Genomic DNA, 144179 nt, shown 5'->3' on the forward strand with positions numbered 1-144179 from the left:
CACCTATTGTGGTATAGGGCCTTATTCATGGAAAATTATAAAGAGAAGGATGTAATGCCACATAATAATAATAATAATAACAAAAATAATGAAATAATAATAATATATAAATTAATTATTGAGGTAGGTCAAGAGGAAGTTGCAAATTTCTAATGATGTTAAAAAAAGGAAGCCTCATAATCACAACCCACAAGAGAAGGATAATTATAAGGAAATACTTAATGCAAAGAAAATATTATCAATTAGTTAATGAAGTTAAATGAACATGGATATTTTTTTGGAGCCATAGAAAGTATGGTGATATTAGATTAAACAAAATGATGGAAGTTGTGATGAAGGGAAAGATAGAATACCTTAGCATAATGGAAATATGCTATCCAAGAAGGTTTCACAAAGTTAGACAAGGTGGAAAGCTAAGTAACAACACTATGGATTTGTTAATATTAACGGTCGTTAATTGAAGTTCATAGAAGCCCCTTATGTATGCCTAATGGATAGCATGGAAATATTATGAAAAATACAAAACTTAGTAAAGCCTAGAGAATATCTAAGTACAGGCATTAAAGGGGTTTCTTTCTCAAATTTCAAGCCCTTTGAAGTATATAAGCTAAGTAGAATGGACAACATGAATGATGATTGGGAAACATGATTAGTATAGGTCATAGCGATGACCTATATAATTTTAAAAGGGAAATGTGGGAAGTTATGAACCAAAATGATCATATGGGTGTAAGCTGACAAGTGATAGACTAAGAAAATGCTTAAAGGTAATATTAAAGACAATAGTTTTCTTGGAAAAGGAGATACATTTTGTGATAAGTTGAGGCTTAAAGACTAATGAGAAATAATTAATATGAAGAGTAAGAAGTTGGTATGCCATTGATGACTTATGTATTTGGATTAAATGAGTCAATGTATTGGGAATGAAATAATGATTTAAAGATTGATGGTAAGGAAAATAATCACTTAACTAGAGATTAAGGCTCTATATGGTGAAACTTGCAAGTAAAGAGACTATATAAAAAATGCAGCATACTGATAGGGTGGCTATCTATCCTACAAAATTGTGAACTTTCTTATTAAAAGAAGAAGAAATTCTTAGTGAAATTGGCATTTCGTTGAGAACACAACACCAACATTATTGGTGACATTGCCTAGATCCTAGAGGGATGTTGAATAATTTAATTTCATAGTTGTTATTCATTGTTTGTACGAGCAAATGAAATTGATTTTTGTTGATGAATCGTGATAAGAATGCTTATGGTGTATTATTACTTTATATTTGATATGTACTAAGATGATTCTCATATTATGATGTTATGATATAAGGTTATATTGAGATAAGGTTCCATTCATTATGTGATGTCATGATATACCTTTGATGTTATAATTTATGATGATATTTCATGATGTAAGAATGTGGTAATGGTATACATATTTTATGACATTCGTGAGCATGTAGTTTTTACTATTCAGAATGTTGTGACAACAATGATGTTATATTCTCATGATGGAAAGGGTATGCAATATTTGGAATATGGGTTATTTTTTATGATATTATGATGTTGTAATTGATGCATTGGTTTCATGTTGAGATGTGGTGATTGATAGGAAATCCACCAATGGGTTGGGAGGAATGGTTTGTTTGACAATCTCATGGGAGCCCATACCTACAAGGGAGATTATGTAACACCATATGGATTGGGGATGGACTCAATTAACACTAGATATGTCAATGCTTCTTTTTCCTTGTATATATATTGATGGATATCTATCGAGGGGCTATGGGACCATCTTGAGGAGGCCTAGTGCCTGATATTGGATTAGGATGCCAAATTTCAAAAGTGTGTGTAGGACTTCGATGCCCGAGGATTTGCACCTTAGTGATTTGTGGAGGGAGTTGGGACAACCTTTCGAGATGCCTAGAGTACATGAGTATTGGGTCAGATGCTTGCCTTCGGGTAGATGAGGTCTGAGCCTTGGGACTCTAGTATAGATCGATGAGGCTTTATGCCTGATTCTGAAAGTCAGGAAAGAGGCTTTATATTCCTCGATATTTCCTTGGTGTTGTGGTGTAAATTTTGATGCATGCTAGTATACTAGTTTAGCGGTGGTTGTAGGGTACACTTGGCATAATAAATAAACCATTAAATAAGTTAAATGATTAAAATTAAATTCAAGACAAAGTTCCTTAAAGAGGGGGAGTATGTAATGCCCTGTATTAGTAAATGATTAAATAATAATAATAATAATAATAAAATTAAATGAAGTAATATTAATATACAAATAATAAAACAATAAATAATAAATAAAAGATAATAATAGTAAATAAATAAAATAATAAACTGATATATATATATATATATATATATATATATATATATATATATATATATATATATATATATATATATATATATATATATATATATATATATATATATATATATATATATAACAAAAACTAAAAAGGTATAAAATAAACAAGAGTTGAATTAAGAAAAATGTTGAGCTAAGGAAAACTTAAGGCAATGAAATTCACACAAACATTGTCATCTTGCAAGCCTTCTACAACCTCATGATACCAAAAACTAAGTGGGAATTTGTTTCAATAGATTTTGTGGGAGGCTTACCTATGACCTCCCAGATACATGACTACATTATGGCAGTTTTTGATAAACTAACTAAGAGTTCTCACTTCATTCTAATTAAGAGCACCTTTGAGGCACCAACCATTGCTTAGGTTTTCCTAAAATAAATAATTCACCTTCATGGAGTAACAAAGATAATTATATCTGACAAAGATTCATGTTTTACTTCTAGATTTTGGAAAATCATTTTACATTTTATGGGAACACAACTCAACTTTAGTATTGTATATCATCTAAAGACAGATGGGAAAACATAGAGAGTAAGCCAAATACTAGAGGACATGTTGAGAATGTATGCCATGGATCAACGAAATCAATGGGAGAAATACCTTCCCTTAGTAGAATTTGCATACACCAATAGTTATCACATTTTAATTCATTGAACTCCCTTCAAAGTCCTATATGGAAGATCATGTTGTAATTCGTTAAGCTAGTATCGATTAGAGGATAAAATCATGTTGGGAATTGACATGCTCCAAGAAACGGAAGAAATATGGCTAAAATTAAGTCATAGGTTCCAAGACTTGTGTTATACAAGTTCATCTTGGTGTCACATCCCCCAATGTTAATAATGAAATCCTTCACCAGTGATTCCATTGATTGATGAGAGCCAACTATTTCTACCATCCTTATAAAGTCACTTTGCTCATGAGATGTCAATCCACATCTAAGCAATGTAAAAAGGGGAATACAACTATCAGTGGCACATGAATCAATTAACATAGAAATATGAATGTTCTTTATCATACCTACAAAATCCAAAACTATGGCTTGCTACTCAGACTAGCGATGGTTTATGACGACAAGGATTTTATATTGGTTCTGTGGTTCTTCTCCTTTTTCTTTGTGTCCTTGTTGTATAAATATTTCTTGATACTTCAGACAATTTTTTCTACAATGTGGACCTCTGCATTCCCAACATTCTAATTAATCATGATTCTCAATATGTCCCTATCCTCAACCACCAACTCCTCAACCTTGACCATTAGATCTTTTCAAGTAGGGTTGAACCCTATGTCCTCTTGGAGGCAACCCAAAAGTTGCACTAGAAATCCTAGCAACATTGTTTCATTTTCCCTAGAATCCATATGGGTGCCCCCCTTTTTTGCTTACCCCCACTTTGGGGGATTCCTTGTCTAGATTTTCATCAGTCACCATTTTCCTTTTCATATTTATCATCCTCTGGAATTGTTTGACAAAACTAGTGGTTGTTGTCGTAGTAGTGGTTTTTCACATGACGACTTCCGCTTAAACCAAAGGATCGAACCCATTTAGGAATCTTTCAGGTTGATGTTTATCGTATGACATGTAGTCCACATGTTGGAATAAGGAATAGAATTAAACTTCATAGTCTTCGATTAATCTACCATTCTATCGTACTACATGGAAGGCACCTATTTTTTGGTATTTGTATTCCTATGGCAGGTACTTGGTGAAGTAATAAATAAATGAAAAAAAAAACTTAAACAATTAAACTTAACTTTAGGATAAAGTTCCTTAAAAATGGGGACTATGTAATGCCCCGTATTAATAAATAACAACAACAACAACAACAACAACAATCTAAAATATCCACTCTTAAATAAATCGATTGAACTCAAACTCCCAAGAATACAAACATAAACTCATCCCTTCACTTACCTTTAAGTGTGTGAACTAGTTTTGCAGTACTTCAAGATTTATTTCTTTACTATTATTATCTTTCTTTTTTTTATATATATTAATGTTATTTCCTTTACTTTATTATTATTATTGTTTTTGCTATTATTATTTATTTATTTATTAATATGGGGCACTACAAAGGATGTGGGTCTTGTTATCACTCAGAGAAAACCCTGGCTGTGGGGAAAAAATATGAGGTAACCTCTAACCAGTCTTTTGGATTGAAAACTAGCCCTTTCAATATGAAAGGAGATCCCTTCTATAACTCATTCAAATATGTTTGCTTATGTACTTAAAACAATGACAATATATGTTGTAACAAGGCTTCAAATTGTGGTAGGGTTTAACAAAATTCCATTGGGCATGGAGTCAAATATTTGGCTTAATCAAGAAAGCAAAGTAAAACATTCACAGAGGCAGGGTAGTTGAGATACTTTGAGATTTTTAAATTACTGATATGGAATGCAGAATAAGAGGGCAACAATATACTTATAAGGCCATCAAAAAGATGAATTCTACAAAGCATAGATTGGAAACTATGGATGACTAAACATATAAACATAGCATAATAAATATTATTTATGTTCATTTACTCTCATCAATCATAGAAGAACACACATATGACAACATAGAAAACAAAACAAGAGCAGACATATCCAAATTTCCCAACACAAGAATCTCTATTGCAGAATATGGCTTCCTTCATTAAACTTTCATAAATATACAACGTACAATAAGTCCTCTAATAAAAAACCAATTGTTCTTCATTCTAAAGATCCTGTCTTTATAGGAAACGTTATAAATTAAAACAAGTTTCTTGTATTTCCTTATTTAAAAATCGCTAAACATAAAGTGTGCATATCTAATACACGAATCTATTACATAACTTAGAAATATTTGTATCTAAAGATAAACAGTCTGCTAAAATATCAACAAGAAAATATGGTCAAAATCATTGACTGATATCCTACTTGCTTTCCTGGAATTCGTGCCTTGTCCCCATGCTAAAAATGGCATTTGTTTTGCCGCTCCTCCTTTTGAGATTTCTTAATCTTCTAACGCTAACTAATCCACCGATACTCTTTCAAAACTGGGTAAGGATCAATATCATTGACAGGATGGTTGTTAGCACTTTAAAATTGCGCTGACACTGAAACTGTCAGGGCTCATGATCGTTTAGCAGTGAAAATCGATGACAAAAAGGTTATCGACCTTTAATCAAAATTCCACCTGGGTAGTTGGAAATCAAAATTGTGTTGTCAAATACCAACTAGCTGAGTGTGCTAGCTACTTCCAGTAGGATGTCAACATTAGTTTTCCTTTGTCTCTTAGTCCTTTGGGCCTCTGTAGCAACCCCTTTCCTTGAGCCTTTGATCTTCTTGGTTTTCTTTGAACTTGTGGACTCCTCTCTATTTATGATTAAGTCTTTCTGAGGGGTTTTGTCTACATCTATGACTTATTTTGCCAACTCAGGGTTATGCTTCAGTTTGATGTTTAATCTTAGCTTGTTCCACGGTCTTGTGAAGGGTTTCTTTCCACGTTGGAACATTTCTGCTAAGTTGGGTTCTTTGTCAACTGGTGTTTTCTCTATCTTGGGCTCACTCATTTTTCCCTTGCCTTTCTTTGTTTGTTTACTGACTTCTGTTTCTGTAGGTAGGGGTACAGTGGGAGAAGAGGCATCCTTTGTTTTTCTTAGCCTATCACTCCTTCTGGTATATACCTTGGGTAATTCGGGAACTAACAGAGAAATTTGTTTTTTTTTGTTGACCCCTTGTCTACATAGATGAAGTCCCATGTTCTAGGTCTTGGGGTTGCTTAAATTTCATTTTGATTCCTTTCTTTATACCCCTTTTTGGTTTTACAGTTTGAAGCTCAAAACCTCCCCAAAATAGAAAATGTTCCCAAGTCCTCCCCATTTTCCTCAATTGGCTTTCAATTAATATTTTAATCAAATCTTTATGATAGATGAAATGGGTAGATACATTTGGTATTTTCCTAACCATATCAAACACATGCTTCATATTTTCTAATAGAAAATAAGGAGTGTTCATTCTTAACTGACTTTCTATATGAGCTAGGAACCAGAAATGGTAAAGATTCACCCAATTGTAGCATATTCACATGTGAAGTAAGATTGGGTGATCTGCAGGAGATAGTGCGCTTGTCCTTTAACCAGGACCTCTGAACTCCTGTATGTCAACTTCTCTCCTTAAACTCATCCTTTAAGAAAAATGGTACATCAATTCCAGGTAAAAAATGGCTCTTGAAGGCTATTTCTCCATCTATAGGTAGGCTTGCGACTTTTGCAAATTAACTCGGTGTTAGGAAATGAAATCCCCCTAACACTAACCTACTGACCATCTAAACCCTTTGCAGAAACTATGGAAACTCCATTGTGATAACCTATACAATGAGAGAAGAATTGTTCCCACCCTTCTCCCTGAAAACATTGTTGAATTTCTAGATAGATTTCATGTAGGTCGAGTGCTTTGGGTTCTCCTTTATGTAATTTTTTGCCCCTTCCCATATCTTTCACCATTAAACATTAACACCAGAACCAAGAGAGGGATTTCATCCTAAACCTTCGAGATACTAACAACTTGTTTTCTCTCGACGTAAAACATTTAAAAAGTTGACTATATGTCATACCACTTTTACCATTTGAAGAAAATTATTCCATAACAAGGCAACTGGAAAATCGTATAATGAAACTGACAAATAATTACATAAAATATCACCATGAAATCATGACCTTTTAATCGAACATCACCTCTTGGTAGTGAAACCCAAACATCGATCACATCATATCACCACCCGATCGATCAACGCTCACTTGACATATTTTTATTCATTTGCTGATGTGTACCCCGTCAACACATTATTTGGACATAAGCCAAAAAAAATGAATTTTCCTTGGTGCTTATACTTTAGCCATTTTAATTTTACTAACAATTTTTACATCTATGCATTGTTATTCTAATTGTCAGTGCAATTTTATTTTTAAAATTTACAATAATGATGATATTCTATTTCTTAGTGATTTAACCCTATTTTATTACAACTCGATGTTGACATTGAAACTGTTAGCGCTTTAAAATTATTTTTACAAATCACTACAAACGCAAACTATAATTGTTTTAAAAATGGTGATTGAAATTGTGATAATAGGTCCTATGCTCTTAGTTTTATTAAATATAGATAAATTGCAATGGTAGGAAGGGACACCATGATGTACATTTAATAAAAATAATAGATGGGGATCACACCATGTAAAGTAAAGATCATTAGTAGCATTAAGGAGCATTAACATTAGAGATCAAGACTAGGATAATAGCTGGAATTTTGAGTGATAAAAAAGTGGAGAGGTGAAAGGATGAAGACACCTAGTTCTTGAAAAAGTAGATAATAGGTGATTCATAAAGCTATGATTGAAAGATTGAGGCTAGATAATATCTATGAATTTTGGATGTATCTTCTCATATTTGGGTGCAACAATATCAAGGTAAAGGTATAGGCCTATGAAATATTTGGTTGATGTAGGTTGGTAATAAGGATTATTAGTTGTAGGTGTTGTGGCCATTGTAATGGATTTTGGGTTCTCGATGGGTCTCTATTGTTTAATGCATTATATTTTATTGTGGTATCAAGGTTGAAGACTTGTTATGGATGATGTCTTGGATTATAAACAATAAATTAATAGAATGACCCCACCTTTAAAAATTGTGTTGTTTGTATCTTCTATGGTGATGATGTCTTTTTCTATTGTTAATTGTGCATGATGTTGAATGAACATAATTAATTTACTTGAATATAGATTGCACCCTGATGAGCCCCAAAAATGGATAATTATATGGGCTCATTCAGCCTCTTAATTCGACCTAATCTACCATTCTCATTAGTTTATTGCATGTTTTTGATTATATTTATGCTAATAGAGTGAATCGGGTTAGTCATTATGCCAACAAGTCTAATGTGTGCTTTATGCAGTCTTTTTGGTCAATTTGGAGACAAAATCAAAGGTTTAAATGAGCACTTGGAAGCCAAATTCGTGGAGAGGATTTTTAGGAAGGTGTCCCCTTCATTTATGGGCCCTTACCACGATTTCTCCACCATCAGCTCGGAGTTCAAGGGCCACCAAATCAATTATCACAAGGGCAACCGAGCAAGTGCTAGTAAAAGTGTTGTTAACTACAACTTTTGGCAGCCGAGTTTGTAAAGTTTAGGAGGGATGTTGGGGTCCTCAATTTGTATAAATAAGAAGGCTTAGGGCCTCATTTCAATTAGTCACTTTGTAGGCAGAAGTTAGCTAGTTTGTAGTTCAATTTTAGTCAGTAGATTAGCTTTGAATTTCAACACATCTTCAAGCTTTCCCTTGTGGACAGTTTTTGATGTAACTCTTCTTTTCTTGCTCAATAAAGATGAATCCAGCTTTGCACCAGATCTAAATCTCTCTTAGGAGGTTGTAGCTCTTGGGGTTGGGCCCATCTCAAGTGCCCAGTACCTCATTTGTTTACCTTTATGTGTTTTTGCTGCATTCTTAGAATAAAATCTGTTATTTAGATTTAAATCTTGTTTTGTTATTTAGGTTGCTTTTGATGATTAAAAAGGATTTTCATGTTTAGATTTAGTTGATAGGTTAATAGCAGGGAAGATATTCAGAAAAAGGGCCATCAAGCACCTCTGATTTCACCTCTCCCTCAGTGGGATCAGGAGCTGGGATCAAGGTGACCTTGCTGCCACCAAAAACATTGTCTTTGCTTCGCCATGCAGTCATTAGTGTTCGATTTTTAATTGCAGAATTTGGTTACATGTTTAGATTCTTGATTGCTTCATTGCATAGTTTTTATACATGATTTCAGTGCAAATAAACTTCTGTTACATTTCTTTGCTATTATCTAGGTCAGAATAGACTAACATAACTAGGTCTTTGATTTTCCAAATCCTTGTTTGTTTCGTTTGAAAAACAACTTGCAGAGCACCTGTTATCCTTCTTTATCTGCCAATTCTCCATCAATCTCATCTGCTTCATCCTTTACTTAGAATCCTTGCCTTACGCTTGCCATTTGCTCATGCTATCCTAAATCCCCATATTGTTGTGCAACATTGCTTCTCTTATCTTTGAACTAACCCAATTGCCTTAGCCACTCTTCAACCTCATTCATCATGTCCTAGACATCCTCACACCCCTATCTCACCTCCATAACCACTCCTTCATCTTTCTTCCTCCATCCATCCTCCAAAATCTCATTTCTGAACATCCTGTAGAAAATTACAGAACATCCTGTAGAAATCCGAGAACATCCTGTAGAACCCCTGCAGACTTCCTGTAGAAGCTCACGAATGAGGTTTCTTGATAGCCAAACTCTGTGAAACTCTCTACAAGGGTGTTAGGGACCCCTTAGGCCCTCTCTGAACCTTCCCAACCTCCTCCAAGCATTTCCTCTTGCCAATCCAACTCTACACAGTCAAAACCAGTTAAAAGCACATGCATGATAATTCTAACATCTTATTCAAAAATACAAAAAGATGTTTTTTTTAGATGTTAATGTAGAAGTAGCTTAGACACATGCATTTTACCTTCCTGGAAGTCAATGGCATCTCTTTCAGTAGCTTGCATCCTCTTTCTTGCATCAGTAGGGCTAGCTGGTAAAATTAGGGTTTGCTAGGGCTTACATTTCCTTTCAGTTTTCCAGTTTCTTTCTACAAGTAGATTAGCCTTCTTTGAGTTAGCTTTCATCCATCAGTTAAAAAGCTTCTTCTAAGAGCTCATAGAAGTTGTCTTAAGCTCCTAGCGGACTTGTGCCAGCTGACCAAGTGACAACCGCGGCAAGAGCTAGTACTTGTGCATACAGCACCGTCGCTTCCAAGTTTGTTACGAACTACCGGGTTGATAAAATTAAGGAAGGGAGTCCCACGAGTTGCAACATTATTGTCGCAATACTGGGGCTCACCACTCTTTTGGCGCCGTTGCCGGGGAAGCGTCAAAGTATTGGTGATTGCTACTTTGCTTCTATTTTCCACTACAACCTTCTGCTCAGTAGTTTATTTCATTTCATTTCCGCAAAAGTAGATTAGACATTTCCCACTTTCATAGATTAGCATTTCAATTCCACAATGTCAATTCCACAAGCGTAGCCTAGCATTTCATTCCTGCAATTTCATTTGAGCAAAATATATTAGTCCTTTCCTACTTTCATTTCAATTCCGCATTTTCATTTCAGCAAGATAGTTAGTTGTAGTTCAATCTATTTTAGTTTTGTAGTTACAAACATAAAAAAGCAAAATCAACCAAAAATATTTCCTTTCATGCCTTGTAGGAGTAGAGATAATTCAAGAAAATGATTGCACAACGCCCCCACTGCTTCACACAACGAACCTTCTCTCTTCTTCGATGGCTGTGATTAAAGAACCCTTAGGTGGACAAAAATACATATTTGAAGAACCTCAAGGGAAGAAGAAGAAGAAAACATTCCTCTAGAGCAAATGGCTATAGGCATAAATGTTGGGAGTAGTACCTTATCCAAAAACGAATTTGCAAATCAGATGGAAGATTTCAAGAGCGATATGAGGCAGTTTCTTGCCATGCAACTGGATACCTTGCAGATCCAAAGGAAGCAAGAGGAAGCCAAGAGGGCTTTGGCCATCTTTTGTCCTAGGTGTGCTAGAAAGCATCCTAGGAACGAATGTCCAATGCACTCCCTAGAAGTGTGTTTCATCTGTAAAGAATACCATCCTATGAATCAGTGCCCTTCCTTGCCCAGAATTAAAGCTGCATATCAGAGGGCCAAAGGAGCCACTGAACCACTCTATTATATGAACCAAAGGAGGCCACATGGACCCATACCCTACCAGGAGGGAATGCAAGGGACATCCCAGACCCATTATAACCCTTATCAAGCCACTTCCATGCCTTCTTGGGGTCCCCCTGCTAATTCTTCCTAGTCCACACCCTCTCCTCGGTCGTATCCTCCTCAATACCTTGCTTCTCCAGTTGCTCATTCATTTCACTCTTATGCTCAGCCATAGCCTTAGTGGAATGCACCTCATCAAAGGTGGAGGCCCTAGTACAACTCTCCTCCCACTCCTTTGCCTCCACCACCTGCTCAACCGCAACCATCGCCTCCTCCTCCACCAAGGCAGCCCCAAATGCCTGCCCAACCACAACCCCATCCACATCCATCTCAAATATACGCCCCCACTCAACTACCCATACCACCATTTCCAAACCTGTCCATTGGAGTAGCTCAACACAATTGCAATGTTGAGACACAACATGTCCAAATGACTCCTCTTGAGCTCAATGATCTTCACCATAGCTCAGGAAGAGTATTGCAAAACCGAGATTATATTGACAACATTGAAGGACCAAAGGCAAAAGAAGATTCAAAAGAAAAGATCAAAGAACCATGGGCTACACTTGATGAAGAGAAGGCATCAAAATCAGAGATCGAGAGAGTTCCCTCATGGTTACCATCAAATATTCCATGTATTCAAGAGAAAGATCAACAAAAAGAGGAAGATGTGAAGGTCATGATAGAAGAAGATATGGAGAATGATCCAGATCAGCAAAAGGACCAAGGATATCAGAGCTATATTGAGATATGGTTCCAGATAGTCACTAAGTTGCAGCAGTACTCTCTTCCTCAGCTATGTTTGATCCCTTCAAAGTCAGATCATTTTGTCTCTGAAATCCAGATACTTGTCAAAGCATGCATCTCAAGCCGCCACATCATTTTGTCTCTAATCTCGATGTGCACATGGCTCCATTGGAAGTATTCTTATACTTGAAAATGATTTTGTTTTTCAAGTAGGGTAGGGTAGAAAAAAAAGAGAAAAAAGAAAAAAATGAAAAAATGGAAATAAGAGGAAAAATATAAGGTGAAAACCTCCTCAAAGGCGCCTTAGATTGGCTCATTGATTGAAAACCTCCATGAGGCGGTCAATGGGTTGAAAAAAAAGAAGAAAAAAGAGAAAAGAAAAAGAGAATAAGATCCCTGGGTGAAAACCTCCCTTGGAGGCGCCCAAGGCAGGCAATTAGGGTGAAAACCTCCATGAGGTGCCCTAGTTGTTTTCAAAAAAAGAAAAAGAAAAAAGAAAAAAGAAAGCAGGACTAATCTCTATGAAAAATTGCATGTTGCAGTGAATACTTTGCAGGAAAAGAGGGGCGCGCAAAACGAGGACAGGAGTCTGTACCAGGCTCCAGGACATCCCTTTGGACACTCCCTCCATGGCCACTCACCTCTCCTAGGATTTGGTCACATTCAGGTCAAGATTAGGCTTTCTACAGGAAGTTCTGGGCTTTCTACAGGAAGTTCCAGGCGTTTCTACAGGAAGTTCTGGGCTTTCTACAGGAAGTTCCAGGCGTTTCTACAGGAAGTTTTGAATTTCTACAGGAAACATCCTGTAGAACCTTCAGATGAGCCAAATTCAATTTTGAAAGGGAATCTGATGGTTGGGATCAGTTTGTTATGCCTACAACCACACCTTTATGCAATCCAACACCATGTGGCACCCTGTTCCATCTCTTTCCACCTCCATTGCGCCCACCTGGTTATGTGTTCCACACAGTCATACAAGAAACTCTATTTGCCTCAGATTGACAACAAGAATTCTTAAGTGACAAGTCAAGCAATGAAGTCTCGCATGCTCTACCTGTCTAAGCTCCATCTAGACTCTACATCAATGAATTCCAAGTTTTCACTATAGGCCGAGCTCATTTTTCTTACCATGCAACAAAACTGCAGAATGCCTTGAAGCAAAAATACCTAGTGCTGAAATTTGTTTTTTCCCTAGCTTGAAAACCGTGCATCCATTTGCAAAACCATTTCACAGGGAGTTGTATAGGGTTGATGGCAACATGCCTAAGCAGTTTCAGCTAATTCCGGTGCACGGTTTCCAAGAAATTAGCCTCCATCACCTCCAACCATTTTTGAATTTTCTCCCTATCCGTGAATCTGTTTCAAAACTTGTTTCATGGGGAGATGCATATGGGTGATAGTCACCTACCAAAGAAGTTTCAGCCGATTCCGATGCACGGTTTCCGAGAAATTGATCTCTGAAATCTTCAGCCATTTTCCATTTTTCTCGAAATATGTGCATCCATTGATCACAATTTTTCTATGGGAGGTGCATAATGATGATAGGAACATGCTGATCAAGTTTTAGACTGATCCAATCTATCGTTTAGGAGCAATGACGAAAACAAGTTTCTGTCCTGTGGAAAATCAACATCAACAGCTTGAGTGTGCAGATCTGAACGTGAAGCTAGCAACTGCAGTGTGGATCCGACCAAAGGATACCTGCACAAGAAAATATCCATGAATCAGCAGCCAAGCCATCATGCAATCATCGAAACAAATGCATGCAACAACAAAAAGCACCTCACAGCAGCCACATTCGACTTCCAGGTATGTGACTAAAACTCATTCCTCTGATTGCATGAATGTAATTTTAAAGCTGCATGAACAAATGAGATGGTGGGATTCAACCAGAAAGATAGCCAGTTTTGATTGCACTCATCCAGGGATCACTAGTGCACGTGTGTAGTCAGTCACGGGAAATAAAAAAAAAAAAAAGATAGTGGTAGAGATTTTAACTCTAGTGCAACTGATTAACGAGAAGAGGACATGCAGCTCATCACAGCACTACAGTCTGCACGTGGCCACGTACACCTGGCCATTGCACTCCCTCACCACGAATCACGCCAAAATTAAATGATGCTCGGCTGACTCTCACCACCCTCTGTTCAACTGCGGTCACAACTGGAGCATGCGTCCACCACGTCCAGATCAGTTAACCAGTGGTCCTCTGCAGGATTCCTGCCTGATTTCTCGAGATTTTTGCCATTTTTAAAAAACATTCCTGCCTATCGGGCTCTAAAGGAAGCACAATTTTGTTCTACAGGAAGTCTTCTACAGGAAACACAGAAAACAACCATGCAGAAAGAAAAGCTGGGATTTTCGGTGAATTTCAAGCTCCAAACGAGGTAGGATCGGGGAAACTTCGTTGTGCATGATTTGTTGGTGCAAAATGGTGAATTGAACACGAAATAAAATTAAAAAATGAGAGTAAAAAGTCTTCCTGTGCATTGAGAACAATGGAAGTCTGCCTGCATGATTCACTAATTTTACCCATTTTTTCCTTCTGCATCTGAAATCTTCTCATCAGTTAAAAAAAAAAAAGAAAATAAAAAATTCCCTTGCAAGGAAGACATGCAATAGTAGAGACCAACCTGTGTGTGTAAATGAAAATCTAACCTGAACAAGAAAGAATTCTTCCTACCAGAAGAACAACTTTCAGAAGATAAGAATGGGGTCCAGAGAGCCAGCCTACATCCTTTTTGGAGCAAAGTCAGCTTTCAGATCATGAAATACATTACCTGTGAGGGGCGGTTCAGTATTGTATATGGTTTTCACTTCCGGTTGCTAACTGAACTCAGACATAAGATGGATTTATCCACAGAACAGAAGTTAAGCATCCCCTATTTTCTTTTGCAATCATTAATTGAGTGTGGCACAAAATTGAAGGAAGGGACATCGGACCAGCTGGCCCATCATGGGCTTATCAAGCTTCTAGTGGAAGATGCCCTCCATACCTATACTGTCCCTCTCTCCTGGGAGATTTTTCGCAATATGTCCAAGGATGATGATATCCGGATTCTGGCCGAGGAACTCACTTCATCCAGCAGTGAGGAAAGGGAGCATATTGAGGTAGAGGAGAAAGCTAAGGGTAAGGAAACCCAGGACAGACCACCATAGAAGGAACAAGAAGAGGAACGAGGGAAAGGCCAAGTTGTTGAGGCCAAAACTGTGGGTGGAATAAAGGCACAAACACCAAGGGAGAAACGATTGCAAATCAGGGCAGAGAGGACTGAAAAAGTCCAAGAAAGTGAGGGCACACCCAAGGAAACCACAACAAAATTAAAAGAGAAAGAACCCCCAGCCAAGTAGGCCAAAACAATGAAGACCGTTTCTACAAGAAGCCAAAAAACCATTTCTACGGGAAGCCAGAAAACAGTCAGCACATGAATTTCTATAGGAAGTCTGGAAAAATGGCAACAGAAGGAAAAATCGCCTGAGATTTTAGCCAGGGAGGCAGCAGCTGTGCTGGCCACCCTAAGCACATCTCCAAAGTAGAAAGGGAAGTGGAAGAGGGAGTCTTCCATGTATTTTAAGGCAAGAAGGAGCGTGAGGATAAAGACTGGCAGACCCCAGCCACCGTCAAAAGAACCAATCACGATTGTGGACACCCCAGCTACACAAAAGGAGAGGTCTCCCTCAAAGGCATCCATCACCTATGAATGGGGAAGCCCGAAGACATCCACCTGGAGAGAAAGAATGAAAATGTTGGACACAAAGGCCTATCTACAGGATGCTGAGACAGTTCTACATGAAGCTGAGAATTCTCTAGGAAAAGGAGCACCGGCAATGGGAAGAAGCAGAGAGAAAAGAATGGTTTCATGACCGAGAAGAGGACACCACTTCAGAAGCTTGGCATGACAGGGAGGCCACCAAGGCCACCAAAGATGAAGAGATAGATTAGTTGCTCAGAGGATGAGCAACACTTTCAGTAGGGGGGTGATGATGAGCCCCAAAAATGGATAATTATATGGGCTCATTCAGCCTCCTAATTTGACTTAATCCACCATTCTCCTTATTTTATTGCATGTTTTTGATTATTTTTATGCTAATAGAGTGAATTGGGTTAGTCATTATGCCAACAAGTCTAATGTGTGCTTTATGCAATCTTTTTGGTCAATTTGGAGACAAAATCAAAGGTTTAAATGAGAACTTGGCAACCAAATTTGTGGAGAGGATTTTTAGGAAGGTGTCCCTTCATTTATGGGCCCTTACCTCGAATTCTCCACCATCAGCTCGGAGTTAAAGGGCCACCAAATCAATTATCACAAGGGCAGCTGAGCAAGTGCTAGTAAAAGTGCTGTTAACTACAAGTTTTGGCAGCCGAGTTTGTAAAGTTTAGGAGGGATGTTGGGGTCCTCAATTTGTATAAATAAGAAGGCTTAGGGCCTCATTTCAATTAGTTACTTTGTAGGCAGAAGTTAGCTAGTTTGTAGTTCAATTTTAGTCAGTAGATTAGCTTTGAATTTCAGCACATCTTCAAGCTTTCCCTTGTGGACAGTTTTTGATGTAACTCTTCTTTTCTTGCTCAATAAAGATGAATCCAGCTTTGCACCAGATCTAAATCTCTCTTAGGAGGCTGTAGCTCTTGGGGTTGGGCCCATATCAAGTGCCCAGCACCTCCTTTGTTTACCTTTATGTGTTTTTGCTACATTCTTAGAATAAAATCTACTATTTAGATTTAAATCTTGTTTTGTTATTTAGGTTTCTTTTGATGATTAAAAAGGATTTTCATGTTCAGATTTAGTTGATAGGTTAATAACAGGGAAGGTATTCAGAAAAAGGGCCATCAAGCACCTCTGATTTCACCTCTCCCTCAGTGGGATCGGGAACTGGGATCAAGGTGACCTTGCTGCCACCAAAAACACTGTCTTTGCTTCACCATGCAGTCATTAGTGTTCGATTTTTAATTGCAGAAGTTGGTTGCATGTTCAGATTCTTGATTGCTTCATTGCATAGTTGTTATACATGATTTCAGTGCAAATAAACTTCTGTTCCATTTCTTTGCTGTTATCTAGGTCAGAATAGACTAACATAACTAGGTCTTTGATTTTCCAAATCCTTGTTTGTTTCGTTTGAAAAGCAACTTGCAAAGCACCTGTTATCCTTCTTTATCTGCCCATTCTCCATCAACCCCACCTGCTTCATCCTCTACTTAGAATCCTTGCCTTACGCTTTCCATTTGTTCACGCTGCCCTAAATTCCCATATTGTTGTGCAACATTTGCTTCTCTTTTCTTTGAACTAACCCAATCGCCTTAGCCACTCTTCAGCCTCATTCACCAAGTCCTGGACATCCTCACACCCCTATCTCACCTCCATACCCACTCCTTCATCTTTCTTCCTCCATCCATCCTCCAAAATCTCATTTCTGAACATCCTGTAGAAAATTACAGAACATCCTGTAGAAATCCCAGAACATCCTGTAGAACCCCTGCAGACTTCCTGTAGAAGCTCACGAATGAGGTTTATTGATAGCCAAACTCTGTGAAACTCTCTGGAAGGGTGTTAGGGACCCCTTAGGCCCTCTCTGAACCTTCCCGACCTCCTCCAAGCATTTCCTCTCACCAATCCACCTCTGCACAGTCAAAACCAGTTAAAAGCACATGCATGATAATTCTAACAACTTATTCAAAAATACAAAAAGATGTTTTTTTTTTCAGATGTTAATGTAGAAGTAGCTTAGACACATGCATTTTACCTTCCTAGAAGTCAATGGCATCTCTTTCAGTAGCTTGCATCCTCTTTCTTGCATCAATAGGGCTAGCTGGTAAAATTAGGGTTTGCTAGGGTTTACATTTCCTTTCAGCTTTCCAGTTTCTTTCTGCAAGTAGATTAGCCTTCTTTGAGTTAGCTTTCGTCCATCAGTTAAAAAGCTTCTTCTAAGAGCTCATAGAAGTTGGCTTAAGCTCCTAGCGGACTTGTGCCAGCTGACCAAGTGACAGCCGCGACAAGAGCTAGTACTTGTGCATACAACACCGTCACTTCCAAGTTTGTTACGAACTACCGGGATGATAAAATTAAAGAAGGGAGTTCGAGGAGTTGCAACATTTTATTGCTGCAATACTGGGGCCCACCACACCCTAAAGTAGTATGATGATATTGTATGTGAGGGTACTTTAATCATCGAATACATAGATAATGGTTGTCAATTTATGTCTTAACACTTGCAATAACCCAATTTTTATGCTTGGATTAGCAGTGCATATTTTTGCATAGGACAAATGCATAAGAGTCAAGTATTTTAATAGGTAAAAATTGCACATTGAAAAATAATAATAAAAATAAATCATTGGTTACAAAAAAGGAGGACAAAAGCATGTTCCAGGGTATGATTCCACAAGAGAGGAATGACATGCTTCTTAGGGATTTCAAAAGAGGCCAAAGTAAATAATAATATTGTAAGCCTAATTCACTTACCTCATATTGTACTGTCATATCAACGTTGGCTTGAGTTTTAAGTGAGATGTGGGCTTCTTAGGAATACATGTGGAGACTTGTGAACATTTAAATATAATTCGTGGCTTTTGGGGGTTGTTGGGTGATTTTACCAATCATTCTAATGGAGTAATTGTCTAAGAGCTCAATTATCATGAATGTAATGAAATTATGGGAACATAACCCATGTGGAAAATTATGACCCTATGTGATGGGAATAATTGTCATTGAGAAGAATACTGATAATTGAGAATTCCTAGAGTGCTCGACAAGGATATTTCCTTGCCAGTTTGTGCTAGAGCTTAGAGGGGAATTTAGATACCCCAAGGGAATATTCAGAATTGAATTAGAGGGGGTCTAATTCCTTGGGTTATGCAAGTTGAAGGTGAAAGAGAGCTAGTGGAATTAGAATACTTGTAAGAAGTCTCTAATAGTGGAGAAATTATGGTTATGTGAGAGATTAGAGCTAGCTGTAAGAATATTTTATCCTGGTGGACTCTTGGCTTGGGGATGGCATGTTGTAGAAAGAGTATAGTTCAATACAACTTATGCTTGGGTGGAATTCCTATAATTTATAACTAGTTAGTGTTTCATTTACTAGAAAGATAAGTGTTATAGTATTGTAATTACATTAATTTAATGCTAGTTATGATATTAATGCAATGTAATTTTGTTATATGTTCTAGTATGCAATTGTAATTATGCATGATTTAATTATATTTTTCATCAACCTTGTTATATTTAAGTAATTTCTCATAATTATTTGACAAGGAAGTAGTTGTTTTGTCACAATTTTCAAATTATGAATGGTATGAAAACAAGGGGGGCATATATGGGGTAGGGTAAGCCTAATAATGATGGGGTTTCATGTGTATTGTGTGAATAAGTATATATACTGATCATGTAGTCATTATTTAGGTCATGTGATTTGGATGTATGAATGTGTATGGGTATTTGGAGAAGGTTCACCTATTCTTTAAGTAGTTATTATGTAACTTATTGGTCTTATCTATATTGGAGTTGTGTTCCATGCTCACATTGGTGTACATGGTGGGTACCTCTGGTTTCTTATAATATATTGAGCATAAAAATATTTTAAGTTATTTCTAAAGGTCAAGAGGGCTCCTTATTAAAAGAAAAATGTTATCCACATAAAGAAGAAGAATTATATATAGCCATGCGAGATTAGTATCCACACATCATGCTTCCTCTTACCCCCTGACGTGTGTTGGCTAGTTGAATTGTTTATTGATTAAACATTCAAGTACCACATTAATTGTCAACCTGGGAAAGTCTTTTTATTGCAAAGGCTACCGCGTACTGTATGTACTTAATCCTAAAAGCATTAAAAAGCTGTAGTATACGTGATCCTTACGCTAAGTTATCACTGTACTGATAAAATGAAAGTAATTAATTAAGATTACAAATCTGGAAAGCGAAATGATGGATGCTCTGTTGGTAGAGGATCAGGACCCTATCCTCCAGGTGAGGACATTCAGCACCTGCCTCTGTGACCAGATTGCTAACACACACTGCACTCTAATTCACCGGTGAGATATCCTTGCACAACTTCAAGCAATGAATGAAACAGAGTACTAGCAAAGCGGAAATACCAGAGGTAATGCTATAGAATCCAAACAGAGTACCAACGGAAAGAAACTATCACACACTTACACACTTTGACAGAAAAGTAAATGGGTGAATCTTGTGAGGAAGGCAGGCCCAGTCCCTCTCACAAGATTCCCCAGAACACAAAGGCTAGATTAAGTGCTCAGAATAATCTTCTATTCATCTGCCAAAAGATTCAAGTACAATAAAGTTCAGACTTGCTGATGTCTCTCAAAATCTCCCTTACAGATTACACATTAACCCCTTCTAATGTAGATGTCTCCTCTTTATAGAGGAGACATCTATTACAACAGATTATTACAGTTCATTCGGTTAACCCATTCTATCAAAAGTAAGAGTTACAGACCACTGTTACAACAGTATAACAACATATTCTTTCTTAGGTTCTGGTTGTTACACAGCTGGTAACTGTCTTCGACCGTCATTCTTGGGATCTTCACATTCCTTTGCCGTTTCCCCATGCTGTTCCTGATTTAAGAAATGGTAACTGTGTTCTACCCGCTTTAGATAGCTGCAGATCGTGCCGCGTCAGTGTTCTTCAGATAGTTTCCGGTTGTTATTCCCAGCTGTTGCAAAATAGCCTGCTTTAGATAGTTGCTGTTGCTGACTGTAGCAACTGCGTAGTTGCTGCTTCTGGTGTTGCAGCAACTGCGTAGTTGCTGTTTCTGGTGTTGCAGCAACTGCGTGGTTGCTGTTTCTGGTGTTACAACAACTATAAATTATAACTCCTGCAGGCTTAAGACAATTACTTGGCAACTTAGTCATCTTTTCAAAGATAAATATAAAGATACTCACGAATATACAATGAACAATTAAACATATAGATATGCGGAAAGTCACTTCGTACCTTGGGGTGATTAAGTCATTATGTAATCAAAGCTTACAACTTATGACTGAAAAGGATAATATTAAGGCAAAAATATAAGGTCAAAATAGGTCAATTCTGAGTCCTAACATCCCCCCCAACTGAAGAGATTGCATGTCCCTATGCAATGGCTACTCTGAGTCTGAGTCGGAGTACTGGGATGAACAATGTAGATTACTGAGACAATAGTTATAGGAAGTGGCATCGAACTTCTTCCTGAATCCACAGGCAGTCTGTATTTGCTTCCATGCTGCTGCTTCTTCCCTGCTGGACAATCCAAACTGTCCTTTATATTGTTCACCAGACAGCCATAAAAGTGGAAATCTAAATCTGTAACCCATCCAATTTTCAGCACAGTGCTGCATGCAATTAACATAATGAGGTACCCTTGAGAGTGCCACCTGCAAATTAGGTGGATTATAAGGGTGATATTCCTGCCTCTCCTTGGGGCAGTTTTCCCAAAATAGTTTGTTTGCCTTGACAGCCAAGGATGCCTTAGTCTTTACATAATGCTGACAGTCTTTCAGGACCATTGCTTGCAGTTGCTTAACATGGTCCTTCATTTCAGGATCACTTACCATTCTCAGGTGTTGTGCAATAAAGGTGGCTGCGTTCTGCGGTTCAGCTCTAATCCACAGAAGACAATTCTGTTCATTATGCTGAGCTGAAGCAAAGGCATTTTGCCATGTAAGTTGATTAGCTAAAAAGGAGATAAAGGCTCTCAGCTGTATGTCGCCGACTACAGGTATCATATTCATATTTCTTTCTTCGGACATGGCTTCATTATGGAGATAGAGCTCACATAACAAATGTTGATCATTTTTAGGTGCCTCTGCAAAGGTTTGCATAAACTGCTCTGACGTAATTACCTGATGAGGTCTACCTTCTTTGACAGCCTTTATCTGCAAAAATGTGAGTCTTTCCCTCAAAAATGTTGCATAATTAAAAGAGGGTTTCCTTGTAGCAAGTAGTCTTTGGAACAATTCAAACATCTGGGTCAATCTGGCTTTGAGTTCCTTGATCTCCTTGTACTGGGCTCTGCACTGCTCAAGTGCTTCCCAGTTCTTGTATGCATGACTAAACCAGATCCCTTTTTGCTGTTGGAATGCCTTGCCTTGCGACTGCTCATATTCCCTCCACCACTGTCCCTTTAATGCTTCAAAGCTATCTGTTTCTGTGCATACATCAGTAACGGAGGGAAGCTCTGTCTGTGTAAAGGCATCCACAAGGATAACCTGCTCTATAGGAATATTCTGGGATGATCCAACGTCTTTTTCTTCATTTCTGGCTAGTGTCTCTTCTTCCTGTTGTACTGATTCATTTTGTTCCATGGTGATTTGGGTGGGCCGGGGTGAGTCTGTGCCTTTTTCCTCATTTCCTTCTTCTTCTTCTTTTTCCTGATTTTCTTCTTCTTCTTCTTCTGCTTCCTGATTTTCTTCTTCTTTTTCTACTTCTTGATTTTCTTCTTCTTTTTCTACTTCCTTGGCAATTTGAATAGAGCTGGGTGAGTCCGATTTTTCTTCATTTCCTCCTGAAACTATTTCTTTTTCCTCCATAATAGTTTGGGTAGGCCGGGGTGAGTCTATACCTTTTTCCTGATTTTCTTCTATTTCTTCCTCTCGTTCCATGACACTTTGAGTGGGCCGGGGTGAGTTTGTGTTTTCTTCTGCATTTCTTGATTCTTGTGCAACTACTTCTTCCATAGTAATTTGGGTAGGCCGGGGTGAGTCTGTATTCTCTTCTTTCTCATTCCTTATTTCTTCCTGCATAATTTCTGGGGAACTTGCTGGTTCTTGTGTGTCAGCAAGCCCTTCTGCTTCTTCTTGCGCAATCTCTGGAGAACTTACTGGTTCTTGTGTGTCAGTAAGCTCTTCTGTTCGGACCTGTGCAGTTTTTGTGGAACTTACTGGTTCTTGTGTGTCAGCAAGTTCTTCAGTTTGGTCTTGTGCAGTTTCTGGGGAACTTACTGGTTCTTATGTCAGTAAGTCCTTCAGTTTGGTCCTGCATCTTCTCTGGAGATCCTGTTGGTTCTTGTGTGACAACAGGTTCTTCTGTCTGCACTTTTTCTGGAGAGCCTCTTGGTTCTTGTGTGACAACAGGCTCCTTTATTTCAGCAGAGGATTGCGACATTTCCGTCTGTGTAATAGCAGGTTCTTTTGTTTCATCAACAACATCAGATGCTTCCTTCATTGGTTCTGCCACTACCTTATATCCTGCCTGAGTGTATATTTCACCACAGTTGATACACACATATTCATTATCCTTACTTTTCTCTGCTGCAGATGCTACTCGTGCTAAAACATGCAGGCTGAATTCATTCTGATATGCTTCCTTAACCCTTATTATTTCCTCCTGATAGTCCTGAATCTGAGATTTCAGGAATTCAATTTCTTCCTGTAGGGCAGGTATGGTAGGCTGGTCCTGCGGAGCAGTAGATTCCAATGGAGGCAGAGGTTGTGTTTCATCATTCTGATCAGTATTCCCCACAGGTGGTTCTTGTGTGTCACCTGGGGTAGTGGCTGTTTCTTGTGTTGCAGCCACTTGGTCACTATTATCTTGGGTGTCGGCATCTGGTTCTTGTGTGTCAGCTGCCTTAAAGTATGATATCACGAAGCTATGAACACTCTGCATCTCAGCTTCCGAGGGTGAGGGAGAGGAGTTTTGAGGACTGGTGGGAGTGCGGGTCCTTATAGTGATGGGCGGTGAACTGGGGGAATTAGGAGATTTAGCTGCTACCGATGACCGAGTTCTTCTCTTTGGTAGAGAAGCAGGGAATTTAGGCATTTTTCTCTTTAGGCTAGCTTTCTTTAGGATGGGGACAGTAGCCGGAGCCTTAGCTGAAACCCTGGTTCTCCTTCTTTTCGATGGGGTTTTCTTTTCCTGCTGCCTTTCTCGTTTAAGCAGGGTAATGGGGATATTGTCATCAGAGTCATCAGTAGAAATACCCAGTATGGGAATGGAAGGATTGATTCCTTTGGGAGATGGGGTTGTTCTTGTGGCATTCTCAGCAACTTGCGGGGGTGTTTGCTGGATTTGTTCAAGAATGTGCTCTGCTTGCTGAGGGTTTTCCAGAGGGATTTGTTCAGGCATATCCTCCGTTTGCTGAGGAAGTTATTCATCTTGCTGAGGTATGTCCTCAGCTTGGTGAAGAATTTCCTCTTCTTGGTGAGGAATTTCATGTTCCGGCTGTGGAATTTCTGCCTTCTGAAGGGGATTAATGGGGGGTAGAGGGTTATTTAGAGCGAGGGCTCTATTAATCAGCAATTGGGCTAAGCGGTGGTGTTTTAAGGAAACTAGTGGATGCTTCGCTTTCACAGCATAACGTGAAATATTTTGGAGACAACCCAATAGATAATATGGCATGTTTATTAACTGACCATTTCTCAAATGATTTAACAGGACAAAGTCGTGCTGGTAAATTACCTGGTAGCGGCCCTCGCACGTCGGATATTGCTTGACAAATTCAGCGACTTTCGGCCACGGTTGAGGTAACGACCGAAGTGCTACGCCTCTGCCTTTGGGCTCTACCTGCTCGCCTGGTCGGAGAAAATCCTGCTGCGCATTAAGAATCAGGTGCTTTCTGCTGAACCACCGTGTGCCATTAGCTGGTAGCCCGGTAACTTCGGCTATGATTTCCTCCGTGACTGGAACTTGAATTCCCTGGACGACAGAGAATCCTTCCGTTAGATTGCATGCGAATTCAAGGACTTGCTGCTCGTCAAAGTCCGGAAGTCTCCTGAAGTACTCTATCCATCCTGCTTGCAAGAAAATTTGATAAATCTCTGGAAAGAGTTCAAGGACTGCTGTCGTGCCAGGCTTGTGTGTAATGAGGGTTCCTCCCATAGCTGTTGTTTTAGTAACTTTCAGAGTTCAGAGCCGAGCTTCCAATTTCAGTTCAGAGTAGAACGTCGCAAATGGTAACATGATGTGATAGGGTGGCTTTTACATATTACCGGGAGAGTTAAGGGTGGCGGTAGTTGGCGTGGTATGTCATTATGAGAATTGCTTTGGTAATCCCCCCCCCCCCTACGTGTCAATGATATGATTGGAAGTACAATGATTTGATAGTCCTATCAACTTCTCCGCATTATCTATTATTTAATGTCCATACATAATCATGCGTACCTTCGTATTTTACCTTTTTGATTGCTGCGTCAAAAAGTCTTGTCTTGTCTTGTGCTGGATCATAATGATTACCGCGGATCTACAAGCATGGGAATACCGGTGATTTGTAATGTTCATGACGGGAAGTGATAGTAGGGTGTTGTAATCATCACAAGAAGTGGTATATTTTATCAAAATTTGTTGCTTGGGGCTGAAGTGGTAAGACTGAATTTTTCGTACATGAAGGAATTTGCTGGGAAAGATATTCCGTGATCGGGAAGTGATGTTGTAGCACCGGGATTGGTGTTGCAGCAATGGAAAATTGCTGTTATGGAAACAGGGAGTGATGTTAGACGTTTATAAAAACGGGAAATGTGCTGGGGCAATAGGAATGGTTTTGCAGCAACAGAGAATGGTGTTGCAGCAATGGGAGTGGTGTTGCAGCAACAGGGGATGGTGTTGCAGCAACAGGAAATGGTATTGCAGTAACAGGGAATGGTGTTGCAGCAACGGAAGTGGTGTTGCAGCAACAGGGAAATGGTGTTGCAGCAACAAGGAAATGGTGTTGCAGCAACAGGAGTTCCGAGTCCGCAAAATAATTCCTTTGAAACTTTTGTTCTCAGCTACTTCCCAGGCCAAAATCTGCAAAATACTGAAATGTAATATCGCTATCCTTGGCAGGATTTATTAGTTTCTTAAAAAAAAAAAAGAATATCTAACCTAAAAAATTACATAAATAATAGAAACTCAAGTGCTTTGAGGGACAGCAAGTTCCCCTGGAAAAGAATACTGCTTTATTGCCATGCAAGTGGCTTTAAAATCCTCTTTGGAAACCGGCCGCTAATATAACCGAAGTCGGTAGCCATTCACTAACGGTGGTGTTCTGCTTCCATCAATTGTTAAAATTCTAACTGTTCCATTTGGGAAAACAACATCCACTTCATACGGCCCTAACCATCTTGTTCTTAGCTTCCCTTGAAAATTCTCGAAACATGAATCATAAAGTAGAGCCCAGTTACCTTTCTGGAACTGCTTTTGCTTGATGGTTCTGTCATGCCATCTGCTTCTTTGTTGCTGTATCATAGTTGTTTGATGGACGGCATCCAGTCTTTTCTCATCCAATTTCTGCAGCTGCTACAACCTGGCTGTCTATGCATCAGTTAAATCAAGGTTAACAGCTAAGGCAGTTCTTAAGGTTTTAATCTCAAACTCTACAGGAAAAATAGCATTCTTTCCAAAAACTAATTCATAGGGTGAAAAGCCTGTTGTATTCCTCCAAGTGGTTCTATAGGCCCATAGAGCCTCGGGCAACCTCTGAAACCAGTCCCTTCTATTCTCCTTTATCATTTTTGTTAAGATGGCTTCTATGACCTTGTTGGTACTTTCCACCTGCCCATTTGCTTGGGGGTGGTATGGTGTGGTCATTTTATGCTTGATATGATATTTTTGGAGCGTATCTTTGAAGCCATGAGAATTAAAAGGAGGTCCTCCATCAGTGACTAATTCTCTGGGTAGTCCAAATCTAACAAAGATTTCTTCAAATAAGAATGTTAGTACCGCTTCTTCATTAGCTTTAATGAGTGCTTTGGCCTCTACCCATTTAGTCATGTAATCCGTACATACTAAAATATAGACTCTTTGATTAGATGGAGGATTAATGGGACCTATGAAATCTAATGCCCATTTCTCAAAAGGTTCAAGAGTTACCTGGGGATTAATTGGCATTTCATCCCTATGGTTAGGCTGGCCCATTCTTTGACAGCTGTCACAAGCCTTCACATATTTTCTAGCATCTTTAAAAAGTGATGGCCAATAATAACCCATTCTAAGTACCTTGTGTGCTGTTCTCTTATCTGCAAAATGTCCTCCACAAGGACCATCGTGACAAGCTTTCAGTATATCATAAATCTCGTCTTCCCCAATGCATCTCCGAATTTCTTGATCTATTCATGTGTGGAACAGACACCCGCTTATCCAGCTGTACCTAGCACTTTGCTGGATGATCTTTCTTCTTTCCCTGTGTGATAGGTGTGATGGTAATTTTCCTGCAACTAGATAATTGGCAATGTCTGCATACCAAGGTGAGTGAGCAGAGACTGCAAATAAATACTCATCAGGAAAAGAATCATCTACTGGAGCATTTTCATCAGTTTTTAAACAAGAAAGGAAATCAGCAACTACATTTTCTATACCTGGCCTATCTACAATTGTGATGTCAAATTCCTGCAACAGTAATAACCATCTGGTGACTCGGGCATTTGTAACTGATTTATTCATTAAATACTTAATGGCCGAGTGATCAGTATGCACAAAGGTAGTGTAGCCAGTAATATAATGTCCCAATTTGTTGATAGCATAAATAACTGCCAGAAATTCCTTCTCAGTAACTGTGTAATTTAGCTCAGCTGGTGTCATGTTCTTGCTGATAAAATAGATGGCATAGGGGAGACTGTTTTCTTCCTGACCCAGGACAGCTCCAATTGCCGTGTCTGAGGCATCAGAGGAGATATGAAAGGGTAATGCCCAATCAGGTCCTCTCAAAATGGGAGCTGCGGACAACTGATGTTTAAGTTTATTGAATGCATTTTCACAATCATCAGTCCACTTAAATTCAACATTTTTCATTAACAACACAAATAGAGGAGAAGCTATTTTGGAAAAATCCTTAATGAATCTTCTATAATATCCGGCATGTCCTAGAAAGCTTCTTACATCAGTTTGTGTTTTGGGGATAGGGAGGTTCTGAATTACCTGTATTTTAGCTGGATCGACTTGAATTCCTAAAAATGAAACAAAGTGACCCAATACAATACCTTGATTCATCATCATATGGCACTTTTCAGTGCTTAAAGCAAGGTGTGCTTCTATACACCGCTTAAGTACTTTTTCAAGATTTTGCAGTGCATCCTCAAAGGTCACTCCATAGGGAGTAAAGTCATCCATAAATATTTCCAATGAATCATTTAACATATCAGAAAAGATCCCTATTACCGCTCTTTGAAATGTTGTTGGAGTGTTACACAGCCCAAATGGAAGTACTCTGTAAGCAAAGGTCCCCCATGGGCTAGTAAATGTGGTTTTGTCCTGGTCCTGGGGTGCAATCTTAATCTGATTATATCCACTAAACCCATCCAAGAATGAAAAGAATTTCTTACCTGCTAAATTATCCAATACCTGATCGATAAATGGTAAAGGGAAATGGTCTTTTTGGGTGGCTTTATTCAATGCTCTGTAATCCACACATACTCTCCATTTCCCATTTTTCTTGGGTACAATTACAAGTGGGGAGACCCACTCACTATCAGATATGGGGTATATAAATCCTGCATTCAAGAGTTTTTCAAGTTCCTCCTTCACAATTTCTCTAAGGTTGGGGTTCATTCTTCTCTGGGGTTGGCAGACTGGCCGGGATCCCTCCTTAATATAAATACGGTGAGTGCATAGTTCAGGGGAGATCCCTTTCATGTCTGTGTAGTCCCATGCAAATGCCTCTTTATTTTCTTGGAGTAACTTTATTAATTTCTGTTTTTCATTATCAGTCAAATCAGGATTTATATTTAATGTTTTGCCAGGTTCAATTTCAATTGTTGTACTTTTGGAAGGGCTGCCTACTGCTGTCTGAAATAAGTTTTCATCTTTCATGTTCTGCTGGGATTCAGATTCTAAGATTGTAGTGAAGTGATTATATGTTTCAGGGCTGACCGAAGAGGGTTCAGAAATAAAGCTGCTGATTAATTCATCTTCGGTGGAGTCCTTAAAAGTCAAAGCTTGTCCAATAGTTAATATAGGTTGGGTCTCTTCATCCTCATAGTCTACCCATACAGAATTGTCATTATTAATCATGGGTGTAGCATGAGGATAGAGGGTAAGCTGTTTGGTTTCCTGTCCGTTAGAGATGGTCATTGATCCAGATCTACAGCTGATGAAAGCATCTGCTGTAGCCAACTAGGGTCTCCCTAGAATCAACGGATGACCCCCCAACTTTGTTTTAGTTTGTAACACCACAAAGTCAACCGGGTAATCCCAGGATTCTACAGAGATTATAAGATCTTCAATGACCCCTTCGGGTTTAATTGTAGAACGGTCAGCCAACTCTAAGATAGTTGGAGTTTCCCTGATAAAGTTTTTTAACTGGAGAAATTGTGTTGTTTCGAGTGTCATAATATTTATTGCAGCTCCTAAATCTACTAGGACTTTAGAGATAAAGGTTTTTCCAACCTGGACTGTTACTGTAGGGTGACCAGGGTCACCATACTTCACAGGATAATATTTTTCGGTCATTAAAGCAGTTAACTCTCCCATCACATGAACTGTGAGGGGATCCTTAGCCTTCCTTCCAGGCTTTTTTATACAAATGTCTCTAATAGTTCTAGCATAAATAGGAACATCCCTTAATGCTTGTAATAATGGGATTTTAACATACAAGTTCTGTAGCTCTCCTAAAAGGTTAAAGGTAGGTTGTTCAGGTGTTTTAGTGAGAGCCAGCCGTTCAGGGAATGGCGGATCTATTGTTTGATCATTATTATTAGGTGTTGATTCTGCTGTTTCAACATTATTGTTAGCTGGTTTCTCTTTTCTAGCTTCTTCTTTGTCAGAGTCAGTAATATCATCTATAATGGGTTCAACAATTCTCCCTGAGTGAAGATGAATATCATTACATTGCAGGGGAGAGACAGGCTGATTTTGAATGTCAATAACTTGCAAGGCTTTATTATTTGGATTGGGGTTAGGTTGCACAGGCAGCTGCGGTCTCATTGCCTGGTTATTCAGAGGAGTATTGGATGGTAAGGAAAGAGACTGTTGTTGTTGAGGAAATGGTATCTTTTGGGCTGCCCAGTTTGGATTCCATTGATTAAAATACGGTTGCTGGGGATCCCAAGGATTCCATATAGTAGGATCAGGAAAAGGAAGATTTGGTTGCTGCATAAGTGGAAAATTCATTGTATTAAAGGGTGGGTACTGCATTTGGTTCATGGGTGGGTAGTTTGTTTGAAAAGGAGAGTTATTATTCCAACGATTGAATGCTGTGTTAGAGCTCATACCTTGTCTTTGTGGCCATTTCCTCCTCTGTGTCATCAGGTACACTGCTTCGGCCTCTTCTTCGGTTGACTGCAGTGCTGCTTTGATTCCAGGCAGAGAGGGGCATTTCTGTGTTTCATGGTCCTTCTCGCAGATTGTGCAGATAGGTATCTTATCCAGTGGGCATTCTCTGAGTGGGTGTTTTTCTCTGCATTTGGAACAGAAAATAGCTAGAGCAGCTTCTTCTTCCGCCTGTTTCTTCTTAACCTGCAGAGCATCAATTTGTGAAGCAAAAGAACTTAGCATCTCAGTTTTAAATTCTTCCAATAAGTTACCTATTTCAGCTCTTGTTGCTCCTCCACTGGCTGACTTCTGAACTCTTGAATACACATTATCTCTGCTTTTTGATTTGCCTACTGCTCCCCTTGAACATCTCATGCAGAGATTAATAATTTTATCAAAGGGTTCTTTGGAAATGTCCCCTTTTCCAAGCATGTTCAACATGTCCAGGCAGTCATCTCTTACCCCTTTGGTTTTCAAAATATCTGTACTCATATTAGGATGATCAGAACGCTGCAAATTATATTGTAATCTTTCCACAAAATCTTCCAAATTCTCGTCCTCTTTCTGAACCATTTTAAACAATTCTTCCTTCCTTTCTCTTGTCCGGCAGTAGTCTTGATACTTGGCCAGAAATCCCTCTTTCATTTGGTCCCAGGTGGTGATTGCCTGAGCTCCTAAGCTCATAAACCACCTCAACGAATTCCCTTTTAGTGTTGCTGGAAACCGTTTTAGCTTCTGATTAGGACTTATATAATCATAACTTCTACATAGTATGTCGAATTCAAAGAGGAATTCATCTGGGTCTTCAGAGGATAACCCATGAAAGTTGGGTAATGCTGAGAGTGGAATATTTTTCATGGGGGTTGTTCCTCTCGGGAGCTCCCCAATAGGGAATTCCAGGGTAGAGAGCGAATTTTCCCCTCTTCCTTCTGTTCTGTTATCCTCCATTGGTCTTTTTCCTGAATCACTTGCTTTATCTTCTGTGTCTTCTGTTTCTTCAGGTTCTTCTACCGGTTCCTCAGTGTATTCTGGTACTTCCAGCTTCCTTTCAGGTCCTATTACTTCCTCCGTCTGTCGGTCTGTTTGTGAGGAATACTGGATCTGAGGTCTCCGGGAACTTGTCCTTTGTGATGTTTCAACTTTTGAGATGATTTCGTCAATATAAGTTTTTCTTCCTCCTTTGCCGCCTGTAAAATTAGGTTTCTTGCGTCCTCTCATGCATCTGTTATTCTAAAAAAGAAATCATTAATCAAGGATAATTTTAGGGGCGAATGTTCGCCCTTTGGCGAAATTAAGGGGTTTTAAATTTTTAGTGGGCGAATATTTTGTATCATAGTACATTTTTACAAATCACCTCAAATATCCCACCTTATTTTAAGGGAGAGGGTAAAAAAGGTAAATTTAGCCCTTGAAATTAGGACTTACAACCTTCCATTCGCCCATTTTCAAGAATAGGTTTTATTTAAGTGAATCCATTCGCCCATTTTCAAGAATAGGTTTTATTTAAGTGAATCCTATGGGCCAAATACCATATTTATAAAAGAGGTATGGTAAATTAATAAAAATATAAATAAATGAGAGGTATGGTAAATAAATAAAACATTTTTTATATTTACTCCATAAGTCACCTTATATACATGTAAGGGTGTAAACAAATAAAAATATAAGTGGAGGTATGGTAAATAAATAAAAAGTTTTTTTATACTTACTCAAAAGGTATGGTAAATAAATAAAAATATAAATAAACTAGACGTATCGTAAATAAATAAAACCTCTTTTTATATTTAGTCCATAACCCTTGTTCTATTTATGAAGGCTCAAGAAAGAGGTTTTATTTAAGTGAATCCTATGGGCCAAATACCATATTTGTAAAAGAGGTATGGTAAATTAATAAAAATATAAATAAATGAGAGGTATGGTAAACAAATAAAACATTTTTTTTATATTTACTCCATAAGTCACCTTATATTTACGAACACTCAAAAAATGGGTTATATTTATGTGAAACCTATGGCCAAAATACTATGGGACAAATACCATGGACTAGATTGTTATTAATACCATGCAAAAAACCATTATTAACCCTAATATTAGAATTAATAAAAATAAAAATGGCACATGGTATTGACCCATGGTATTCACCAAAATGGCACATGGTATTGACCCATGGTATCCACCTAGAATGTAGCCTATTTAAATGGGGGAATTAAACCAACATGTAGCCTATGCTAAGATTCACGAGGACTTTACAAAGTTTTATTATTTATTGAAAAACTCGCCAAGATCTTACAAGATTTTATAATTGAGTAAAATATTCGCCATGCCTGGTGAGAGATTCGCCAAAAAATTATATATACATATTATATTATTGATAAAATCGCCTTTCATTTTTCCTATATACCATGGAGATTCGCCCATTTATTATATTTATAAATTTAGGGGGGATTCTTAAAATTTTCCCTGTCATTAATGCCTTTAGAAATCTCTAGTTGCCTTCCCCGACAACGGCGCCAAAATGTTGGCTAGTTGAATTGTTTATTGATTAAACATTCAAGTACCACATTAATTGTCAACCTGGGAAAGTCTTTTTATTGCAAAGGCTACCGCGTACTGTATGCTTAATCCTAAAAGCATTAAAAAGCTGTAGTATACGTGATCCTTACGCTAAGTTATCACTGTACTGATAAAATGAAAGTAATTAATTAAGATTACAAATCTGGAAAGCGAAATGATGGATGCTCTGTTGGCAGAGGATCAGGACCCTATCCTTCAGGTGAGGACGTTCAGCACCTGCCTCTGTGACCAGAATGCTAACACACACTGCACTATAATTCACCGGTGAGATATCCTTGCACAACTTCAAGCAATGAATGAAATAGAGTACTAGCAAAGTGGGAATACCAGAGGTAATGCTATAGAATCCAAACAGAGTACCAACGGAAAGAAACTATCACACACTTACACACTTTGAAAGAAAAGTAAATGGGTGAATCTTGTGAGGAAGGCGGGCCCAGTCCCTCTCACAAGATTCCCCAGAACACAAAGGCTAGATTAAGTGCTCAGAATAATCTTCTATTCATCTGCCAAAAGATTCAAGTACAATAAAGTTCAGACTTGCTGATGTCTCTCAAAATCTCCCTTACAGATTACACATTAACCCCTTCTAATGTAGATGTCTCCTCTTTATAGAGGAGACATCTATTACAATAGATTATTACAGTTCATTCGATTAACCCATTCTATAAAAAATAAGAGTTACAGACCGCTGTTACAACAGTATAACAACATATTCTTTCTTAGGTTCTGGTTGTTACACAGCTGGTAACTGTCTTCGACCGTCATTGTTGGGATCTTCACATTCCTTTGTCATTTCCCCATGCTGTTCCTGATTTAAGCAATGGTAACTGTGTTCTACCCGCTTTAGATAGCTGCAGATCGTGCCGCGTCAGCGTTCTTCAGATAGTTGCCGGTTGTTATTCCCAGCTGTTGCAAAATAGCCTGCTTTAGATAGTTGTTGTTGCTGACTGTAGCAACTGCATAGTTGCTGCTTCTGGTGTTGCAGCAACTGCGTAGTTGCTGTTTCTGGTGTTGCAGCAACTGCGTGGTTGCTGTTTCTGGTGTTACAACAACTATAAATTATAACTCCTGCAGGCTTAAGACAATTACTTGGCAACTTAGTCAGCTTTTCAAAGATAAATATAAAGATACTCACGAATATGCAATGAACAATTAAACATATAGATATGCGGAAAGTCACTTCGTACCTTGGGGTGATTAAGTCATTATGTGATCAAAGCTTACAGCTTATGACTGAAAAGGATAATATTAAGGCAAAAATATAAGGTCAAAATAGGTCAATTCTGAGTCCTAACAACGTGTAGGGGTAATTAGAGAAGATGTTTTACACATGTAGACAACAATTCCACATATGAGATATATGGTCCCTCCATGGACACTTGGCCAAATATGCTTCCTACATTTTCTCAACCCATTCACATTTGAGGATTATGTTTATGAGCATGATATACATGATCCACATCATTTCATCATTTCATATTAGTTGTTAATGCCTTATGTACTTTTCATGAAAGTGGTGATCATTGGTTGATTTGGATAATAGATCATAAAACACAAAATTCATATTATTTTCCTTCTTTTTTCCATAGTGGTCCATATTCATCCCTTATATAAGTTGTATCACTCTTGGTTGAATTATACCACTAGTGGGCTTTGAAAGGTATACTATGTCCATATCCCAATCCATGTTTAACACTCTCCATCCTTCTTGATTTTATTGTCTCACTCATTGGTTGATTGTCATACTTCACAAAAAAAGTTCATGCTTCATAGTCCGATGAGAAGAGCCTCACCCTAAAAGAGTTATAAGCTCAAGGTGAAGAGAAAAATAAATTCGAGAGTGAGAGAGAAAATTCAAAAGCCAAAATAAAGCTTGAGTAATGTCCCATCACTATGAATCCATTTCCCCTAATCCTGTGTAAATGCATATCTAAACAAAAAGGGAATAAATGAAATAACGAAAAATAACAAAGTAAAACAAAAAAAAGGGTCAGTAAATTGGGAGTAAGAAACAATGTTGAGGAAACTTGATAACTCAATGCATATGTGCTCCCTTATATTTCAAAGGCACTCATGCAAGTGAATATCTTAAAAAACCTCACATGACTATGTAATGCAACTCATGAAATTACCCAAAAAACCATGCCATCTATCGCTACACATGCTCCTTGATTAATTTTCCTAGGAACTACTTCTCGTCTTAGGTATTAGCACATGTAAGGGGGGTTAACCATGTCCCTATCATATCTTAACTGGGAAAATGACATAAACTCTATGAGTTATTGTGAAATTAGAAGATGATAATTTATGTTTCTCTACCTAATGGAATTTACATTTGACATGACTCACTTTTTTTGTTTCTTTGGGGTTTCCATTTATACTTCAAGATCCATAATTGTATTGGGATCTATGACAGACGCCTTAGGATTGATATATTCTTTGGGATCCTTGAGCCTTATTTTGGATGTGATACCTTAAATGGAATAGTGAGATGACTTTCATAGAGCATTGTCGTTCTTAGAGGACATTGAGGAGGCCATTTTTCTTATTTTATGAGATCAAACCACCTTTGGGGAAAGTTGTTAGGGAATTTTGAGGAGACATTGCACCTTTTGAGTGAAACATTGTACCCTTTGGAGGGAATGTTCCACATTTGAGATGTTTTCATGTCTTTTTATTCCACTTTTGAGTGAGTCATCCACTTTGGGAGCCCACACATGCCACACATAGCACTTCTTTTATTACTTTGAGAAGATGACTTGGAATTTGAGACTCCACTTGAATTGGGGAGAATTTTTGGGGTTTTTTAAACTCATTCACTCATATATAATAATAACTTGGTGGTAATTTGGGTAGTAACATAGGTGACCTTAGAATTTAATTTTCTTTCTTAGGAACACTAAGGACTACTAGGGAAACCTTCCCTGTGCTAAACTTGTTATTTACCAAAATGAGGGAATTAGTTGTCTAGGCGACAATGGAAATACTTCCATGGTCCACTCATGCACCTTGTGAAAGATTTTCACTAAGGTGAAATATTGTGTATTAAGATTTTGCATCATTATTGAGGAGAATCAAGTCTTTCTCCTTGATTATTCCAAGTCCATTCTTCAACCCTTTTGACGAGTGTAAGCCAATCCTAACCTAAGTTTGTTCATATAGCAACTCTAGAGCAAGAAAACCTAAGTCTTGAAAGTTATAACCAAATAATTTTCTATAGATATGTTGATCACATAAAAGTATATAAAAGAGAATCCAAGATAAATCTCACGCCATAAGAAATGTTTTTACTAATCATTTAAGAGTAAGTCCAATGGAATCTCAACCATGGGTTACAAATTCCTAAAAGGCCTTATACATGTCTCATATTCATGGTCATCATGAATTTACTAATATGTTTGACATGTGGTTACCTATTTTTTTAGGAAATAACATCAATGCAACTGAAGAGGACTTGACCTCATTTTACAATTCTCTTGGTCATAATTTTTTCCTAAGTGAACACAATACATGGCTATGGATCTCTTTTCAATATATTTGGAAGAAAATGAAAACTCATGATATAATAACTTGCATAAGAAATGCATTAATACTTGGAGAGCCATGCATGATGCCTTCATGAAAATATAAGCAATCAAAAAAGATGGTAAGACCATGCTAACTTAAATCTATGAGATTAAAAAGAAATATAATGAAATTTTAAGGGAATTTGATGAGAGATTTAATGATTTCCTCAAAAGAAACCATGATGATCTTAATCCAAAGATGGTGAGATCCTCTTACAATATTCCTATTCCTTTGATGGAAAATTTGGTTTCACGTTGGGAGTTAAGTTTCCAAATACCATCAAGGAAGCTCAAGAGTGTGCTAGTAACATTGAAGAGCATATGTTGACCTCATAAGTAGAACCTTTTAGTACATCGCATGTTCAGGATATGATTAAGCATACGGTTGTGAATAATGTTGATCCTACCCAATATCATAGAATGGTTGTAATTCAAGTCTTGACCAAATAATAATTAAGATCATGCAAACCCAAGCCACTCTCCTAAATAAAGTAACTATATTGGAAAAGGAAAAGGCTCAACAACATTGTTTTCCTCCTATACCTCAACACAATAATAATCATCAACCTAGAGGAAATCAACGATGGAATATAAATAGACCTCCTCCTAAGAAAAGAGTCCTTAATCCCCTTGCCCCTTCCAATATGGTTAATCAAGAAGGAATACCTTGATGTTTTCCTTACAATGAGTCACATAAGGAATGGGAATACCCCGAAAATTAGGATTATGAAGAAGAATATGGTGGTTTTGAGTGTATGAATTATTTTGAATAGTTGGATCCTATGTATATGATACCTCAAAGAATATATACAATCACTAGTGAGAAAATGGAAAAATTTAAGAAAAATAGTTTTTATGTTGCTAGCTTATCTAGTTCTTGAAATACTAGAAGAAACAAAGCACCTGAAGCTTCACAACCCAGTGACTCTGAGCCACCTATAAGGAAGTGGACTAGATTCCCTTTGTCAATGGATATCAACTCTACACCTCCATAAACATCATTTAATGATGATGATATGCCTTTAATTGTCAATGTGATGAATGTATTGGCTAAGGTTACTATCCATATTATTCTCCCTAATTTAATCAAGATTCCTTATTGAATGGATAAATTGAAGAATCTCCTAAGTATTGAAGAGACATTTGAGGACCCTACTATGATAATCTAAACCATGAATTACGATAGAAATAATGGAGGGAATGTACATATACTTATCACCTTGGTAGTGAATAACCTCCTTATTCATAATGGTATGCTAGATTTTAGGGCTTCCAACAATCTTACATATTTAAATTCATGAACCAATTGGATTTGAAAACCATAAGAACTTATCAAAATTCATGTGGAATTGAAACCATAGCAACCATAGTTTTGGTCTCATTAAGGATTTTAAGTTTACACTAGTTTCATATCCAAGTATATCTCCTTTAATGGATGTTGTAGTAATATATGTCCCCGGTGCTTAGGGAATGTTATTGTTTAGAAAGTGAGCTACAACTTTGGGATGTGGCATCCAAATGGACTTATTGTACACAACCATCCTTACTTATGAAGGAACATTTTATCACCCTTTATAGGCAACCAAATATTAGATAACAAATGAAAGATCTTAAAGACCTTATGAATAAGTTGATACATGATGATGAATAATTTGGAAAATTATGCATCTTTGGAAATCCAATAGGGACAAAGAGGAAGTCCATAACAATGTAGATTAAGGAAAGTTGTTGGGACACATTGTGTGCAAATATGGCATTTATATTGAGCTAGCTAAGATGTTGATTGAGGGGATTGAGAAATATTTGAGATTGAGTGGAATTGACTAAGTGAATGTTTCTTTGAGAGGGTTGGAGAATGATAAGTGGTATTTTGATATAATTTATTACTTGAATAGCTTGTCATGTCTTGGCCACTTGATTGGTTGTAAAATAAGAGCCTTGAGATTGAAATCCATGAAATATTTTTTGATTCAACATGGCCTTGGTTGGAGAAACCATGATAGAATAATCCTTAGATGTGTTAACAAAGAAGAAGAGAAGTTAGTTGAGGAGTTCCATTTAGGGCATTATGGGAGCCACTTTGTAGCTCATATTACCGCACGTGAAATCTTGAGGGCATGTTACTATTGGCTTACATTGTTCAATAACATTCTGTAACATACCAAATCCCATATGTACCTTTTTTTATGACTAGCGGAATTAGAAAATGGGGCAATCTCATGCTCACATGACATGAGGTAGATCCTCTTCACTACCACTATAACCAATAAGTGCACCACCCCTTTCCCTAATGTGGACAAATGTTAATCAAGAGATAAAACCAAGAATCTCATAATATTTTACATAACACGTTTATATTCTTTTCCAAGTGAGATGGCATAGAGGCTCAGTCCCCTCTATGCCTTACTAAAGACTTAAGTTACCAAATTCTTCCTTCTTCAATTCAATGATTAGCTTTGATATCACTTTATCACATACCTAACCCCTTAAGTTACCTTAAATAAATAGGGGATATTAATTAAAATAACTTTCTTTAATTAATTAAAATCCAACTTCTAAGGTCTCTATCTTTTACTCATCAAGAACTTTGTGATGATATCAATTTTATCCAATTCTAAATACAAAACACCAATATATGGCCCTTATAATATTTCATAAATAATAGCACATCAATTTGATTATATTAGTGACACATGATTAATAGTGTCACCCCAAATCCACATGTCACTCCAAAGATAATGCTAGGCCACCTGTCCCTACCATGTCTTTTCCCTAGTTCCCACATAAGTTACTGTTATGTTTATTAACATGGGCTATCATTGGATTAGATGGTCAATCGTCGAACACAATCCAGGACAGGAGCGAACGGAGCGAACGGAGTAGCGAGGGAAACTTTAGGGTTTTGACAGAACCCTGTAGGCGGCATGCCTGTCGAGCTAGGCACCTGCGGCAGCTACAGGCGAGGCAGCGTGCAGGTGGACGGAATCATACGGGTAGGAGAGATGGTTCCCCCCCAGGGGGAGGGCCATGAACCTCCCCCTTCGCCGGATGCAAGAGCACGGAAAACAGCTGAATGGGACAATCCAAATGGAGACAGCAGCGGTACCATGGACAAAAACCAGCAGAAGAATCAGGACTCTGAGACAGAGAACAGGGAAAAAGTAAGCTCCTCAACTTGCAAACCTGTTGCTACTAAAAGACCAAAGGTGTACTTCCCAAGTGAACGAATTAATGCCCGAATACAGTACATGCGTGATCATGCATCGATCGGCAAGTTTATAGGTATCTGGCCAACTGAAAGAGCTCTGAGAGCTTGGATCAGTACTGTATGGCGTCCAAAAGGAGATATATCCCTGCATTTGGGAGCAAAGGGCTTCTTCACCACTGTTTTCAACTGTCTGGAGGATCGAACCAGAATCCTAGAAGGAGGACCGTATTTTTTTAACTCAGCGGGCCTATTTCTCAAGGGTTGGGTGGAAAGATTCAACCCCGATAAGGAAGATCTGAGCTATGCGCCAGTGTGGATAAGGCTTTACTCATTGCCTTGGGAATATTGGGAAGAAACATCTCTGAAGGAAATAGGAAACGCTATTGGTGAATTTGTAAGGGTCGCAGAGGAAACAAGACTCTGCACGCGTGCTTCATACGCACGGATTTGTGTTTACATGGACCTCAAACAACCATTGCCAGACACGGTAAGCTTCTTTCACGAAGATTCTGAATGGGTTCAAGTCATAGATTATGAACAGGTTCCTTTTAGATGCAGGAGATGCCATGATATAGGACATCTTTACAGAGACTGCCCTCTAAATAAAACACCCTCCTCTCTGGACAAACCCAATAATCAGTCCACTGATGGTTTTACAAAGGTAGTCAACAGAAGAAGAGGAAACAAAAAAGCTACCAATAATCCCAAGGCAAACCCTAACAACAAGGCAACAACAAGCAACAGATTCGAAGCTCTAAACAAAATCAATGAGAGGGGTTCGGAAGAAGACCAGGAGAACGACGAAGCAATCCAGCAGCAGCCAACGGGGGAAACATCAACGCAAGGAGGACAAAAAATCACAAATCCAGAGCACCGGATAGCACCAAACAACAGTATGCCAAAGCAAATCGAAAAAATGGATATGGAGTTCACTCAGCCAAGTGGAAAGCCCTTGATCGAAACTGAGGACATCCTTCAATCGCCCCAAATCATGGATGAAGACCAAGGGCCCCTGGATATAGGGGAGCTGGACATCTTAGGGTTGGAAGAGGCTTGCCGCACAAAAAACTTTGAAAAGATCCCGGAACAGCAGGTTGACAACCTAGTAGAAGTATTAGGCAGAGCACAGAAAAAACACTCTCTAGGGGTCCAGATTGGCAGTCCATGGGATGGAAGATTCATCACCAAAGACAACAAAAAAAGGGGAAGGAAAACCACCCTAGAAAGAACAATCAAGATAGGAGAAACACTGGTGGAGTCAGGGCAATATGCCAAACTGTCTAAGTACTTCGCTACACCCCCCCACCCTTCTCAATGAAGTTAATATCTTGGAATATTAGAGGGATCAATGGCCCTAGGAAAGGAAGAATCTTAAAAAACATGCTGAAGCAAGAAAAACCCAGCATCCTCTTTCTACAGGAAACGAAGTGTAGCTCCACAGTTTTGGAAACAATAGCTGCAAAGGCCTGGCCAGGAGGGCTAGTCACAGCAGTAGATGCACAAGGAGCCTCAGGAGGCTTAGCAATTCTTTGGGACGCCCGGATCATCAATCTCAGCAATATCCAAGCCAACAAAAACTTCATACAAGCCACATTCCATCTCTCAGGTACGAACGCCCATGGGTTGCTAACAAATGTGTATTTCCCACAGGAAACTGCTCAAAAAAGTCAACTCCTAAATACTCTGTCAGACTTCAATAGAGACAGACCTCTCCCCTTATGGATATCTGGTGGAGATTATAACATGATAGCCAGTATGGAGGAAAAAAGAGGAGGCAGAAGCATCACAAACAATGAAGACAACCTACTCAAGGACTTCATCAACAGCAACTGGTTAATGGATGTCCCAACGAGCAACGGCATTTTCACCTGGACGAACAAGAGAGTTGGCGCGCACCAAATTGCCTCACGCCTTGATCGTTTTCTAATTTCAGACAACGCGACCCATATTGGTGGAGAATTCACGGCCTCTATCCTCCCCTGCTCCGGATCAGATCATTGCCCCATAGAACTCCAATGGAATAGGCCAGGTCACAATCTCAGGTGCCCTTTTCGTTTTGAAGAATTTTGGTTTGCTCACCAAGAATTTGAACAGATGGTCAGATCAAGCTGGACAAATTTCAATGCGACCGAGGGAACCAGAATGGCCAGATTCCAACAAAAACTCAAAAATCTCAAAAAGAACATCAAACAATGGAACCATAGGTTATTTGGTAATATCTTTGCCGATCAAGCTCTTCTCAATACTGAAATGAAGAAAATTCAACAATCCATCATCATTGACGGACGAACAGAGGAACTCTCCAAACAGGAATAAGATATAGAAGCAAAAATACTGGAAAGAGCCAAGCAGGAGGAAACCTTATGGAGGCAGAAATCCCAAATACGTTGGCTCAAAAGCAGAGAAAAGAACACGAAATTCTTTCATAAAACTACTGTTCAAAGAAGAATGATAAATCAAATTACCCATGTAAACAATGAGCAGGGAGAGAATATTGAAACGCATGAGGGCATAGAAAAGGAATTTATCAGCTATTTCAAAAAAGCCCTCCAAGAGCCTGATCTCAACAGAATGCCGGCCATCAATCAACTCATACAAAACATTCCCAAAGTCATAACAGAGGAGCACAACAGTTTACTGATCAAACACATCACTCTACAGGAAGTGGAAGAGGCAGTGAAGCAAATGAAGGAAGGAAAAGCGCCTAGACCGGACAGTTTTACTGCAAACTTCTTTCACAAATTTTGGGACCTGATAAGAAATGAAGTCTGGTAGGTTGTGGAGGAATCCAGAGAGCTCAGGTGGATGTTCCCAGGTTTAAATGCTACTTTCATTGCTCTAGTGCCTAAGGGAGAAGACTCCAACACCCTGGACAAATACAGGCCTATAGCACTTTGCAACATGATATACAAAAATAACTTCAAAGGTCATTGCTAACAGACTCAAACCGCTCCTTCCTCTCATCATCTCACCGGAGCAATCAGGATATGTTGAAGGACGCCAAATAACAGATGGAATTATTCTCACTCATGAGCTGATTCACTCCCTAAAGGTGACCAAAAAACCAGGTATGTTGCTTAAATTAGATCTATCCAAAGCTTTTGACAGCCTTAGTTGGGTCTACATACATAAAATTCTAACCGCCTTTGGCTTTGCTCCCTCTTGGGTTAGATGGATCTACAGTTTAATATCCTCTGCTTTCTTCTTAGTATTAATCAATGGCATCCCTTTAGCCACTTTTCGACCCTCTAGAGGCATTAGGTAGGGGGACCCCTTATCCCCCTTTCTTTTTGTCATCATGGCTGAGGGCTTGGGTAGAAGCATTACAGCGGCTAAGCTCAATAGGAGATTAAAAGGGCTCTCATTTCACAACTCCCCGGTTCATACCCACCAACAATTTGTAGATGACAACATGCTATTTGCTCATCCTTCGGTCCAAGAAGCTCGTCACATAAAATCCCTCCTATCCACTTTCTCTGAAGCTTTTGGTGCCCTCATTAACCGCATCAAGTCACAAATCTTTTTCCTCAATACCCCTGTCACAACTCAAAGAGCCATTGAGCACATATTGGGCTTCACCTCCGCCTCCCTGCCCTCCAAATATCTAGGTGCCCCGCTTATGAGCTCCGCTCTCAAGCATTCCTCCTGGAAGCAACTTTTAGAAAAGCTAGAAGCTCGTCTGTTCCTATGGACCAATCGAACCCTGAATATGGCAGGCAGAATAGTTCTTATAAAAGCTGTTCTTCAATCTATGCCCTTATACCTCTTCTCCATTCTAGCTGCCCCCAAATGGGTCCTGAAAGAAATCAAGAACCTACAGCGAAGATTTCTATGGGGAGGCTCAGGACAGAACCGAAAATGGGCTCTACTAAAATGGGAGAAAGTGTGTCTTCCCAAGAATGCAGGTGGCATAGGCCTTAGAGATCCTGAACAAAATAACAAGGCGATGGGAGCCAAAATCTGGTGGCAGTGGCTGGCTCACCCTAGCACTCCTTGGGCTTCCCTTTGGACAGCCAAGTATGCAAGCAACTATCCAATGGAGGAAAGACTGCGCATGACTAAAACAAGCTCGGGATCCACAATCTGGAACGCAGCCATACAACATAGATCTCTTATTCAAGAACATTGCTTCTGGGAAATCAAAAATGGGAATATAGCACGATTCTGGGAAGACTCCTGGCAGCAGATGCCAAAAATCAAAGATATTCTTCAGGATCTTCCAGCCAATGCGAGAGGAATAAACCAGCTTGCCAGAGTGAATCATTGCTGGACCTCCAATGCTCCTCAGGACTACCAAAAATGGAAAAGCATGTATCTGCTCCTCCCAAATAGTACAGAACCGATCCAACATCTACTAGAAACAGAGTTACACAAAAGGCAGATAAGAGTCTCAGATGAACCGGACATCCTAAGATGGGGCTACGGAGAAAAAGGAATTTTGACAACCAAGGAGGCTTATAACATAATCATCCAGGAACAAATACACAAAGAAAGCTTATGGGAACAAGTATGGCATAAATCTAACTGGCCGAAAGTGTCCACATTTCTTTGGCTTCTCTGTCACAACAGAATCCTAACGTGGGACAATCTCAGAAAGAGGAGTTTCTCAGGACCATCCATATGTCACATGTGCCGACAGGAGGAAGAAACAACACTTCATCTTATGCAGAACTGTCTAGTGGGAAAGAAATTATGGGAGAGGGTCGCTTTCCGCTGTCAAAGAGAAAGAAGAGAACAAGACGACCTCAAAGGCACCATCAATAAAGGGAGTCAAGCTCCATTTCAAAGTCCTATTCTTAATGCGTTATGGCTACTCCTTCCCGGTCTCCTGATGTGGAATCTTTGGAAAGAGCGCAACAGGAGGATATTCAAAGACCAAACGCTGCCATTGGAAAAACTGTGGAACATCTTCCATCAAAACATAATGGAAACTCTTTCCCTCAAAGATTGGAATCCCGAAGACTTTCCCACTCTACCTCAAGAAAAAGCTGTTTGGGATAACTGGCAAATGAGCATAAACCGCATCTCAATCAATGGTAGAAATCCCATCAAGCACAGACAGGAAACTAGCTTTTGGAACCCACCCCCAGCAGGCATGATCCAACTCAACTTTGATGGGGCCTCTAAGGGAAACCCAGGACAAGCAGGTTATGGAGGCGTTTTCAGGGATCACAATGGAAATCCTTTAGGCATCTTCATGGGGTCGATAGGCTGGGACACTAACAACTCAGCAGAATTGGAAGGTCTATGGCGAGGACTCAAAATTGCGCACATAAGAAACTTCTTTCCCCTTATTATAGAAGGAGACTCGCAGATCATAATCCGAATGGTCACAAAGCTTCAGAATGGATCTCCAGTTCATAAGATAAGCAGCAGCTGGAGAATGTCCCAGAGGCTTGAATTGATCAATCACTGGCTCTCACAGCATCAAGCTATCACTTTCAAGCACACTAGGCGAGAAGGAAACAAATTGGCTGATCTTCTAGCCAACCTTGGAGTGGAGGCAAAAGAAATCCACTTCGAAGGCGCCATAGATAGCCTATCTTCCAGAGAACAGGTGAACATGCTGAATGCAATGGTCTCTCAGGAAATCTCTTTGATTGAGAACTCGCACCCAGATGCAGGTGCCTCCACCAGTCATTAAGATGGCACACGCCATGCCACATGGGAGCAGGACGGACCGCCAGCCCTGGTACGCGGAGGAAGGTAGAATGTTTGAGGATTTAATGCACAAGGGCAGTGCATTTAGTTCGTTGCAGAGCAGAAGGGACGCCGTTCTCAGTTGGTTGCAGTGGAGACGGGACGCCGCATTCATGCCAAGCATGTCTGCTCAGCATTCTAGGCAGAACAGGAGAAAAGCCCAAGGCCCTCCCCCCGTGGTAAATATGGAGGCTACGCATTATTTTGAAATCCACATTTCCATTCTCGCTCAGAACAGGCATATTGTTGCTCTGTGCATTCGACGAAAGGTCACCCCGGCTTCCAATTTACGAAGGCGTAACAAGGGCTTGGGATCTCTGGTCATTAGCGCCATGCCGCGCAGCAGAGGTATCCCCAGGCGCGGGGGAAGATCTGGGATCCGGGTTAGCTCTGAAATGGAAGACGTGCAGCCAATTTCGCCCATCAACGCGGCGCCACCCTCCTCAGAGATGGAAGATTCAGAGCAGGAATGCCTGCTCCCACAAGGAACCTACCAGTCTTTCCGCTTCAGGTTCCCCAGCCGCCTGGTTAGGCCAGAGGTTGTGGTCAATTTCACTGTTTTCATTACGGAGGAAGATCCTGGTGTGCACAATTCCGGTTCCCCCGCAAGTGTTCATGACAGCGATATCTTCTTAGGCGACATGTCCGGCTTGGTATACAGAACCCACCGTTTCGAAGCAGCTCCAGCCCAAAACGCCCTGGGCCAGCATGCACCGCCTCAGGAAGTCTCGGGTAATGACGTCTCTGTGCAAGAAATTCTGCAATTGCCCAATTTGAATATGGAAACGGAGGCCCTCAGCGTTCAGGCTCAGCCAGATCCAGGAGAGTTGCTTCGGGACGAGGATGGGATGGTCATCTGGCTCGACTCGCCCAGCCAGGACAACGATGTGCAGACGGCCTCGACCAGCCAGCCAGCCTAGTTATCATCGGGTGCTCTGTCTTGTCTTTTTTGTAATAATGTCATTACATATGGTGTCGTTTTCTTATGTCCATTTCAGTTCAAAGTCTCAATATAGCTACTGTTGTAAGTCTCAGGCTTCAGCAGTATGCTCTTTTTGTCTCAGTGTCTATGATGTAAACTGGCTCTGTCCTGCCAGTAGCCATGAGGTCTTTGTTAGATGGAGTCCAGGTTATTTGCTGTCCAGAAACCATGACTATGGACTATGTTTTGAGACTAGGTTAAAGCAGATAGACAGAATTGTCAAGCTTCTTCAGCTTGAGGACTGGCCTCGGCCTCCTCGCGAGATCTAAACTCTGTACATATTTTCTTTTCTTTAATATAGCAGTAGCCTTTACTTAGAAAAAAAAAACATGGGCTATCATTTAAATTATTTATTCTCATTACAGTCTTTTATGCAGGAAATTATTACACACTTGGAATATTTTGGGGCTAGTCTACCATTACCTTTATTATTTACTGATTATCTCTATGTCAAATCGTTATACCGTTTTCAAAGAAAAATATTATTTTAATATCTTCTTTTTGAGCCCCATATATATCGAGTAGTAAAAATTTAACTTTTTACTGCATCATGCTAGGTATTCCTCATTCCCACGCTTTACGAGGATTGCAATAGTTATATGGAGAAAATTTCCCACAAGCTCATTCCACATGGTTTCAAACCTCTGCATTCCACATTGACTCAATATTCACATTGTCTATATTCCATTATCCTTGGTTGCCCATGTGGAGGTATACATTTGGTCCATCCTCCCACATGGCCCCACAAATATACATGTTAGCAGTAGTCCCCATGAGTGGAATACTATATGGAAATATAAAATTTACCCAACCTCATATTATGTTTTCAATAACAAAATACTATGTGAAGGTGTAACACTTACCCCTCCTTAACATTAACCTTTTTTATACATTGCAAGGTCCAAAATTATAACCCATATATAATATAAACATACCATTAATATAATTTATGAAATGTTATGTGGAAGTCTAGCACTTACCCATATTTTTCATATGCCTTTTCACTTTCTTTTGCATTCCATGGTGCCCACATTTATAACGCATACATAATATAACATAAACATATTACTATTTTTCATTAATGGCATATTAGGCAGAGTTATAGCAGTTACCCAACCTTTGCATATTTGCATAGACTTAGTCTTATAACACACATAATATAACATAAAAATATGATTATTTTTCATTAATTCATTAATGACATATTATGTAAAGATATAACACTATCCATCATTTACGTAGACTTAGTATCTAGATTCTACATCATTTTTTATCTTGTATTTTTCAACTATGGGAAGTTATATAGTTCTCATTCATGTGAAAGTTTTTACACTCGGTTTTTTAGTGATATATTTTTTCAAATTCCATGAGACTTCATAATTCTCATTTTTACTCTAATCAAATCTTCAATTTAATTTATTTATCCAAATATATTAATCTTTACAATACTTTGAAAGTGAAAAAATCAAAATTTACATTTAAACATAAGAACTTCTCTTGCTAAAAAATATTTACAAACCCCCAAAAATTGGGAGAAAGAACAAGATTTTTCCATAATCCAAGGAATATACCAAATTCTCATAAATCTAAGGAAAAGGGACCAAAATTGTCCCAAAATAAACTCAAGCACATGAACTTAAAAGGAAAAAAACCTCATATCACATGAAGGTAACTTTCAGTGATCCATACATTATTCACAATACCATATATGATTCACTTCTTAATGAAAATACCATATATTTTTCCTAAAGTTAATGTATCTATTAAAACATTTTAATAAAGTAACTTAAAACTCATAACATCCACCCGATACCCCACTCACACATATTAACTACTGAAATTGACTCATACCACAACTGCAACCATGAGGTATGATTTATTTCATAAATCATCCAAATAAAATGACCATGAAAACCCAAATGGAAATTTATTGTAATTTATACAATTTCCACTAAGGAAATTAACCAAGATGTTTTTGACATCACAAATCTTACAGTTTTTGGTCACTCACACCATCCACCCAGACATTATGTGCCCCATTGGCTATCCACCCAATTGCAGGGTATTCAACATGTAGGGATGATTAAACCCCCATCCACTGTCACAAGGAGGATCCTGGTTATTCTGTCAATTTTCCCCAAATTTCTTTTTCCCTTCTTCGTCACTGCATTGTGCTTCCTCCTTGTCTTGTTGCAATGTCTTTCAATTTGTGGTATTTTTTATCTCCTCCTCTATTTGGATAACCTTGTAGCCATATATATATATATATATATATATATATATATATATATATATATATATATATATATATATATATATATATAATTCAAATGGAATAGCAAGGGATGTGATCCTTGACATTCTGTGAACTGTCACATTCCTTTGTTTTCAAGCCAACCTCTCTCACTGTCATAAATCATTATCGCATGGATTGGTACACCGACTTGATTGCTTGGTTGGGCATGCATTCCCCTTACCACACCCACATGTCACTCGTCTCATCTCACCTTTTTTCGATTGGGCATGTGCATTCTTTGCCATGCCCACATACTAGCTTGTCTTACATATGTCTTGTTCGTGTTGGGCGAGCGTGCCCAATACCACACCCACATGTTAAATTTCCTTGCCTCCGTATTGTATCAATTGGGAATGTGAAACCAATACCACACCCAACCCAATAAATCATCTCATACTGCTGTTCTCATCATATGCCCAAGTCACCAAGCTTGCTATATTCCAAGTGCACTCGTGCACATGGAAACCATTTTTTTCTCAAATTTCACATCAAACATCACATTTCTTACGATGATGATGTCGTCACTTATGCCCATCTCAATTGTGTGCACACCTTTCCTTGAGGTTTTGGCATCCTTCCCCACCAAAAATAATGCCATCCTTTGGAATGATCTAATCCATAACTCCCTTAAGTCAAAAATTTAAGTATTGCATCATGAAGCGACACTCCTCTAAATAATGTATATCTGACTATATCTATTGAAATCACACCAATATTTCCTCCACATGTTGGATCCCCTTATGGCTTCTAGCTAATTAGGTATCTAATCTAATTATTGTGCCAAGTTCCACAAAAACTCATGTTGCTCACATAATTGCAATAACTTTGAACTTCAAATCATCCACAAAACCCATCAATCACCTATTCTACATAATGTAACCAAAGACGTTGATGATATGACTCACCACCCTACTTTAATAGCGAGCCACTCTCCTCATGGCTCAATGTGCAGGTGAGGTGTGACAATCATGATGGGAACCACTTCCATCTCCAACCCTGATATGACCTACTAGAATTTCACCTCCATACTTCTGTGTAAGATACCTCAAGAATGGTGGATGTGAACAAATCTTGCCTTCTATATCCTCAACAAGGCAGTCCAAGTCTGGGTCACAAGGCCAGCCTCCCCTTAATTCCTCTATGGTTGAAGAAATCTCGTCCTTACCTTACTTATACTAAGGTACATCTCCCTAGCCACACTCTTGGATCAAAGGTGTCACCCTTATGTCCTCACTAGAACCATAGTCATCATTCCATCCTCATCCAAATGATATATTTTTGACTCCAAGTTTTCCATCATGTCATTCAATGCCATCATAATATATGCATGGTACGAGAGAAGAGAATTCACCACCTCCATATTCTCACAAAAATCACTTCTCAATCATTGATCTACTCTACTATTCATATGAACAAACATCATCCTAACAGCCAAATCCATGGCTCCTTTTAGATTCCGTACTACAATAAGATATTTTTCTAATAGAATGAACAAGCATCCTATGTGTGAAACCTGTACAACCCTCTTTGCAATAAAAATCTCTTATCCCAACAATAATTCATAGTCGTCCATATGCATAATGTTGAAACTCACCCATCCCTATGAATCATTAACACAAATGGGAACATCATCAATCGTCTCATTCACACACATCTCTCCTGAATTAACAACCTTAAAGGATGCCCAAGATGGATTGAATTTCAATCCAATTTATCTAGCCACATCCTCTCGCATGAAGTTTTTCATAGCCCCACTATGAATCATAATCACCATCTAAATACCATTAACATATGTACTCACAAATTCAAGTAAAGTCCTCTCATGATATTGTTTTGTGGTCTCCCCCCTCATAGAGGTTGCTCCCAAACTTGCATTACTCCAATTTTTGGCACATCTTCTTACTCCAAAGCAACCACCTTTTTCTTCAATAATATTTTTTTTTCACAAAATGATCCTTTGCACATATCCAACATGAAATGCGCTTCTTCTCCCTTATGGTATTTTCCTACATTGCTTCATCCCCATTAGAATACTTGGCCTTCCCTTGGTACTTCTTCTTATTTCCCTTATCACCACAACATCCTTCTTTGTCCTTACTTCGAGAGTTCCCTTCCTGCTAAAAATACAAAAGTTTATTTGCTACAATGATACCCTACGCAAGAGTTTGAACATTTAGTATCCTCAACTTAGTTTGAGCCCATGGTGGCAATGCAATAATGAAATTGTTGAATTTTCTATAAGAGTGCAGTAGATATAATTTTCTTCCAGATAATTATTTCCTAATGATTTTCAACAAGTATTTTATGTCACTACTATCATTGAATAATTACACTTCAAAAAATATCAACAGTTAATGCAACAAAAATAGTAAAGATCGTAGAAAGACATCCCATCACAATATAGACAATAATTTTACCCTAGGAAACCCAACTTTAGGAGAAAACCTATCAACTTTTCTTTCTGAGATATTATTCTTCAGTAAAGTTTACAAATCGAACATTTGTCTAAAAATATGTGCTAATATCCAAGTCAAAATACCAGTCAAACTTGGCCAACTTGTTGTCCTTTGAGGTCAACCCCTTTAGCCCTATTTCACCTTTATCCAATGACATTCCTATGACTCTTGTGGACTTCTTGCGGATCTTGCGGCCTTCTTGATTCTCTTGTCGCCTTCTTGCAACTCTTGCAGCCTTCCTACTACTCTTGTGGCCTTCCTACAACACTTGCAGTTTTTGTACTTGACACATGTGATTGTCCAAGGGGGATAAGAGAAACAATGAATAAATAGAAGAAAATTTCTCTTTCATGGTGGAGAAAATGATACATCACACCCTCTATTTATGCTTGTTAAATGAGGTGGAATAACCCAAGGGACATACCACTTCATAGGTTGGGCCAACTTATCACTTCAAATATTAAAATTTTCGTAATTGTTATAGGTTACTTGATTTTTTTTAGCCATATTGGAATACTTTTGGATGTTACAAAAATCAACACCCACTATTAGCAAGGAATGCATTCTCCTTAGCTATATTAAAAAAATCCCTAGTTGAAATTTCTCCTCCACAAGAAAAGTTCACGAGCTTTCTATGTTGATGTAGTGTCTCCCTACATGCATGTCTATAGATATAGATCACTCCATCATGGGCCATTTACCCCTGGCCAAATCAGCATGGCCCATGAAACTCAACATGGCTTCTTAAGTAAATGTATCCATCTCCCCTTGTCAAATCAACACAACCTAGCCAAATCAACATGGCTTCTCAAGAGAAGTTCATCCCCTAGGCCATTCACCCCTGGACAAATAACCATTGCCCAACCAAATCAATGTGGCTTCCCAAGTGAATGTATCATTCTTCCTTGGTCAAATTAACATGTCCCTATGGATTCCAAATTAGCATAACTCTAATGGAAGAATGTCTGCCCTATGCTATAGTTTCCCTAGGTCATTTACCCCTAGCCAAATCAACATGGATCCATGGGTAAATGTATCAATATTCCCTAGTCAAATCAACATGACCTTAGCCAAATCAACATGTCTATATGGGAGAATTTTTTCCCAATCCTACATGGATCAATACTCTGGGCCATTTAACCTTAGCCAAATTAGCATGGCCCAATGGGTGAATGTATCACTTTACCCTTGTCAAATCAGCATGACCCCGTCGAAGAGTGTCTTCCCTATTATATAAATTGCAAAGCATCAAGAATCCCTCTCTAGGAGGGAGACATTATACATCAAGCTTGTCACTTAAGTATACAAAGTTCGCTCTAGACAAGGGCTTGGTGAGAATGTCTATAATCTTCTCGTCTGAGGATATGTATTGGAGTTTCAATACTCCCTTTTTCACCATGTATCAGACCATATCCAATTGTACCATGAAGCTACCTCAACACATGATTTTTACATGCCCCGATTCAACTATAAACTAGCAAAATTCCTTCACTAGATCCATCACCACAACTGCTTTCTAGTCACCCTAACTAGGTGCTCCCTCTAATACTGATGCAAATTCTCCTGTGGAAATCTTGGTTGCCACCTTTGTCATGGAATAAAATTCTCCTATCAATGCTTCTCCCTTTATCACTGAATAATAACCATATGTCTATCATGTTCCCCTCATAGAAGGAAAACTACTCCTAGATACCTCCCATCTCTAAGCATCTAGTATGACAAGCTCAACCCATGATTTTCTCTTGGAAGGTTGCCCCTTCCACCGAATTAGAAGCTCTTCTAGTCATTTGGCATGGTTTAGGATGTACTAACAATCTATGTAATTATTCTTCTTGAACACCAATCACTCCTGCTGAGTCTATGCTCAAGCCCTTAGGCCATACAAGAACCTAACATTCTGGTGACTAGAGCAAAAAATCTCAATATACTCCACAACCTTTTCTTGGATAACCCTCTTGCCACAAATATTTCTTTGTAATTCACTATGCTACCATCTACTGCATGATTCATCACCTTAGTAGCTTCCATAATGGACTTGTTATTCCTTTTGATAAACCTCATTCAATAGGCCATGGAAAAATAAATAATAACAAACCAAGTAATTTTGGTATCTAAATCATAAAAATTAAAAGGACAATAGGTTGACCAAAATGTCAAAGGAGAAAAAATATATTATTGGAAGTACTTATCTCTTGATCAAGGAAGAAATTGTTGACAGTTTTAGAGAACTGTCAACCCCCGTCGATCCTTGCCTCCTTGCAGAAATCATTGAAGTATCTGGAAGTATATTGTCCTTCATTATCTGACCTAAAAACCTTGATCTTCTTCTTTCTCAAGTTATCGATCTAAACCCTGAACTCTAAGAACCTGTTGAAGACCTCATCCTTGACCTTCATAAAAAAAACATTAATGAATGCCAAAAAAAGTATTATTTCAGAAGTCCATCTGCAATCTTCTTTTCAGGTTAATGTTCATCATCATCATCATCTACATCTGCTTTTAATGCATGCTTCTTTTCCTTTCTTTTCTTTTAGGACACTGAGAGGCATAATGTCCAAAATCATGACAATTGAAGCACTTGATATTTGAAATATCCTACTTCTTCTTATTCTAAACAGGAGCTGGTATTCTAGCTGTATTCTTCTTATCAAACATTCCAAAGTTCCTTCCTCATTTTCCTCTCCTTGTATGGGTTGCAAGGGCTTGAGTTTCTTCATCATATGGACTCTGCAAGTTGTTATTGGAAAACAACCTAGCCTCCTCTTGGAAATAATCAGTCCATAGCTTATCAAACTTGGGAAAATTTTGTCGTGCACAAATTCCCTGAACAAATTGCTCCCATGAGAATGGAATACCATTTATAGTCATTGTAACAGGTTATGAATCATCAATAGTATCTTTAATGGATCTAAGCTCATCTCTCAATTGTGAGACTCTCATAAGATAAGAGACAAAAAAATATGATTTAGTCATCATGACACTATGGAGGAAACTTTTCAAGGTTAACTTCTTGCTAGTGTTGTTGCTCTCATATAATCTCACCAAGGCATCATACATTTATTTTGTAGTCTTCAACTTAAAAGCATGAGGAATCATGTGGCCCTTAATGAATCTATTATGATTCTCCTAGACTTAGATTCATTCTTCTTATTCTTGGATTTATCGTTAGCTCCCACTAGCTCTAGAATGACTTCTTTCATGTGATCCTGAATATAATTTTCTTCCAAGTTAAGAAATATCTTAGCCTTCTAAGATCTTAAATTAGTAGCACCATCCATCTTGTCTTCTACTATGAGACTTGAAGTTGTTTTGAAAAGAGATATATAATCAAAGAAATTTGTTGAATATTTTTACTTAGGATGACTTCAATGGCTACTCTTTCAACAAAGCTCTGATACCATGTTGAATTTTCTATGAAAGAGTGCAGTAGAAATAATTTTCTACCAAATAATTATTTCCTATTGATCTTCAACTGGTAGTTTATGCCACTGCTATCATTAAATAATTACACTTAAGAAAATATCAACAATAAATGTAGTGTAAATAGTAAATATCATCAAATACAACCATGAACAATAGAGACAATAATTTTACCCTAGTAAATGCAACCTTGGGAAAAGACCCATCAACTTTTCTTTTTGAGAAATTATTCTTTAGAAAGGTTTACAAATAAGATATTTGTCTAGAAATTTTTTCCAATATCCAAGTCAAAATACCAATCAAACTTGGAAAAAATACTATCTTTTGAGTTCAAACCCTCTATCCCTTCTTTATCTCTATTTTTCCTTCATCCAATAGCCTTCCTGCGACTCCTATGACCTTCCTACGACTCTTGTAGTCTTCCTACTCCACACATATGGTTTTACAAGAGGGATAAGAGAAATGATGAAGAGAGAAGAAACTTTCTCTTGCTTGGTGGAGAAAATGAGACATCATACCCTCTATTTATACTTGTTGAATGAGGTGAAATAACCCAAGGGACACACCCCTTCATAGTCTAGGCCAACTTATCACTTTGAATATTAAAATTTTCATAATTCATATAGGCTGAATTGAAAACCATTTAGCCTTACAGGAATACCTCCCTATGCTACAAAATCGGAAGTGGTACAATTGAGCTTCATCCACCATATCTACGATCTCCAACAAAAATCCTAATAACTCCTTGATGTATGCTCCAATCCTCCTTGTATGCCTTAAAGACATAAGACAATTCCTAGTGATACATGCTTGATTTTCTAGAACAAACTATGTATACAAAGCTACCTTCATCCCTTCCCATGTAGAAATCCACTCTATGATATGACCAAATACCAAATACTCCACTCAAGTCCTACACCATAAATTTGTTGTCCCTATCAGATGCATAGTTGCAAAATTAACCTTATCTTCATCGATGAACCCACACATTTGATCCAAGTACTGCCCCACATCCCAACAAAAATTCCCAAGAACTTTGGCACTCCTTGTCCCATCATACAATTCTGTCTACTTGATCTTCACTCTTATTGAAGTACCATATGATCCTTTTCCAACTTCCTTATTCAAACCACAAAATTGTGTGCCTACTCACAGGTCAAGGCTACAAGAGAAGCCACTCCATCCTCTTGTTTCTTTAAATGATCTGCCCATGCATCATCTTGATCTTGCTCCACTGTCTAAGAAATCCCCTCAAGCCCATTGATGCCATGAAAGAAAGATTCCCTTATATTCCCTGTGTCCCTTAGTATATTTTTTGACTCATTTCGATGTGCCTGCATAGCTTCCATCATATGGACCATACATTCTTTAATAGAGGCAACCCTTCCCTTTAATTTAGGGCCATCCTAATTTTCTAACCCATAACCACTTGACCTTGAGTCCATCATGTCATCATACTAAAGAACCCTGTACAACAATACCATATATAACCTTGTTATCAATCTTGCACCAAGCCTTAACATGCTCTATTAGGCACCCTAAAATCACCTTAGTGGTAACTTGCTTGATACCACTTGTGATGTCCCTAGATACTTTGCATAGTTTTAGGCACCTCGTGATCTCTAGTCCTACAACACTGATGCATTTCTCATTGATGGCTCTACTTCCTCGACAATACTTCACTCAAACTATGCTTCACAAATCAATACTTGCAGAAATGTTTTGGATGAGTTATATAGCCATATATCAAATTTAATCTAAAACCAAGTGTGTCTTTGTCCTTCAAAACTATCCACATTCATATGAAAATTATAACTTATTCACACCATGAATTTACTTCTTATTATGCAAGCAAATATAACCATCACACAATATACAAGTGCACAAGAGTTATACGTGGGAGTAGCCCACAGTCTTACACCAACACACACACACACACACACACACACACACACACACACACACACACACACACACACACACACACACACGCACGCACACATAAGGTTGTAATAGTATTACAATAGGGTTGTTTTAGGTCTCCAACCGAATCACACATCTAATCACCTTACAACATAATGTAATACATTACATAAAATACAATACTCAGGTTGTTGCTATCATTCTACCCTACAATAATCTTATGTGAGCCTACAACTACAACAACCCACAATCTACAACATACCTTCACCACTTGTCTCCAAAAATATCATATCATGCACCTATTCTAGATAGTTTCGACTATTCCTATTAGCCCAGAGTTTGGCTCTTCTACTAGCCTAGTTAGAAAAGCAATCGTAAATCCCCAACAAACAGAAACCCCAAATTTTTGTTTCATTTCTTCTTCACTGTGTTGTGCTTCCTCCTCATCTCACTATGATGTCTTGTAATACAGTGGAATACCAAGGGGTGCAACCCTTGGCATTCCGCCAACCATTGTGTCACTTTCCCTTCAATTCGATTCATCTCACCATCATATAAAGTTTCATTGTGCATCTTGCACTAGTACAAAATGACTAATTAGTTACTAAAAAAACAACTAAAATTTGCATATAAACGACCATTTTTCAGTCGGTGACCAATAGTAGTTAATTTATAGTATCTTATAATACGACCAACTTTTAGTCACTTTTAGCTTAGTCATTAATTGGTTTCCTCAATTTTACCATCTAGTAGTATATTTAGTCATAAATTTGGTCATTAATTTGTCATTGGTTTAGTAAATATACAACAAAATATATTACTATATGAATCCTCGAGAAAAATAATTAATGACCAAAGAAATATGATCAAAATGTTGGTCATGTTATAAGATACTGTAGATTAGCTACTAATAGTCATATATATGCAAATTTTAGTCATCATTTGAAACAGATTAATGACCAAAGAAATATGACTAAATTTTAGTCGTGTTATAAGATACTGTAAATTAGCTACTAATAGTCATATATATGCAAAATTTAGTCATCATTTTAATAAATAAAATTATCATTTGCAGTCGTCATTTATCTTTTCGGTATTTTCATATTCATTATATAAACGGATGATTTAGTAGTTTCTATTCATTTCATTTAATTTCATTCATAATCATTATAAATGACTAATTTAGTCCTATATTAATTTTATTCATGTTCATCACTAATTAATATAAACTACTAATTTAGTAGCTTTAGATTGATTTTATGTGTTCATTATTAATCAACATAAATTAATTAGCATGATTTTGCCACTAAATTTTAAAAAAATGTCATACAATGTGCATGTTTATCTAATATGATAACACACAGTTACATATGTTAATTACAAGACTAAATAATATCAAGTGAAAATAAAAATAATTTCAACCACATAAATTTTATTATATAGAATATCAAGTATTACAAGATGAGTTTCCAACTTAATATCAGTTGGACTACAATTTACACATGAAATATTGTTTCATCATTTCAAAACAGTATCACTGTGTTGCCAAATCATTGCAAGTGAATTCACCAACTCTGAAGGCTTGATCATCAGTGTTTATGAGTGTGTCTTATGCAAGATATTGGCTCTAAGGGTATCACTAGACATATTCTCTTCCCTCATTTTGCATTTGTCGCTCTAGTGTTATTGTTCTCCTATTTCTTCAATTGTTGCTTCTTACCATCAATATTGAGTTCCTCTCCTAAAAATGAAAGAAGATACAATGGATAGTATAAGACATAATAGACGATGAATACTTGAATATAAAATAAAGTATTGACCCATGGTATTCACCAAAATGGCACATGGTATTGACCCATGGTATTCACCAAAATGGCACATGGTATTGACCCATGGTATTCACCTGGAATGTAGCCTATTTAAATGGGGGAATTAAACCAACATGTAGCCTATGCTAAGATTCACTAGGACTTTACAAAGTTTTATTATTTAGTGAAAGACTCGCCAAAATCTTACCAGATTTTATAATTAAGTAAAATATTCGCCATGCCTGGTGAGAGATTCGCCAAAAAAATATATATACATATTATATTATTGATAAAATTTCCTTCCATTTTTCCTATATACCTTGGAGATTCGCCCATTTATTATATTTATAAATTTAGGGGGGGTTCTTAAAATTTTCCCTGCCTTTAATATTGATTAATAATTTCTTTGCATGATCATGTAATACTAATGTGTCAAGCAGGGACATTTAAAGTCATTCATCCATCAATATCACCTTTGAGAGTGCTTAGTAGTTAATACTTCATATTACACAGATAGTAGATCATCAACTTCAAGGATAGAAATATAAACACAACAACAATGAAATTAAAAGAAATGCTAGGAAGTCAAATGAAACTAATCTTGAGTCAAGAAAATACCAACCCCTTCACATTAGCAAGGAATTCTTAGGCACTAAAACAAAAAATCCTTTCATTGCATCATTCTCACCTTTTCTTTAATTTCTTTAATTGGGAACATAACTTTCAGGGAAAAAAAAAAAAATTTCATTGCAAAAGGTCTCAAAATCCTAACAAATTCTCAAGTGATTGTTGTTTCAATTAAACAGAAAGACAATCATTCGATATGCTTTTAACTTGCAGAATATATTGAGGAATATGAATCATTCTCACCCCTTTCTCCTAATCAAATTGTAATCCGCGGGTTCCAATCAAGTAATCAATTTCCCTCCAAGATAGTTAAGAGGTCACTTTGGAGAAGCACTTCTAGAAGCATTGTGATAGTAGAAATGGAATTAAATAGGAGTAAAATGAAACACTTTAGTGGGTGCTCCAAAATATTTAAACTAATTCAGTTGCATCTCATTTATTTTCCACTTTTCTATAATATGTAATTCTTTGAGCAAGAATAGAGCATTCATAAATATTGTCATGAAAGAGGAATATTCATAATCCTAATAAGTTGGCCTCTAACAAATAAATAATTTCATGTAGTGAATAAATATTACGTGGTATATTTCAATGATTAAAATGACAACTTTATTCTTAATCTAATTACAACAAAAATAAATTCAACCCTAACTAGTTGGGATCTAAGAAATAAAGAATTTCATGTAGTAAAGTAAACTTACATGGTAGATCCCAATTATTTGCAATGACAACTTTATTCTTGATCTTATTACAACATAGATAAATTCAAGAATACATACATATTTCCTTATTTGAGACAAACTTTGAACATATTTTGAGATTTCATAGAAATATAATGATACGATTTACCTATAGGATATGAGAAAGCTATCTACATCTAGCACCTGTCACTTGACAATCATGGTATTAGAATCATGTATATATATATATATCTATATATCTATATATATATATATATATATATATATATATAGTGTTATATAGATACCTTGCAACACCTATTCAACACTACCTTCAAGCTTCAAATTCATCAATTGATTTACTTTAGTAGCAAATTCTAGTGGGATTTCATTAAATACAAACCGACAAAAGCCATTTATGATAGTTATCATTTCCTTCTCTAGATCTATCCCCCCCTGGAAATAGAATAACTGATATTCCCCAATTTTTTAGGTATTTACTTCATGTTCAACATGGGCTATGGGTTTCTTCATGTGGAAAAGGTTGCAAATATTAGATGTATAATGTAAACAAGCATGCAATTCAAGGTTGCTACTAAAGTCTCTTGGGTGAATTATAAAACACCATCTACTTAAAACATGATACATGATAGTAACAAAAACCTACCCAAGATCCCACTTAATAATTCAAAATGTTGCAAATAGGAGATGTATTTTTTTTTTTTTCTGAATATGTTTAATTCTATTATCTTACAAAGCAAAAATACAAAATAGAGTACAAAGGGCAAGGCTATGAGAATTTGCCTGTCAGCTCTTGCCTTGCCCTGTTAACAGCTCCAAAATTGAAAGGAGTCAAAATTGGAATTGTAGCTGGACATTGCCGACACAGTTACATAACATAAAAGGACTGAAACACCGGGGCCATGGATTGACCCGAACAAAGACAAACACGGACAAAGACAAACAGACATGTGGACACAGACCAAAGACACCTGAACCATTACGGGTTACACCTGAACATTTACATTCGACACATTGACTGATATAATGCCGCCACATAGCCGAGAAACACAACGAGATCCCAACAAAAGAACAGAGAATACCGGGGCGCATTCAATCTTCCTCAGTAGTCTGGGGTGCCTCTGCAATTTGACACCCAAAACGGAGCGCGTCCTCTGAATCTGAAAGCTGGATGACCGCATCTGGGCTTCCCTCACGGGCTGGCCTGCTCGGACCGGCAAAGTCAGCATGCGTAGAAGGGCCAGCATCCAGTTCACGGTTGATAGCAGGGCGCTCAAGCTCCAGCACGCGGTCACGCCCAGGCGCCATCCAACTTGGCCCAGGATCACTACCATAATTCGTCCAGCCCTTTCCAGCTCCGACCGGAAGGCACGCAATGGGGGAATTCTCCCTACTGGAGCGCTGCCCTTCCGGCAGAGGCTCGACCTCCACATTCTGCGTGGCTCCAGGCTCAACAGCAATCGAGACAACCAAAGTGGAATTAACTTGCGGGCAGGGGAGCCTATACCTGAGCATGGGGAGCTCCCGCTGCCCCTCTTCAGAATTCGGGCTGCTACCATGCTGCCCCCTCTCTTCTTCAATGCTTCCCTGGAGTCTTTGTGGCCGCGAAGTAACCTCGAGGGAGGAAGAGGGCGAGTAGTAATCATCCTGCGGGAGAGCCCTGCCTTGAATTCCCCCTCTTCGGCTGCCCATTCGCGGTCTTGCTCTTGGCATGACTGCGCCCTTTCCTACACAGGCACTCTGAATTTCAACAGCGAACAGAACTGTTACCAGCCCCAAGAACCCACAACAGCGCCAAGGTCCGACCCCCACGCCCAGAATCAACACACGCTGCACGAACCCACACCAGCTCCAAGTATCAACACCAGACTTGCAAACCGGCGGCACTCCTCTCAAATTCTCCTTCCCAATGCCTTCTGAGCGGAGCAGGGTCTCATTGCTCGGCTCCCTCATACTCTCCTGCAATACCATCTTGCACAGCTTTAACCACATCGCCACCCCGAAGTCCAACACCTTCCCTCGAGCCGAATGGACAGGCATTAATGCCTTCCTTCCTCTGCCTTCAAGCGTAATAAAGCCCCGCAGCGCGTGGTACCTCCGGCCTCCGTGAGCATGCCACCTGCCCACGTGATGGCTCGTGCCATTCACCGATCCCCTATGCACCCGCATCCGGGATGTTGAAATCCTTCTTCGCCAGAGAGATGCAGTCATTGTTGAGCTTGTCATCTTCTGAGTTGTCCAGAGAGCCTACAAAGTAAGGTATGCACTGGGAAGCACCTTGGTTGGCTAATCTATCAGCGACCTTGTTCGCTGTTCTTCGAACATGCTTAAAAGTTATACTTTGGGGAGTATGTAGCATGTCCTCCATTAATTCCATCCTGCTTAATAGTCTCCAGCTTGTGGCGACCTTGATCGCAGATGTTCCTGCCTGGATTCTTTGGGCAGCACTAATAAGGATTAAGGAGTCTCCTTCTACTTCCAAAGGGAAGTAATTATTCTGCTCTGCAAGGCATAAGCCTCTCCATAGGCCTTCTAATTCAGCTACATTATTCGTATCTTTACCCAACGAGCCATAGAAAATCTGAAGTATTTCCCCTGTGTGATTTCGGAAGAGTCCTCCATACCCTGCGAGCCCCGGATTACCTTTGGCTGCCCCATCGAAGTTTAACTTGAATGTAGCAAAAGCTGGAGGTGACCAGCTAGAAGGCGAGGCGCTGTTGTTGGATGATCGGGTGCCTTCTTTCTTTAACACTGAGAGGTTTATGTTCCAATACTTCAGGATCAGGCATTCTAAAGGGGAATCTGGCATGTCCTCATCTGTCCAGGATTTGAGGGCCAGAGTTTCTTGCAGCTGTTTGATGAGGATTAACCATAATGTTTCAGTGGGCCGGGAGGAGTTGTTGAAGATTCTGTGATTTCTTTCTTTCCAGAGAATCCAGTATATGAATCCTGGTAAGAGTCTCCACAGAAAATTGAGAAGCTGACTTTTGAAAGGAGAGGGAGCCCAATTCCTTAGGTTTTCAGCTATGTCTTCTGTTCTGGCCTCTGATCTCATGTTACAGCTCTCAACTTTCCTCCAAATTTGCTCAGCGAGCGGGCAGGTTTCCATGAGATGTCCAATTGTCTCAGAGTTAATGTTGCAGTTCGGGCATCTAGAAGGCCCCACGAATCCACGCTTAATCAAGTTGTCCCAAGTGAGCACTCTTCTCTTGCTGAGCAGCCATAAGAAGGTGGAGATTTTGGGCCAAATTCCTGGTTGCCATATCTTTTCCCAGATCCGGTCCTTGTGGAGCTGGTCTCCAGTGTATCTGAGCTGATGGGCTTCTTTAGTAGTAAATGTGCCTTTATGCTGATGGCCCCATCTTAGGCGATCCTGTAGAGCGGAGTAACGAATTTTCCTAAATGATAATTCTCGCTCTATGTCCTCATATGTCTCTCCTTGCCAATTACTTTGCCAGAGATTGGCTTTCTTCCAGGTTCTGAAGTCGGTGTTTGCCGAAGGTTGCCAAAATTGATTGACTTGCGTGAGGTGTGCATGCTTCATTTGTTCTTGCCAGAGAGGCCTGTGAAAAATTGTGGCAAGCTTGGGGAGCTGCTGCCACGAGTCCTCCCAAAATCTTGTTGTAGTACCTGAGTGAATCTCCCAGAAGCTATGCTCTTGAATGAATTTGCTGTGAGGTTTGGCTGCGTTCCACATGGGTGATCCCTGAGTTGTGGAGTTGATTCTGATTAAGTCATTCCATTGGCTGCCTGGTGCATATTTTGCTTGCCAAAGTTTGGCCCATGGTACGTTGGGCTTAGTGATCCAATTCCACCACATGCGCGCACCCATAGTATTATTGCTCTGCAAAGGGTCTCGCAATCCCAGGCCCCCTTCAGATTTTGGTTTGCAGACATCTTTCCAGTTTACGAGCGCCCATTTTCTGTTCAGGCCTGAAGACCCCCAGAGGAAATTTCGCTGGATATTACGAATATATTTAAGAACCCATTTGGGCGCAGCCAATAAAGAAAAAAGGTACAGAGGCATTGCTTGGAGGACCGATTTGATCAGGACAAGCCGGCTGGCGATGTTGAGAGCTCGGAAGGTCCAAAGGGAGAGTTTGGATTCAAGCTTATCTAGAAGAGACTGCCAGGAGGAATGTTTGATGGCCGCAGCAGCCAGGGGAGCCCCTAAGTAAGTCGACGGAAGCTTGGCAATGGTAAACTGCAAAATTCGAGCTATGTTCCTTTGAGTGGAGAGGGGAGTATTAAAGAAATATAGCTGGGATTTCGACGCATTGATGGAGGTACCTGACGCTTTAGAAAATATGGAAAGCAGAGACTTGAAGACGGAGGCTTCTTGCGAGGATGGGTGTCCAAAGAGCATGGTGTCGTCGACAAATTGTTGGTGGGATTGGGGAGGAAGGCCATGAACAGAGATACCTTTGAGCATTTGAGTAGCGACCGCTGCCTTTAACAGTCTGCCTAGCCCCTCTGCCATAAGGACGAAGAGGAAAGGCGACAGGGGGTCCCCTTGTCTTATACCCCTTGAAGGCCTAAAAGGATGAGATGGAGAACCATTTAACAGAACAGAAATGCTGGGAGAGGAGATTAAATTGTAAATCCATCTTGTCCATGTATGACTGAAGCCAAAAGCTATGAGCACTTTTTGAATATAATTCCAACTGAGCTTGTCAAATGCTTTGGAAAGATCTAGTTTTAGAAGCATACCTGGCTTTTTTAGAATCTTTAGAGAGTGAATCACCTCATTTGATAAGACGATGCCATCCATGATCTGCCTCCCTTCAACATAACCTGTTTGTTCTGGTGAAATGAGCAAGGGTAGGAGAGGTTTTAGCCGATTTGCGATAACCTTAGAGATAAGCTTGTATATGACGTTGCATAAAGCAATGGGTCGAAAGCTTTCCGGCTTGCTTGGTTCCGCACATTTGGGAACTAGAGCTATGAAAGTGGTATTGAGGGCTGGCAGAATCCAGTGCATGCTTCTTGATTCTTCCACCAACTCCCATACTTCTTCTTTAATTAACTCCCAGAATTCATGGTAGAAATTGGCAGTAAAGCCATCCGGCCCCGGGGCTTTGCCGTCCTTGAGCTGGTTCATTGCTTCTTCAATTTCTTTCAGGGAGGTGGGCTGAAGTAATTTGTTATTGTGCTCATCTGTTATTATTCTGGGAATATGCTGTGTGATGGCTCTGATTTCGGCGTCCCTGTTTCCTTCCGGCTCTTTGAGGATGTCTTGAAAGTAATGTGTAACAACACCAAATAGGAGATGTATTAAACAATATCAACTATTTAATTGCACAATCACACTAAAATGGAGAAATATTAAAATGTTGAAAAGTGTGAAAAAAATGGAGTTGGAATATTATAGTTATGTCAGGGTAGATATAGTGATGTGAAATGTAACTTCTATCTAAAACACATAAATATAACTTCTATAGCTACATGAATGTAACTTCTATATAAAAAAATGGAGTTGGAATATTATAGTTACGTCAATGTAGATATAGCTATGTGAAATGTAACTTATATATTTATTTATTTATTTATTTATTTTAGTCATTTAAGAGACTAACATTTTTTTTATTTTCGGTTAATAACTTAATACTCCACCAAAAATAGCATTGAATTGGTTCTTCACCAACCAAGGGGAAATTTTAAACCAGTGTGAAAATTCTTATTCATTCCTTTTCCATTATGATATTTTATTTGTGTGCGGATTTAAGCTAGTGTAATGTAACTTCCACATATTTGACAATTTAAATGTAAACAAATACCCAGATTGAAGTTATACAATTAACATATGCACAATAAGATACAATATGCATGAGTTATAAGTGATAGGACGTTTACATGTTATATCAAGACAAACATTTTCTCATCTCATTAACTCTTATCTTATAGTTGGTGATGGATATAGACTTTAAAATTATGATCCATCCTTGTCATATATTATTTTAATGATGGATATAGCTTTCAAAAGCATCAACCATTTTTGTTATTTTATGTACGGTCAATTTAAATGGAAGTGTTCATAATTTTATTCAATATTATCTGGTACAACTGGAAATAAAATGATGTGGGAGTGGTGTTTCTAGTGATTTTCAAACTTGTTTTAATAACCTAAATTTAGCATATTTAAAGTAAATAGTTGCACTGGCCATCTTATCTTCAAGTGAGTAACTTTTCTTGAGGAAATCTTCATGACATCCACCATCTCTGAAAATTATGAAATATTAGTATTATCTTGCACTAAATAGACAATGTTGGCATAAAATCTTTTATTGTGTTTTTTTACTCCGTGTCACAATTTTTTTGATATTTTATGATTCCTGGTTTTGATTTCCATGCTAAGACTGGATTCATCATGCCTGCTAGGATTTTTAGTTGTGCACACATCATATTTCTCATTTGTAATTGTATTAAATACAAAGAGACATGTAGTGACATGTGGGTGTTTATTTTACTCAATGATAGGCTTGATTTTTTTAACCCATTCCAATCCTACCACATTGAAATTAAGAGTGATAAGAACACAAGAAGGAATATCAATAAATCAAATTAGAGACTTTAGAATGCAACTCAAATTGTACCTGAATGTAACGATAAGTATTTATAGTTTCCTGGTCACAATGAGTATCGAATCACACTGTGAAAAATTCCTTGCATTATGAGAATTTGGTTGCACCTACACTAATCCTCCGTAACAATTCCTTGACTTTCCTATAGATATAATTTTGGAAACAATCCTACTCCTGCAATTTTTCCCTATATTGATCATATTCCCCCCCATTGATAGTTATTTTTCAAGGCAAAATAATAGAACTCTCCAATTGCATCATCGCCTTTCAAAACAATGCTTGAGTATTTCTAAGTGATTGTTGAACCAATCTCTACTTAGGTCCACGAAATCCTTGATTTTCCTCCATCACACAAACCTCTTTTTGTAATAAAATTATAAATCCCACGTCTGCATTCCTCATCCCCAACATACCAATTCTTCATAGTGGAATACTTTATCGTTTCTCCCTCCGTGTAATAGAGATCCACTACTGTGGCATGGATATGATTAGTGTCATAAAATGGTGTGGTGCATCCTTCAATATATGTCACAGAACTCCTCTCATCTACAACAATAAGAGTCCTCTCAAACTTCATGGTCTCCATCTCATTCATCCTGGAATAAGTGGATATTTCCATGGGTGGCAAAGTGTGCTTGGGGATTTAATAGAAGGATCTATCACTAAAACAAAAAATTAAATGCAACATAATAGTTATCAACAAGAGGAACAACCCTGCCAATCTACTTCCTAACTAGATCAAGATACTCCCGAATTACCTCTTATAACGAACAAAAGATAACCTCAACTTACTATAGAGTCTACCTATGCATGGTAGAAATGAAAACACTGTCAAAAGCAACATCTACAACATCATTGGTCAATCTCTTCTTCTAGTCAAGGGCATGCCCAACTTTTGAGAAGTATCAAGCAGGTCAGGGTCCACCTCATCCAGGCTCCTCCTCTTCTTCTACTCTCTCTTTTTAGGTTCAGAATAATAGAAAAGGTCTTGGAAATTGATGGGGGGGTAAAAGTTATCAAACCATTTGGGTTCTTCCATTTTTAATCATTGTCTGTAAGCATTGAGTCTAAATTGCAAAAGCCATTCATTTTCCTTCTTTTTAGCTAAAATTAACCTAAGCTTTGGAGAGTTGTAAGTTTTAATGGATCTAAGTATATTCTACTTAAAATATAGTAACATGGTTTAAAAATGTAGGCATTGAGATCAAATTCTAAGCATGAAACATAAAAGATTTATGTTCATGATTATAAGAAATTTTAAGTTCATGTAACAAAGTTTGAGGAAGGTCTAGTATTTGCATCCTACTAGAAAATTTGCTTGCATCATTCGAGCCTTTTGAATTTGGGCATGGTAGAGTCCATTACACAAACAATCAACCACTAAAAAAAGAGGTGAAAATAAAAAATAAAATTCCATGCGTTCTAACCGTAGAAAAGTTAGGAGGAGCGAACTGATTTGTACAATAAGGACATGCAAAATGCTTATTTGTGCATTGTCTTTTGATGAATTGTTGGACGCAATCAAGATCTGCATTATCATAATCATTAAACCCTCAACTCTAGATGAAATTTATGCTTTGACCATATAAAGGCTCAAAATTGTTTACCCATAAGAACAAAAATTATATTTAGTAAAAAGGAAGAACTCTCCAGAGTCCAAATTCATACCCATGTACAAATGGCCAAAATCTCCATGCCCAATGACCTCACCCTTCCTCCATCTAATCGTTGATTCCCTCTTAAGGTGTTTCCCATGCAAAATCCTTCTTGGGTTTGAATCCCATGAAATCCATAGATCGTGTTGATGGTCGTCCTCCTTTTGGCATCTCCAAGCAAATACCAACAAGGTAGAGAAAAATGCAATACTACAATGTGATGTTGTAATTTGGAAATGAAAAAGAAAATAAATATTTATAATGGAAAAAATAAAAGAAATATTTATAATACAAAATAAAATATAGAAATTGAAATTGGGTTAAATGATTTATTTTTAATAAGAATTTTTTTTATTTTTGGGTAAGACGCTAAATTAAAAAGAATAAGAAGAAGTTAAAAATGATATTGGGATGCGTGTAAAAATTTAAATATGGCCTCAAATAATAATAAAAAATTAAACTAATAAAAATAATAAAATTCAGTTTGTTATATTTTGATTTTGTTATTAACTTGTGAATAGACTTTGTTACAATACCATGGGCCAATACCATGGATTATCAATACTACAAGTCCAAAAACCATAATTTATTTCACAACCAAAATATTTTATAACAATATGACAAGATTCTTAACCGTGATACTCACCCCCACATTAGGGTAGATATTATTAACTTGTAAAAAATAGACTTTGTTACAATACCATGGATCATCAATACCACATGCCCAAAAACATAAATTATTTCATAATCAAAATATTTTATAACAATATGACACGATTGTTAACCATGGATATTCACCGGAGAGAGAGTGAGGTGGGAGAGAGGGAGCAAGAGGAAGGAAGAGAGAGAGAGAGATGGAGTTGGAGTGGGAGAGAGAGGGAGGAAAGAATAAAGACATAGAGAGATAGAGTTGGAGAGAGAGAGGAGTGAGAAGGGAGAGATGTAGAGAGAGTGAAGGAGAGAGGAGAGGAGGGAAGAGAAAGAAGAGGACAAGATAGAGATAGGGAGAGAAGGGGAAGGGATAGAGATGGAGAAGGATAGATGGGGGGGAGATAGTGATAGAGTTGGATGGAAGAGAAAGAGAGGGAGAGTGATTTGGGGGGGGAGAGATAGAGGGAGGTGGGAGATAAGGGAGTCATGGAGAGAGAGTGAGGGAGAGAGTGTGTGTGTATGTTTGGTGGGTGAGATAGAGAAAGAATAACAAAGAGACACAAATACAAATATCGATATTATATAATATTATATAACCAACCAAGATCCATATTAACCCTATAACTATCAAGTGCCAAGAGGGATCCAATCTCTCGAGGTGCAAACCTTTCCTCAAGTTTTGCACTAGGAAAAAAAGTTTGCACCTCGAGAGATTGGATCCCTCTCAATGCTTGATAGATCCAGGTTTAAGATGGATCTAGGTCGGTTAATATGAAATTAAAGTAGTTTTTACTTGATATTATAGTCTTAAAATTTAAATTGATCTTCAAATTAATTTCAAATTGGAACTAGATCCAATTAGATTCAATGAATATATTTTTAAAAAATACATAAAATAATTTTTTTTATTAAAAAAATATTTTTAAAATTACAAATTATTAGAGATAAATAATGCAAAGTTGTCTCACCTATACACCATGTGAGGATGAAGAAGTGTTTAAGGAAGGATAACCTTTCAACCAATCTTTAACAACCTTTCAATCCCCTATCACTTGTAAGTTTAGATTGCTTGACACAATTAAGATGACTAACATAAAAAAATGATTCATATTATTGTAGTACTTGTTAGGTAGTTGTATTTTTGTTCTTAGACTAAATTAGTCATTCATGTTAGTCATTTTTAGTTGTATTACTTATTAGCTAGTCACATATTTTAACCTGCGACTAAATTAGTGATTTATGTTAGTCGTTTTTAGTTCGGTCACTTAAGATTGCTCATTTTTGGTAGTATTTCACTTGGAAAAGTTGTGGTGACTAACGTTTTTAGTCACCTAGTCACTAATTTCTCATTTTCTACTAGTGTTGATACATTAGCTAGACTACTCGGTTGGGAATTCATACCCCTCTCCACACCCACTCATCACACATCTTCTCTCTCCTTATTTTGATTGGGCATGTGTTCTCATCACCCTACCCATATGCCAACTCATCTTTCCTCTATCTCGTTTTGGTTGGGTGTGCATTCCCACTCTCCAACTCATCTTGCCTCCTTCACATCTTTGTTGTGCATGCATGCCCACTAACACACCCAACAAAATAAATCATTTAGTCTTGGTGTGCCACCATGCACCCAAGTCACAAAGGCCACTATATTTCAGGTGCACTTGTTCACATGGAAACCAAAAATTTTCACTAAACATCACATCCAACATTACATTTCTTGTGATGAGGTCTCATGGTGCATGCGCATCTCAGTTATGTGCATGTTTTTCCTTGAGGGATTGACATATATGAACCAACGAGTCTAAGAGAAAATTATAAAACCATTGAATTATCAAAGGAAAGTACCAACAATTCTAACAATTTTTCATGCGGAAGAGAAGGTGGAATTATAAATCCACAATAGATAAGAGAAAAAACAAACCTCAACATGTGCACAAGGAAGTCTAAGATTGTTTTCCATTTTGATCATATTACTCTAAAAATTGCAAATTGTAGAGAGACTAAAACCTCTAGATTGTAGTTGGCATAGTTTGAATTGAAGTGTTATTCAATATTAAAGAGGGAGTTGAGCATACACTATGGAGCATGAAATCATATGAAAGTAACTTTGGATGGTCTGGCTAGTTGGAATGAAAATGAAATCATGCACAGGCCAAGACTTTGATGAAAGCATGCTCAACTTGTCCTTCCATCTATCTCTAGAGTCAATCCATTTCCTTCTATTTTCTTGTTATTAACAATGTTAATTATGTCATATTTAGTTATGTATCATTGCATATTGTAATTGCTTAAGTAAGCTACGTCTTATTTGTTTCACTTTGATGGTACCAATCTATTCTCTTGACATTTTAAAGAATTGCAAAATTTGATTATGAATCATTCTACTCCTTCCTCGTATCCTTTATAAATTCCTTAGCTTGGTAGACAATTCATTAGCTAGTACTCATATATCAAACACTCTATTTAATGATTTTGTGGGTGTCATTTTTTTTGTTTCTAAAAGGAGTTTTAGTGGGTGGACCATTGATGTCAAATACCTTGTGAAACTATCTAACTTATACTAGTACAAAATGTACCTTATCATAGCCTTACACTCCAAGGGCCGGAGCCCAAACTCTAAAAGAAGGATAGACTTAGGTGTATTAATTTTAATTCTTAAAATATTTATTATAAAATGCTACTAGATTTATTTAATCTTCCTCCACGTCTTCTTAGAGATACTACACTTGAAAACTTCACAACCCTACAAATGCACTAGGATGACAAGCACACTCAAGAGAATCTTATGTTTCTCTCAAATCCACATTCATCTTCTTTACAATTATCTTTACTACAAAACAAATTCTTTTTTACCTCCACCAATCATTTTTTCAACATTACAATTCCATTTAAGTTATGACGGTTGTTACTTCCCATATACTTACATGAAAGGACTTCTTCCTACTTATGGTTATCATAACTAAATTAGTGTATGTGGCACATCTAGACTCAACGATCAATACATTTGTTTTCTTAGTGTTTGAAGACTATAAGAGGTAGGGTAAAAGTGTTTTAAGTTGATTTTCAAGGTCATATAAACTCATTGCTAAAAGAACAATGTCAAACACGTAAATGAGGATGACAATAACTTTATGTACAAGATCATTCCCCACACATTGTGTCTCTTATGAACAATCTTCTAAACTGTGTATGTAATTATAAAAAGAGTGGAAACAAAAAACATCTTACTTGACCCTGATTAATTTCTTCCAATAAACCTTCTTTAAATCTAAATTTGATATTAAATTTCTCATACAACTTTGTTGTTACAACACTTAGCTCAAAATACAATATGTTATCTTCTACTCTCTACTAAAAACCATCTAAGTAACTATAGGAAAAGTTTTTCTAAATTTCAATGAAACACCATAGCAAATAATTATCATCTTAAAAATAATTTTAATAATATATACTCAAATGCAATAAGGCTTTTAACTCTTTTATAATAAATTTCTAGCCATAAGCTTATCTTGTTTTTTAAAACTATAACATACCATTCAACTATAAAAATAAATAAATTAATAATTAAAAAAATTACATATAACTTTTAATTTAATTAAATGAAATGTAAAGGTGTGTATACTAATACATATTCTAATTTTGCTTTTAACACTGTGTACCATTCTAATTTTGCTTTTAACACTTTTATAATAAATTCCTAGCCATAAGCTTATCTTGTTTTTTAAAACTGTAACAAATTATTCCATTATTAGTCCCTGCCATCTGGCAATGGCCAGGGACTATAGGAATCAGTTTGGTTTGATTTAACATTAATTCGAAGTATTTTTTCGCCGAATGCCTTGGTTAGATCAAAGTTTTAAAACGTTGTGTGCCCTCCGTCCCAGGATGACCAAGGTACTCTGGATTGTCATCTTATTTGGCCTCTTCCCGAGGCGGGAGAGGCCGGAGCATAGGTTATCTTCATTTGCCGGGTTTATTACTCGTGACCGTCAGAGCGATTTCATATGATTTCATATATTAATGTTAAGATTACTTAACATTAGTTTGGATGGAGTTTGGATGGATTATGTGCAACTGCAGAAAAGGTTTGGCATATTCGCAGGAACTGTTCAGGTTTGTTTGGCATATTCGCAGGCGGCACGTGTTCAGCATGCAGGCTGCATGCACTGCAGCTGTTGCATTAAGCCAAATTACATATGCTTCCACTGGTGCTATCTTAGCTGCCTTAAGAATCCATGTTATCATACTCCCTGTTCCATTTGGTCAGGAAAGCCTCTTCGCTACTGGTTTTGGATTGCTCCAAGGCAGACCGTTCCCAGAACCTCTAATGCTCTCTGCAACAGCTATGTTTCTGCGGTGAGATACAATGAACAAGGTGAGATAAATAGTTTTTTAAACCTGTACTGCTTGCATACATGAAAACTCAAACTTGAAAAGTCAAACTGGAACTCAAATTAGGTAATGAACTGCCTCTTTGATGTAGTGAACTGCCTCTCACTGTTTCACTATTTTTGTATGACATCGAACTTCTATTCTGCTTTATTGATGATGCTAACTTCTTCTTGAAAATGGAAGGGAAGAGATAGCATGTTGCCTGCATACATGAAAAATCAAAGTAAAATTCAAACTGTTTTCAAACTGAAACTCAAACTAGGAAACTAACTACCTCTTTCATTGCGATATGTTTTTAACATGTGAGAGACCTCTTTTGTGTGTGCCGGTGATGTGATCTGCACTCACAGCTTTAATTTTAGTCATAATAGTCTAATGAATCTTAGACTTGAAATTGTTTAATTATAATTGAAAATTGCAGTTAACTCATTCATGCTAGCAGTGATTTTGAAAGCTCTTTATAAAACCTGCTGCATGTCTGGGTTCTCTGTGCAATACGAGAGGGGATGGCGCATTTGAACTATTATGAGGAATTGAAAAAGATAGAGACAAGCAATAGTACCAGATGTATATACAATATGCATGGGATAGCTGCTTCAAGGGGATCTTTCATCCTAATCGGGGGAGACATGTGCTCCTGATGGTACCGAATTGTCTGAAACAACATTCAGACAGACAAATGAGAAAAACAAGGTATGCAGATAAAGCTTGAGTCTCAGATAGCTCAGCTGAACCTGCCTTGCCTGAGCCTGCCTCACCAGATAGCTCAGCTGAACAGGCCTTACCTTACCTTACCGGAGTCTGTCTTAAGGTCCGTCCTGAAATCCCCAGCCTTTTCACCCGAGTCTGTCTGAAACTTACTTGAGCCTGCTTTACCAGAGATGCTTATATCTCACACTGGAAAATCTCACTTGAGCCTGCCTTACCAGAGATGCTTATATCTGAGACTGGAAAATCTCACTCAAGCTATCATGAATAAGCTCTTTCATTTACTATAACCTGAGAGGCGCTTAAGACCAGACCAGATAAAACCCTAAAAATACATTCTTATAAACGATGATCAAGTATGCATATTTATAAATACAAAGCAAGCAGGAGAAGCATGGATGATAATACAATAAATTCCATTTTCTTTGAACCTATCAACTTACTAAGTGATTCATTTCTCATGGGATGCTGGCAGTCCTTTCCTAACGGATTGGTGCCATATACTTACATTTTTTTTTTCAGAGAAAGGTGCCATATACTTACATTATTCATGTTCCAGGCCTAATCTGGAGGTGAGTCATTTCTTTACCCAGCTCGGAACAGATGGGGCATCGTGGACACGAAACCTTGGGACAGGATTACCTACCTTCTCGTTCTACCACCAGCGAGATGAGTAAAGCGCCGCTAGCTGGCATATTTTTTTCCTTTGATGGCTTACTGGTAAGAATAGCTTTAAAATACTGTTTTGCAACTTTGCGGAGTGAAAGGTTGTGGTTTACTGTGAAGCTTCGAATTTTGAATTCGTCTTGGCTTATCCCCTGAGTAATAATTTCGTGAAGGTTGTGTGTATAAATTTCTCTGCAGACCAAAGGAAAAATTTGGAATATCCTGGTGCTAAGACAAGCCGCGCTCGAATTCTATGATCCGAATGGGTCTTGAACCCTGAAATCTTGAATGCCAGCCTGATGGATGATCCGAATGGGTCCTGTTCGAAGAGAATATACCTTTCTAATAATGACATTGCTGAGCTTTGCTAATAAACTGTCTGCTTCTAAGATCGCCCTCCTGGATTGATTGGTTTACTGGTGCAGGAGACCCCGAGTATGCTTTGAGAGATGATAGCTTAGAATACAACGGCAGAGTATGCTTAGGATATCTTATGTGCTGCTGAAACAAAAGTCATAAACTTGATACTGAACCATTAAATGAGAAACACATGCGCACTACTTACTTCAAAGAACTCGTTTTCGTTACCTAAGATCTGGTCTCATTGAATCCTAAGACCTGGTCTCAGTCTGCCATAGAAGGTTTATACTGGTGCAGGAGACCCCTGCCATAGAAAAAAATCTGGAGCTCATCCAAAAAGCTTGGTCGATGCGAAACCCACTAGAAATTATAGATAGAAAATATAATGGACGTCTGTCAAAATGCGCGATAGAAAATATAATTCGTAACCTTATGAATGACATCTGTCAAAATGCATGCGCACACACTGCGGCAGATTGCCAACTTATGACATTTTGTCATCCCCAAGCGCCTATGTCTTTATTTGAAATAATTCATTGAAATCTTTGAATAAAATAGCTTTTCACTCCGACCACAAGTTTTTGGATTATCTTATTAATTTGTTTTTTATTTTCATTTTTAAACATTACTTAACTTAATTAATCAAATACATTTGATACCACTTTAAAACGTAAAAAATAATTATAACCTTTTAAGTGTAACGCATATTTCTAAGCCAGGAATTTGGGATCGGAAGATAGGAAGGCGGGGGCACGGAGGAACTTTAGGAGCTCTAGTCCCTTATTCCTGTAGTGAAGTCTCCATTCCACTGTTTAGTACTGCGAGAAAGACAGAAATCTACCTTTAGGTTAACTTTATCGAGGAATTTGGCATCCGCAGCAACCAGAGCTAAAAAAATGATGACTCCACGTTGGTGCTAACAATTTTGAATTGAAGTCTTTCTTCAGCGATTTTGATGTATGTTGTGCCATATAAACTATATCCAATACTGACAAAGCAGCATTCCATATAGTATTAGTAAATTGATAAATGTTTTCCATACATTAACAGTAAATTGATATATGCATTCCAAGGCAGCAAATTGATATATGTGTTCCATATCAGTAAATCGATATATGCGTTATGCAACTTTCTTTCCTTCTTGCGTTATGCATTCTCGACATATTTGTTCCAAAGCAACATTATTGGGTTATGAAACATTCTTGCATTGACTATCGTCCTCATTCTTGATGTCGTTCCATAGTGTTAGTTTCACATTGTTCCATATAACATATTGATTGCAGCACTTGTCAACCATATTGCATATTGTTCTAATACGTACCAACAATGTTCTAATATGTAAGCACAGAGATAGCTCTCCTTTAAAAAACGTTATGCCATAAAATTTGTTCTACGCTCTCCATAAAAATGCTATACGATAAAGAACGACTAAATGCAACGTAATGAATGCTTTATTGAGCCAACGTTTTTGTATTGAGCCAATTGCATAATGATTTGGAACATTGTATTGGTACCGAAGAACCTAGTATTGGTTACTATCACCGCCATATAGGACTTCTCTATTTACTGGATTGTTACGAGGGTGAAGCTGAGGAGTTCTGCACGTCGACAGCTCAAACGAAGGTTTTTATCGATACCGAATAGCCCCAGATTCTTTAAAGCAGCGGGTTCTTGACATTATGTGAGCTCGATCCTCCATTTGCTTTTCATGCGATAGCATATTTCTATACCAGATTCTTGAAAGCACAGGTCTGCCCATTTTGTTAAACTCACTAATCTTGATCCCATAAAGAGCACATGATTGATTGACTACCTCGTATAGATATCTTACTCTGCTACTGGAGGTTCTGAAACAGGCTATAGAGCTCTCTCGGAAATTGGTCCTGGAACTAGATTTGCACCTGTCCTTGCTTATGGGTAAACAACTAGATCAACCGTCTAAACTACTGATCAACCCAATCTACCTATGCTTATTTTGCTACTACTTCTCCTGGTCTTGCTTATGCATCTGGATCTGCTACTGTTGGTTTCACTGAGTCCACTACTTCGTTACTTTGATGCTTGCTTTGCTCCAGCTAGCTATGCTTTTAGTTATTCACCACCACCTAATCTTGAAGCTGCCCTTGGCTATGCTACTGTCTATGCTTATATGCGTATGGCTTATTCAATGCTCAAGCCCCCTTCCAATCAAGGCAGGGACTAGCTGCGATGCAGCCTTCCTTGTTAAAAAATAAATTAATAATTAAAAAAATTACATATAACTTTTAATTTAATTAAAAAATTGCATATATATTTTAATTTAATTAAATGTAATGTAAAAATATGTATACTAATACATATTCTAATTTTATTTAAACTTTTCATCTCTTACGAAGAAATACACATTTTTAACTGTTAAAATCATTGAAACAAATGTATGAATTTAATGAAAATCCCAAATTAAATAAATATGGAGTAGTAATCCTAGTTTGATGGAGTGGAATTCAAATTACCATACGGGATAACATTTATTGAATTCGTAATTATTTTTGTATCTATCAGAGTCTTGGAAATATGAGTGCAATTCAATTGGTTGAGAGAAGTGCCACTTCTGCACAGTGTACGATTTATTTTTTTATATTTAAAAGTGGAAAAATGTATTAGGATTGAGATGTTAATTGATGTTGAGAATGAGGATTATAATGTGGGTTTATTTATTATTTTTATTTAATGAAAATTATATTATTTAAAATAATGGTTAAGAAATTTATGTTGGAACATGATTTGTTTATTTGTAAGAGAGTGGATTTTAATTTTGGTTAAAGAAAAGATTATATTGACCAGAAGAGATTTGAATCTAATTCTCGAGAGGGTCAAGTGAATTGAATCTGTGACATTTTAATAGAAAATGTGTTTTAATGACAAGGACTCGACCAATTGAGCTAATCTTTGAAGGATTTTTAGTTATGTGGTTTACGGACCTTGAATATTATTGACGGAATTTTGTAAATTATTTTATTATTTTGAATGTTTTTTAAATGAATTAATCTTCAACTTGTATTTTTTTCTATGTGGTTCACAGTCGTTAGAGATCAATGACCACTATGTCCGCAGAATAATTGTACCAAGCATATCTACCCAAAATGATCACTTCCTATTGATTCAAGCACAAAGTCTCTGGAGATCAAGGACCACTATGTCCACAGAATAATTGTACCAAGCATATCTACCCAAAAGGGTCACTTCCTATTGAACCATAAAGTCGCTGGAGATCAATGACCACAATGTCCACAGAATAGTTGTACCAAGCATATCTACCCAAAAGAATCACTTCCTATTGATTCAACCTCAAAGTCGTTGGAGATCAATGACCACTATGTCCACAGAATAATTGTACCAAGCATATCTACCCAAAAGGATCACTTCCTATTGATTCAACCACAAAGTCTGACCTTAATAGTGTTGAGAGGGTTGAATTTTTCTATGTGGTTCATAGGTCCTAGAGATCGATGAAGACTGCGTCCACAAAATATTTGTACCAGGTAGATCCACCTAAAGGGATCACATCTAGTCCGCTCAATCATAGAGCCTGGCCCCGAGAGTGTTGAGAGAATTGAACATGTGACCTCTCAATAACAAAGGTGCTTTAACAATAGGAACTCGACCAATTGAGTTAACCCTTGGGGCTTTTCTTCCTATGTGGTTCATGGACATCAGAGATCGGTAACCACTATGTCCACAAAATATTTGTACCAAGGAGATCCACCATAAGGGATCATTTCATGTCGGCTCAACCACAGAACTTGACCTTGAGAGTGTTGAGAGAATTGAACATGTGACCTTTCAATAGAAATGGTCCTTTTAACTATGGACAATTGAACTAATCCTTGGGGCTATCTCTAACCTGCATTATTTCTTCTTTTATTGAAAGATGATATTTTTTTTTTAAATAATAACATACATAGGTATAATTGGTTTTAATTCAAAAAGATGTATTCTCATTGTTATATGCCTTTTCTCAAAATTTAATGATATAATTTTCATGAGTTTGTAATTTTATATTATTTAAATTGTATTTTTAAGTATATTAATTGCAAATTCCGAAAACATATAAAATACAACATAATTAAATTACACTAGTTAAAAATAAATGCATAGTCTTACTAATGGACAAAATGACTTTTTTCACAACATTTTTTTGAGTTAATTTTAATTAAAATTGAGAAGAGATTTTTTAAATTGAATTTAAGTTGTTTAATCTATAGAATTCCAGTGCTCCATGGGTTTTCTAGAATACTGATTCCATTTATACATTCAAAAAATATTTTAAATAAAAAAAAAATCACAATCTTATTTAAAATTATACCGGGAAAAAATTATTTTAACTATAAATTAAATTATACTAAAATTAAATATATTTTTACTTGAAAATTCATTTGTTTTAATGCACATTAAATGACTATATTTACACGTAAAAGAAATACCCAAATTACCAAAACACTTTGCACATGCCCACAAATGAACACCAAACACACAACATTGGGAGAAAATATGTATGAAAAATAAAAGATTTACTCTGCAACTTTAACTCAATTAATTATATAATAAAAACACCTGAAATTGTATATACCTCTTTTTAGGCATAAAGTAAATTGTGCTGTTTTATCATGAAATTTTTACACCCTGAACTATAATGGTTTGAAATATCCAAGCATGTGTTTACATTGCTTTTAAATATTTTAATAATGTTTTAATTAATTTTAAATGTGTTATAGACATTTTTGGGCACTACAACCCCAATCATAAATGTCCATAAACCAAGGGCTCCTAAGTCCCTAAAAGTGTTGTTCCAAACCCTAAAAGAACAAGGTCAACTGATTACAACATCTCCCAGAAGTTCTCCATGAAAAACTACTCAGAACTGGTCAAAACTGGACCACCTCACCTGCTCCATGGTCAAAGTGCGCTGCATCCCACCTAAATGCACACGGGAGGTGCGATGCATACTAAAAAGCCCTTCTATGGGGTGCGATGGGCGAGAGTGGACAAATGGCAGGGTCAATCTATGAGGTGGAGGATCATGGAATCTTCCAAAAACTTCTCCTGTGACACTTGCCTCTCTGCATTTGCCCAGGGATGAGTAAGAGATCATCAATCTCCAAGTGGAATCAAGAACTATCAGAGAGAAGACACTAATCAAATCTCAGAATCTAACTCACCCCCCTTGCAAACATCTATATATGGATCCCTCATCCCAGAGATCCAGAGGCTGGAATTTTGTATCTTGTAAGGAAGTGCTGTTGGTTTCTTGGTGTAACATCATAGTGTTGGGTGATCTAAGCTTTTCATGAGGTGAAGAAGGGCTTTATTGCTAAGAGGATGACGCCGGGTCAAAAAAATTGGTTGTAATCCTCTTTGCTATTCTTGATTATTAATAAAGCTATTCGAGTTTTCCTCCACATTCTTGTATGATTGATGATATATGCATTTGTGTGGTCAATATATATCTAGTCCTATATTGTTTATGATAGTAGATCTCTATTCTTGGATATCGTTATGCTGCTTTGATTCTACAGGTACTCTTTGACGCTGGGTAAACGAGGAAGCAAGTGGAAAAGATCTATCAGAAGGGAGAGGAATCAAGCAAGGAACCAAGCGCAAGACAGAGATTGGTCTCCTTCTTTCCCCTCTTATCTACCTCTCATAAATGAAAACAAAAGTGGTTTTAGTTTGTTTGTTTCTAAGTTAGCTACCAGCCTTAGTGGGACTAGCAGCTCTGCATAGACACTAGATTTCCTGATAACAAAATGGAGACTCCGCTGGGGAGCAAATAGATTGTTTGTTTGTCTATATTTGTTTGCTTTATAAACTTACAGATGGAGCGTGAAGTCAAGCCAGCTAGCCTTCAAACTGCATTTGCTATGCAAGTGCAAAGTAGATCAATGCTGCTTCAGTCTATCTCCGAGTTCTGTTTATGAACTAAACAATCGATTTACAAGCTTTCTAATTGCCCTTGTGGTGGCTCTAGTAACCTCCTTAGATCTGCCCTTGTGATTTATTTACTGATTACCACTTGCTCGGCCTAAATCCCTGAACTGTGCTACAAACTGTGATCAAGAACTGGATCAAAAGTCTCGCACTGTACCACGCACCCTCTCTTCAAGGATCTCAGTATGCATCACACTTCCCGTGTACTGTAGGTGGGATGCATACTGGAATCCCTGTGTAACAGGTGCACTGATCAGAAAGGGCTAATTTTGCCTTCAGACTTTGGTTTTTTCACTCTTTTCAGCACTATTCAGGATTTTTGTTGTCTGTAGTCAGTATACCTCTGTTGGAAACCCCCTTCCTTGCCATTATTATGCCTCCATTGTGCAAAGAACTGTAAATGTTTTTATGTATTGTGATCCATTTTCACTTCTCTTTTACAAAGAAGTAGCGTAATTGAACTGTCGTTTCTTGATTTGGAAGTGTCGCAAGTGTCGTTTTCAGTCATAGAAGAGAATCTGATTGTTCTTGATAGTCGATTACACTGTTACTCTTGTATTTGATTTGAATTAATAGTTTTTCAAGTGTCAAAAGCAAGTTTTCAGTTCCAAATAACAAAGTGTCGTCATTGTCTTCATTTTGTCTTGAAAAGAAACTTGTTTGTAATGTCGCTTTGAAAAATAATTCAGATTTGCGCTTAGCTTTCTTTTTATCATTCACACATTAAGAAGGCTGAAAACAAATACATGCATGTGCATTTGCATTTAGACTGTTTGTTGGTTTGATTTAGGACAGTGCATATAGTGTGTGCTCTCTGCTCTATGTTGAGAGAATATCGTCTCTCTTTCCTTAGTAGCTAGGATTTTCATTGCAAATAGAAGATTAAATGATTGTTTATCATCTTAGATTGTATTTTAGGAAATTGTATATCTACATCACACGGTGAACCTGAAAGGAAAATTTCTTAAGTAAGATCAAATGTAAAATAAATTTAATGAATCTAAAAATGCTTTGGAACCTAATGCACAACATTTAGAAGTCTAGGCTAGAGACGTATTCCGGCGTCGTAAAGCCTGGTAACTGTTGTTTTCATTGCTGGTTGGGTGATTCCTCCACTTTGAGACGATAAGTGCTAGTACGGACTTGTGCTCCCACGTACCGTCGAGTATATATTGGGAGACCACAATAGGCTTTATCCTTTATCCATAGGAAGCTGTGTCTCCCGCCCTATCGATCGCAATGCACTGAACACAACATTCAGGAGGATTGACTGCCATACCATAAAAAGTATTCTGCAGTTTTGCGATTGGTTTGGTAATCCCTCTATCTAGATTTCCAGAGTAGTCTCTTTCGTTCCTTTTCAGACTCCTTAAAGGAAAAGGTCCATCTGAGCACTTGTCACTTCAAGCTCATTAAAAATCGAAGGCGACTAGAGTCATATTTTGTTTTTTCTCGACTCTTAAAAATTAAAAAAACAAGTCGTGTCAAAGCGTCTAAAATTTATTTTAATTGGAATAAACATCACCTTTCCTACGTTGGTCCTAGGTTGAGAAAAATGGAGTCCACCAACCAAGGATTTCCCCTTGGAGGAAATCCTAGTCCTTTCTCCTCTTGGGGAGATGTTGGTGCACCCCATATGGCCACATTGTCGCTTCCAGGATTGACAATTGGCTTGCCCGTATGGCTCTTCTTGACCTCTATCGTTCAGAACACCATGATTCTTGAACAATCAAGTCAACAACTAAACGATACCAAAGTTACCCCCCAACCTTCTACTTCGTCCAATTCTTCCTCTCCTCCTTCCTCTTCGCTTGATAAAGCTGGTAAAGCCAAAAATCAAGTAACTGAGAAGAAGAAGGAGAAGAAGAAGAAAGAGAAGAAGAAGAAGGAGCCAAAGGCGAAAAGGGGCAACCAGGCATCGTCTAGCGAAAATCCACACACTGCACCGTCCAGGCCTAAATCGCCATGTGTCATTTGTAAAGGAGACCACTATCATCGAGATTGTCCTTGCATCCCTCAGATCTTAAGGGACTGTGTAGTGTTCTAGATAGGGTACTAGACTAGACTATATTTATTATCGACCAGGATGCGTAAGCTTAGAGGCATGCGTCTAAAGTATATAGACATAAAGGATTGTTGGCTAAGTGGTTATGATGTAGGTCATAGGGCTTCTTTACGGAAGACTGGGGTATGTCACCTATCATCCAAACACTCAGGTCACTATGCTAATATACCTGATTACAATACTATCATTAAATGCATTTACCAAATTACACACTGAAACTAAACACTGTGTATCACTGCAACAATGATCTCAATCTCCTTACAAAGACATTACACATAAAACCCTTGTTCAGTAAACACCCAGCATTCACTAATATTTATACAATATCAAAATATATAGAGATCATAAATGGATTTTGAAATGAAAACAAAGTTCACAATAGTGCTTTTAAAAGACAACACAGGGATCGAATCCCTTACAGGACGCACTTCAAGATCTCAGTGATGACTGTTCAGGCATTACCACAAACGCAAACCATATACATTCGATGGAAATCAAGAGCTATTGAAATCGAAACCCAATTAATTGTAACTGCTGTGCAAACCATATAATACCTATTGAAATCGAAATCCAATCAATCGTAACTACTGTGCAAACCATATGATAACCTAAGTGCAAATAAAATGAAAAGAACAGTATACCGGTTTAACGCAGGGCCCGTCCGCGTTCCAGAGGTATACTGGACTATTTTCAACCGAATATCAAATCAATGCACTAGACACGAGTCGTAACTGCAACTGGGTTCTTAGTATTAAGTTCAAAAACTCTGTTTCAGAATGATACAACGATTAACCATTACATCCATTACTTGGACTATATTTACATATGTCTAGCACAACCATGTCATTTCGATAATGAATGTACATTTGGAATTTGGATGTTGCCGCTTTTACTACATCGAGATTTTCAAAATGTTTCTATCCTAACTGATTTCAAAAAGAACAAAAACTAAATCAAATTAGAATGAGCTGTTGTTTCTGCCTTTGTCGCCAGTGTGCCATGCTTTGACTTGAGTTGACCGCGCATGTAGGAGGGTTGATTCGGCTGTAGGATAGGTGTTTGTCCATGCTTGGACATTCTACTTTTCATCCATGCCTTTCGTTCTAGCCCAGATGTTGTGCCACATGTCAAACAATGAGCTAATTACAGGATGTTGGAACTTCCTGTAACCATTTCACCAAAAACTTCTAATTCTTCAACATAAAATTCCTAAATCAATTTCAATGCATTTTAATAACTATAAGACTATTAACTAACCAATTTCCAAGGATTCTAAGGGATATATGATGAAAATGAATGGGTAAATGATATGTTTTAGGAGGAAAAAGGGGTCTTGGGATGATACCAACATCTCTCCCCGACTTAAGGAATTAGCATGTCCTCATGCTATCCCCGAAGTGCTTCCCTTGAACTCTGTCCCTGCCTGGATCTCTGTTGCCTTGAGCAATGTGTCCACATTCTTTTTCACCTGGTTATCTTTCTGACCCTTGAGCTCCTGCTTTAAACTTTTGTATTTTCCTTTGAGGGTCTTCTTCTGATTGTATCACTTAGTGGCCCAGTTAGAAATCTCCGTTTGCTCAGCCTCCAGTTCACTGATTCTCTCCCTTAACTTTTCATTCTTCTTCTGAGTTTCTTTACTCTGCACCCGGAGCATTTCATTTTCTCTCTTGATAACTTTTTCTAGCATATTAGCCTCCATGAGCTCTTCCTTTAATTCTTCAATTTGTTTTTCCAATTTCTTCTGTCTCTTAATGGGAGGTGGTGAACATTTTTCCTGCTTGTTATTGCTTTCTACCTATATATCAACTTCTGGTCCTGGTAGTGAGTGGTCACCACTCTCAACATCCATTTGTGCAGGTGCATTAGATTCAAGCTGGTCTTCTTGTAACTGGGCTTTTGGTGTCCTCCTTGTTCTTCGTGAGTAAGTGGTGAAAATTTTATATTTTTTGGCCCTCTTAGCATCTTCCTTTCTCATGTTCCTAGTCTTTATGCTGTCCATAGGTAGAGGTGCCCTGCTGGCTTTGGATACTGGGATTTCTTCATCAATATCCTTCATGAACCTTGAGTCCTCTTGCACTTCTTCTTTATCTTCCTCATCTCTAATTTGATTAGCAGCTAGGAATTCTTTCCATGGTTTCCCTCTTCTCTGCAATTCATGCTCAATAAGAATTTTAATTAAGCCAAAGTTATATAGGCTCTTGTCTTCATTCCCCTTCTGCTTCTGGATAGTCTTGGACATCTTGGTTAAGCTTTGTAATAGAAAATATGGTAGACTGATAACACATTGTTTCTTCAAGTGGAGGAGTAGTTTAATATGGTATAGATAGACAATACTGTAACGACCTTCACAGGTTATGAATTTTTGAAGGATGTAGACCATCTCATCCCAGGGATGCATCAACCAACTTCTTGGAACACCCTTCTTCCAGTTCACTGATGAGACTCTGGATCTAGACATAAACTGCGTCACGATTTCTCTTTAAATTGTTTTGTTTTAAAATACTTCTCCCCTTCTGGACTGATCCCTATTGCCTGAGCTATAGTATCCTCTGAAACCCTGAATGAGAAGTTACCTATCAGGGCTTTTTCTCCATTGAAGGTGAAAGCAAATTGCTTGGTAACCTCTTCATTACTTCCATGAATTTTTTCTAAGAATGGTAGCCACTGTATCTCTCTGAGAATTTCAATGCAATCTTCATGATATTGTGAACTGTCGAACACACTCGGCTCGACCCTATTAGTCATAGTGGCAGAGGGTCGTGCTCTAACCCTTCTCTGTTTATGTTTCTACAATTTCAACGAAGAAATTTCAAATTTGTTACCTGGTGTATCGCTTCCCTTAATCTTCAATATGATGCTCGGTCGGTCGATTGTCTCATGACTGTGGTGGGAGTCAAAACAGAGTGGTTATATTTCCCTTCCTCGGCGCTCACTGCTTCCAATCCTCACTGTGTAAATCGAACCCAAATGATAATACTTATTTCAACGCTCACTGCTTCTGATTCTACTTTGAAAGTTATGGGAATCAAATGCGAAAATGATGGTGGAATAACCGGCTGTACTCACTTCACAACGTATTCATTCATTTTAGAACAGAGGAGTGTTGTATGCTTACATAGATGTCACCACAAGAGCGCTAGGAGCATGTATATATAATGTTGGGTATGGTTTTGGGGAGTCCCTTGAATCATTGGGTACGTCGGGTGGTGGAGTCATGATTTGGCTGTGTGGAATAAAATGAATAGGCCGCTTTACATTTGTCTCTTTCCCTTGTATTTAAAAACACAATCCGCCACGTGTCCTATTTCAGTTGGCATTCGGTCGGATGGAGGATGTTGGTATGGCTGTAGGATGTATTTAGCATGACAAGGTTAATGTGTTGGTAATGGGTTTAGAAGTATGAATAGGTTGAAGAAATGATAAGAATCGGTGGAATAAGGGATGATAGGAAATGTAGGTGTCCTTGAAATCGATCATAACAGTTCACAGTCATCAAAGTTACATTAAAAATCAATCTAAGAAATTAAATGTTTAAGAACAAGAAACATATTACTCTTTTGTTGGTCGTTGTTGTATTGACATGCTGAGTAGCTAGTCCCTTTTTGACTGTTCTTTTGCTTGTTGTAACAGGTCCTCTAAGAAAGATTGAATGCACAGATCCTTTGAGAAAAATTTGAAGATGTAACAGGTCCCTTGAGAAAGATTGAATGTAACAGGTCCCTTGAGAAAAATTTGAAAATGTTCATGCAGCTCCTTATATTGATACAGGTTCACTGAGCTTGGGCATTTGATGGAGTCTTGGTGCCCAAATCCTTGTAGAAACTTGATGAAACTCTTGTAGAAACTTGATAAAACTTTGTTGAAGTAGCCCTTGGTGTCAATCTTTTTAACAGGTCCCTTCTGGGTGTCTTAAACAGGTCCCTTTACTGCTGGTGTTGGTAGCATAGATGTCTGGACAGAACAGGTCCCCCTGCATAATGTTTATAACCAGGTCCCTCTGAGATAAAACAATGACAAAACAGCTTATTTATTGAAGTCTGGAATGCTGGAACAAGATGCTTTGGAAATTTACAGTGAAGATATAGGATAAGAAATCGTTAAGAATTTACAATGGAGAGATAAAAGAACAAAGTGCTGATGCCTCTCTCCCCGACTAAAATTTTGACTTGTCCTCAAGTCATGATTCAGCTGATAAATCAAACAGTGAACAAAAGAAAGAGAATTCTTACCCGCCAACGAATTGGTTTTCAAGTAGGAATTCGAGGTTAGAGTGTGCCAGAGACTGGTTTTCACATCTAACCCATTATATATATATATATATATATATATATATATATATATATATATATATATATATATATATATATATATATATATATATATATATTAGTTTTTGTTTTATATTAATTTTTTTATTTCTTTTTGACTCTGAAATTGAAAGGAAATGAAACTAAGGCAGTGATACTGCAGCTGAGGGCTGCAGTACCTCAACCTCTCTTTGCTGAGATAGTGTATAGAGAAAATCTTGCTTGCTGATGGGCTTGGTGTATAGTTTCAGGCGATGGCCATTGACTGTGAAGGAGTGACCTTCTCCATCAATAGTTTTGAGCTTGACTGAACCATTGTGATAAGCCTGAACAATTTCATAGGGGCCCATCCAATGGGTGGTGAACTTGGCTTTATGATCTCTGAATTTTGAGTCAAAAAGTAAAGCCCAGTCACCTTCCTTGAATTGCTTCTTCTTAATATTTGCATCATGCCATTGCTTCCTTTGTTTTTGCATGAGGATTGTGGTTTCTTCTGCTTGCTGCCTCATCTCATCCAGCTGGTTCAACTGCTGAATTCTTTCTTTTTGTGCTTGGTCCAAATCAATTTGTAAATCTACAGCCAGTTTAAAAGTATGTATTTGGAACTCAATAGGAAGCATTACCTCTTTGCCGTACACCAACTGATATGGTGTAAATCCTGTAGTATCTTTCCAGGTAATCCTGTAAGCCCAGAGTGCATCTTTGAGCTTCTCTTCCCAGTTTTTCCTGTTCATTGCAACAGTTTTAGTAATGATTCCTTCCAAGGTTTTGTTTGTTGATTCCACCTGCCCATTGGCCTGTGGATGGTAAGGGGTACTTTTCCTATGCTTGATTTGGTATTTGTCTGTGATTTCCTTCACTAACTTTGAGGTGAATTGAGTACCTTGATCAGTCACAATTTCCCTTGGTACTCCATACCTCACAAAAATCTCCTCAAAAAGGAAATTGACTACTGTGTGTTTGGTTGCTCTAACCAGTGCTTTTGCTTCAACCCACTTTGTGACGTAATCAGTACATACTAAGATGTACTTCTTACCATTGGATGTTGGGTTAATGGGTCCTATAAAGTCTAGAGCCCACTTATCAAATGGCTCTAAGTGAACTTGGGGCTGAAGGGGCATCTCATCGGTAGCTGTTGGTCTACCCATTCGTTGGCAGCTGTCACAACTCTTTACATACTTCTTGGCATCCTTGAAAATCGATGGCCAGTAGTATCCAAGAGTAAGAACTTTGAATGTTGTCCGCTTCGCTGCAAAATGCCCACCACACGGTTCATCATGGCAAGATTTTAAATAATCAATTACCTCATCATTTCTTACACATCTCCTAATAATCATATCATAACCGGTGTAAAATAAATCGCATTAAGCCATGAATATCTAGCACTTTGTTTGACTAGTCTCTTCCTTTCCTTTGCAGTAAAGTGTGGAGGTGTCCTTCCTATAGACAAATAATTGGCCAAATCAGCATACAAAGGAGTTACTATGGAAATTGCAAATAAGTTTTCATCCAGAAAAGAATCTTTAACTGGAACAACCTCACCTGGATTTTGCAGTCTAGAGAGAAAATCTGCCACCTGGTTCTCTTTGCCTGGTCTATCTAACACTGTGATGTTAAATTCCTGTAACAATAGTAACCATCTGGTAAATCTGCCACTAGTTATTGGTTTATTCATTAAATGTCTAGTGGCTGAATGATCAGTATGTACAAATACCTCATAACCAGTTATGTAATGTCGGAATTTATTCACAGCATAAATGATGGCAAGTGTTTCCTTTTCTGTAACTGTGTAGTTTAACTCTGCAGGTGTTAGATTTTTACTAATGAAATAAATGGCATAATTACAAGATTCCTCTTTTTGGCCTAATGATGCACCTACTGCTGTGTCAGATGCATCAGTAAAAATATGAAATGGTAGACTCCAATTAGGCCCTCTCAAGACTGGTGCGGTAGATAGTTTCTTTTTGAGTTGTTCGAATGCTTGTTGGCAGTTCTCATTCCAATTGAAAAGTACATCTTTGGTTAGAAGTTTAAAAAAAGGTAAAGCTATCTTACTAAAATTTTCAATAAATCTGCGGTAATAGCTTGCATACCCAAGGAAACTTCTTACCTCTCTTTGATTCTGTGGAATTGGCAAATCAGCAATGATCTGGATCTTGGCTGGGTCAACCTGGATGCCTTGAAAAGAAATATAGTGGCCTAACACTATCCCTTCATTTAACATCATAAAGCACTTTTCATTGCTGAGGGACAGGTTAGCTTCAATACATCTTTTCAAAACTCTCTCAAGATTTTCTAATGCATGTTCAAATGAATTGCCATATACTGAAAAATCATCCATGTAGACTTCAACACAATCATGAATTAAATCAGCGAAAATAGCTAACACAGCTCTCTGAAATGTAGCTGGAGCGTTACAAAGTCCAAATGGCAAAACATTGTAGGCATAGGTGCCCCAAGGATAGGTGAATGTGGTTTTGTCCTGGTCTTCAGAGGCGATCCTGATCTGGTTGTAGCCACTGAAACCATCAAGAAAAGAAAAGGATGATTTGCCAGCTAGGGTGTCTAACACTTGGTCAATAAATGGCAGTGGGAAGTAATCTTTGAGCGTTGCTTTATTCAGCTGTCTGTAATCAACACAAATGCGCCACTTACCATTTTTCTTGGGCACTATAACCAATGGAGATACCCACTGATTGTCAGAAATAGGATATATAAAATTAACTCTCAAAAGTTTTTGCAATTCCTCTCTGACAATATCTTGGAGCATGGGGTTCATTCTTCTCTGTGGTTGCCTCACTGGTTTAATGGTGCTATCTGTATAGATATGGTGAGTGCATGTGTCGGGGTGAATCCCATGCATATCGGTGTAGTCCCAAGCAAAGGCTTTTTGGTATTTTCTCAAGAGTTTAATCAATTTCTCTTGTTGAGATGAGTCTAGGTGATTGCCTATGTTCAGAGTTTTCCCTGGACTAATCTCTATGATCTGACTCTGTGTATTGGTGATGGATTGAACTGGAAAAATGTCGTGAAATGTAGTTTGCAAAGATTGGATGGTGCATGTTTCTTGAAAGTTTTGGGCCAAAAGTACATTTGCAGCATGATATTGTTCACTTCTCAAATTTTCAGACATATCAGGTTGAGAAAGGAATAATTCTACCAAATCATTATTGTCTTCCTGGAAATCATAGATTTGGTCAATGCTAAAAACAGATTGTACTTCTTCTTTATCATTAAATTTATCATCAAGCCACAAATTATGTGTTACTGCTGGTGATTGTGCCGATGGATAAAGGGTGAGTTGTTTTCTTTCGGTCCCTCTTGAAATGATCATGTTGCCCGATCGACATCCTATGAATGCATCAGCAGTCGCTAACCATGGTCTACCTAGGATGATAGGGTGTCCTCCTAAATTGGATTTGGGTTGAAGGACTAGGAAATCCACTAGATACTCCCAAGAGTCCAGTGAGACAATGATGTCTTCCAAAATCCCTTCAGGAATGACTTTGGACCTATCAGCTAGTTCTAGAACAATCGTGGTATGTTGCAAATTTATGAGCTGGAGTGTTCTCATGGTTTCAAGAGTCATGACATTGATTGCGGCTCCAAGATCTATCAAAGTGTTTGGAATTTGTATGTTGTTAATGATGGTGGTCACTTTGGGAATGCCAGGATCAACATACTTTTCCATGGAGATGGTATTGGTCATAAGGCCTGCTAAATTTCCTAAAACATGAATGGTTTGAGGATCAATCCTTTTCCTAGCAGGCTTCTTGAGGCACATGTCTTTGATGGCTTTGGTATAGATAGGAATGTCTTTTATAGCTTGTAGCAGTGGAATTTTTATGTAGACATTTTTAAGTTCATCTAAGACATCAAATTGTGGTATAGACAGTGGTGGTTTTACTTGGACCAATCGGTCTGGAAAAGGTGGATGCAGTGGTTGCATCTGTTTATCTTTGGTATCATTGTTTGGTTTTGTTGGATTTGTCATTTCATTTTCCTTTTCTGAGTTTTCTTCTTGCTTATCTGTTATTGAAGAATCTTTGTGGAGCACCCTACCAGACCTCAAATTAATGTTTTGCAAAGGTAGTGTGGAATATGAGGTTCCTTCTTCTACATTGTAGGCTGGCCTCTCTGCTCTATTATTCGGATTTGGAACAGTTTGAGTAGGAATTTGAGTGGGTCTGGGAGGTTGTGAGTTAGCTGGAAATTGCAGTTGTGGTGCATTTATTGGTGGAGGAGCAGGCAGTGCTTGTTGAGGAGGTTGGGGCTGATAGACAACTTGCTGAGGATACTGCTGATATGGTTGAGAATGTGATGGATACGGCTGTTGGTATTGTTGATATGGTTGTGAGTAAGGTGGGTATGATTGAGGATATGTATGATAAGATTGGGAGTACTGTTGAGACGGTCTCCATTGGTGTTGTGGTTGGTTTTGGTGCTGCCATGGCATGGGTACATTCCATGAGTTTTGTGCATACATTTGATCATTCATAGGAAATTGCAGATTTTGATTTGGAAACATACCTTGGGGTGTTGGCCTTGGCTACCATGGTCACTTTGTGCCCATGTAATACACGTTTTCCATCTCTGTATTGGCTTCCATATTACAGTTCTGCAAAACTTTAACTTTAGGACAGTTAAACATATCATGATGTTCAGTACAGAAAGCACAAGCTTGGATGTTCTCTAGAGGGCAATCTTTTAATGCATGTTTCTTTCGGCATTTTGGGCAGAAAATAGCCATGATATGATCTTCATCTTCTTGTTTCTTCTTGGCTTTTAAAGTGTCAATTTGGTTCCCCAGAGTGCTTAACAAATCTGTTTTAAACTCTTCTAAAAGATTCCCTATTTCGGCCCTGGTGACACTTGCAGAGGCAGTTTTTGTGACCCTTGATGACAGACTTCTCTTTCCCATTTTAGCTTTACTCCTTGAATACTTTTTGCACAACTCAGCGATTTCTTCAAAGGGTAAGGCAGAAATGTCACCTTTTCCCATCAAGTTGAGATCATCCATGTATTCCTCTCGGATACCTTTAAAGAATATTGTGCGGACCAGATCAGGAGGCATAGTTCGGTGTTTAGATTTTTGTAAGTTATAGACAAACCGTTCTAAATATTCCTCTAAGGTTTCATCCTCTTGCTGACTCATTCTAAAGATATAATCTTTAGAGTCTTTGGATCTGCAATAAGGCTGATATTTCCTAAGAAATATTCTCCTCATACCATCCCAATCAACTATAGCATGCTCACCAAGCCCCATGAACCATTTTAAGGCTGATGCCTTTAATGTGGCTGGGAACAATCTAAGCCTATGGGCATCATCTGTATAGCCATAAGTTCGACATACAATGTCAAACTCGAACAAGAATGAGTCCGGATCCTCCGAAGCCATACCATAGAAATTTGGTAGCACAGATGGGGGTATGTTTTTCATTTTGATCTCCTCATCCTCCTGTGGTTCATGTATAGGGAACTTAAAAGTTGACTCCTCTTCATCTCCTTGGCGTGGTACTGATCCAGATCCTTCCTCAGCCATTCTAATTGGTCTCTCTGTGTCAGTGTCACTTGGTGGAAAAAGGAGGAAGGAAGATTGTTCGGTAACTGTACTACTTTCTCCTTGTGTAGAAGGTCTAGGAAAGTGCTTCTTCTGCGATTTATGTGTGAATAAAGTTTCCCTCTCAATAAGAGTAAGTTTCTGTCCTGAATAAAATTTTTCTTCCAATGTTTGGATAACTTCCTCAGCTGGTGTTGTATTCCCTAGAGAGTCTGCTCCTGATGATGATGGGTTAGTTTTTAGATGGTGGGGGGTTTTTACAAATCTACCTTGATTGTCTCTGAATCTAGGCATAAATGAACATGACTTCTAACTATGTTTTTGTTTATTTTTGTGTATTGAATTTTTTTCTTTTTATTTGAATCCTTTAAGTACGCCTCCCCGACAACGGCGCCAAAATGTAGTGTTCTAGCTAGGGTACTAGACTAGACTATATTTATTATCGACCAGGATGCGTAAGCTTAGAGGCATGCGTCTAAAGTATATAGACATAAAGGATTGTTGGCTAAGTGGTTATGATGTAGGTCACAGGGCTTCTTTACGGAAGACTGGGGTATGTCACCTATCATCCAAACACTCAGGTCACTCTGCTAATATACCTGATTACAATACTATCATTAAATGCATTTACCAAATTACACACTGAAACTAAACACTGTGTATCACTGCAACAATGATCTCAATCTCCTTACAAAGACATTACACATAAAACCCTTGTTCAGTAAACACCCAGCATTCACTAATATTTATACAATATCAAAATATACAGAGATCATAAATGGATTTTGAAATGAAAACAAAGTTCATGACAGTGCTTTTAAAAGACAACACAGGGATCGAATCCCTTACAGGACGCACTTCAAGATCTCAGTGATGACTGTTCAGGCATTACCACAAACGCAAACCATATACATTCGATGGAAATCAAGAGCTATTGAAATCGAAACCCAATTAATTGTAACTGCTGTGCAAACCATATAATACCTATTGAAATCGAAATCCAATCAATCGTAACTACTGTGCAAACCATATGATAACCTAAGTGCAAATAAAATGAAAAGAACAGTATACCGGTTTAACGCAGGGCCCGTTCGCGTTCCAGAGGTATACTGGACTAGTTTCAACTGAATATCAAATCAATGCACTAGACACGAGTCGTAACTGCAACTGGGTTCTTAGTATTAAGTTCAAAAACTTTGTTTCAGAATGATACAACGATTAACCATTACATCCATTACTCGGACTGTATTTACATATGTCTAGCACAACCATGTCATTTCGATAATGAATGTACATTCGGAATTTGGCTGTTGCCGCTTTTGCTACATCGAGATTTTCAAAATGTTTCTATCCTAACTGATTTCAAAAAGAACAAAAACTAAATCAAATTAGAATGAGCTGCTGTTTCTGCCTTTGTCGCCAGTGTGCCATGCTTTGACCTGAGTTGACCGCGCATGTAGGAGGGTCGATTCGGCTGTAGGATAGGTGTTTGTCCATGCTTGGACATTCTACTTTTCATCCATGCCTTTCGTTCTAGCCCAGCTGTTGTGCCACATGTCAAACAATGAGCTAATTACAGGATGTTGGAACTTCCTGTAACCATTTCACCAAAAACTTCTAATTCTTCAACATAAAATTCCTAAATCAATTTCAATGCATTTTAATAACTATAAGACTATTAACTAACCAATTTCCAAGGATTCTAAGGGATATATGATGAAAAGGAATGGGTAAATGATATGTTTTAGGAGGAAAAAGGGGTCTTGGGATGATACCAACAGACTGGTCTCCTCGTTTTCACAATCCGGTGTCATCAACCTCTGATGATCATGTTGAAAATACACCGTCAACTAGTGAAAGTGAAGCCCCTAGACAAAAAGGAAAATGTAAATTTCCTTGTAAACTATGTGAAGGCGATCACACCATCCACCTTTGTCCCTTCTTAGATGAGGCTAAAAGAGTTTTTGACAACCATCCGGTTTCACCTTTACGGTTTCCTCCTGGATATAAGAAGCTCTTGCTGAGTCTGTCACTAATCGAAAATCCGGATGACACGCCATTATAGTCGGTCGAAGCGTCTATCATTGAATATAAACCATTTGAATCCACACCAGATGAAATTCAAAAGGTTGAGGCAGTAGTTGACCCGGTCTTGCCTTCAAAAGGTCCATCTTCGGATGATACAGTCATCGGAGAGAACAAGAACAACATCGTTCAAATTCTCTTCGTAAGCACAGACTCCGACGAACATGGGGGCAGTCTACCCGTTCCTTTACCGCAGGAAGGAAGTTCGTCAGAGTCATATCCGGCTGTCTATTTGGTCCCACCTCCAAGCAACCTAGTTGTTTCCTTCAATTGGAATCTACTAGGCAGACCCCGCTTACCGGCTAGTGTACCATTTCGAATCATTGCTCAAATATATAGAATGGTCATGGCCGGTACCATCATAGATGAAGGGGCTTCTGTGAGTATCCTTTCCTCAACTGCTTGGAAAGCGCTTGGTTCGCCATTGCTTTTGCCTGAAATGAGAAATCTAACAGGCTTTGACAAAGGAACCAGTCGACTTTTAGGGATCCTTCCAAATGTGCCGATAACATTGAGAAGGAAAACTGTTCACATGAACGTAATGGTAGTCCAAGGACCCTTGGATTATAATCTACTCCTTGGACGCGACTATATTTATTGCATGGGAGCCATTGTCTCCTCACCTTTTAGAGTAATGGGTTTTCCACATGAAGGAAGAGTGGTCAAGCTCGTAGACCAGCTTTCATTCCCCGGTTCACACATAGCAAATAGTAAAATACCATCCCTGAATGGTCTTTTCATGCAAGGAATGTCTCATCAATCCCCAGTCCGTCCACCTGATGAGCGCAAGTGATTCGAAGGACATGACTGAAACCCAGGGGGCATGCACCCTGGCCTGTTTCGACAGGAAAACCTTGGGTATAGGGTAGGTTTCCGCGAAGGATATGTGACTAGTTTATGAGATTAGACTGGAATAAGATTCCTTCGTCAAAGTTATGTGAGTGGGGCCAATTGCGCCACTCACATTTGTCTATTTCAGTAGACATCACCGAGGAAGTGTTTTGTCTAAAAGTGAGGATAGAAGAATCTTTGGTAACCTGGAAATTTTTTGCTATACCCGGGGGCATGCAAACCTTTTGGCGTGCAAGCAAAGAGCGACCATTTATTTTTTAAATTTGTAGGTCCTATAACCCTTTAAACTCTTAGGATTGGTCGTTTCCTAACTTGCATAAAGAAAGGATGCGGGGCGAAGCTTTGAAAAAATGCCATTTTAAATGAGACATCCTTATTATACGACTGGATCGAGCAGTTTTAACGCGGAATTCAAGCTCGTTAAAAAATAAACATAAGCAATGAGCAAATGTTCCCCCAGACTTTAAGCTCATTAAAAAATGAACCAATTTCCGGTAAATAACCATCGTGAATGTATTATCATCAGCATTTGAAGCCTTGGTCGTGTTCTCATCATCACCTCCACTCTATTTTGGCCAATCATTCACCTCCATTTGATTGTTTACCCTTTTTGAGGAACAGTCGTGCAGAGTGATCTTATTAGCCATCCTTATGACACTGTCGTGATTAGAAAATTCCAAACCTTACCTGGAATTAGTTGCTACCCAAATTTATCACTCATTCCTCAAAAAACGAGTCTCCTTTAAGCTCTTTTCAACTGACTCGTAAAATATGAAAAGATTGCCGAGTAATTGAAAAGATTGCCGAGTAATTGGCCTCTCCAGCTCGTTAAAGTGATCGGAAGTGCTATCCCTCCTTTAGATTTTAGTCTTTTTGGACTTGAGGGATTATTACTTAAAAAGATTGAGCGCTTGTTTTGTTCGGCTCGTTAAAAGTACTGAAAATTCATCCCTTTTGTATTGTTTTATACTTTTTCGGACTCAAGGGATTATATGACGAAAAAGGATTATTGGAGTTTTCTTTACATCCCTTTGCAGACTCTCTAAAATTGAAAAGGACCGGGTTATCTTTGTCGTTAAACTCGTTAAAACCGAATAGCGACAAACTTGTCCATACAGACAAGAACGAGTTTCACTATTGTTAGGCTCGTTAAAACATAGCGATGGGTTTGCCCGAAGGGAAAATTATAGAACAAGCATATGTTATCCTCCTCAAGATTGACAAAAATAAATAGGTACTGGTCAGCAATGACTGGGAAAAAAATTGGGAAGAGAACTTGAAGAAACTTTATTGGTAGCAAGTCGCTCTTGAACATGACACTTTCACTTCGCATCCGAGTCGGGTTGGGTTGTTCCGTTCACTGGTCATATCACCATTGGTCCATCACACCATCCATATTTGGGGTTAACACTACCAATCCATCATGTCAGTGTCGCTGATATGTTCAAGAGAAGTCACTCAGAGAATTCACCTGTGTCTCATCCACTAGACTACATTTACACTCCATTCTTTCATGACTGCCACCCTGAACCTTATGTCATCAGATTGTTTTCACCTCCATTAAAATCATTTGCTTCGTTCCATGTCATTGATGTGGGATTCACTAAGGCCCTCCTATGACGGATCACTTCTTGTTGACATTATCTCATTTTCCAGGAAGTCGATCTAGGAACAACCCTTTCAGTACTTTGAAGCTTACATGCCTCAATGGCAAGTTTCTCACTTCCGGCGACAGGTTTACATCAATGGCCTTCGACTGAAAGATTTTGCATGGTGTTCAATGCCAAGTCCCTTATTCACACCACGTGAATTGTACTGTAGTACCTTGAGGGTCATCATCATTATCGACGATTCCTCTTGCGCCTGTTAACAGCTTACATCATTGGCTGGTAATCAGGCGATGTCTTTCCATGCTTGACTCTAGAACATCTCTCACATGGATCAACTTGTAATTTGAGTGAAGATCGAACGAGATTGAAGACCCCGGATCTAGTTTCATCCATCTGGGCTACAATATATATTCAGGAAAATAAAGACATCAAATGTACATCATTACTGCACAGATAATCATCCAATCCAAGGGATGATGGCTCTACCAGAATTATCAGTCTGCACTCAGACGATTGTTTGTCTTATGTACATGAAAATGAATTTATAAAGCTAAGCATGGGAATGCCCGCCTCAGCTAGATCATGAAAATATTATGAAGATAATGTATTGTATTGTATCTTATTACAGGTCGCCTTCCAGCTTGAAAAAACTTCGGATCCTCATGATAAAGCATTTCACCCGACATCAAAAGATTAACGACCTCATGCTTTAGGGGGCAACTGTTATAGACATTTTTGGGCATTGCAACCCCAATCATAAATGTCCATAAACTAAGGGCTCCTAAGTTCCTAAAAGTGTTGTTCCAACCCCTAAAAGAACAAGGTCAACTGATTACAACATCTACCAGAAGTTCTCCATGAAAAACTACTCAGAACTAGTCAAAACTGGACCATCTCACCTGCTCCATGGTCAAAGTGCGATGCATCCCACCTAAATGCACACGGGAGGTGTGATGCATACTGAAAATCTCTTCTATGGGGTGCGATGGGCGAGAGTGGACAAATGGCAGGGTCAATCTATGAGGTGGAGGATCATGGAATCTTCTAGAAACTTCTCCTGTGACACTTGCCTCTCTGCATTCGCCCAGGGATGAGTAAGAGATCATCAATCTCCAAGTGGAATCAAGAACTATTAGAGAGAAGACGCTAATCAAATCTCAGAAGTTGACTCACCCCCCTTGCAAACATCTATATATGGATCCCTCATCCCAGAGATCCAGAGGCTGGAATTTTGTATCTTGTAAGGAAGTGCTGCTAGTTTCTTGGTGTAACATCATAGTGTTGGGTGATCTAAGCTTTTCATGAGGTGAAGAAGGGCTTTCTTGCTGAGAGGATGACGCTGGGTCAGAACAATTGGTTGTAATCCTCTTTGCTATTCTTGATTATTAATAAAGCTATTCAAGTTTTCCTCCACATTCTTGTATGATTGATGATATATGCATTTGTGTGGTCAATATATATCTGGTCCTATATTGTTTATGATAGTATATCTTTGTTCTTGGATAGTGTTATGTTGCTTTGATTCTAAAGGTACTCTTTGAAGCTGGGTAAACAAGGAAGCAAGTGGCAAAGATCTATCAGAAGGGAGAGGAATCAAGCAAGGAACCAAGCGCAAGACAGAGGTTGGTCTCCTTCTTTCCCCTCTTATCTACCTCTCATAAAGGAAAACAAAAGTGGTTTTAGTTTGTTTGTTTCTAAGGTAGCTACCAGCCTTAGTGGGACTAGCAGCTCTGCATAGACACTAGATTTCTCGATAACAAAATGTATAGGCCAACTCTTCTATTATGTTTTGGTTTTTTTCACTGTAATTTGGTATGGTATTAAAATAGTGTTTTTTTTAAATATAAATATATTTAAAATTTTGATTTTTTTTTAACTTTTACATTTCAAAATTTCAATAAATTTTTATTTAGTTTAAATTATGATTATAAATAAATTTCATATTAATATTAACTTAATTATATTAATAAATGTGATTGATGTAGGTTTATATCAATCACATGCATAATTATATTAGTAAAATGTAGTTGAAATAAACCAATAAACATTAATGATATAGATTTAATATTTATATTAATATCGATATTGATAAATATATAATAAGAAAAATAATATTATAAAATAATTATTATATTATAAAACAACAATCATAATAAACTTAAAAGATTAATAAAATCAAGGGAGGTGTATTATAAACCATTCGGGTTGTTATTATTATGATTTTTTTTTTGTTAAGCTTGGCAGGACTCCAATTTTCATGTTTGCATGTCCATTATTCACCCCACTATGGGGAGGATACCATAAGATTTGAACCCAAGATCTCTGGTTCGGTGAGACTCCATTTCCACAGCCATCGCCACTTGAGCTACCCCAGGTGGACATTATGATGATTATTATTATTATTATTATTAAAAACTCAATCAATTAATATTATAAACTTTAGGATTTAAAACCAAAGGAATTAATATTATAAACCCTAGGGATTATAAGCCCAAGGGACTAATATCATAAATTCAAGGAATTAATAAACCTAAAGGATCGATATTATAAATCCAAGGGATTAATAAACCCTAATTTTGTAATGTTGAGAAGCAACATTAGATTGATTTGGACACAATGCAACGTTGAATTGATTTTTGTACCATACAAATGTCACAATACAAAGCCCTTTTGTAATGTCACAATATAACATTGAAAAATTACAATGCAAATGTAATTTTTTATTTAATTTAAATTACTATTACAAATAAATTCATATTAATATTAAATTTCACATAAATTACATTTAGACACTGATTTGGAGTACTCTAATAACATGTAATCTAACTATTAAAAAATAGAATAATAATTAAAAACATTACATATAATTTTTTATTTAATTAAATATAATATTAAGTAAATTAAATAATATAATTATTCTACATCTTATTATTACATAAGGTGGAGGTTTACATATGAGTACACATTATATTTTTTTTAGATTTGAATGTTTTACATTTTATGAGGAAATACTTATTCTTAACTATTAGATCCACTCAAGCAAATGAATACATTTAAAGAGAATCCCAAATTAAATAAATATGAAAACATAATCCTAATTTAATGAAGTGGATTTTAAAATTAAATAAAGGATACTATTTATTCAAATTCATATTTATTTTTGTATGGATTAAAGTTTTGGAAATATGAGTGCAACTCAATTAGTTAAGGGAAGAACTACTTCCAAATGGTAAGATTCATTTTATTTTTTTTTATGGTTGAAAGTGGATAAATTTACTAGGATTGAGATGTTAATTGATGTTGAGAATGATAATTATAATGTGGGATTTTTCATCATTTTTATTTAATGAAAATTATATTATTTAAAATAATAGGTAGGAGAATTATGTCTCTTAAAATGATTTGTTAATCTATAAGAAAGTAAATTTTTATTTTGGTTAAAGTAGGTAACATATCTTTTTACATTTAAAGAAGACAATCTCTTAATTAATAAAAGTATTTTTATTTTATATATTTATAAGAAAGTCAATATCTTTATTTTGTAAATTTTATTATTTTAAATATTTTATTATTTCATTTTTATTAGAAATTTAATATCTTAAAAGACAATATAATTATCATCAATGGTTACACAATGATATAACTGAAAAGATGTTTTTAAAAAAATAACATATATAAGTATAAATAGCTTTAATTCAGAAAAATGTAGTATCATTACTCTCCATTTTAGTTTTTTTTTGGGTCAAAATACAATTTTTCATAATTTTATAATTTTTTATTATTTAAATTACATTTTTAAGTACATAAATAATTTCATATTCCTAAACAATAAAAAATGCAACATAATTAAATTACAAGAGTTAAAAATAAAATATTAATTTCACTTCAAAAAAATGATTTCAATCTAACTTAAATGGTTATGCAAAGTTTCGATATAATTGCATTGTAAGGCGTTCCGTTTGAGAAAGACTCACTTAGGTGTCACCTTGCACCATTCTACACCTTCAAATTTAATGTTAGATGATTGAACAATAGTCAACCGTCAGATTAATATTCAGTTAATAGTTAATAATAATTTAATTGATGAGAAACTCATTTTAACAGTTCTTTTCAAACTACCCAGCCCTGAAGCATTATTGCTCTCTCTTCTTCGATGGCCACAAAAGATTCACCACCACAGATTGATTCAAACTACCCAGCCAGGACGCATTATTACTAACAACCATCTTTGAAGATATTAGAGAAACCTGATTGTAGGTAGAACCATCTATGAAAAAATACACACCAAAAAAGTGGATACCAATCCCATAAATTCCAATAAGCTTGCCCTTTTTTAACTCAGAAAAATCTTCAAATTGCAAAGTTCTATCAAACAAATGGGTATGGAGGGACTATTGGTACCACTACTTAAAATGACACTCTGCTCTGAAGTAGCAAAAAAAGACAAGGGAATGCGAGACCCAAAAATCTATGGAAAATTTCTTTAAGACCTATTCAGATATCTCATGCACATCAATGGGAGTTGATAGGTTCAAGATGGTGTGGCCAATTTAACAATACCGGGTTGAATATTTAGGTACACAAAATGTTGGGAACCAAAATCTCTATCAGACATAAAGTGCATAGTGCCTAAGATATTCCCCAACTATTTTTTTTGAGAACAACGAACATAAGCATTTGTAGATGGGCCCTAATTCATAGGGAGCAATGGTCTTTATCTAGGATTTTTAAGGTTGTCAACATTGAAGTGCTAGTACAAGAGACAAAACACTGAGTTCCAACACATACTCTTAGAAATTTAGTCTGGGTTAGATAGTTTGACAAACAACTCAAATTCGTCCCCCCATGATCTCATCTGGTCTCTAATTGAATGACCTAGAGTAACCTGCCATTCTCGGCTAGAGAGTTGAATCGAGAAGAGGATATACAACAAATGTCACTAAGGTTTAAAACCTGTTTGAGACATGAAGTTTTGTGGTGGTGATGACTCATTGATTATTTAAGGACCCAATAATAGAGGCCCAAATATTTCCTAATGGACCTATCTATCTAGTGAGGCAATTGATATCCTCTATTCCATAATCACAGTCCAAATTGAATGGTAAGGAATGATCAATGACATGGCCTCAATAATGGTGGCTCACATCAACATCCTACTCATGATAAAAAAATTAATACAATTGAGCACAAATTCTCAAATGCACATCTAGAAATTAGGGAAGGGAAAAATCCCGTGGTTAGGTCAATGATATTTTTTATGAAGCTTGTTGGGGTTGCAAGATGTGTTTAAGAAACATTCCTGCACATGAATAAAAAGGAAGTTTGGTGTGGAGGGCATCGAAAAATTGAGTGCAAAAACCACAAAGGAGTCATTGACACTAAATTGGGTGCCATGCATCGAATATTGCCCACATTTTCATATATTAGCCTAAGGGTGGATGACCTTTGTTCTTCGATCTTCAATGCATATGGAGAAGCTACTAATGCAAAACTAAATATAGGAAAACTCTTCTAATCCTTTACAAATGGACTCCCGTCTATGATGTGAAGTTAGAGAAATCTTATCTCATGTCAGATTGGGTTAAGTTGCTAGGTCATTATTGTGGTCACCAAACGTACTTCAAGAAATTCATAATTCCATTGGCTCCTTTATGGAAGTGAATATGAGCTATGAGGAGAAGGGGTTTATGAAATGTAGCAGAATAGTTGTAGGGTTGGACCTTCATGAGGGGCTAGCAGAGGAGATTCTCATACATTTAGGCCCTATCACCCACATGCAAATGTTGGATAATGAGTATCCCATTCAAATGCAAAAAATGCCACATATATGAGCATTTGGTGGCAGTGAGTACCCTAAATCTTAATAAGAATCGTGTGGGTAAAGAATTTTAAGCATACAATATTTGATGAGGCTATAGATAACAATGCTATTAATTTATCAAAGGTTTTGAAAATGGAAATTAAGCATCATACCAAAAAAGAGGAAGATACACAAAATTTGGCCTCCATGATGAAAGATGGAATTGTCATTAAGCTTGGTCTACATGGTGATCATGGGAAGGACAAGGATGCACCTTCACAATCCCAAGGAAAAGTGCAAATGCAAATGTATAGCTGCAATTCCCCTTTGTTTTCCTGTGAAAAATTGGACAAAGTAAGGCTTCCTTTCTCCTATTGTGTCACCTTTATAAATCCTTAAAACACAAAATCAAAATTTTTAATTCAAAATCATTTATTTTATTTAATACATATTTTTAAAATTATTTTAATGTCAAATGTGTATAATAATGACACAGTAGTTGTATAGTTTCAAGGAACATGGTTTCATGTGGTACAAAAAGTGTTTTAAAAATATTTCTTATAGATTGGTGACTTACTCAACACCTAGAAGTGCTATGATTTTATTGAACTTTATAGATTTATAAAATGTATATGGATCATATTTTCAATCCTTTCTAAGTGACAATATAACTCCTACTTGTTGAAGTAGTTCCATAAACATGAGGGAAGGAATAAACCATTGATGATTTGTCCTTATGTTTTTAAAAATAGAGTTGTGTTTGTAAATTAATATAAGAAACTTTTTTGAATTCAAGTCTGTAGATTAATTTAACAATAACATACATTAACATTTGCACTTCCAATTTCCCATCATTCAAATATCTAAAAAAGATATTCTTCATTTAAATCTTTAGGTGACAAACGAAAGATATAGATTCCAATTATAAAATGTTACATTAACATTTCTCTTTTACTCAAATTGGACTACATTTAGATCGCATAAAATATCACATCTGTCTTTATGTATGTTTTTTTTCATAATGCATATTATTTTTTCATATACTACCAACTTATAACATTTCTTTTACAACATTTAATACAATTGCCAATTAATATATACATGTAAAAAAAAATACCCAAAACAATATATATACTCACAAATTAACACAACACAAAACTAGAAAAAAATAAATATACAAGTGAAAATATTTACTGTGCAATTTTAAGTTAATAAATTGTATTAAAATACCTGAAATTGTATAAACCTCGTTGCAGGCATAAAGTAATTTGTCTTGGTTTACTGCCTTGCATTTAGTTATTTTTAAATGTATAAATAACTCTGTTATATTTGGGTTTTTCACTGTATTTTGGAACTAAAATTTGTACTGAAATATTGTTGTTTTTTTTTGTATTTAAATAAAAAATAAATCTAATATACTGAAAAAATTCTTGCAACATTTAGACTACGTAAATTTCACAATTTGTGGTTTGTTAGTGATGTTTTGCGTAGGAGAATTTGTTTATGATTTGTTTTGCTGATTACATAAATATGATTTAGTGTAAATTAAACATAAATATGGTTTAAGGTGAATTATAAATATTGTTTTATATATATATATATATAAAATTAGAATGTGTTTTGAAAAAATTTCATATTTCAAATTTTCAACAGATTTTTACTTAATTTAAAATATAAGTATAAATAGATTTCATATTAATTATAGCCAGATATCTATTTGGAATACACATTGAAAAAACTCCAATAAATTTCTTATGACAGTTAGATTATGAGATTTCATAATTCAAATTTTCAATAAATCTTTACTGAATTTGGAATAAAATTTACCAAAACATACTAAAAACAAAAGGCAAAACCTTAAAAAAATCCTATTAAGATTAAATTTCATATCAATTACAGTCGGATATATGTCTCTATAATTTAGAGTATATGTCGAAAAAAAAAGTTTAATAAATTTCCAGTTAGATTATATAAATTCCATAGCTCTTAACCAATCTTTATTGAATTTTGAATAAATTAACCCAAAAACCATTAAAAAAACAAAAAAAAAACAAAACCTAAAAAAATTACCAATAAATTTTCAAGATCAAATTAAATTTTCCATTACCATCAAATTTCACAGGCTAGACATGGGTATCTATAAAAGTTAGAAATGCATCTGTTATTTGGAGAAAAATGCGATATGGGGAGTGAGAATGATGAAAACAGTTCAAAAACATTACTGTACAGTGTAAACTGCAATAATTATAACTTCCAGAACTGGCCTAAGAAATGGCAAAGTAGAGGCCATACATTATTTATCCATTAACAAACAAAGTACCTTAAAACTGACAGCAAATAGTAGTTGCCCCCCATTAACATCAGTGACAATTGATCCAGGCCGCACCATAGACCTTGAGGCCTGCGGCTGACCCGTTGTAATAGGTTCCCCATGCCTTCCCCTTCGGTATTGGGTCATTGTCACTTAAACATTCCCACTTCCAGGGATTGCAATTAAGCACAATGTTAGCGACATCACAGAATTTGCACTTGTTGGTCACCTGGACAAGTACCCCGGGCCCAAAGGGTACTGTTCCAAAATCCAGATCAGGGATACCGCAGGGAAGGGTACTGCTACTCTGCCCATGCACCCGCCTCAACATTGAAGAGAAATTACAGAGGAAAAACAAGAAAAGCATCAGAGAAAGGAAGGGGATATTACTGTTGCCAAACGCCATTGTTGTTGGTGGACAGAAAATGGATCTGCTGTTGCTACTGCTGCTGCTGTGCGCGGGGTTGTGTTTATATAAAAGAAAGGGAAACGCAGAGATGAATGGTGTGGAATTTGTTGAGATTTCAATGGGAATTTGTCGGGATTCGGGTGTTTTAGGTAAGGTTTTAAGATTGAGATATGCCTTTTGTAACGAAATTAAGGTTACCAAATTTGGTAATGCCAATGATTTCTCTCTTTCAGTTAATGTAATTATGTTTATCCATTCATGTATATCCATCCACAACAAGGTTACCAAAGTTGGTAATGCCAATGATTTCTCTTTCAGTTCATGTAATTATGTATATCCATTCATGTATATCCATCCACAGCCATGTTGTGATTCGTTCAGGTAATAATTATTAAAAAAAATTGTAATTTTTAAAATCCATTCATGTATATCCATCCACAACAATTAAAGTTACCAAAGTTGGTAATGCTAATTATTTCTCTTTCAGTTCATGTGATTATGTATATCCATTCATGTATATCCATCCATAGCCATGTTGTGATTCGTTCAGGTAATAATTATTAAAAAAAATTGTAATTTTTTTAAAAAATTGTAATTTAGAGAAAAAATGATTTTATACGCGAATAAATATGGCAATTTTTAAAAAGGGTTTTAGAACGTTAAGATTTAATTTATATAAAATATTTTAGAATATTTTAAATAATATATACAAATTAAATGCGGATATTTATTTAAATAATTATGTTTTCTTTTGTTTTTTTAATTAAATTAATTAGTATTAATAAATGTTATATGAATATTTATAAAATGAGTTATCATATTTTGGCCATGTGGTATTGATAAGTGATGATAGTGTAACAAAATAAACTTTATGATAAAATGAAGGTGAATCTCCATGGTTAACTATTTAATTACATGTATATTGCATTGAGAGGCTTTCTCTAGCCTAATATGGAAGAGACGTTGTAAGGTTATGTTATGTAAACATTTTGACTTAGTCAAATTACATAACAATAAAAATAAAATACAATTAAAAAAAATAATAATTATAATTATCAATTATTAATAATTAACCCAATTTAGATTCATCTTAATTCCACATCTACCAAGCTCCTAGAGAGATCAAATCTCTTGATGTGCAAACCTCTTTTAGAGTGAAAAGAGATTTGATCTCTCTCACCGTTGGTAGATTCCAAATTAAGATGGATTTAAGCTGATATATATATTAGTTCTTTTTACCATGAATAATATTAATTATTATTTTAAATAAAATTATAATTTAGTTAATACTTATGATTTTTTTTAATTTTAGCATCTTGAAAGTGTTTGATGCTTTTCATGGATTCATGTATTTTTGTAAACAATTTCAACTATTACATTAAAAAAAATTCACTATATTATATATAATTATGTGGATAAAATCAAAAGTGGAAACTGTATTTAATGTTGATAAATAAATTATAAATCAAATTGAGTACAATCATTTTATTAAATATTTTGATATTTTATTTAATATGGATAAATAAACTGTAAATGAAATTGAGAAATATTATTTTATTAAAATTATGGATATTTTATATTATTAAAGTCATTAAAAAAGCTGACATTTTTGAAATTTACTTTTTATTGTAAATTTATAAAGGTGAGTTTAATTTTATTTTTAAGAATCTTGTTTTATGAATGTATATATGGATTTGTTTAAAAAATTAGTATAGATCCATCTTAAGCATGACTCTACCAAGAATGGAGATGGATCAAATCTTGATATGCAAATCTCTTTTAGAACACAAAACTTGAAAAAGTTTTACACATCAAAAGATGTGATCCATTTTAAAACTTCATAATTTAGTGATTTAGATGGATTTATGATGATTTTTTGTCTCTATATATAAACTATGCTTAATTTTTCATTGTTTTAATTGTATTTTAGAATAATGTATTTTTAATATTTTATATTAAAAATTATTAATTTAAGTATTTCTCTTTTATAAAAATAACTAAATTATTTAAAATAAAAATAAAAATAAAAATATTCAAAATCTCAACAATTTTTTACTTAATTTAAATTAAGGTTACAAATAGATTTTACATTAAGATCAAATTTCACATCAATTACACTCATTTGGAGTATATACTAAAAAAAAGTCTAACAAATTCCATGTAAAAATGAAATGATGGAAATTTCACCATTCAAATTCTCAGTAAATCTATGCTAAATTTCTAATAAAATTCAAAAAAAAATATTAAAAAGATAGGGACAAAACTTTAAAAATTCAATCTATGGCTACCAATAAATTTAACAAATTCCATGTAACAGTTAAATTATGTAGATTTCACCGTTCAAATGTTCAATAAATCTATGTTGAATTTCTAATAAAATTTACCAAAAAAATATTAAAAAAAAGGACAAAACTTAGAAAATTCAATCCATGGCTACCAATAAATTTCACATTAAGACCGACTTTCATATTAGTTAAGGTCAGAAATATGTATCTATAATTTAGAGCATATACCTGAAAAAGTCTAATAAATTTCCTTCCAAGAGTATTATTTGGAATTTGGATTTCATAGTTCAAACTATTAACTAATCTTTGTTGAATTTTTTAATAAAATTAACCCAAAAAAAAACTATTACCAAAAACAAGTCAAAAATATGTACTATAATTTGGAGTATAAGCTAAAAAAAAATCTAATAAATTTATTTCTAATAGTGAGATTATGTGGATTTCACAGTTCAAACTTTTTTAACTAATCTTTATTGAATTTTGAATAAAATTAACAAAAGATATATTACCAAAAACAAGTCAACGATATGTATCTATAATTTAGAGTATACACTGGAAAAAAAAACCTAATAAGTTCTATGTATCTTTATAATTCAAAATAAACTCTAAAAAAAAAAATCTAATAAATTGCCTTACAAAAATTAGATTATCTAGATTTCACAGCTCAAACTTTTAACAAATCTTTATTAAATTTTGAATAAAATTAACCAAACAAATATTTTTTTAAGCTAGTACCAAGTTTTCTATTAATATAAAACCAGTTTTAGATGAATACTATAATAATCACAAATAATGGTTATCAATACCAAAGTCTCAATACTAACAACTGTTACAACCATACATAATCCAAAATACCAACAAAACTATAATCATTACATGACCCTGAAGGAAGAAGCAACACAAATGCCATAAATACCTCGCAATAACAAGCTAAGCTAACTGTCATGTACCTCCTACTATCACATAAAAATTAATTTTTTTTTACCTTGTTTGACCTATGGCAAGACTTATCATTCTGTATGTTAGTACATGATACCACCTTTGTTTTGCAATTACATAGTTCCAGCAATCGGGAAACTTTCCGATAGTATGACTGTCATTTGCATTAAAGAGTCATGGTACCACAGTCACTACTGGATTCACCTGCACTTTCCACCTAGCTTAATATTTATTTCCCACTCTGTCATGGTGGCGTGGCAAGGGCAGGAGTACCATCGGCAATTGTGCACTTCGGGCTCCTCCAGCCATCAACAGTGAGGGTTTCGAATGGCAGATCCAAGGGCTAAACGTTGATCTGAGGGTTTTGTATTCGTTTACTCTGGTGGTATGGTTCATTCTGTTCATTGTATCTTGGCGTTCGTTCCAGCTCCGCTCCGCCTTCCATCGTGCCAGAACTTTCTATAATGCTGTGTTTACTGCCCAGGGTTTGAGCTCAGATGCCAGTCTGTCTAGTTTTCAAGTGATTTATGCGATTTGGTAAGTGTTCATCACATTTCCTTTTCCTCCATTTCTTATCTTTTCATTTGCAATACACAGTTCCTGATTTGTAACAATATTCCTTTGTTTTCTTTCGGAATGAAGGAGGAATGGGTGCAGCCAAGGAATGTTGGCTCGAATTAAGGGATGGTCGAAGTTGCTCAGACTGTCTACCTCCTGCGTGGACCACCGGGTAAGCATCTATGGTTTTGGTTTGAAGATATTACACCCCTATCTGTCATATGGCCTCGGCCCACTTCGAACTATCTGCTCCTCGTTAAATGGCATACTATCGCCGTTTGTTTGGAAGTTCTCCTTGTTTAATAAGAGCGCTCCTTTATTTTCTTAAGGGTTTCACTTATGAGTGTGGAGGGTTTAGTGCCTACTAAAACCTCTGTACTCCTTGATACAATGTTCTTTTCATTCTTCTATTTGCGCTTAAAAGTGTAAGGGGTTTTACCTACAGTTTTTAATTTTAACTCTTCTGTTGTATTACTGATATTCGATACAACCAATACAGTGTGATTAGGTTTTGATTTCTAAAATACAATGCTTATTTAAGCTTTGCATGGATCTTCCATTACTTGTTTATTTATCTGTACTGTATCTGTTCAATTTTCCCTATATTTGCTGAGTTCTTTGTATCGCGAATGAGGGTTCTCGGCCCTGATGTGGCCCTGAACTCCAACTTGTAAATTGGTTTAAAAGAATGACTTATGGAAAATCTGTGGTATAGTTTTCTTGTAATTATGATTTCACTCTTATTGTTATCTTGCTGCACAGAGTTCTATTTACACATGTTTTTACATTGAAGCAGTAAGTTTAGAGTATTGGAGTACCAATTTTTTTTTATTTTGAAGGTCGTTTATTTATATATTCACCAGGGTGTTTCTTCTATGTTGGAATTCTTTCGGGTTACCTCGTGTGCTGCAACGAGTCACCTCTCTGTCCGCCTGTTGGTTAAATAACTCACTAGCCGCCCAAAACCCTCTCAGGGTTTCTGCTTGTACTCAAGTAACAGGAGATCCCCTAGAGAGGCTCGAGATTCCTTTCCTGAGCACCTCCGTTGAGGTTGTGTGGTCTAAGAATTTTAAATTTATCCCAATTTGCTGCCTGGCCTAACTTGATTAATATGTAGGAAAGAAAACTGTTATGGTTTTAGGGTTTGAGTATCCGACCCACACTCGCATTCACTTTCCAGTTTGCATATATATTTTTCATAGAAGCATTACAACTTTCATTTCGGTTTAAACAAGAATTTTCTGAAAGGTTAAAGATATTGTTGCGTCGGTTACAACGCTGTTTTCCTTTTCGATGCATTAGCTGCCTACACTCTGTCGCTTCTTAATTCTCAACTGTGTTCTTTTCTTTTCTATTTGTCATAGCTGTATTATTAAGAGTTCAACTTTCATTCTATTGCTGTATTCAAAATCTTTTGAATTATTTATTGGACTATTACCGCAGACTTTAACTTCTGCCCTAAATTTCGTTATTCAAGATTACTTTACACAACACTTATCTCCTAGTTACTTTTCATTGCATTAATAGAAAAGAAAAAGAACTAACTTTCATCATACAATCCTAGTTACTTCCCTTGCATTCACAAAAAAGAAAAAGAACTAATTTTCATCATACAGTCCTCTGCTAACTGCAGGGAATAAACCATAGCTCTACTTTTCATTTCCGAATGGATCACATAAAGATTATTTAACAGATTTATCCGGGTGATTTTCTTACTTACCTGGTCTTTCCAAGCGGTAAAGGACTCCTCAGAGGTTCACCTGGGTTCTCTGTTGTTTCTCGACCACCCGACCATGAGATTCATCTTTCAGGACCAGAATCTCCCCCCTAGCTCTCTTGCAGGACCACTATCCTCAACAAGAACACTTGCACTTCGTGCTTGGCTATCTAGTCATCACCAGACTTAGCCTTTTTTTCTCTACCTGTCCCTACAGCGCAGATTTTGCCTCCCCTCTCTTCCTTTTCTCCCGAAGCCCTTCCAGTTAGGGGAGGTAGTTAGTGTTGCAGTCTCTGCAACCGTCTTTTCCCAACTTCCTCCTCAAGAAGTTTCCAGTACTTCCAAGAAAACATTTTTTTTTTTTTAAATAATAAAAAGATTATTAAATTTCAAACAGCTAATAATGTCATATTCAGTTTTGTCTTTTACCACAGTAAAATAAAATATTTACATTTTCCCGGGTGGCCTCGTCAGCCCCATAGTGCTACCACTGCACTTTAACTTGGGTAATATCCCGCTTCCGCAGTGTTACTTCTCTCGAGTCGAGGATGTTCAGCAGTTCAACCAAGATTTCTTCTTCCGATTCGACTTGCAACAAGCAACATCCTAAATTAGTTTTCTTTTAAAGGAAAAAAACTTAGACTGAGTTACCGGAGATAATTCTCACCTGTATATCTTGCCATCTGATTACATGTTTAGGATCATAAACATATTTTTTCAACACAGAAACATGGAAGACATTGTGGACTCGTATGTGACTTGGCAAGGCGAGCTGGTAAGCCACCGACCCAATTCTTGCTAAGACTTGGAATGGTCCACAATATCGAGGTGCCAGCTTAGTGCAACCGTTCCATTGTAGTGTGCTCTTTTTTGCTCGTATTCTTACATACACATGGTCACCGACTTGGTACTCCTTGAATTTTCTTTTCCGGTCAGCAAAGTTCTTTTGCCTGTCCTGAGCTGCTTTTAAATTGGACTGTACCTTCTTAACCATTTCCTCCATCTCCTTAAGCATTTCAGGACCTAACATCAATTTGTCTTCTAGTCCACCCCAGCTTGAGGGTGTGCGACATTTTCGTCCATACAGTACTTCAAATGGGCTCATTTGCAGTGATGTATGATAGCCATTATTATACACAAACTCGACCAAGTGCAGGTAATCTTCCCACTTGGTTGGTTGATGCATTACATATGCCCTTAACATGTCTTCCACCACCTGGTTCACCCATTTTGTTTGTCCATCAGTCTGAGGGTGATATGCTGTCCTGAAATTCAGCTGAGTCACTAATTCTGCAAACAAAGTTTTCCAAAAGACCGATGTAAATTTTACATCACGGTCTAAAATTATTGTTTTTGGTAACCCATGCAACCTAAATATGTTCTGCATAAAAATATGGGCGATCTGTATAGCTATGTAAGTAGACTGCACAGGTATAAAATGTGCTAATTTACTTAATTTGTCCACCACCACCATGATGGAGTCGTTATTTTTTCTTATCTTGGGAAAACCTGTTATGAAGTCCATAGAAATGGTTTCCCACTTCCATTCCGAAATGGGTAATGGTTGTAATAACCCCATAGGGTGTTGGTGTTCTGCTTTAATTTTTTGACACTCTAAACAATGTGCCAAGTACTCAGCCACATCTCTCTTCATACCCAGCCAATAATATTCTTTCCGGAGTGCAGTGATCATTTTCTGATATCCTGGGTGTCCAACATAGTGACTTTTATGAAATTCATCCAAAATCAAGTTTTTAATGCTGTTTTGATTGGGCACATACAACCTTTTCTTGTAATACAACATTCCAGTAACATCCACCACATAACCTTGCTGATTTTCTTTGCTGGTTGACTACTGTACTTGTTGTTTTATTTGCTGATATACAATATCTTGTTCTGCTGCTTTTTTAATCATCTCTTCGAAGGGGATTTTCCATTCGCTACAGGAAATTTCATATAAACATTGTAATTTCCAACTTAGAGCATCCACCACCCAATTATCTTTCCCCTTAAAATGTTTCATTTCAAAATTGAAACTACTTAGGAAATCCACTCACCGTGCTTGCCTAGCATTTAAAGTGGGCTGGCTAAAATAATTTGTCATACTATGGTGGTTTGTCAATAGTAAAAATTTCCTTCCCATAAGATAATGTCGCCACATTTTCAAAGCGTGAATGACGGCTGCCAACTCTAGATCATAAGCAGAATATTTCTGTTCATGTTCTTTTAGTTTCCTTGACTCGTAAGCAATTACCCTCCCTTCTTGCATCAACACGCCTCCTACACCTTCTTTGCTTGTGTCAGTGCACACCACATAGTCCTTACTAGGATCAGCTATGCTTAGAATGGGCGTGGTGGTGAGCAGATGCTTAAGCTGCTCAAAACTCTTTTGGCATTCGGGGGTCCACCTAAAAGTTCTTCCCTTTTTCTGTAAGGAAGTGATCGGATAAGCTACTCTCGAAAAACCCTCTACGAACCGTCTGTAATAGCCCGCTAAACCCATGAAGGATCTAATGTCTGCCACATCCTTGGGTACTGGCCATTCCATTATGGTCCTTATCTTTTCGGGGTCCACCGCGATTCCCTCTTTAGTGATTATATGCCCCAAATATTGTATTTGTTCCTTAAAGAAATCACACTTGCTGAATTTGGCATATAACCGATGTTCTCGGAGGGTTTGCAGTACCAATCTGAGGTGTTCCCTGTGCTCTTCCATAGTTCGGGAATATATCAATATATCATCAATGAAAATCAGCACAAATCTATCCAAATACGGATGAAATATGATGTTCATTAAACACATAAAAGTTGTGGGCGCGTTGGTTAACCCGAAGGGTAACACCACAAACTCATAATGTCCATATCTGGTTCTAAAAGCAGTCTTAGCTATGTCTTCCTCCTTAATTCTAATTTGGTAATACCCAGATCGCAAATCAATCTTGGAGAATACCGTTGCTCCGTTTACTTGATCAAAAAGCTCATCAATCCGGGGTAAAGGATACTTATTCTTGATTGTCAATTTATTCAATTGACGATAATCCACACACATACGAAGGGTCCTATCATATTCCTTAACAAACAATACCGAGGCTCCCTAGGGTGACACAATGGGGCGAATACAGTTTTTGTCTAGCAGCTCCTGTAATTGCATTTTTAGCTCTGTCAATTTTGGTGTGCTCATTCTGTAAGGTGCTCGAGATACCGGGGCTGCCCCTGGCACCAATTCAATAGTAAAGTCTATATCTCTTTTAGGTGGTAGCCTGTGAATCTCTTCCAAAAACACATCAGGAAATTCTTGTATCACTGGAATGTTTTCCAAGTTGGCTGTTTTGTCTTTTGAGTTAGCATAGCCCACTTGGATGGCATAAATCTGACATCCCTTCCTAATGCATTTTTCTAACTGAGAGGCGGTTATTGGCCGTACCTGCACTGGCCGCTTAATCCCTTGCATCTCTTGCCTTGCTCCAAGCTCATCTTTGTAATAAATAGTCTTTGTTTTATAGTTGACTATGGACCAGTGTTTTTCTAACCAGTCCATACCGATTAGAACATCATATGACCCAAGGGGAAGCACATTTGAATCTGCCATCACTGGCTGTCCTACTATCTTTAAAGGATAGTTATTGACTTTTGCAAGCACTCGTCTCTTGGCCCCTGTAGCCAGCTGTACTAACCAAGGGTTCTTGAATTTAATAGGTTGCAATCTACAATGTTCTACAACCTTAGGACTAATGTAACTTAATGTGGCTCCAGGATCAATCAAAACAGTTACAGTAAGGTCTGAAATTTTACCTTCGAATTCCACCATGGTTAGCTGGTACTCCACCTGACGATCTTCTAGGGCAACATTAATCCGTGGTAGACTACATCCTATATCGCCGGCTGTCGATGCTTCATGGATCTGGGAAACCTGTTCGGTCCCTTTCTGTTGAGGACAGTTTTTAACGTAGTGAGGCCCACCACAACCCCAACACTGCACTAGAGGCCTTGTTGCCCCTTCGCTGTCTAACTTTACAGATTGTTCGTTGATTCTGGACTCATTGGTTGGCTTGGACCTGAGCGAATTTTTCTGTACATTTCTGCTGCTTTGCCCCTTGCCAAAACCCTTGTTACCACTACCACGATTCCCTTTATTGTTTCCAGCCAACTTATTACTTCTCTTATCGTTCCATCTTTTACCTGGAATTTCTCCCTTCTATTTACCTTGCTGGTAACAAATTCTGGCTTTACGTATTGCTTCATCCATTGTCTTTGGATTGTCAAACTCAATCCTTTCCTGCATATTCAGAGGTAAACTACTAACGAACCTCTGCACTTTGGCTTTTTCCTCTCTAATATAAGGCACATAATGAAGCAATGAAGTAAAACGAGTGATAAATTCATCCATGGTTTGCTGTCCTAATCGCAAGTCATGGAATTCTCTTGCCTTTTCGTCATAAAAATGCTCAGTCAGGTATTGTTCCTTAAAGTACCTTTGAAATTTCTCCCAAGTTATGTTCTGTTTGCTTACTCCTCTCACAATCTTAACTTCTTCCCACCATAGGGTGGATTTTCCTTGTAATTGGAAGATGGCCAACCGTGCCTTGAGGTTGTGATTGTATTCATATAGCTGGAAATATTTGTTCATATTAATCAACCATGCCTCAGCTGCTTCCTCCTATTCTCCATCAAAGTGTGGCGGTTTGATCTTACGGAATTCCCCTTGCAACTCTATCCATTGCCTTTTTGATGTCTGTTGTTCGGAAGCATTATCAGATCGTTCCTCTTCCCTTCCTTCTGACTCTTCAGCTTCTGTGTGGTGATTCTGCTCTTCTGACATTCTTTGCTACTCAGCACTGGGATTCGCTGGCTGCTGATTCTGTTTATCGGACAAGCTTTTTATAATCCTTTCCTGTTCCATAGTTAACCTTGCGTTGTCCTCCCGTAATCGGGCCATTTCATTTTTCAACTCTTGTACTGTCTCCAGTATTGCCAGATTTGTATTGCGAGCCTCCTCACCAAGCTGTACCCATAACTCGGGGTTATTCTCAGGACCAGTTGTAGGTCCCTGACCCACCACAAACCTGCGTGATGCACTGTCTGTTCTTCTCATGCTGTCAGTCTTCTGTTTCCTGTACTTAGCATAAGAAAAGTGACAGGAAAAAAAAAACAAAAGGTCAGCGCATTAACTATTTTTCTTGAACTGCTCAACAGAGATGGAAATAAATTGTATGTACTTTTATCTGTCTATCAGTTTTCAATTCCCAGAGGCCACAGTTTTTTGTAACCTCGCTCTGATACCACTTGTCATGTACCTCCTACTATCACATAAAAATTTAATTTTTTTTACCTTGTTTGACCTATGGCAAGACTTATCATTTCGTATGTTAGTACATGATACCACCTTTGTTTTACATTTACATAGTTCCGCAATCGGGAAACTTTCCAGTAGTATGACTATCATTTTCATTAAAGAGTCATGGTACCACCATCACTACTGGATTCACCTGCACTTTCCACCTAGCTTAATATTTATTTCCCACTCTGTCATGGTGGCATGGCAAGGGCAGGAGTACCATCGGCTATTTGCACCTCGGGCTCCTCTAACCATCAACGGTGAGGGTTTTAGATGGCAGATCCAAGGGCTGAACGTTGATTTGAGTGTTTTGCATTCATTTACTCTGGTGGTATGGTTCATTCTGTTAATTGTATCTTGGCACTCGTTCCAGCTCCGCTCCGCTTCCACCACACCAGAACTGTCTGTAATGTTGTGTTTACTGCCTAGGGTTTGAGCTCAAATGTCGGTTTGTCTAGTTTTCAAGTGATTTATGTGATTTGGTAAGTGTTCATCACATTTCCTTTTGCTTCCATTTCTTATCTTTTCATTTGCAATACACAGTTCATGATTTGTAACAATCTTCCTTTGTTTGTTTCCGGAATGAAGGATGAATGGGCACAACCAAGGAATGCTGGCTCGAATTAAGGGATGGTCGAAGCTGCTCAGTCTGTCTACCTCCTGCGTGGACCACCGGGTAAGCATCTATGGTTCTAGTTCGAAGAGATTATGGCCCTATCTGTCATATGGCCTCGGCCCACATTGGACTATCTTCTCCTCGTTAAATGGCATACGATCGCCGTTTGTTTGGAAGTTCTCCTTGTTTAATAAGAGCGCTCCTTTGTTTTCTTAAGGGTTTCACTTATGAGTGTGGAGGGTTTAGTGCCTACTAAAACCTCTGTACTCCCTAATACATTATTCTTTTTATTCTGCTATTTGCGCTTAAAAGTGTAAGGGGATTTACCTAGATTTTGTAATTTTAACTCTTCTGTTGTATTACAGATATTCGATACAACCAGTACAGTGTGATTAAGTTTTGATTTCTTTAATCCAATGCTTATTTAAGCTTTGCATGGATCTTCCATTACTTTTTTTATTTATCTGTATTGTATATGTTCAGTTTTCCCTATATTTGCTGTGTTCTTTGTATCGAGAATGAGGGTTCTCGACCCTGATGTGGCCCTGAACTCCAACTTGTAAATTGGTTTAAAAGAATGACTTCTGGAAAATCTGTGGTATAGTTTTCTTGTAATTACAATTTTGCTCTTACTGTTATCTTACTGCACAGAGTTCTATTTACACATGTTTTTACATTGAAGCAGTAAGTTCAGAGTATTTGAGTACCAAAGAAATTTTGTTTAGAAGGTCGTTTATTTGTATATTCACCAGGGTGTTTCTTCTATGTTGGAATTCTTTCGGGTTACCTCATGTGCTGCAACGAGTCACCTCTCTATCTGCCTGTTGGTTAAATAACTCACTAGCCACCCAAAACCCTCTCAGGGTTTCTGCTTGTACTCAAGTAACAGGAGATCCCCTAGAGAGGCTCAAGCTTCCTTGCCTGAGCACCTCCGTTGAGGTTGTGTGGTCTAAGAATTTTAAATTTATCTCAATTTGCTGCCTGGCCTAACTTGATTAATATGTAGGAAAGAAAACTGTTATGGTTCTAGGGTTTGAGTAACCGACCCACACTCGCATTCGCTTTCCAGTTTGTATATATATTTTTCATAGAAGCATTACAGCTTTCATTTTCGGTTTAAACAAGAATTTTCTGAAAGGTTAAAGGTATTGTTGCGCCGGTTACAACACTGTTTTCGTTTTCGATGCATTAGCTGCCTACACTCTGTCGCTTCTTAATTATAAACTGTGTTCTTTCCTTTTCTGTTTTTCATAGCTGTATTATTAAGAGTTCAACTTTCATTCTGTTGTTGTATTCAAAATCTTTTGAATTATTTATTGGACTATTACCGTAGACTTTAACTTCTGCCCTAAATTTCATTATTCAAGATACTTTACACAACACTTATCTCCTAGTTACTTTTCCTTGCATTAATAGAAAAGAAAAAGAACGAACTTTCATCATACAGTCCTAGTTACTTCCCTTGCATTCACAAAAAAGAAAAAGAACTAATTTTCATCATATAGTCCTCTGCTAACTGCAGGGAATAAACCGTAGCTCTACTTTTCATTTCTGAATAGATCACATAAATATTATTTAACAGACTTATCCGGGGTGATTTTATTACTTACCCGATCTTTCCAAGCGGTAAAGGACTCCTCAGAGGCTCACCTGGGTTCTCTGTTGTTTCTTGACCACCCGACCATGAGATTCATCTTTCAGGACCAGAATCTCCCCCCCTAGCTCTCTTGTAGGACCACTGTCCTTAGCAAGAACGCTTGCACTTCGTGCTTGGCTATCTGGTCATCACTAGACTTAGCCTTTTTTTTCTCTACCTATCCCTACAGCGCAGATTTTGCCTCCCCTCTCTTCCTTTTCTCCGGAAGCCCTTCCAGTTAGGGGAGGTAGTTAGGGTTGCAGTCTCAGCAACCGTCTTTTCCCAACTTCCTCCTCAAGAAGTTGCCAGTACTTCCAAGAAAACATTTCTTATTTTCTTTTTTTAAATAATAAAAATATTATTAAATTTCAAACAGCTAATAATGTCATATTCAGTTTTTTCTTTTACCACAGTAAAATCAAATATTTACATTTTCCCAGGGCATCACACCAACATAATGCAACATCCTAACAAACATATAGTGTAAAAAACCAAAGATATACCAACATAGACATTGAACAAAATTGTAACCATCTCCCTAAAAGCATAGCCATTAATGCCCTCAGTTTGAACTTTTCCCAAATGAGCATAAGGTTGAATGCAACATGCACTATATAACTATATAACCAGCTCATTGCTAGAAAATCTTTAGATAACCTCAACTAAAATAATATTGAAACCTCCACTGTAATCCACCAACTCCCCACATTTAATGTGAAAAGAGTTACTTGGTATTAACCATCCTTATAACCATGCTCTTGGGTATCAGACATGACATATGACATTCGACACACATTTTAATTCCTATACAGTGGCATACCAATTCAACTACTACCCAGTAAGATCAGATTTCACATTAGTATCCATAATTTGGAGTATTGTATGAACTAAAAAAAAGTCTAATTAATTTCACATTGAAATAGAAAAAGTTTCTAATACATTTGTTATTTGGAGAATCCGGGGAATGAGAGTGAGAGTGGTGAAAAGAGTGTAAGAAAATTACTGTAAACAGTAATAATTATAACTTTCAGAACTAAATTAAGAAAGGGAAAAGTAGAGGTTATACATTATTTATCTATTTAGCGATGGATTTGTCCAAAAACTGGGAGCATTTATTTTGAAACTTTACAGAAAAAGGGCCTAATACATCAAGCAAATGACTAAGCAATACGTTCCATGAACTATCTTTAACCTGGTGAACATTAAAATAATTTCTCTTTTCTAAACAAAATGCCTTAAAACTCACAACAAATAGTAATTACTGGTGACAATTGAGCCAAGCAGCACCTTGGACCTGGAGGCCTGTGGCTGACCCATTGTAATAGGTTCCCCATGCCTGCCCATTTGGAATTGGGTCATTGTCACTTAAACATTCCCATTTCCAGGGGTTACAATTAAGCACAATGTTAGCAACATCGCAGTATTTGCAGTTGTTGGTCACCTGGACAAGCATCCTAGGAGGCAAGGCTTCTATTGCAAAACCCAGATCAGGCAGACTACAGGGAAGGCCCATGATACTCTAGCCATGCTCCTGCCTGAACATTAATGAGGCATTACAGAGGAAAAACAAGAAAATCACGAGAGAAAGAAAGGGGATATTACTGTTGCCAAACGCCATTGTTTTTGGTGGAGAGAATATGGATTTGCTGTTGTTGTGCGCGGGGTTTTTTTTCAGAAGAAAAAGATGTATAGTATTTCTATTATATTCAAAAAGGATCATATACATATGAGCGAGATTATATCCCCGACATAGTATCCTAATTAGAAAGTATTTTCATTTTTACATCATTTTTGTTCATAAGACAAGTATGAGGTCTGTATAGAGTTCTTATCATCATGGAAAAGTATTCATCAGTTCAAAAATATGGCGATACCTGGTCAAATAAAAACATTTTATCCAGAAAATGGGAGCATGAAGCATACCAGATTTTGTCCACTTTAGATACCCAGCATAGAGAAAGGCAGGATGACGTATGTTGTAGATTCTACAGAGATAATCAGATGCCACTTACCATAAGGAGACTGCATACCCTTTTTTGAGAGTTCATCCGCCTCGTCATTTTGTCCCCGTTTAATATGTGTGATAGGGAATAGTGAAGGCTTCCATAGAGAATTGATCCTGCCCAGCCATCCAGAAAGGCTGTCATTTTTTATGGATTGATTTCCCTCCACGTGTTCTATGATTATTTTGGAATCACCATAGATATTGATAGGGTCAATGTCCATGAATATGCAGAAGAGAAGCAGACCGTGTAGATCCATGCCCTCGGCTTTGTTATTTGTTCCATTGCCACCATTCCAAAACATGAAGTATTGAAGCTCCCTTGATATACATATATAAATGCCACATGCGCATTTGCCTTCTTTTGCAGCACCATCGAATGTGCCCGTGGGAAGAATAGTTGTTGTGAGTCTGAGGCTATTTTTTGATGCTTCATCTGTTGAGGAATGTTTGGGAGAATCGAATAATAGAAGGGGATAACCTTATCAAAAATATGCCGAGACAGGGTTTATATAAAAGAAAGCGAAATTCCGAGATGATAGGTGTCGAATATGTTGTGATTTCTTTGGGAATTTGTCGGGATTTGGATTTAAGATTGAGATATGCCTTTTGTAACGAAATTAAGGTTACCAAAATTGGCAATGCCAACGATTGATCTATCCGTTGATGTAATTGCTGGCAAAAAAAAATAGAAAGAGAGAGGTCATATAAGATAGACTGTAAATTTGAATTTTTTTAAATTAATAATATTTTTTATTTATTTTTATTTTTTTTGCAAGGAAACCATGGAATTAACTAGTTAGCTAAAAGTGGTTAGAATCCGAGTAAAAAAAAATTCAAGAAATTTTGCAGGTATTTGATGGTGGAAATGGATTCAACACCATCAAAAAATTTTGGTGCACCCAAAATCTCGAATTTTTACAGCTGTAACTTGGATTTACAAAAATGCTTGCTGGATTTTATCTAAATATTGCCCGAATTTCCATGATTTTCAGGGAAAAAAAGCAGTATGGTTAGATTACGGCCTAAGGAAACTGGTTAACGTCCTAAGACTCAAAGGCATTTTGTAGGAGCAAAAATTTCAAGTGTTTTCGTTTTCTTTAAATTATAGTGATGAGTCAGCCTGCATTAGTGGATTTCGTAGATAGTAACTGTTGACACCTAATCCGAAACGGATGAGGTGAAGTCGGACAGTCATCTAGAAGATGAACTGATCCGTTTTATATTTGTATAAATAAAGTGCTGGCTAATGAATAGATCATCAATCCTTCTTGTTTTCTCTCGTTCAATTGCTGGAGTTACCCTGGCCTGACATGGTATCAGAGCTCAGGTACCTTAAATTAGTTGTAACTCCTCTCTTAAGAGCAGCTCTGGCGTGATTCCCTGGCCTGACCTGGCTCTGCCTCTGAATCCGCTGCCCCTCTGACGTGATTCCCTTTGCCTGAATCCGCTGCCCCTCTGACCATAACTCTTTGCGCCCTCTGCCATTATGTACGTTGCTGCCAGTACATTGAATTGAACCTGTCTACGTTGAATCCAGCTGCAAGACTCTTCTCATTACTGCGTGTTGGTGAAACTGAGTGCCCTCTTCATCACTACGTTTCTGGTGCGTTAATGGTGCCTCCGAGCGGTTTGAGTGCTTTGGGCAAGACAATTTGATCTGTTTTACATCATGGAATCAAGGTAAAGGTCTACTTTATGACGTGGACAAGAAAACCTGGTCATGGATAAGTGGCTGCGCACTTCAATCTTGGAACAGCCAGGTGACTTTTTATGAGCCGAGGTTTGATACTTCCATTTATTAGATATAATATCTTGCTATTCTGCAGCAGTTATATGCGAGGCTGTGGCAAACTCTGTCAATGGTGACCCATATTTCTGTATATTTGATGGTGGTTTAGTTAATTAAATTTTGTCCTTTTTGGAGGCGGCTGATATCTGCAGTGAAGTAAGTTGTTTGAAAATCAATAAAGCATTCCTTTTCTTTGGACATGGAAGGAATTTTACATCAACAATTTGGTGTAAATTACCTTTAGAATTTGGGAGGAAATTATGTGAAAGGTAATATAGTAAGCTTGAGGAAACTGAAAACTTAAAATGGGAATGTGGTTGAGCTGTAGACAGTGAGATTATTGGGCTTTTTTTTAGTGCAGAGATGCGTTTTCCCTGAGTTTTTTATATGAGCAGTTTATATGGAGATGCGTTTTCCCTGAGTTTTTTATATGAGCAGTTTATATGGAGATGCGTTTTTTATAATGGGAATGCGTTTTATGAGAGCAGTTTATATGAGAGCATCGCTGTTATGTTTATATCAATCAACAGAAGAGCATTGCTTTTATGTTTCCAGAATGCTTTAGTATTGCTTAATATATATTGAAGTAATATATATTGAAGTAATATATCCTTTATGTGTTTTAAAGTGAATGCATTCAAACATAGTAATATTGCAAACATAGGAAGAGAAATAAAATGCATAAGGCTATGATATAAGGATATTTTTACAGAAGTTTTTGGCAGAGATATTTTTTCAGAAGGATTTTGTTTACAGAAGTTTTTGGCAGAGATTTTTTTTACAGAATGCATTCAATCATTTCTATGGTCGGAATAGTTCTCACTGGCAAGGAGAACTATTCTGAATGGTCCCGGATGGTAAAACACACCCTTATCTACAATGAACTATGGAAAGGAGTGTGTGTTGGAGAAGAAGACAGAGACCCTGTGCAGCCCACATCAGACAAAGAACTCGCCATTTGGGAAAACAAGAACAACAAAGCTTTTGCATTGATCGCAGCATCTGTCAATGAGGAAGTAAGTCGTCATATTTCCTGCTATTCCACTGCCTTTGAAGCTATACAAAAGCTGAAAGAACTCTATGATACACATTCTGCACTTGAAGTTGTTCAGCTCATGATTAAACTCTTCACTCTTGAACTGAAAAATAATGATCCTCTTGCTCTTGCATCTGAAATAAAGTCTATAATGCATGATATAAAATCCACTAAGGTTGAGCTGGATATCTCTCTTATTGCCTTTCTCAAAGCACTTTATCCTACCTACTCCAATTATCTTGAGTCTTTACAAGCAAATGGAAACCTTAAAGATATAACCTTTGACTCTCTTGTGAAAAAGTTTGCTGAAAGAGAGAAAGCCTTTGGAAAGAAAACAGTCCCTGAATCTTCTGAAGAGACTGTTTGCCTTGCTCACAAAGAAAAGCATCCTGCTCAAGATTCTGCAAGAGGAAGAGGTGGACGAAGAGGAAGAGGAAGATACTTCAGAGGCAGGGGGGGCAGACATTCTCAAGCAGAAAAGGCAGATCTGCATTGCATTCGCTGCAAACGAAATGGATCACATGATGCTTCTACATGCAAGCTACCATGGGACAAGGTTGAGCAGAGAAGAAATCAGCAGAAAGGTAAAACTAATGACTCAGACAAAGGTAAAGCACCCGAATCTGCACACTATATTGAGGCACAATGTAATATTGGACTAAATGAAGATTTGTTTAATGCTTCACTTGCTTCTTCGAAAAATGACTGGTTGCTTGATTTAGGAGCAACCTGTCATATGACTCATAGGAGAGATTTCTTTGAAGATTTCACTAACAATGTTGATGGAGCAGTATACTTTGCAGATCAGTCAAAAATCAAGCCATCAGGACTTGGCACAATCAGGCTTAAACTGCCTGGTCTTCCAGACTTTCTTCTGGATCATGTTCTATATCTCCCACAGCTGAAGAGAAACTTGCTGTCCCTGGTTCACATCCGCCAGCAAGGTCACTCCATTCACATGTTCGATGGCAAGCTTGAGGTAAGAAAGGCATCTGACCACTCACTTGTCATGAGGGGTATAGAAGAAGAAAGACTCCTTAAACTGCAAGGAACCTCTGCTCATGCACAGCATTTCTCATATATTTCTCATCATGAAGAAGGTGCACTTCCATCAAGTTTATTATGGCATGCTAGATTTGGACATTTAAACTATGATAGTCTCCGCTTGTTGAAGAAAAATGGTGTTGCTGGTTTGCCTACAATTCCTAGAAAACATAAACAATGTGATGCTTGCATTCTAGGAAAGCATAGCAAACAGTCTTTTCATGATTCACATTCAAGAGCACATAGGAAGCTTGAACTTATTCATTCAGATTTATGTGGTCCAATGCCTGTTCCTTCTGCAAATGGAAATAAATATATCATGACATTTATTGATGATTACACTAGAATGTGTTGGGTTTACTTATTGAAGAACAAATCTGATGCTTTTCAAACATTTAAGAATTTTCATAAGTGGATTGAAAATGATGCACAATCTCATATTGGGTCTATTCGCACTGATAATGGAAAAGAATATACATCAAATGAATTTGAACACTATCTTCGCCAACATGGGATTAAACATCAAACAAGTGTTCCTTATAATCCTCAACAGAATGGTGTAGCTGAAAGAATGAACAGAACAATTTTGAATATGGTACGATCTATGCTTTTCTTCAAAAATGTAAAGACAATGTTTTGGGCTGATGCTGTTCTATGTGCTGCATATATAAAGAATAGATGTCCATCTAGTACTATAAGAAACAAGACTCCTTATGAATTGTGGTATGGACATGTTCCTTCGGTAAAACATCTCAGGATATTTGGTTCCACCTGTTATGCTTTAATACCAAAGGTACATAGAAACAAACTTGGTGCAAGAAGTCGTAAGTGTATCTTCCTGGGGTATTCAAACACATCTAAAGCATACCGCCTTTATGATGAAGTAAATAAAAAGTTTGTTTTATCTAGAGATGTCATTTTTCTTGAATCATCCAAATCTGACAGTGTTGTTGAGCGGCAACTTGATCGCTTGGATAGATTCACAAAACCGAAATCATTTCAAGAGTTTGATAATCAGATTCCACATCTTGAAGGGGGGATTCCTATACTAGATCAGCATGTGGAATCTCCTTCTGAAGAACAATCTCCCCTGCATGACACTCCAACAACGGATGATGCTTTAAGTGATGTAATTGATAGAATTGGGAGACTCAATCTTGATTCAGACCCAACTCAATCAACAGAACAGCCTGGACCATCTCAGAAAGGTCCCCCAAAGTGGCTGACAAAGACACTTGAAGGTGTTCATCCTGATGAAATTGGAAAAACAGGAACCAGAAATTCAAACCGACAAGATGGAGGTGATGTAGATAACTCTAATTCACCTGTTGATATGGATGTTACTTATGATTGTGAATTGAACTTGTCTACAGATTTTGAACCAACTTCCTTCAAAGAAGCTGCTTCTCATGATGAATGGAAAGAAGCGATGCAGAAGGAGTATGATGCCCTCATAAAGAATGGCACTTGGAAGCTGGTTGATCCTCCATTTGGAACCAAACCAATTGGCTGCAAGTGGGTCTACAAGAACAAGTACAAAGCTGATGGCTCACTTGACAAGCACAAAGCTAGGCTTGTGGCAAAAGGTTTTGCACAGAAGGAAGGGGTCGATTATGAGGAAACTTTTGCCCCCACAGCAAAATGGGCCACCATCCGGACACTCTTTGCACTAGCTGCTCAGAACGGTTGGAAAGTCCATCAAATGGATGTAAAAACTGCATTCTTGAATGGAGATCTAAAAGAGAATGTTTTTATGTCCCAGCCTGAAGGATTTGCTGTGAAAGGAAATGAACACAAAGTATGCAAACTTGTGAAGTCCTTGTATGGCCTCAAACAAGCACCACGAGCCTGGTATGAAAAACTAACTGAGCATCTTCTGAAACTCAACTTCAATCATTTTGATCTTGATGATGCAACTTTATTTGTCAAGAAAGTTGGCAAAACAGTTGTATATCTTGTGGTATATGTAGATGATCTTTTAATGACAGGGAACAATGAAAGCTATATTGCATCCATAAAGAAAGAATTAGGAAAAATCTTTGAAATGACTGATTTGGGCTATGTTCATTACTATCTTGGCATTGAAGTAACCCAACATCCAAAGTCCATATTTCTTTCTCAAAAGAAATACATTGGAGATTTGTTATACAGATTTGGCATGACAGAGTGCAATCCCCTCTCTACTCCAATGGAACAAAACTTGAAGCTCACATCTACTGAAGGAAAGGAATTTGAGGATGCAACAAAGTATAGATAGCTTGTAGGAAGTCTCATCTACCTCACTACTACCAGACCAGACATTTCATTTGCTGTTGGAATCCTCTCCAGGTTTATGCAAAGGCCTTGTGAGGGACATTGGTCTGCTGCAAAAAGAGTTCTAAGGTACTTGAAGGGAACTCAAGACCTTGGAATCAAGTATACACAGGTGGACGACTTCAACTTGATTGGATACTCTGATTCAGACTTCGATGGAGACAAAGAAACTGGGGTATCTACTTCAGGATATGCTATGAGTCTTGGATCAGGAGCTGTCTCCTGGAGATCACGCAAACAATCAGTACCAGCAGATTCCACAACAGAAGCAGAATACGTGGCAGCAGCTGAAGCAACGAAAGAAATTGTGTGGCTCAGGAAAATTCTTGAAGATTTGCAGGTAAAACAAATACAATCAACTCCACTCATGATTGATAACACATCTGCAATAAAGTTGGCCAAGAACCCAAAGTTCCATGATCGTACTAAGCACATCAATACTAAATATCATCTGATCCGACATCATGTTGAGGCCAAAACAATCCATCTTCGTCATTGTTCCACAAACGAGCAAATTGCAGACATCTTCACCAAAGCGCTTGGAAGAGAAAAGCTTGAAAGATTCAGAATGATGCTTGGACTCACCAACATCCCTTCAGATTAAGGGGGGGAATGTTGACACCTAATCCGAAACGGATGAGGTGAAGTCGGACAGTCATCTAGAAGATGAACTGATCCGTTTTATATTTGTATAAATAAAGTGCTGGCTAATGAATAGATCATCAATCCTTCTTGTTTTCTCTCGTTCAATTGCTGGAGTTACCCTGGCCTGACAGTAACCAAAAATGGTTGTTCAAGTGTTAAGTGTTAGTTTGAGAGATAAATTTTCCAACAAACATAAGGAAACCCACTATATTATATAATTATGTGGATAAAATCAATAATGGAAATTGTATTCAATGTTGATAAATAGATTCTAAATCAAATTGAGGAGTACTATTTTATTAAATATTTGGATATTCTATTTAAGTTTGACAAATACATTGTAAATGAAATTGAGGAATATTATTTTATTAAATATTTTGATATTTTATATTTTTAAGTTGTTGAGAAAGTTGATATTTTTGAATATTTCATTTTTAACATAAATGTATAAAGGTGAGTTTCTTCATTTTCATAGGCCTTATTTTATAAAGAATGTCCAATTTACATGGATTTGTTCAAAATGAGTTATTTTTATTTTACCAAATGCCATTTCCAACTTAGGATAAGTGGATTTGTCTATTTTGTTGGGATTGTTGCATCTTTCAATTATAGTGTTTATTATTGAGTTTGATGTGTATTATATATGTCTAATTTTTTATAACAAATTTCTAAAACATTATATTTTCTTTCTACCTTAACTTATTTGTGCATTCCTTACATTCAAATTCTTTTAGTTGAAGTCATGGTAGTGCGAACCTTTATCCACCATATTTGATTTGACTCAACCATTGCATTCACACACATATGATCTATAAGTTGGATATGATATTCAAGTTACTATGTATTGATTAGACATTAACACATATTATGTTTCTTTTCTCTCTTATATACCTATCCAACATTTCACGTGCATGCATAAATATCTGGGCTAATCTAACAATCAACTCAGAATTGCCTCCACTTACTCTTATTTGAGGGTGGTTTGGTCTTCTTGAAATTTATTACCCTACCATTTACAAGGCTAAGAATACGTATTATGGGGTTTCAATGCTTAGGCTTTAAGGCTTAACAAGGGATGGTCACAAAATGAATGGGCATGTGGCCTTGTGGAGTTACTTCTACCAAAGCTATTAAAGTGTTTTGGGAATCTTACCTTTCCTTCTTAGTGGGGAGAGCTAAAATGCATCTACAAGCATCATTTTCTTTTTAGTGAAGGAGAGCTTACAGGTACTTGTAGGCATCCCTCCTAATTAAACCTTGGACAATGGAGTGGATTCTAAGCATGCTACTTTCTTCTTGCTTTGGTTTCTAAGTTATCTAAACAAACACTTCTACTGGATTTCAGAGATCTGTGGTTTGAGTTTTTTAAATTTTTGACCGGAGAATCCACAGTAATGGAGTTTTTACACCAACATTTCGAATCCCAAATGGGATCCATCATCAGGGTAAAGAGAAAGATGATAAAAAGAAGAGCCAGATGGAGGAATAAATACTCAAGAGGGATGAATTTTAGAGGCAAAGCACAGGTCGGCCAGAAAGATATAATGAAACCTAATTTTAATTTTTAATTTTAATTTTTAATTTTTATGAAATAATATTAATTATTTAATACCTTTAAGACAAAAACTTAAACTGAAATCTAAATTACTATTGATATCTAAAGAACTAAAATGTATATTAATATTAATATCAAAACCTATTATAACCTAAAATCTATATTGATGTTGAAAACTAAAAACTAATATATAAATTAATATTGATATCATAAATCATATTAATAATTTTAAAACCTAATGACTATATAACTTAATATAATTGATTACTATATAATTTAATATTTATATAACCTAAAGATTATACAACTTAATATATATATATTAGAATTATATCAAAGACCTAAATCAATATCTAAAAACTAATATATATCTTAATATCATAAATCTTTTTATAATTTTAATAATTTTAAAACCTAATGACTATATAATTTTAATAATTTTAAAACATAATGACTATATAACTTAATATTAATGAAGCCTGATTACTATATAATTTAATATTTATATAACCTAAATTTTATACAACTTAATATATATAAATATTAGAATTATATCAAAAACATAAATCAATATCTAAAAACTAAAATATATCTTAATATCATAAATCTTTTTATAACCTAAAATCTATATAATTTTGAATCTAAAAACAATATATATTAATATTAATATATAAGACTATTAAACCTAATGACTATATAACCTAATGACTACATATGACTATATAGTTTAATATTAATATATATGAATATATAACATAATATTAATGTATAAGATAATATAACTTAATATATAAAAGGATAAAATTCTCATGAGACGATCATAGGATAACTCTAATGTTTGTTTATTGGGTGAAATAGTTAGTAAGAGAAAGAAGAATTAGTGATTGAAGGTTCTAGTCATTTGGTAGAATAATGTAAAGGATTTTGAAGTTGGATTTTTCATAACCTTTATTTTCCTTCCTTTCATTTATTCCTCTAAAGATTAGTTTGAAAAAATTAATTCCAATTTTTTTTCCATATCCCTTCTAGTTTGTAATAGTTTTTCTTAAATAGTAATTCCCATTCCCCTATCAACAAAGATTTTTTCCAGTGAATTTCTAGGGCTTCAATTAATGGAAACCTTTTCCATTCATCTATATTTGCAAATATTTTTGTTTTCCACTTTCCAGGGTTTTGATTGATGAAAATATAAGAGTGGTCAAGTTGTGGCACTATACACTCAATGACTTCTTTTGTTAACAATAAGATGTTGCAACATCCTCCATGCCTTTAGAAGTTTTATGTCACAGATTTATTAATAGAAGCTTTGTGTCTTTAGCTATGAAAATCAAACTCCAGCAATTGACTATATCAATTGAATCCCTTTTTGGCATTTTCATTTTATTGCCTTCAATGCCCTTGAACTTGACCATGTTTTTCAAGGTTTGGTGTTTCAATATTTAGATCTATTTGTCATAAATAATGCAACAATAATTATTTACTTTAAGTTATATTTGATGTATGTCTCACTTTTATTTGAGTGTGATGTATCAACTCTAAATATATACATAACAAGGGTTGTGTGGCAGCATAGTCCTTAACACATAACTCTAAGAAATGTGCAAATGACAAGTTCCCATGAGCTTCTGTCCAAAAGAAAAAATAATAAACAAGATTATAGCATACATCAAAACTAGGCATATTCACATTACATTATTCATATTCTTCAGCATATGCTAAATCTAGTAAAGATTTTAAATAGGAAAGAACATGTTTTTTTAGATGTGTTGACCATTAAGGAGGTGATTAAGATAGAAACTATGGTTGGAAATTAACCTTCGTGAATATCCATTGATCATTGAATTGGTATTAATTATATTTAGGCCAAATAAATGAAATTCTCAAAAAAAGACATAAAATTCATATGTTCAGTAAGCTTACAACTATGAAGGCAACACAAAACTATCAATAGTCATAAAATACACATTATTTCATTATTTAACTATGAAACTAAGAAAAAGAAATGCCAAAACAATACCAAAATACTTACCCCACTAAAATTACTAAGTAGTACACATCCCTTTCAGGTAATACATATAAGGATAATATTACCATGTAGTAAAGTTGGATTATATAGATTGTCATAAGATAACAACACTTTAATCAAATACCCCACCTCCCAACAAGTACTCATTTTAAAATATAGCATTAAAATCTTTACATTCAATCTTATTTTCAAATATTCATTATCTCCTTCAATGAACCTTTTGAATTGAGTACTATTTACTTTATGTTCAAATATGTATCTCAATGATTAATTCGATTTGCCTTCTTCAACTTTTATCTTAATCACATTGGCTCCCTTTCCCATCTTTTCATATCTATCATACAAAAACTGAGGTTTAAACTATAATCCATTCTATTCTTTGACGTGAGATATTGTAGTAAAAGAGAGATGTTGTTTCTCTTTTTTCTACTTTTTATACTTTCTTTCTCCAATGTCAATAACTATAACTTATTGATTGTTAATCCACAAGCAAGTCTAAATGAAAGTTCTCTATTTTTATGACTTTCACAAGGAGCAATAGGAATAATGTCACGGAATTATACATCATCCCAAGAAACTACCACATAGTTATCAAAACTTACTAAAATATATGTGGGAAGATTAGGGGGAGAAAATAAAGTATTATATACAATTTGTTCAATAACTCTAAGAACATCATTAACTAAACCTACATCAATCAATAAGTTTGAGGTAAGAATCACCCAAGATACAATTATAGTAAGCAACTAAGATTTCAAATGTTCCTTCAATTTGATTCAAAATAATAGTTTTATTTTACCCTCACAAGTGCTAATCTTGTGAATTATACATGCTCTTAATTGGTATATGAAGCACAAATTGAAATGTAAATACTAGTATATTAAGTGTTGCCACACTAGTAGAGCCCAAAAGAAGCAAAGGAATATTCTCTAAAAATAATCATTTTCAAATATTTGCTTAACTATTCCAATCATGTATGTCTTTCAAGTATATGTTGTCATTTGAATAACAATATAGAATGGTTCTCTATGACCACCTCTACCATAATTTTCAAAGACTCTCTTATATGTTGTTCAATGCTTGTTCTACTATTGTAATTAAGTAGGACTTCCCCATACCCATAGACCTCAAATAATTTTTGCTCTTGTTCTTTATGACCACCTCTTCTATAATATTCGAGAGTTGTATTATACATTGCTCTTTTCCTTTTGATAAAATTTAAAATGAATTTTGTTTGCATCATCATGGGAAATAATGGTATTCACGTATCTTTATTAGATATGAAATGCACTGTATGAGCAAAAAACATTCTTACAACTTCAACATGAACACCATTAATTTCCTCATTGATATAAGGACAATGAATGTCAATATTGTAAAAAATTTATAAATGTATTCCTATTTGAGAGTGAACATCATTCATTTAGAAACTTTGGTTAAAAAATAGGATAATATGATGAAAAAACAATTTGATTTATACACTATATATTTTGCATGTGTTACATATTCTTGAGGGGTTTGTAGAACTTGATAGTATTTTATGAAGTGAGTAAAAATGCAGACAAACTAAACCATTTTGGCTAGTTTATTTTATTTTATTTTTTGGTGAGGTGATGTTCCACCTTCATCTACTCATTTTTTTCAAAATTTTCAACTATTTAGGTCATCTTTAAATAAACTTAAAATCGCTAAAGGAAAAGTTTCGTAGTAAAATCTCACGTCATTCAAGTGGCACTATAACTTTAGGAAATATTTGTATTGAATTTTTGGAAAGAATTTAGAAAGAAAAGAAGTTGATTTTGTCTACTATTTAAATTTATATTTTGAGGCTTCCATTTAAGTTTGGTACTTTTGCATAAAAACCCATCATATTGAATTGTATCATTGCTAAAATCAATGAAACTTATTATTATCTTATATTATTGTTGAAATCAATGAAACTAAATAATGTCGACTTTTCAAATGATTATTAATTGATGTTTTCACTTGTTTTAGAATAAACAAATTTAAAAACTATTTTGAACTTGCGAATTTTATTCACCCAAAAATTGACATTGAAAATTTTATAATAATATTGATTAAAAATTAAATTATTTGATCTACAAGCTATATATTTTTCACATCTATTGAATATCTTAATATATAAATAAATGCATTAGAACAACTCATTTTGGATTCTATTAATGTTGAAATCAATATAACTTTGGATTTTACTCTATATCATTATTGAAACCAATGCAATTAAGAATATATTTTCCTCAAATGCTTATTGACTAGTGGCATTGACATATGTTATAGGGGGCATGGTTTTAATGCAAGCTCATATTATTGTTGAAATTCAACTTGTTATTTTTCCCTGTATCATGTGTTATTTTCAAATAATTATGGATAGATGATGTTAAAATATATTAAAGACATTCCGATGCAAATAACAATTTTTTTAAAGGATTGTGATGATTGTAACAAGAAGAGAAGCACCTCGAGATGGAGTGTCAAGGACACTTCTAAAACACAGCCTAACAATATGACAAACTCAACTAAGAACTTAATGCTTGGTGGTTAATTGCACACATCCTCATCCTTAGTGATCATGAGTAGATGCGTGCAAGTTATGTTTGGTCTATGTGAGTTAGTGGTAGATTGCTTGGTAATGGCTCTTTGGTCCACTCAAACCTTAATGGAGCTTGGTCTTGATTGATAATGGACTCATTTAGGTACATGATGGGAAGAACTATTTCCATCATTCTAGAGATATGGTGATGTGGTTGAGATGGGTAGCACTCTATTCCTCTTATGGTCTTAGGGATCATCCCTTGTCCTCCTACCTCTGATTCAACTTGTTATTGAACCTATATTTTGGCCCTTAAACCATTTTTTTGTTAATTATGTTGTTCTATGGGTTTTTATATCCATTCATTGCATTTGCATAGTTTGTTCTAGTTGTAGTTTTTAATCTAAGATTTTGCTCATTCCGTGTGTTTTGTTGGAAACTATATCACTACTGACGGGGGGTGAATCAGTAGCGATGGAACTTTTAAAAAAATTCTGCAAATTATTATTCTTTTACCATGCATGAAGTGAAACACACAACCATAGATCAAAGCATCAAACACAAGTCAAAACATGAAAGCAATCACACAATAGATACAAGTGTTTTTGGTGGAAAACCCTCCTCCTCGGTCACAAACTACCCTTGTTGCTATTGTACTTCTCAATATATTTTATTAATTTGTTGAACAAATTTACAAGGTTTAGCTTACACCCATAAGTCATAAGACTTAGCTTCCTTTACAATATATTGGCATCTATCAGATAGGAAATTTTTTTCTCCCTTGGATCTATAGACTACCATCCACTGAAGGCCACCACGATCCATTAGATTATCCAACTCCTATTGGATGGATAAATCTATTCCTTCTACTGAATCCACCAAATCACTATATACTATGAAGCCTTCGTGCCTTCACTTCCTCCATGTGAGCCTCGTTTCACAATATTTCAGACTGGGCTCCTAATTTGTTGAACATGAACATCACAACAACACATTGTTCTAAATCAAAAGCTCCAATAAAAACTGAAGAATAAAAAATGAGAAAAAAATATAAAAATACTCCACTATATATAATACAATATGTCCACACACTACTACTAATACACACTTCACTTCCTCACACACTGCACAAAAGTGATGGCTGAAACATACTTAAGCTCACTATTGCTACAACTGCAAACTGCTTCAGAAAATTCTGCACTAGACAATTCATGCAGCTTGCACACAATCCTCCATACACACACTCACTCAACACATTAGAGAATCAACCAAAACATCATTGAGATGTCTCCAATAAATAATTGAATTGATATTCTTAACTCAATAATTACCGAGAAATATTGGGCTTTAGAACTCTATTCATATGCTTGATTTGATACGGATTCAACTCATTAACCTTATAAAACCACTAAATCCACTTGAATTTTGATATATTTATCTTTATTTAACTTCTGGAGGCCCTACTGACCATAAAACGAAAAGTTCCAAATAAGAATGTCACCACAATACAAAGCTTATCTAACCAACGTGAGAAATCTGGACAAAAACTCATGCAAATTCTCGGTTGCACACATGACACTGACTCCATGCGACTAGATCATCACAGTCACTCCCATAGGCCTATCTTACAGTGAATAGGTCTTTTCAGCCACTTGCATAGGCTTGACTCCATGTGACTGGGGCTAAAGCTAAGGAAAAACAATGCAACATCAGTCGAGGACCTCTACCAGCTGATGGGTCATCTTCTTCAGCTCCTGAGAATGCTTAGAAACCTCTGTGACAAATCTAAAACTGATGGAATAGGCCAAGAAAAAGTTAGTGACATGCAAGACCTATTCTGCCAACCTCATCACCATAATCAACACCTCCATCTCCTCAAGTAGCAACCACAGCCTCTATAAACACCTCCAACACATGTAATAGCATCTCCAACTCCTGTAGCAGTAACATCATGTCATCCAATCGTCTCCAACACTATTCGAAGCACCCCCAACACATATGTAGCAACAATCCAACCTCTTGCAGCAACAACATCTCCAATCAATATAACCTATCAACCTCAATCCAATCATCACATGTGGAAACCATCTCTACTGAGCCTCCAAATATCCTCCACTAGGTCTAGTCATAAGTGTGTTGACATCAATGCCAACTAACAAGACCATAAAGCCAAACAGACATCACGAAGCATTCATCACACATCATGAGGAAAATCAACACCATGAACCTATTGACATCAGTGCCAACAAACTCCCCCTTTGGCATTAATTTCAACCTCAATCCAACATGTGAGGTTGATCTGTATCCATCCAAATTCTCTCCCCCTTTGACATCAAAGGAAAAGGGTCATACCAACACTAAATACAATGCCAATAGTGTCAAATGAGATTAGGACTCCCCCTATCAAACATAATATCATGTTGATGCAATACTGATGTAGACCAAGAAGCTCGGTTGTCAATCATGTCTCTGCCATTATTATGCCAACTCTGAAACTGAACATGCTCCCCCTAAGAATGTAATGAAGTTGCAATCATACACTTTTCCTTCTGCAATAAGCCTCCTTGCCAAGTGCAAGAGCTACTTCTCATGAACCATGACTCTAACTAACTTTGAGCAAGATATACAATGAAGTATAATGCTTCATGGAGCAAATACATAGTTGTGACAAGTACATAGGACTGACATATGACTCCTCTACACCTATCATCAACTATTATTCTATGGACCCAAGTTTACATCATGCACCCAATATAGTGGGGCTACGTCAATGATATACAAAATGAAACTTGATTTGGACTCCCATTGACCCATACCTAGCTGATGACAAGACATACTAGACACCATGGGTCTCTCCATGAGTAATACACCCAAAAGATGACAAAATTATAGTACATGGCTTTTACATATTCACATAAGTTTGCTCTCTTCTTTACATGCTTAAAACATGAAATAACATGAGTACATGGGAACAATGAGCAATGATATATGCTCCATATGGCGACATAAACACTAATATAAGCTCTCAATGTGTTGCAGCAACAATATAAGAACTAGAAATATCATGTGTTAGTACATGGCCACTCAACACCTTAGCCATTACCATCCCATCAATGAAGATCTTGCAACAAGATCGTGAAAACCACTAGCAACCACCATGTTCCACATAGGCACAACAATAAAATCATCTAATAGCAGCAACATGGCAATATGTCATAGGGCATCAACAAATAAATATCCTCATCATCATGAGGCTCATCAACCATCAACATAATATCTGAGCAACAAATGAAGAATGAACAATGACATCAATAGCATCATATGAATGAATATGCATTATATCCAAGGAGCATCAACAAGGAATTATGTGTTAACAACAACAATATAAGATTTAGCAATAGAGCACCATAAGCTATATACTCAACATCTTCTTGACCTCATGCCACAAACCCACACTCTCTCTATGTATGAGCAACAATATAAATCATCATGACTCATCCATCTAATACATATCAATAACATGCATGAAAATATCATGAGTAGCAACAATCATCCTTCTCATATCTCATCCATCCAACAACACATGAGTAGCAACATGATGCATCTAGAATAAAAATCATGAGCCATAAAGTGCATACTTTAGATGATCCAACTCTAACATATCATCTAATTTCCATAGCAGTAGCACATGCATGACTACGCATCACATAAATACCATCTAGCAATATGATCATCATCAATATACCAACTATTTGATGTAAAACATATAGTTTTGCAGCTATATCATAGTAGCAACAAAACTATTTTCCCACAAAACACTCATGACAAGTAAGCACAATAAAGCTCCTCCATAGTGAGCATGATGCCAACAATTTGCAAATCCATTTGGAAGCACAAATGCTCCCCCTAAATGTGTGATCCTCCATCACACTTAGACAATCCATATAAGGATACTACATAGCTACCATATCATCATTAGCATCAATAGAAACCAAAACATATATCTACTCCAAAACTATCAATAAATGTACATGGTTGATCAAAATTGGAATAGAAATAGAGAAAAACTAGAAATAACACTCCAAACTTCATGAACTCCCCCTTGAACACATGGATCTCTAATAATGCATATTTGTCTTCGTTAACACTTTCCAATATGGTTGAAAAATTACTAATTTGCATGTAACTCAAGATGCAACCATATTCTCCCCCTAAGACCATGTCAACCTCAGTTTTTGGTGGGAGTTCCTTGTTGCTCTTTTCTCCTCCAAACTTTTATCTATTGATCCTCCTTCTTCTTATGTGGTTGTCCTTGCATAATCTCTTATTTCTGATTAGATCTCTTGAAACACATGAGAATATTGCAATCCTTGGCCTTATGGCCAATATTGTCACACACAAAACATCTAATGTGACCAAGGAATAGAGGAATAGGATGATATCTTCTATTGGTATAATTTCCATTCCTTGCATGTGCCCTTCAGTCAATAGCCCTATGGCCAAAATCATTTCATGAGAAACAATAACCAATAAATGGAATATTATACCTGAACGATGGAGATTTCCTTTGCATGCATGCTTGATGTTGCTTCTCTTGTTTCTTCTCCTTTTGATGAAAGAGTTTGATCTCTCCATTACTGCAAATTGCTACTATGTGTCCAAATATTCCACAATTATAACACTTCCCAATTCTATTCTTCTTCTTGGGCCTCCTTCTCTTGATCTTCTACTTCATGCATGACTGGTGATTTTGCTGATGAATCTCCATTTTCTTGCTACCACTAGCTGCTCCAACATTTTTAGATTTGCTTGTTCAAACTTGAGCGCTAGATTTGAACCTCTCTAATTCAGCCTTCAAATTTTGGCATTCATCCACCAACTCTTTGTACTACTTCCTCATTCCATTTTCGTTTTTTCTTATTCTTCCAGCTGAAGCTTCAAATCTGAAATTTCTTCTTTGAAGGCACACTCCTTTTCATCAAACATTTGCAACAATATCCGTTGATCTTTATTTTCAGTCATGAGCTTTTGATTTTCTACTTCTAGTGCCATTATCTTTTATTTCTCTTCATCTTTTCTATCAATAGAGATTTCATCTTCTTCTTGTGAGGAGGTTTGATTTGTTACTGCAATAAAATTATAATCCTTTGCATTTTTCTCCATTTATGAAAAATGCAATTTTCCTCCAAGATACAAATTTTGCAACCTATCCAACATTTCTTTGGCAGTCTCATAATGCTTCGCATACATGCTATCAGATTTTGAAATACCATTCAAAATCATCTTTTTAGCTAAATCATTTGATTCATATTTAATTCCATACTCAATTGATAGCAAAATATCTTCATCAACTGATAAAAAATATGAATCCAAATTCACTCTTCAAGTTGAAAATTTACCTTCATCAAGCATTGGAATTCCTTGCTAATCCATTTCAAAAAAAAAAATCTGCCAAAAAATCCAATATCCACTCTCCAACGATGAAGATGCACACGAGAGCCCCGCTTTGATACTAATTGTTGAAAACTAGCAGGTGAATTAGTAGTGATGACACTTTTAAACTTTTTCTACAAATTATTATTCTTTTATCAGAGTATCAAACTTAAGTAAAACCATGAAAGCAATCACACAATAGACACAAGTGTTTTTGGTGGAAAACCCTCCTCGTCGGTCAAAAACCACCCTTGCTATTGTTGTGTTGCTCAATATATTTTAGTAATTTGTTGAACAAATTTTCATGGATTAGCTTACACCCATAAGCTGAAATACTTGGCTTCCTTCATAGTATGTTGGCATATATCAGATAAGAAATTTGTTTCTCCCTCAGATCTATGATCTAGCATCCACTAAAGACCAACACAATCAACGATCCTAGCCTACCTACCATTGGACTAGCCAACTCCTATTGGATGGTGAAATATCTTTCTTCTACTGAATCTGCCAAATCACTGTATACTTTGAAGCCTTCGTGCCTTCACTTCCTCCATGTGAGCCTTGTTTGACAATATTTTAGACTGGAATCCCAATTCAATCAACATGAACATCAAAACAATACATCATTCTAAATCAAAAGCTCCAACAAAAACTAAAGAATAAAATAAGAGAAAACAATCTCCAAATACTCCAACAGCTGCAATACAATTTGTCCACACACTACTACCAATCCACACTTCACTTCCTCACACACTGCACAAAAGTGATGGATGAAACATACTTCAGCTCACTGCTGCTACAACTGAAAACTTATTGAGAAAATTATGCACTAGACAATTCATGTAGCTTTGGCACAATCCTCCATACACACACTCACTCAGCACACAAGAGAATCAACCAAAACATCATTGAGCTATCTCTAATAAATAGATGAACTGAGATGCTTAACTCAATAATTACCAAGAACGATTGGGCTTTAGAACTTTGTTCATATGGTTGATTTGATCTGGATTTAGCTCATTGACTATATCAAACCACTAAATCCACTTGCCTTTTGATATCTTCTACTTTAATTAACTTCTGGATGCCCTACTAACTTTTCCAACCATAAATTGAAAAGTTTCGAACAAGATTGTTGCCACAATACAAAAATTAGCTAACTAGCGCGAGAAATCTAGAGAAAAACTCATGCAAATGCTCGGTTGCACTCATGACACTGGCTCCATGTGACTGGATCATCACATTTGCTCCCATAGGCCTCTCTTCTATTGACTAGGGCTTTCCAACCACTCCCATAGGCTCGATTACATGCCACTAGGGCTAAAGCTAAGGAAAAACACTGCAACATCAATCGGGGACCTCTACCAACTGATGGATCATATTCTTAAACTCCTGAACATGCTTCCATACCTCTATGAAAAGTCTAGAATTGATGGAATAGTTCGGGAACAAGTTAGTGACATGAAATACCTAGTTTTCCAACCTCATCACCAAGATCAACACCTCCAGCTCCTAAAGAAGTACTCACAGCCTCTCTAAACACCTCCAACACCTATAGAAACATCTCGAGTTCCTATAGAAGCAACATCATGTCATCCAATTGTATCCAACACTGGTAGAAGCACCTTCAACACATATGTCGCAACCCTCCAACCTCCTGTAGCATAAACATCTCCAATTAACACAACATGTCAACCTCATTCCAATCATCACATGTGGAAACCATCTCTACTCAACCTCCAAATCTCATCCACTAGGTCTATTCATAAGTATGTTGACATCAATGCCAACTAACAAGACCATCAATCCAAACACACATCACCAAGAACTCATCACACATCATGAGGATAAGCAACACCATGAACCTGTTGACATCAATTCCAACATGTTTTGGGGGTGTGGGTATAGTCTTTGGGCTCTATTTTTTCAAGGATAAGCCCCACCTGCTTTATCCCATGTACCCATTGGTATTGGTGCCTATATTATGCCTGTGAAGGATTTGTTTTTAGTATTTTAGTCATCTTATATATCACATTTGCATTATGGTTATCATGGATTGTGATGAAACCCCAAAGTCAAGTAAGATGTGTCTTTTTCATACTTAAAAGTAGTTTATATCATTGAGGTGCATTTACACACTCTTAGGGTATTAGGGTTAAAAAAATTCTCAAGTGTCCAGGTGATGTTATAAATTATCTACCTCCCCTAAAACTTAAGCTACAATTGGAGCTTTATTTAAATTTGTTAGATAGAGATGTCGAAATACCTTAGTTCAACGAGTTATGATGAAGTTCCAAGGATGGGTGGACATAATTGGGTTCTTGAGATCCATAGATACCAAGGTATTTCACATTATGGAGTTCTATTAGCTAGCTAATACACTTGTTACTGTATTGGAAAAGAAAAGTCACTATGTTCTTGAATCTCATGACATGCTTAGAAGCTTGGAGACCAATTTCACTATTCTCTAAAGGCTGATTTTTGGTCACAATTTCAAAGTCTATGGTGATGGTTCTAGGAAAGAGGAGGAATCTATTGAGTTCATGGTCATAGGGCCACATCTGAGGGTACTAGCTCCAATCCCATCATTATAGAGGATGGGAAGAAAGGTTAATAGATATGTTACAAGAAAGGACATGAGGCCTATGTTGGAAATATGGTTTTCGTTGATGGAAAAGACAGGGGGACACTACTTATGTCCAAGGTAAATATTGAAATGAACATTGTTGGAAATATTTTTTTTGAGACTTTCGATTCTCCATTTGTATGCCCTATATTTGAAGGCATTTTTACTCCAATTACAGAGATAAAATTGGAGCATACAATATAAGGTTGGAAAGCTTATTATGAGACCTTTCCAAAAATAATATATGACACTCCCTTTAATTCCATAGGAATTAGGAGATAGGAAATATTTTGACAAGATGACGCATCCAAAGTACAAGTAAGCCGACCCAACCAGTTTTACAAGTCATCCCCACAAGTGAACATAGAAACACTACAAATAGAGGACATATGAGTTCATTTGAACATCAAATCATCGAAGAACATATCTAAGGTCACAAGAGGAGATGAGGAATACATTTTGGGGTGATTCTTGGAGTCTAAAGGTGGAAGTAAGATTGTGGTTTATTTTTGCTTTAAATTTTGTTATGGGGTGTTTCAAAATGTGAAACTTGTAGGATATAGATAGAAGTTCGTCATATAACTATGGTTCAAATTACGGACTTTGGTTCACTATAATTTTAGATATATGTTCTAAGGAAGATAGGATTCTTGAATGCTCATGAAATTTTCTTTAAACAAGTTAGCTTGGTATTTTTTCTAATCTTTCTTTCTATGATATTCCAGAATCTGAAATTTGGAGGAGACAGAGGAGAGATATCAAGGTACTTGTGGTAGAAATTTCACACCATCTTTTTCTACAATATGTAGATATGATTTGAGGAAGTTAGTGTTCATGAATTTGTAGGTTTTAACCCTGTACAGAAATTACCTGCATACGAATTCTTAAACAAAGAAAATAAACAATGCGAGAGCATGACCCATAAAACACATATGCACAGAGATTTTTCCCTGGATCCCAAAACCGGGACTACCAGCGTGATTTTTCATTATTTTCCTTTCAATGTTACAAGACATATTTATACATGCCGAAGCATCCAATACCATGGACCGAAAACCATCGCGTCCAATACCATGGACCGAAAACCATCGCGTCCAAAAAACATGTACGAAAAACATGCACAAAACCATAGGTGGGTCCGCCCAACCTAACATATGGTCCAAAACCACAGCGCCCCGGACCCCATAAAGTGGGGTTACGGGTGCCCTTCAAACCCCCTATTAACTACATGGAAAGAATATAACACAACCCAACAATCTCCCACTTGTTGTTTTCTTTCCACAGGGGGCCACAGGAGAGCTTAGTCATTTTTTCAGCCCTGAGATTCCCATTGCTTCTCTACACCAAGAGAACTTCTTAGAGCTCATATATTTTGTCAATGCATCTGCAGTATTCTTCAAAGTGTCCACCTTTACCAGCAACACCTTTCTGTCTTCTATCATATCCCTCACAAAGTGATACTAAACATCAATGTGCTTTGTCTTTGAATGATAAGCAGGGTTCTTTGCCAAGAAAATTGCACTTTGGCTATCACAGTCTATTCTTATAGCTCCCTGTACTAACCCCATACTTGAACACAATCTCTGCAACCAAATTGCTTCCTTGCTTGCATGAGTGGCTGCCATGTATTCTGCCTCTGTAGTTGATAGTGCCACTACAGATTGTTTCTTACTCATCCAACTGACTGCACCTCCAAATAGGTTAAACACATACCCACTTGTAGATCTTCTCTGATCCAGATCTCCAGCCCAGTCTGCATCAACAAAGCCATGAATATCCAACACTCTGTCCAATCCTGGTCTTCCTTGGTAGCACAAACCATAATCACTAGTGCCACACAAATACCTGAAAACCCGCTTCACTGCTGTCCAATGCTCCTTCCCAGGTTTTGACATAAACCTGCTCAATACTCCCACTGCATGTGCAATGTCTGGTCTAGTACAGACCATTGCATACATCAGGCTACCCACTGCACTTGCATATGGAACACGGGACATGTCCTCTTCCTCTTCTTGTGTCTTGGGACACTGTTCAGCAGATAACCTCACACCTACAGGAATAGGAACCTTCACCGGTTTACTATCCTGCATATTAAACCTCAGGAGTATTGTCTCGACATACTTCCTCTGGTTTAACCAGAGCTTCCTCTTTGACCGATCTCTTTTAATTTCCATGCCCAAAATATAGTTTGCAGCACCAAGATCTTTCATGTCGAATTTGGAGGACAATTGGGTCTTCAAATCCTGGATAATTTCTTTGTCATTTCCAACCAGCAACATATCATCCACATACAAGACCAGATAAATAATACGGTCACCAATTAATTTAAAATACACACAATGATCTGCTTTGCTTCTGGTGAAGCCAAGTCCCCATATAAATGTATCAAATTTCTGATACCACATCCTTGGTGACTGTTTTAACCCATAAAGAGACTTCTTTAGCTTGCATACCAGTTCTTTCTTACCCTTCATCGCAAAGCCTTCAGGTTGCTTCATGTAGATTTCCTCTTCCAAATCCCCGTGAAGAAATGTTGTCTTCACATCCATCTGTTCTACCTCAAAATAAAAAGCAACAGCAACAGATAAAAGTAATCTAATAGAAGTTACCTTGGCAATAGGAGAAAAAATATCACAAAAATCAATTCCCGACACCTGGGAATAACCTTTTGCTACCAACCGAGCTTTGTATTTCTCCACCTTTCCTTTTGCATTTGTCTTCTTCTTGAACACCCATTTGCTGCCAATGGGTTTCCTT

General features: G+C 37.0%; 2 protein-coding genes, 1 long non-coding RNA gene and 1 pseudogene across 3 annotated transcripts; 2 read left to right on the top strand and 2 right to left on the bottom strand.

Annotated features, from left to right (window-relative positions):
- Positions 1 to 40798: 40798 nt before the first annotated feature.
- On the top strand, positions 40799 to 41734 carry LOC149145522 (uncharacterized). Its single transcript, XM_089452486.1, has one exon. The coding sequence runs from the start codon at positions 40799 to 40801 to the stop codon at positions 41732 to 41734; it is 936 nt and encodes a 311-aa protein (XP_089308612.1).
- Positions 41735 to 59628: 17894 nt separating this feature from the next.
- Positions 59629 to 73856, bottom strand: LOC149145523 (iron-sulfur cluster assembly SufBD family protein ycf24-like; annotated as a pseudogene).
- A 21-nt stretch (positions 73857 to 73877) lies between these two features.
- LOC149145524 (uncharacterized) lies at positions 73878 to 74512 on the top strand. Its single transcript, XR_016265101.1, has 2 exons — positions 73878 to 74041; positions 74186 to 74512. It is a non-coding gene; the product is annotated as an uncharacterized LOC149145524 (long non-coding RNA).
- Positions 74513 to 113906: 39394 nt separating this feature from the next.
- Positions 113907 to 115631, bottom strand: LOC149145525 (uncharacterized). The gene is made up of 2 exons (XM_089452487.1): positions 115505 to 115631; positions 113907 to 114991 (listed from the first exon to the last, which is right to left on the bottom strand). Exons 1-2 carry the CDS (start codon positions 115629 to 115631, stop codon positions 113907 to 113909), a joined length of 1212 nt encoding a protein of 403 aa, XP_089308613.1.
- Between the last annotated feature and the right edge of the window lie 28548 nt (positions 115632 to 144179).

Source organism: Pinus tabuliformis, chromosome X, assembly GCF_031772625.1.
Source record: "Pinus tabuliformis cultivar Carrire ecotype Pingquan chromosome X, CPIR1, whole genome shotgun sequence".
NCBI classification, from domain to species: domain Eukaryota; kingdom Viridiplantae; phylum Streptophyta; class Pinopsida; order Pinales; family Pinaceae; genus Pinus; species Pinus tabuliformis.

Excerpts from the sequence above, each read along its gene's own strand:
- LOC149145525 (XM_089452487.1), bottom strand. The coding sequence starts at position 115,631 with ATGTCAGAAGAGCAGAATCACCACACAGAAGCTGAAGAGTCAGAAGGA. Across the intron at positions 114,992-115,504 it reads AGAGTTGCAAGGGGAATTCC|GTAAAAGATGGAACGATAAG; the intron begins GTAAGATCAAAC and ends GAGAAATTCCAG.
- LOC149145522 (XM_089452486.1), top strand. The coding sequence starts at position 40,799 with ATGCTGAAGCAAGAAAAACCCAGCATCCTCTTTCTACAGGAAACGAAG.